This window comes from Xenopus tropicalis, chromosome 8 (genome assembly GCF_000004195.4).
Source record: "Xenopus tropicalis strain Nigerian chromosome 8, UCB_Xtro_10.0, whole genome shotgun sequence".
NCBI lineage: Eukaryota > Metazoa > Chordata > Amphibia > Anura > Pipidae > Xenopus > Xenopus tropicalis.
The window spans coordinates 51,311,292-51,432,216 of NC_030684.2; the positions used below are offsets into that span (position 1 = coordinate 51,311,292).

General features: G+C 39.5%; 1 protein-coding gene across 2 annotated transcripts; it reads right to left on the reverse strand.

Annotated features, from left to right (window-relative positions):
• Window positions 1-77,935: 77,935 nt before the first annotated feature.
• chrdl1 (chordin-like 1) lies at window positions 77,936-120,601 on the reverse strand. 2 transcript variants are annotated; one of them, XM_031890191.1, is made up of 10 exons: window positions 120,424-120,601; window positions 102,587-102,707; window positions 94,563-94,675; window positions 92,490-92,583; window positions 89,026-89,093; window positions 88,509-88,683; window positions 86,028-86,222; window positions 81,080-81,247; window positions 80,880-80,969; window positions 77,936-79,635 (listed from the first exon to the last, which is right to left on the reverse strand). In XM_031890191.1, the coding sequence occupies exons 1-10, from the start codon at window positions 120,427-120,429 to the stop codon at window positions 79,505-79,507; spliced, it is 1,161 nt and encodes a 386-aa protein (XP_031746051.1). In that variant the 5' UTR covers window positions 120,430-120,601; the 3' UTR covers window positions 77,936-79,504.
• Between the last annotated feature and the right edge of the window lie 324 nt (window positions 120,602-120,925).

The window sequence follows — 120,925 nt, forward strand, 5'->3', positions numbered from 1 at the left end:
ATTTCAAAAATGCTTAGAAAACACCCCGAACAACTCAACTTTAATTTTTTAAGGTTTATGTATCCATTAAAGATATCGAGGGTGAGAGTACTTAAATATCCAGTGCCGGGGATACCCATACTGAAAGATATGAATAGTCAGGGAATTCCCAATCAGCCTGTATAATATTTCTCTACCTCAAGCCTCCCTGGCTATTAGATGCATGCATGTATCTGCTGTGAAATGCAGGAAACACCCAATGCAAGGACTTCCCATGGAACCTCGTTTGTGGGTCTGCTGTGCCTATGCATGTGCTAAGCTTGGGGAGCACTTCCCCAAATGTTACCAATATGCTTCATGTACTGGTGGAATCACCCTTTTTGCCATAGTAGGAGGCCTCTGGAACTAAACTAGTATTAGCTAGAATATGTGGTACTGGGGGTCTCTTGTATGTGGTAGTGTCTGTGTTTGGCTCAAAGCCACAAAACATTTCCTGGCTGTAAGGAAAAGAGAATCTTACTAGTGCTGCCTATAGCATATTTCGAGGACTTACCGTGACAATGCATATCAGGTACACTAGATGCCAACGGTAACTAGGAGCCAAGGGGTGCTGACTGCAAACAAGTGCCAAATGTACATGATCGGGTAAGTTAAAGGAGAAGGAAAGGCTAGTAAAGAGTTAATCTCAAGCTGCAGGCATACCTTCAGTTCTCTCAATAGGGCCCTTAAGTCTCCCCATATTTCTCCTGTTCAGAAGATCAGAAGCCAAACAGCAAAAAAAAAACCCTGAGCAGGGTAGAGAAGATTCCCATAATGCATCGCTCCTTTCCAAGACTTGGAGACTTACTACTATAGGCGGCGCATGCGCACACAGCAAGAGCGTCTGGTTGCCATGGCGACGGTGAACTCTGGGGGGGGGAGCAGGGGCAGGTGTGGGGAGCGAAGGACGGTTTGTGACAGGAGCTTGGAGCGAAGCGGAAGGTTGGTGGGTGAGTGCTGTACATAACAGAGCTGTATGTCAGATGAACAGGCGGGGGGGGGGAAGGAGGGGGTGCTGTCGATCTGTGTCTCTTCATGACAGTGCCCAGCGGTGGCAGCAGCGGGGGAAGGGGGGGTGCTGTGTGTTGATCTGTGACATGCTGTGGGGGGGGGGTTGTGGCAGGACACTCCGTGACATGCTGGACAAGATGGCAGCGCCGTTCACTGAAACAAGTATGTAGGTTCTAGTATATGTATCTCTGTAAATCTTTCATTAGGCAAGCCAGAAATATAGCGATTTTACTCAGCAATAGTAGTACTTTTTAAAAGTGTGCTTAATAGATTTTGACTTTCCTTGTCCTTTAATAAAAAGACATCATTTTTTGAGGATATGTAAAATGTATATCCTTTAAACAGTAGTGACTGATATGCAAGTGCATTCATATTTAGATTTTTAAGAGGCAACCAGGCTGTAAACTGTGCTCTGGGCAGCTGTTCATACATACAATTTAAGCTGCTTATACTCCAAATACTGTATCTCTTCATCTGCCCAACTCTGCAGACCTATCTCATTTCTTATTCAGCTAAAGGAGCTTAAGGTTTGAACATGTGGCAGCAGTGCAGACTGAGATGAGGGGGGAAAAGGCACCATTTAATCATTTTCCGCTGATGTAAAAGAGATGATCTGTGCATTGGACCCTGACACTAGAACAAATCATATTCAAACAACTCCTGTATTGTGTGAGTGGGTAACCAGGTTTAGTGCATAGATCATTTATTTTTATGATGATTTATGAAAAAGGTCACCAGTATGACAGGAGCCACAGAGTAATCATACAGTCTTTTCACTGCCTGTGTCCTGCTTCTGGCCATCTTATCATTCTGCTCTCCCCAAGGCTGAGATAAGTACATAGGCTACAACTTTATCAGCCTGCAAGCCTCACTACTGTGATATAGGAAAAGAACTGCTTTGGGACTGGCTCCTACTTGGTCTTCTAAATCCCACACCATAATTAGGCATGAGATAGGCCTAGAAAGCGGCCCACTTTGCACATTATAAATGGAAGTGTCTTTGTTCCTACCATGCACTTATACACTAGTTCCCCTGCCCACTGTATTTCTGCCAGTCTCCTGACTTCCTGTCTTCTGACTGTGAGCTGTGTAGAGCCACTTCAAGAATAAGAATGTGTATGTTTGCTTATATACAGATTACACCAGTTTTGTGCTGCAGGGATTTCTTATGGTTACACCTCTGGATGAATACAGGGCTATGTACCATTTGGGGGGTCTCTCTCAGTTTTCTTTTTGTATTGTTTTAAGTTCACTAGAGGCCTGGCCCTTTTCCTTGCATTTTCTGTCTTCTCTATGGCATCCGGACTGTGAGGGCACAGGTGGCTATCTCTTGCTTACAGCATAGGGATGTTGTTCAGATCTAATGGAACATTTTCCTGACTGATACAACAAAGTTCATGAAAATGTGTCAGGGCTGCAGTGTTTTTAAAATAACAAACTGAAAATCTGTGCCATATAAGAGGAATTCAAAGCTGCTTTTACTTTAAATAAATAGCCAGAGCTGTTCAACTTATGACATGTTGTACAGCAGTTATGTGTTATAAACCATGTTGAAGGTAGGGTTGCCACCTTTCTAAAAATCTTTCACTGGCTGATGTGGGGTGGGGACAAGGGGGGCAGGGCAGTGACATTAAAGAAGAGGGCTATAATGCAAAGGGATGGGGCTACAACACACAATGGCCAGGGGAAAAATGTAGAGTTATGGGAAAGAAAAAAAATTAAGGATGGGTTGGTTGCAGATCAAGTGCAGGCCAGGGGCTTATTTTAACGGTATTACAAATTTACCAGCAGCTACATTGCCAGTAAATTTGTAACACCAGCTCCAGCCTTGGCAGGTGTTTTACTGGCTAGGCAGGCAAAATACCAGACGAGTGGCAACCATAGCTGAAGAGCCAGAGTAATTTAAAAATAATGATGACATAATAGTGAAGTCTATGAAGCTCCCAAATGTCAGCTCCCTCTATTTTCCCAGGAGTTACCCCTCTGTCTCCTGTCACTATACTAAATTCCCCCAGTTTTCTAGTTTCTCCAGCAAAAATCCAATGTGTGCATATACAAAAGTATTTAGTGATGTCAATGGAGCAATATGCACACCTGCATGGTCACGTCACTTCTGGCAAAGTCACTTCTGGATTCCCAAAAATTTGCTGCTATTCTCCTGATCTACAGGATGGTAAAGCTGACAGCTCTGAGCAGTCTGAGCGCCATAAAAACTGGCCTCCAGTTGGACAGCCTTGCTTTCAGCTATGGCCATACTGATTAATCCTTCACCCTGCTAAAGTTTCCTCTAAATTTGTGTAGACTGTGCGTGAAATAACTTCCATTTTTCAGTGTGATACATAATTAGTTATATTTCACACACAAGCACAGTTTAAAGGGAACACTGCAACTACTCTGTCCATATCTATAGTAGCCAGCTCCAGTTTGGTGCTGGATAAAGACACAGTACTTGGAGGGTTGGGGCAGTCATGGGGAGTGTAGGTAGGAAAGCCCTTGTCACTGCTGCTGGCACGACAGGAATGCTTGGCTTCATTTGGAGTATAAACATTAACTCTGTAAACCAAACTTAAAAATTCTCAAAGTCTTTACTATAACATAATTAAAACATACAAACCTGTTTGGAGTGCAGAGCTAATGTTTATATTTGCATTATGGAATCATATTGATACTAGGGATGATCTGCACTACAGTCTTTAAATAAGCACTTAATACCCATCAGCAACCTATATAGAGCTTTGTTCAACTGAAGTATCTCAGTTCAGTGATCACTCATGTGCTTGATGGCTAGCAAATAGTATCGCCTCTAGTGCTTCACAGGGACTGTCTCAAGAGTCTCAGCTGACACTCATCTGGCTAGAGCCAAATGAGAACCCTGCAGAGCATGTTATCATCACTCAGTGCAAATGTAATTAACCAATGTAAATCAGTTATTCTGTCAAACAGATTATATGCATTTACAAAGTACATAAAACACTTTTGGTAATCCTCATTGTAAATTCAGTAGTGGTATAAATACTAAACAGAAAAGCAGCCCCACTGCATCTTGGGGATTTGTGGATGAGAAGTTGCAGATGAATACTGGCATTTCAGTACGGTGGGGGGACTCACTTGTAAATTGTTTGCAGAGAATTGTCTGTATGCCATAACGCCACTTGGGCACAAGAGTAGTGATGAATTGGGCAATTTAAACATTATGCATTCTTAGAAGTTAATTAGGCTTAATGCATTAGTGTACTGTTGCTGCACATCACAGGTGTTATCACTTGTAACTTCATATGTTCACTTAGCTTTAAAAGAAAATTGTAACCTTGATATTGCATGTCTGCAGAATGTAATCTGGTCATCATGGCTGTATTATCCTGGGGTAGTTTAGGAAGGAGGTAGAACTCATACAATGATCATGAAGAAGAAGTACTGATTTCATTAGGCAAGTCCAACCTTGCAGCCCTTCAGTTGTTGTTGGACTACACTTCCCTGTATCGTTGGATAGCTGAAGGTCATAAATTTTCCCTTCATCTCCAGGCACAGTCCTCAGCTAAATAAAGGCGCCCATATACACACAGCAATAAGGTTTCGTGCAATATTTGGTGTATGTATGGTGGGTTGACGAGGCAAAGGCAAAAGCCTTGGATATCAGTCTTCTTGTAGATCGGCCAGGATGGAACATTTTTAGATAGGGGTAGAATTCTATTGTTTCCACCTGCATGTATGTATGTATAGCTTTATTTATAAAGTACTACAAGGATATGCAGTGCAGGGACAAGTGGTATAATGAATACAATAAATAAGTATAAATTCACAGAGATTAAATGCCATGTGCTATGAGACACAAAAGAAAGAAGGTCCCTGCCCTGTAGAGCTTACAATCTACATTGCATATGCAACAATTCAGCTCTTAACGCTAGTGGAGCGGACAAACTATCTTTTCTGTGACCACTGGCCACCTAAAGCCGTATCCCCGAAGGCATGTGTCCTTGTAGATTATTTGCTTAAAGAACAGTGTCTGATTTACAGCTTTTAGCAGAAGCCATTAATCATTACTGAAGGGATATGACCTATGAACTCTTCAGAAGGATGTAATGTGCTGTACTTTTAAGGTCTATGTAATCTGCATTAAGAGTACAGTAATGGTAAACTATAAATCACTCCTACATAATATAATAATGAAACATCTAGAAATAAAGACACGGATAACTGTCTTTGGTGGGTTAAAACTTCCAGAGCTCAAGCAGACATTATTGAATTTGTATACTATTATGTTTGAGATGGAGACCTACTATGGTTCTCTTTTGGGGAAAGACTCCGATGGTAATCACCATTTACAGCAAATATTGCTCTGCACAGCCAATGAGCTCATAAAAGTAGACACAATCAAGTTTGCCATGAACCAATAAACTCCTCCAAAAGGCTGCACTTCAGAATGATTGAGAAAGATTCCATAGGTCCTACCCAAATCAAGGCTGATAACATAGACAACATAGAAAAACATCAACATCAATTAAACATCAAGTGGCCCCTCATAAGAAACACATAAAGCAAAGTCAACAAAGGAAGGACTGATCAGGGTAAATAGGACAGGACATAAAAGTCATTTGCCCTGGCCCCCAGCCTTGGAGATTCCCCTTGGTCCTAAGAATAATTCTTGTAATTCAGAGACTCCACTAGTTTTTCTTATTCATTTAAAACCTTCTTTATTAATATCTGAACACACAACAAGACACACCAACATCCCAGGCCCCTAAGATTCTTGTACTAAGCATGAGCCTGAATACTTTAGTTCAGTTTTGGTCTCCAGTGCTCAAACGGGACATTACTGAGTTAGAGAGGGTCCAGAGAAGGGCAACTAAGCTGGTAAGGGGTATGGAAAGTCTCAGTTATGAAGAAAGACTGGCCGAGTTGGGTCTGTTTACACTGGAGAAGAGGCGCTTAAGGGGTGACATGATAACTATGTATAAATATATAAAGGGATCATATAATAACCTTTCTAATGTTTTATTTACCAGTAGGTCCTTCCAACGGACACAAGGGCACCCACTCCGTTTAGAAGAAGGGAGGTTCCATTTAAACATTCGGAAAGGATTTTTTACAGTGAGAGCTGTGAAGTTGTGGAATTCCCTCCCCGAATCAGTCGTGCTGGCTGATACATTATATAACTTTAAGAAGGAGCTGGATGGATTCTTAGCAAGTGAGGGAATACAGGGTTATGGGAGATAGCTCTCAGTACAAGTTGATCCAGGGACTGGTCCGATTGCCATCTTGGAGTCAGGAAGGAATTTTTTCCCCTCTGCAGCAAATTATAGAGGCTTCAGATGGGGTTTTTTGCCTTCCTCTGGATCAACTAGCAGTTAGGCAGGTTATATATAGGCATTATGGTTGAACTTGATGGACGTATGTCTTTTTTCAACCCAACTTACTATGTTACTATGTTACTATGTTACTTTCTGAATTCCTAAAATTCTACCTGTGGGTGATCCAGTGGTAAGTGGCCACTGTTGGACAAGCACCCTATGGGCGAAGACACGTGGGGCGATTAGTCGCCACAACTTTTAAAAAAGTCTCTGTGACTAATCTGAGTAGCTAAAATCAGCGGGCATTTAGTTACAGCGAGTTCTATTTTAACCTATGGCGGAAAAGTAGCTGCAAAATAGCTGTGGCGGTCTTTTTAAAAGGTGGGGCAACTAATTAACCTGTTTGTCTTTGCCCTAAAATTTATATCTGTCTCTGTGCTGATTACTGCTGAGTTGTTGCAACCCCTTGCCAGAAAATGTTTTTGCTAAAGGGCACCTATCAGTGGAAAATTATTACCCCCACCGGAGGTATGGGATAATAATGCAAAAAAAGCACCTAGCAAGAGCTATGCTGCCCGCACTGGAAGGCTGTTCAGACAGGCATTCACACATGCATGTGATGAAACATGGCTGCCCGCACTGGGTGCTCCCTTACTGTAAGTGCAGCATAGCATTTGTGGTGTGGGGCACTTTTTGCCAAAAAATTGTATTGTTTTCCCAGCCAGATTGCAGGCTCTATTAGCCAGCAAAGTTTAAGATTCAAGGAGAAGTCGGTCTGTAGTTTCAGTAACAAGCCTCTCAAAGACACTGGGTCGAATAGCTTTGGCAACTCCTTATGACCATGGACAGGTAACTTAAGCTGGCCAAACATGGACTGATGTGGCCTGATAATTCATAAGGGCCACAACCACATGATTCCTGTCTGGTATATGACTGGGGCTTGGTCATATATCAGTTAAATAGAAAATCCCATTGGAGAGGACTGTATAAGGACAGGGATGTATTCCTCTTTCAGTGGATCTCTACAGGCCCACCATATGATCAATCATTGTATTAGGGCCATACGATCAAACAGCCCTATCTGGCTTAACTACTGACTGACTACACCAGGCAAAGATCTGGACAAATAGACCTTCCACTTATGGGCAGTTTTGTGCTCATGACAACATTTGTTTCTTATTGCTCACTTTGCTTATGGTTTGTCAATGGATGGAAAAGATGGAAAGCTAGGTGGAAAAAAGCTAGAAAGAAAAACTATACTCCCAACCAATTTAGGTCTTTATAAAAAATATATTATATAAAACAGCTCATATGTAAAACCCTGCTTCATTTATAAAAAAAAAAAACATTTCATAAAAATAGACTTTGTTGGTAGTATGTGCCACTGAATAATCCTAAATGAAAAACTGCCATTTTAAAGGAGAAGGAAAGGCTAATAACGAGTTAATCTCAAGCTGCAGGCATACCTTCAGTTCTCTCAATAAGTCTCCCCATATTTCAACTGTTCAGATGACCAGAAGCCAAACAGGAAGAAACAAAACAGGAAGAAAAAAAGCTGAGCAGTGTAAAGAAAGTTCCCATAATGCCTCTCTCCTGCATGGAGACCAAGACCAAGTGAACATGCTCAGTTAGTTAGACTATGGGGCAGATTTATCAAAACACGAGTTCGAATCCCGAATGGCAAAAATTCGGATTGGAAACGAAAATTTCCGAAAAAATCGTATTAGTCACGATAATATCTTATTGGCGATTCGAAAGTCACGAAATTTTCGTACCAAACGATTATAAACAGCAGCAAAACCATTACGATTTTTTTGCGCTGAAAATATGAAAAAGTCGCGCAAGCGTGGAAAAAGTCACACAAGGTACGAGAAAGTCGCGGAAAATACTATTGGACCGATCAAACGAAATGTGCCCCTATGAGTCAGCTTACTGCTGATTGGCTCAGATCCACATTCCAAAGTGACTTCTTAGCATTCTTGAGGGAGGGGGGAGCAGGAGAGGAGAGAAAGCAGAGAGCTGCGTGTCTCTGGCACAGGAATTACAGACACAAGAAATCTTTTGACATGGGAAGTCAGTGCAGCGTTTCTGTGAGTGCTTATGGCTGCATTTACATAGACCTTTCTGATAAAGCTTACTTAGTTTTTATCTTTCTTTCTCCTTTAAGTACTAGGGGCCACCCCTGGAATCGTAATATTCACGGTGCACCAGGGCCGCCATCAGAGGGGGAAAGGGGGTACAGCTGTGCCAGGCCCTCTGAAATCTTCTTCTGTAAGGGGGCCTGGTCACGTCGCTAAAGTTACTCAAATTAGGTAAGTTACGTAAAAAGTTACACTAAGGGGTCTATTCATCAAAGTACGAGTTTGAATGGGAAAAATTCGGATTAAATACGATAATTTCTGATGATTGCAAATCACGAAAATGCTTACGAAAAAATTGTATTAGTCACGATAATATAGTATTGGCGATCCGAAAGTCATTAATTTTTCATATCTGAATGATCATAAACGGCGGGAAAACCTTTCTGACTTTGATCCTTCTATGCTTGTTTTTGGAAGCCTCCCATAGGGCTCAATGGCACTCTGCAGCTCCAACCCGGCCCAAGGAAAGCCTCCCATAGGGCTCAATGGCACTCTGCAGCTCCAACCTGGCCCAAGGAAAGTCTCCCATAGGGCTCAATGGCACTCTGCAGCTCCAACCTGGCCCAAGGAAAGTCTCCCATAGGGCTCAATGGCACTCTGCAGCTCCAACCTGGCCCAAGGAAAGTCTCCCATAGGACTCAATGGCACTCTGCAGCTCCAACCTGGCCCAAGGAAAGTCTCCCATAGGGCTCAATGGCACTCTGCAGCTCCAACCTGGCCCAAGGAAAGCCACAATACCGAAGCTTGAATGTATCCAAAACTTTCGTACTCGGCGAGGCAATACGATTTTTCCACGTAAGTTTTGCAGCAAAGTACGAAAAAGTCACGCAAAGTACGAAAAAGTTGCAGAAAATACGCACAGTACGATCAAATATGATTTTCGTACCTGTTGTACTTTAATAAATGGGCCCCTACGACTTTTTACAATTTACCTAACTTCTGCAAAAACTGCCTAGAAACTACGTAACCTACAGTAAGTAGCTTGCAATGCAGAGAAGCTTTGCAGCGACAAACCCCACTGACCCCAATGAACTGAATGACTTATTAGCTCATTAATTAATTTTAGCTATTTATATGAACTGCTGTTTCTATTGGGAGCTATTTACTGAATTATATCAGCAGCTCCCAATGACTGGTTATTGGGTCCCACAGTAACATCATTGTGCCCCGGCGCTTAGGTTACTTTCAAAGAAAGAAGGACACTGACCCCCCAATTAAAATATTCACATTAACAGATTATTTTTATGAAGTATTACTGAGTAGTTATTGGGCTCCACAGCAATATCATTGGGCTACTTACGCAGTATACGTGACTTAGGCAAAAACTTATGTTCAAAAAAACTTACGTATAAACTCCACTGACCCCCCTCAATTAAAATACTGACTTATAAGCATATTAATTATATTTATTATTTTTATGAACTGCTACTTACTAGTTATTGGTCCCCACAGCAAGATCATTGGGCCCCTAAACCTACGCAGTTTACTTCATTTATGCAAAAACTTACGTAACTGCCATATCAAGCAATGACAGTGCAGAGCAGGGGCAGGTAGGTGGGAAGGGGTTTAACTTAGGGCAAACGTCACTGCCCTATAAACTGACTTATTAGCACATTAATCAATGGAACTCTTTATATGAACTGCTTATTATTGAGTTATATCAGCTGTTTATATTGCGCACACAAGGGGCGTGTGTTTCGGATGGCAGCCTTGTTGTGCAAACAAACCAAGGGCACACATACATGTTACATTAAGGGGCCCATTTATCAATGTAAGATTGTGTCAGAATACTAAAAATTTATATTTTTTCTAAGTTTTAGAACTGTGCGTATTTTCTAAATTTTTTCATTAATTTGCGCAATTTTTTTCATACGATGCAACAATTTGTGCGACAAAATCGTATTTGTCGTAACGAGTACGAAAGTTTCGTTATTCATTCAAGCTTCGGTATTGTGACTTTCCTTGGGCCAGGTTGAGCTGCATAGTGCCACTGAGTCCTATGGGAGGCTTCCAAAATCATGCACTGAAGGTTCAAAGTCAGAATGTTTTTTGCGCCGTTTACGATTGTACGGATACGAAGATTTCATAACTTTCGGATCATACCATGATATTTTCGTACAAGCATGATGTGACTTTTCACAAAATTAATGCACATCAGAAATTTTCATATTTTATGCGAATTGTCGCAAATCGTACTCGTAATTCGCACTTTAGTGAATCGGCCCCTTAGAGTTACATGTTACAGTTAGAACTGCATTATTTCTTGTTATGTGATCTCATAGGGAGCACATCACAAAATGGTGGCTTAAGGGAAAAGACAATATTTATTTTTATGTATACTCCAGTTTTGTAAGATTCTTGGCCACTTAACATGATATAAACTGTGTTCATTCTGGAAGTATAGTTCTCCATTAAAATGCTTCTATTGCAGAAAAGAGGCAACCTATGAGCTCTCCCTGAGCTGCCCACCACCTTGAGACCAGTTAGTTAGAAACAAGTGAAGGAAGTCCTGTTACCTAGGGGGCCATTTACTAACGCTTAGAATTTTTTTTCCCAATTCAGATTTTTTAGCGCTAAAAGCTGCGTTAGAAAAAGTTGAGAATTTTTTGAGTTGTACTGTCTGACAAAATGGCTAAAAATCCAAATCTGACAATTTGCCAGCTAAAACTTGTCAAGACTGTGTAGGCAGTTGGCAGATGTCTCTGCCCTTCATTGGAGGATTCTTCTTTGCTTAGAAACTTTTGAGGTTTTTTGGATTTTTAATCCTATGTTAAATTACAAACCAAATATACACATAAAACCCATTTTGGCAAACTATAATATCCTAATATATTCAGTATCTATTTTGCTGCAGGCAGAATATATATGACCACATGCTAAAATGTTTATATGTAAGTGCCTATAAATAAGAGAAGCATACACCCGCACATTTCAGCACTGATATTAATAGGCACGTTATTTCTGATCCTGCAGCACAGTGATGCTTTATGCAGAATAGGGTTTCCATAGCCAGCAGTCTTAAAGTGGGTGCTTTTTAAATAGTATAACTACTTTTCATGACAGTTTGGTCACAGCAGGGGCTATTTTATTAGCCATTTTGGATAAGTTTTCACTTCAGAGTAAAGGCTGCTCCTTTTACACAAATATACTGTACATAGAATGAGTAAATTTGGGTACTTTTTTTTTTTTCATTTGAGTTATAAACCTGTGCAACTACCTGACAGAAAACTACAGCTATGCTCTGCCACTTTAATCCCCCAGTTTAGTGCTGTAATCTAGGTTTCCATGCAGCACCCAGTACGTACAATATCTAGACAAGCAGGCTGCTTCTGAAAAGGATATATGTAAAGGCCCCCATACACGGGCCAATAGAAGCTGCCGATTCGGCAGCTAATCGGCCCGTGTATGGGAAGAAACGAGAGGCCTGGCCGACCGATATCTGGCCTGAAATTGGCCAGATATCGATCGGCCAGGTTGGAAAATCCAGTCGGATCGGGGACCGCATCGGCTCGTTGATGCGGTCCCTGAACCGACTGCCCATGGCCGCAAATGTAATCCGATCGTTTGGCCCCAGGGCCAAACGATCGGATTATTTTTTTTTAAAGCAACTTCCTACCCGATATCGCCCACCCGTAGGTGGGGATATCGGGTAAAGATCCGCTCGCTTGGCGATCCCAAGCGAGCGGATCTTATAGTGAATGGGGACCTTAATGCAGCGCACAAAAAAGCTAGCCATTGTTCCCACTTCAAACAGTTGTGGGTTAAGTACACATGGCACGGGTCTCTGGGTAGCAAGTTCCACTCTCATTAGAGTGGTGCAGATATTTAAAAATAATTGGCAGTAACAGAAGTACAGAGAATCTGATCCTCTACTGACCACATTAAAACTGCTATAGATCTGAGACTTTCCAAATATTAAAAAAATATATATAAATGTCTTTTCTTACTCTTTGTCACAGGGACATAGACACAATCCAGACCCCTAAATATTTCTTGTCACAGGGGCAAGGACACAATGAAAACCCTTAAATATTACTTTTCAAAGACACAATCCAGACCCCAAAATATTCCTTTTCATGGACACAGAAACAATTCAGAACCGAAAATATCACATGGTTACAGACACAATCCAGACTGCACAATATTCTATACCTCCTAATATCTGAAAAATGCAGAAGGACAAAAAGAAATGCTGCACTATGCACAGTGAAACTTTTTGACCATGCCCATTTTTGTGACCACACATCCCTAAATACTAGGGATGCACCAAATCCAATTTTTTGGATTCGGCCGAACCCTACGTAAAGGATTCGGCCAAATACCAAATCCGAATCCATATTGGAAGGTTAAATCTGGGAAAAGTGGGAAAAACTTTCAACTTCTGTGTTTACGTGACAAAAAGTCACGTAATTTTTAGGATTCGGACTCGGTTAAGCCAGAGGCATGGATTCAGCTGAATCCTGCCAAAAAAGGCGGAATCTTGGCTGAATCCCAAACCAAATCCTGGATTTGGTGCATCCCTACTAAATACCACTCCCATTTTACAAAATGATGGTGAAATTGCCCTTTAAAATACAAGTTTCGGTTCCCCCAAAAGACCTGTTTATCTTATTAGTTACAATTGTATCTAAGTGCAGGTGTTGAGTATTCTGAGCTCTTTGCCAAAAGCCTACTTATCTAATTAAGTTTTAGAAACATTGGCATTCAGTGCAGGAAATCAAAGGGAAATGAGGGAGTTTTCAAGAACACAGACTTGAATAAATCACACTGCAAAGTCCATATTGTGTTGCCAAAAGCTCATGAACTGTACTTTTCTATAATTACCGCCTGCCCCAAGTAGGTGTTAATTTTCGCACAGAATAATGCGATATTTAGCGCGTCTAAGTCTTTGTGAATCATGCGTTAGTATTATTTCTGCGAGCTAATTAACGCAATGTGGTAAAATTAACGCATTCTGTTGCGCGCTATTTAACGCACACGATATGCGACTTAACACATGCGATAATACTTGAGTGAATCACGCGTTTTTTTGCGCGTCAATTTTAACCATCCAGCCATCTTTTATTTAGCCATGTGAAAAAATATTCCTTTGAACGAAAACTAAAGAAATTGTTACACAGTGATGGTTTATAAGCAGGTGATGCAAATATTTTAACAAATGATTAAGGTAAATACAGTGTGTAAACAGAGACTTTTATTTCTACAAGCAGGCACATATGCTAATGGTTGTGAGCTCAGTATAGTGATTTATTCGCACGCACCCTTATAACCATGAGTCAGCACAGAGCCATCACGATGGATGATACTGCCACACACTGACTAATATCCACAATCTGTCACCACATGCCTTTTGGCAAACTGAAGATATAAAATAACAAGTATACACAAAACAAACACTGCATCTATATAAACAAAGAGTTAAAAGATAAAAGATAAAAATGTTATTCCTTTGTGGCACTGCTGCTACCTAGGTAGCGTCCTGCAAGGAGGAACCCATAAAAAATGCGGGTGGTAGGTAGAATGTGCAGATAAATGTAAAGGTATAGGTAATATAAGCTTCTTTATTTTATGTTTCACCTTCTCAATCCTTCAACTGACACCATATAGTTACATAGTTACATAGTTACATAGGGTTGAAAAAAGACCATTGTCCATCAAGTTCAACCCATCCGAGCAAACCCAGCACACAACCTATACTTACCAATCTATACACTCACATACATAAACTATATATACAACCGGTAATACTAACTGTAGATATTAGTATCACAATAGCCTTGGATATTCTGATTGTTCAAGAATTCATCCAGGCCCCTCTTAAAGGCATTAACAGAATCTGCCATTACCACATCACTAGGAAGGGCATTCCCCAACCTCACCTACGCTGCTTCAAATGGAAGCTCTGTTCCTCTAATCTAAAGGGGTGACCTCTGGTGCGTTGATTGTTTTTATGGGAAAAAAGAACATCCCCCAACTGCCTATAATCCCCTCTAATGTACTTGTACAGAGTAATCATGTCCCCTCACAAGCGCCTCTTTTCCAGAGAAAACAATCCCAACCTCGACAGTCTAACCTGTCGACCACATCTGGTCTATGATACAGTGATGTCACTTTCGATCTACGGTGATGTCACTTTCGATAAACGGTGATGTCAATTTTGATCTATGTTGATGTCACTTCCATTGCATTAGGCAGGTGCAGGGTACTCAAACCCTGGAGTAAATGATAAGACTCTTTATGTGCATTCAGTAAAACAACCTTATAACATTGAAACACAAAAAAATAGCCATTGCTCAGTCTAACATGATGGAGCACTGACCAGTTGATAGAACCACCCTTGTGCCAACGCTCGGTCTACCTATCATTTTGGAGTTAGCCAGCTGATAGAAATGATAAAAATCCATTATTTGGTGAATAAACCTTAAAGCGGACCTGTCACCTTAAAAAATAATTTCAAATTGTTTTCTATTGTGTTTGTCAAGCAAAATAAACTTTACTTACACTATATAAATTATTTTAATCTTATTTTCTTCAGCCTTGGAATTCACAATTGCAGCAAGCAGGCAGGGGCCATTTTGTGGACACTGTTATCAAAGCAGGCATTGTATCCTGCCAAAATATTGTTTCTGTGCCAGTATGGGGGGACCTGATGCCCATGTTCATGCACTGGTTACACAATTACATGGTGCGAAAGGAGGGGGAATGTGAGGAGGGCAGCAACATCTAAGAAGTTCTGAATTGAAAGTGAAAGTAACTGTCTGCCCCACCTCTATGCCTAAGGCATAGAGGCGGGGCAGGCATTATATGATTGACAGCTGGGATTTTAAAATGCTTTTATAATGGGTATGGATGTGGTAATAAAAAAAATGATTTGGGGTTTCATATTTAATTTGAAAAGGGCTTTTATTATACAGCTTTTTATGTCTGGGTGACAGGTCCACTTTAAAACATTCCCAATGGTAATTAAATGCAGACATCAACATTCTGTCCTACATGGCCAGTTCCTTTAGCCGGCAGCCAAGTGCATGCATACTAGGCTTCAGCCGATAACAAAATGTAGTACAGGTATGGGATCTATTATACAGAATGCTTAGGACCTTGGGTTTTCCAGATAAGGGGTCTTTCTGAAATTTGGATCACCATTCTTAGTCTGCTAAAAAGTTTAATTTAAACATTAAATAAACCTAATAGGACTGTTTTGCCACCAATTCAATCCATACAGCTTAGTTACCGTTAAGTACAAATTCTATTTTATTATTACAGAAAAAAGGAAATCATTTTTAAAATTATTTGATCAAAATGGAGTCTATAGGAGATGGCCTTCCTGTAATTCAGAGCTTTCTGGACAGGGCCGCACAAGTTAGCAGTTATTTATATGGGGCCCCCATGAACACAAGCGCGCGGTACCAACATTTTGGCCACACACACATTTTGTGCCAATAACAGCTGATATAACTCCTTTAGATTAGAGGAACGGAGCTTCCATTTGAAGCAGCGTAGGTGGTTTTTCATGGTGAGGGCAGTGAGGCTGTGGAATGCCCTTCCTAGTGATGTGGTAATGGCAGATTCTGTTAATGTCTTTAAGAGGGGCCTGGATGAGTTCTTGATCAATCAGAATATCCAAGGCTATTGTGATACTAATATCTACAGTTAGTACTAGTGGTTATATATATAGTTTATGTATGTGAGTGTATAGATTGGTAGGTGTGGGTTAGGTGTGCTGGGTTTACTTGGATGGGTTGAACTTGATGGACACTGGTCTTTTTTCAACCCTATGTAACTATGTAACTCTATAATAAGCAGTTCATTTAAAGAGTTACATTGATTTATGTGCTAATAAATCATTCATTTTATAGGGGGTCAGTGAAATGTAAATTTTACCCTAAGTTTAACCCCTTCCCACCTAACTGCCCCTGCTCTGTGCTGTCATTGCTTGATATGGAAGTTACATACATTTCTGCATAAGTTACATAAACTGCGTAAGTTGAGGGGCCAAATAACTAGTCAGTAGTAGTTTATAAAAATAGTAAAAATAATAATAGTAATGATAATGTGTTTATAAGTCTGGATTTTAATTGGAGGGGTCAGTGGAGTTTATGTGTAAGTAACATATTTCTCTGAAAGTAACGTAAGTTTTTGCATAAGTTACATAAATTGCGTAAGTGTAAGGGCCCAATGTTGTTGCTGTGGGGCCCAATAACCAGTCATTCCCCTGCTGGGAAGTTCTTGTAGAAGACACTGGTATAATTCATTAAATAGATACAATATAAACAGCTGATGTTACTCTATAATAAGCAGTTCGTATAAATAGTTAAAATGAATAATTAATGTGCTAATAAGTCAGTCAGTTCAATGGGAGCAGTGAAATTTAAAGGACAAGTCAACCCAGAATATAATTTTTTGTCCAATAAAAGAAAACAAAATTCTAAGCAATTTTGCAATATACATTTATTACACATTTGTAATGGTTTTTGAGTTATTTGTATATATAATTGCTATTAATTGCTAAAGCGGTGTTTGCCTGTCCTTTTCTATTCTCTGCCCAGGTGGCTCTGACTCTGAATAAAATAAGCCAGCAGACGGACAGACCTGCCTTGCTGGAGGAGACTGCCCTTTGCAACATTGGTTAAAAAGAAACTGCTTTCAATAGCAATTACATTTACAAATAACTTTTAAAGAACTGATATTGTTAATAAATTCACACTGGAAGTTGCTTAAAATTAGGTTTTTTATAAATCATTGGTGGTCAGTGGGGTTTGTCCCTGCAAAGCTTCTCTGCACTGTATTTATCTTAAGTTACTCAAGTTTCTAGGCAAGTTACGTAGTTTTCTAAGCAGTTTTTGTGGAAGTTACTTAAATTGTGTAAGTTCTGGCGTAACTTTATTTAACTTATGCAATTTGCGTAACTTTTGCGACGTGACCTAGCCCCCTTACGAAAGAAGATTTAACAGGGCCCGCACATTTTTCCCCCCCTCTCCTCCCCTGATGGTGGCCCTGTTCCTGGATAATGGGTTTCTGGATAAGGGATCCCATACCTGTATCATTGCACAGTAATTGAATAACTGATTCTAGCTACCCATTCTGCTCAGGGAAGGCCACAACATTTCTTTTATATCCATCCACTAAGGCATAACGCAGCCTGATCAGTTAATGAATATATTTATGGTATTAAAGTCATTCATTGTTAACATTTTACAAGCTAATGAGTCAAGCTGCCTTTTGACCTTGGAACATCTTTCGTAATTCTTGGAATACAGTTATGCAAGGTTCCAAATACTTCTAGTATCTACTTAACAAATTCTAGCCTTTTTTGGACACATCATATAGTCTTCTTTCTATTCAATGCAAGTTATGATCTTCTTGGTTCAGATAATGTTTTTTTTTACATGGGATACTAGAAAGTATACTAATGTAATTCTAAGCAACTTTCAAGTACATTAAACATTTTCAGTGGTTCATGTTCCATGACCAGGGGACAATATATCCTTAGATTCTCTTGCTGAAACCAGCCATGAGGCACACCACACCTTCTGTTCAAGGGCAGGGAGAGGGACCCATAGAAATCTGAAGAAAAGTGGCCAGTTAGTAAAAATGTTAAATTAGAAACCCTATTGGATGAAGGTGGTAAAACAACACTTCCCAAAATAATGGTTAAATTAAGTTATTGGTAGAGTTGGAAACCTATAAAAATTGGAATTTCAGCTCTTTAAGTTACCAGGAGCAGTAACTTGCCAGACGCTGCTGGCTGAGGGGGGTTTCTCAACTCGCCATCCTGTGAGCAGTATTTCAAAAATATTACATAGAAGCCAATAGGAAGTATAATGAATGGCTGCAAGATAACATTTCCATTATTTTCAAGGCTTTATGACTATTGGTCCGGAGACAAGTACAAGAGCACTAAAGCACTCATTTGCACCCAATCTTGCTTTTGCACATATCACTTGGATCCAGGGCAAATGCAGCACTCTGCATGTACAGAGCAAAGTACAGGGCACTGTCAAGCCCAAGGCCATATATATATATATATATACAGCAACATGAATACCGCACTCACAGGACTTATGGTGAAGAAAAAAGTTCATTTATTGTTCAAACATCAAACTGACGTTTCGGCTGTGTCCACAGACCAAAAAAAGGAAAAAATGAAGGCATGGACTGAGAAGAAATGATAGGTCTTTGTACCTGTACAGACCTCAGATTAGTAAGGAACATCAAAGGGACACTTGTAGGGTACTATGGAAATCACCTGTTCTTTGAGATTGGTTAATATTACATTATTTTGCCCAGTTGGCAGTATTTTATGGGTTAAAAAGGCTGGGGCTCCTACAAGAGCATTTAAAGATATACATTAGGGTTTATAAGGAAACCACATACCCCTATTAGTGCATGTCTATGTACTGTGTGGAGACTTGGACAGGAATATCTGTCTGGAAGCTGCCAGACAACCCCCTTCCTCTCACTGGAGCTATGTTTACTTTATGAGATAATGCCTGTACAAATAGAAATTCATGAAATTTTTACCCGGCCCTGAATGGGCACCACCCTTCTCTGAAATCACCATCCCTTCCATTAGTCATATCCTTCCTGGTTTGCACTATTAACCAGCTCTTTCACTAACTACTATTGCTGGGGCCTCTCTCCCTAAATCTAACAGGGGCTCCATATCTTGCATGCAGTTAGTTACTGTTTCTGGATGTTTGAACTAAACCACAATACAAAGCAATAAAAAAACATATTATTCCTAACTGCCCTATGTATATGTATATATATATATATATATATATATACAGTGGTGTGAAAAACTATTTGCCCCCTTCCTGATTTCTTATTCTTTTGCATGTTTGTCACACTTAAATGTTTCTGCTCATCAAAAACCGTTAACTATTAGTCAAAGATAACATAATTGAACACAAAATGCAGTTTTTAAATGAAGGTTTACGTTATTAAGGGAGAAAAAAAACTCCAAATCTACATGGCCCTGTGTGAAAAAGTGATTGCCCCCCTTGTTAAAAAATAACTTAACTGTGGTTTATCAATTTCAATTTTCAATTTCAATATCAATTTCTGTAGTCACCCCCAGGCCTGATTACTGCCACACCTGTTTCAATCAAGAAATCACTTAAATAGGAGCTACCTGACACAGAGAAGTAGACCAAAAGCACCTCAAAAGCTAGACATCATGCCAAGATCCAAAGAAATTCAGGAACAAATGAGAACAAAAGTAATTGAGATCTATCAGTCTGGTAAAGGTTATAAAGCCATTTCTAAAGCTTTGGGACTCCAGCGAACCACAGTTAGAGCCATTATCCACAAATGGCAAAAACATGGAACAGTGGTGAACCTTCCCAGGAGTGGCCGGCCGACCAAAATTACCCCAAGAGCGCAGAGACAACAAAAGACCCCAGGACAACATCTAAAGAACTGCAGGCCTCACTTGCCTCAATTAAGGTCAGTGTTCACGACTCCACCATAAGAAAGAGACTGGGCAAAAACAGCCTGCATGGCAGATTTCCAAGGCGCAAACCACTTTTAAGCAAAAAGAACATTATGGCTCGTCTCAATTTTGCTAAAAAACATCTCAATGATTGCCAAGACTTTTGAGAAAATACCTTGTGGACCGACGAGACAAAAGTTGAACTTTTTGGAAGGTGCGTGTCCTGTTACATCTAGCGTAAAAGTAACACAGCATTTCAGAAAAAGAACATCATACCAACAGTAAAATATGGTGGTGGTAGTGTGATGGTCTGGGGTTGTTTTGCTGCTTCAAGACCTGGAAGGCTTGCTGTGATAGATGGAACCATGAATTCTACTGTCTACCAAAAAATCCTGAAGGAGAATGTCCGGCCATCTGTTCGTCAACTCAAGCTGAAGCGATCTTGGGTGCTGCAGCAGGACAATGACCCAAAACACACCAGCAAATCCACCTCTGAATGGCTGAAGAAAAACAAAATGAAGATTTTGGAGTGGCCTAGTCAAAGTCCTGACCTGAATCCTATTGAGATGTTGTGGCATGACCTTAAAAAGGCGGTTCATGCTAGAAAACCCACAAATAAAGCTGAATTACAACAATTTTGCAAAGATGAGTGGGCCAAAATTCCTCCAGAGCGCTGTAAAAGACTGGTTGCAGGTTATCGCAAACGCTTGATTGCAGTTATTGCTGCTAAGGGTGGCCCAACCAGTTATTTGGTTCAGGGGGCAATTACTTTTTCACACAGGGCCATGTAGGTTTGGATTTTTTTTCTCCCTAAATAATAAAAACCCTCATTTAAAAACTGCATTTTGTGTTCACTTGTGTTATCTTTGCCTAATAGTTAAATGTGTTTGATGATCAGAAACATTTTGTGTGACAAACATGCAAAAGAATAAGAAATCAGGAAGGGGGCAAATAGTTTTTCACACCACTGTATATTATTAGCATTTATTTATAAAGCGCTAAAACATTCCGCAGCGCTGTACAATAAGTGGGTTTCATGCATTGGACATACAGAGTAACATATAAAGCAATCAATAACCAATACAAGAGGTGAAGAGAGCCCTGCCCAAAAGAGCTTACAATATATATATATATATATATATATATATATATATATATATATATATATATATATATATATATATAAAACTGTGACACGTACTGAACATCACAGCAAAAGGAAAGCATTTGCACACAAATGCAAATATTCTAATACATTTGTCAGATAAATGTGTGGCAGTTGGGAAGGACAGTTTACTCATTACATACTGTAGCATTCAAGAATGTATAAATGTTTGCTTTGTTTTTAAAATCAATTAGATTAAAAAAGAACAGTACAAAAATTGAGATCTTAAATCTACCTGTGTCCTTTTAACTTTAAAGGGGTGGTTCACCTTACACATTAACTTTTAGTTTGTTATAGAATGTCCTTTTCAAGAGTCCTTTACAACTCTGTAACTGGTATTCCTTATTTATTTTTTATAGTTTTTAAATTATTAGTTTTCCATATCTTTTCAGTTTTCAAATGGGGGTCACTGACCCCAGCAGCCAAAAAACTATTTCTCTGTGAGCTTATAATTTTATCATTATTGCTACTTTTTCATTCCTCTACTTGCTACTCAGTCCCTTTCCTATTTTTATTCCAGTCTCTCATTCAAGCCACTGCCCGGTTGCTAAGGTAATCAAGACCCTAACAACCAGATAGCTCTTCCAAACTAGAGAGCTGCAGAACAAAAAGCTAAATAACTGAAACTAATTAACTGATATTGTATTTGTACTATTAATGAATAAGACAAATAAAGGAGATACAGGTATCGGACACCTTATCCAGGAAACCCGATATCCAGAAAGCTCTGAATTACGGAAAGCATGTCTCCCATAGACTCCATTTTAATCAAATAATTCAGATTTTTTAAATAGATTTCCCTTTTCTCTGTAAAAATAAAACAGTGCCAATGTATTTGATCCCGGCTAAGATAATTAATCATTAATGGATGCAAAACAATCCTATTGGGTAATGTTTTATTGATTTTTTTGTAGACTTAAGTTATGAAGATCCAAATTACGGAAAGACCCCAGGTCCAAAGCATTCTGGATAACGGGTCCTATACCTGTATCAGAATTTGTGTATTTTATTAACCAGAAAGACATTTTAACCACAAACGCACAAATAATGAAACAAATCAATAAACACCTTGGACAAGATGTGTTATTTGTCTATTACTCTTACCCTTATGGCCTTGTGAGGGACAGGTATGTGTTTTTATTAAGTTAGCAACAATGATATTGCCATGTTAACTCAGGGGAAAGTGTAAGGAGTAGAATAGTATTATGTTAATACTGCTATTTCTAGTTAAAGGTGGCCATACACGAGGCGATTTCACTCGTTGTGCGATGAACGATTATATCGACAAACGATCGTATGGCGATCGAGTTCCCATACGATATGCCATCCACGGGCAACGATAATTCGGGAAAGATTTTGTCGCATCATTATCGTAAAATACCTACGATCGTACATCTACGTACGATCGATGTCGTTGCCATTATCGTAAAATACCTACGATCGTACATCTACGTACGATCGATGTCGTTGCTGGCAATCGTGACATGCGCAGAGAACAATCGTTGAAAGACAAATGTCTGACACTCACACCAACTGGCAGATTTTATCGTTAAACGACCAAAATTTTTAAACCTGGCCGATCGATTTTGGGGACGATAATGTCGGCTCGTTTAGTGGGCCGACGATCGTTCGTACACCACCAACTATACGATAACTTAACGATAGCATCGGATCGTTCGGGAATCGGTCGTTTGTAAGTAAAAAATCGGTCCGTGTATGGCCATCTTTAGTCACCAGGTAGATATGGGAAGTCTCCAGGAAATGTTATGTAAGGGAGAGAGCAGGATAAAACTTCCTCTTTGGCTGTAAGAAGGAACATTGAATGATGCCAGGGAGCCTGAGGCCTGCTTCCTTAGAGAGGTTCCAAGAAGAGCTGATAATTAGGATGGATAGCGATAGGGTAGATTTGTGGAGCTCACTGTAGGTGGTGAGAATGAGTGGTAGGTTAGTTATTCAAGCAGTTGAAGCTCTAACAAGAAGTGAGGAAGGGACCAGTGTCCTGACAGTACCTAAGATAGGAACCCAGTGGAAGAGGGACTAGTGAATTTGTTTTGAAGTCCCACTAAAGGACCTATACTGGTGACTGTTAATAAATAGTTCCTGAGTTTATTTATAAAGTCGTGTGAACCAGGGCATAACTACAGTGGGGCCCAGGAGGTATAATGGGCCCCACAAGGCACTTTCCTCACCCAACCTATTTATTCTCCAAGTCTATTTTATTTACATGCTAGCATCTATTCTTCCATCTATGTCTCCTCTTTGTTCCCATTCAGAATTAAGGAATGACCATCAAACAGGCCAAATGGTCAGGAGCAGGAAGGCCCACTTACACCTGGGCCCACCGGGAGTTTTCCTGGTATCCTGGGGGGCCAGTCCGACACTGTGGCCAAGTATTCCAAGAAGTTAGAAGACACCACATTACAACTTTACGGTGATCAGTACACATGGGTTGAAGTTGGTATTTATAAATAAAACCTAATAATCTGCTACTGTTTGTCAGTCTTACAGTTCACAAAAAGATATAGTACTATAAAATGTAATCATTAAGCAAGTCCAGAAGCACTGATTTTGATGTGAGTCCACCTACTGATCCTACAGAAGCCTGGAGCATTACTTTGACCTTAGTAATTTCAGGGACGCAATGTCAATAGCTGCAGTACAGCTTGGTGTAAAGCATCAAGCGCAACTGCTGCAGATGCAATTCCTCAGTACCCACAATCATTCTAAAATTGTTGGAAAAAAACAATGAAATATAAGTTATAATCCAAAATTGCACTTTGCACTTTGCACATTGCACGTGATTTGATTATGAAACACAGACATTGAAGCTACTCAATGTTTGGTCGTGTGAGGTAGCTAATTAGATTCCCAGTATACAACACCTCCATTCACCCTTTGTAGTGATTCTTTGTTAGCAGGAGTCCATTATACAGGCTGATTATCTGGTTACCTACCTCGCAAGGACCAAACATGGTGTAGGTTTGATTTCCCTATTTGCCCTGTTTAGCTCAAGAAATCATAGAAATTTAGAAACCATAGATTTGTTTGCAATTAAACCAATGGGCAAAAGGTTTGTTCAGCATAAGCTTATTCATTGCACACATGCTGCACAAGGGTGTATAATGCCCCTTTAAGTTGAAGAATCACCTCTGTAACCATAAAATTGATTTAGAACAAGTTATAAATCTCATTTTTATAACTATTTTCTATTGTCAGAAGACATTGGACCTGACCTATAGGCCAAGAATTCCTGTTTTAAGGTTGACTATGAAGATTTTCATTCATCCAGGTCATGGTATATCTAGTATAAGTGAATCTAAAGCACCTGGACTTGCTAAGTAATCATTGAAGATGTTTCACTACTCATCCGAGCAGCTTCTTCAGTTCAACTGACCGGTAATGTTGTGTTGTTTTAGGGTTATTAAAAAACATAATTGTTATCTAAAACAATTTTCTATTCTCTCTAACTCTTGAAATAATGTAGCAGAAGCCTGTTGATTAACAGACCTGCGAAGAAGCAGGCCAGACAATGTTGGAATTGAATACTGGCTTCTTCTGCACTGTTTTAAAGGAGAAGGAAAGTCATTTTTTCATTTTACTGCCAATAGATTTCCCACATTAGTGCCACCTAGAACAATATATTAATTCTGCAGAAAACTTTACTCATACCTGAGTAAAGAGCCCTAGAAGCTTTCTTTGATTGCAGCTGCCATTTTAGCTTGGTGTTCATAGCTTCCTGCTTGCAGTCTAGCCCTTGATCACACATTCTTAAGGGTGGGGGGAGTTAGTTTTATGTATTCTTAAGGGAGGAGGGAGCAGTAGAGGGGAAAGAGGAGAGAACTGCTGAGACTCTGGGCCCAGGAATGAAGGAGTTTTCTAAGAGAGGAAGTCAGATACCCTAAGAACTCCCGTGTTTCTTTTGATAGAGGACTCAGTGCAGATTAACTGTGAGTGCTTATGGCTGTATTTACATAGACCTTTCTGATAAAGCTTACTTAGTTTTTACCTTTCCTTCTCCTTTAAGAGTCAGAACCAGCAGTGCAGAGAGAGAGACAAATACTTCTTTCAATAGCAATAACATTCACAAATAACTTCTCTGAGCTATGTCTCCATAGGACTCATTTGCAAATCTGAATGCAGCATACAAGGCCCCACTGGCAATTCTTTTGCACTTTGCATGCTGTGTTCGGGTGTGCACACCACAGCGCTGTATTAGTAAGGGGTGGGCAGAGGGTAGCATGTAGGCAACCTCCCCTCCTGCCCCCACCTTGCACGTTTTTCTGAAGTGCAAGGTAGGAGCAGCAAGACCCACACCCTGCATCAGGGGGCTTTGTACCTACAAATGCCCAAAGGCAGGCGGTAAAGACAGGGCTGAGCTGCAGGTCATCAGTTCTTCACTTAGTGCTGAATTTTTCATCCGGCGTTCAATGTAGAGTGCAGTGTTATGGTTTGGGGGGGGGGTAGTGCTATGGAAATGAGCACTAAGGGGTGCACTCTTGCGCCCTTAGTGCTCTTGCACTTGTGCACCCCAGTCTTAAATTATTATTATTATTATTATTATTATTAACATTTATTTATAAAGCGCCAACATATTCCGTAGCACTGTACAATAAGTGGGTTTCATACATTGGACATACAGAGTAACATATAAAGCAATCAATAACCGATACAAGAGGTGAAGAGGGCCCTGCCCAAAAGAGCTTACAATCTACAAGGAGAAAGGGTTGAGACACAAGGTGTGGGAATGGGCATGACCAGAGTTGTGAGAGGTGTGGCACAGGGTATTGCTAAACTAGATTAGGGTAAGCCTCTCTAAATAAGTGAGTTTTTAGAGATCTCTTGAAGGCAGAGAGATTGGGAGAAAGTCTGATAGTTTGTGGGAGCGAATTCCAGAGAAGGGGGCAGCCCTTGCAAAGTCTTGAATGCGAGTGTGTGAGGAGGGAATGAGAGAGGAGTTGAGGAGCAGGTCAGTAGAGGAGCGTAACAAGCGGGTTGGATGGTATCTAGAGATAAGTTCAGAGATGTAGGGTGGGGCAGAGTTATGAACAGCTTTAAATGTGAGAGTCATTAGTTTGAATTTTATCCTGGATGGTAGGGGAAGCCAGTGCAGGAATTGGCAGAGTGGCACGGCAAAGGAGGAGCGGTTGGAGAGGTGTATGAGCCTGGCAGCAGTATTCATTATGGACTGGAGAGGGGACAGTCTTTGGAGGGGAAGGCCAATTAATAGGGAGTTACAGTAGTCCAGGCGAGATATTATAAGAGAGTGGATAAGAATTTTGGCAGCATCTTGGGTGATAAATGATCGTATTTTGGAGATATTTCTTAGGTGAAAGTGACATGATTTGATAAGTGATTGGATATGAGGGGTGAAGGACAGGGCAGAATCAAGGATAACCCAAGGCACCGGGCCTGGGAAGATGGGGTGATGGTAGAATTGTTAACCGTTATAGATACCTCGGGAACAATGTGGGTGTTGGATGGGGGAAAGAGAACCAGTTCAGTCTTAGAGAGGTTTAGTTTAAGGCAGTGCTGTCCAACTTCTGCGGTGCCGAGGGCCGGAATTTCTCGCGCATACATGGTGGAGGGCCACTTATGGAAGCCAGTTTTGACCACTCCCCCCTTTTAAACCACGCCCACTTCAAACCACACCCATTTTATCACAATGGTGTTAGTGCAGAAAAAACCCAAATGCTTGGTCCTCACTGCAGGGATATCAACCACCATTCATATGTGAAATAATTATATTATGTCATATTAAGACATACCCTAAAATCCATATGCCTCCTCCTCCCCTGTGGATAGCACAGCAACCCCCAGCATATAATTACACACCTTAGGGACCATTTAATGGCTATTTCCAACTGCTAACAAACTCCCAGAACAAACCCCTGCCAGGTTCACCTCCCACAGGCACCATAGGGCAGGCAGAGTATGGCACACACAGACAGCACTCTGCCTGGCCTACGCTACCTGTGTGTGCCATACTCTGCCTGCCCTATGATGCCTGTGTCTGCCATATGCTGCCTGTGTGTGCCATTCCCTCCCTGCCCTATGCTGCCTATGTGCCATACTCTGCCTACCCTATGCTATCTACACACAGGCAGCATAGGCTAGGCAGTACATACAATGTCTGAGGTGTGAACAGATGAACAATGTGGGTGATTACAGCCCAAGCCTGAGGTGTGAACTCTGCAGGGGGTGAACAATGCAGAGATTAAAAGGTGTGAACAGTACAGGGGATTACATGTTTAAACAATACAGGGGGATTACAGCCTGAATCTGAGGTGAGAACCATGCAGGGGGGGGCAGTTAATCTCAGTACTGATACCATTTAAAGTTTGCACAAGGGTAAAACATCAAAGCAGCCAGACAGGTGGGGGGGCCACAAAGAGGGGGGTCGAGGGCCGCATGCGGCCCGCGGGCCGCCAGTTGAACAGCACTGGTTTAAGGTAACGTTGGGACATCCAAGTGGAGATAGCGGACAGGCAGGAAGAGACGCGAGTTAGAAGCTCTGGGTTGAGATCAGGAGAGGAAAGATAGATCTGAGTATCGTCAGCATAAAGGTGGTACTGAAAGCCAAAAGAATTGATTAATTTGAGGAGGTATAGAGAGAAAATAGTAAGGGGCCCAGGACAGAGCCTTGAGGAACCCCGACAGAAAGAGGCAGGGGAGAAGATGATTCCCCATTGTAAGAGACACTGAAGGATCGATCTGAGAGATAAGATGAAAACCAGGATAAGGCAGTGTCAGGCCTAGGCCAAGAGAGCGGAGAGTCTGGAGGAGAAGAGGGTGATCCACAGTGTCAAAAGCAGCAGAGAGATCGAAAAGTATTAGTAGCGAGTAGTGTTTTATGGCTTTAGCCGAAAGGAGGTCATTTGTTAGTCGGTTAGAGCAGTTTCGGTGGAGTGTTGTTGTCTAAAACCAGATTGTAGGGGATCCAGGAGGTTATTGTCAGAGAAGAATAGCGTCAGTCGGTTGTAAACTAGGCGCTCAAGCAGTTTGGAGATGATTGGGAGCAGAGAGATAGGTCGGAGGTTAGTAGGATTGGAGGGATCAAGGGAGGGTTTTTTCAGAATAGGGGTTACAAGTGCATGTTTCCCCAACATGACCCCAATTATTTTAATTTATAAAAAATAATGTATGTATGTGCTTGTCCACATACTAAGAGACCTGCCCCAAAGAGCTTACTATTTATAAATGTAACTATTACAATAAGTTGTCCCTATTCATTTTAAGCTGTGCAATGATAACATTTTACCTTCACCTGCAGTGTAAGAGCATTTGTCATTCACTTAAAGGAAAAAGAAAGTCAAAGTCACTTGGGGGTGCCAAAATGTTAGGCACCCCCAAGTGACTTTGACCACCTACCTTTTACCCCGGGCTGGTGCCCCTGTGAGGAGGGAACAGCACCAGCCCGGGGTAGCTGCCGGCGCATCCTTCTTCCTGATTCGCTGCGCGCGCATGCGCAGTAGAGTGAAAAGCCGAACTTAAACATTAAAGTCGGCTTTTCACTCTACTGCGCATGTGCCCACCGCTGGCATTTCAGCAACGGAAGCAGGAAGAAGGAAGCGATCCGCTCCAGGTACCCCGGGCTGGTGCTGTTTTCTCCTAACAGAGGCACCAGCCCGGGGTACGAGGTAAGCGGTTAAAGTCACTTGGGGGTGCCTAACATTTTGGCACCCCCAAGTGATTTTGCCTTTCGTTTTCCTTTAAGTGCTTGCCTTTATACATAAGCGTTCAGGGTCTTGTACCCATCTAATTAAAGTGGCCCTGCAATTAAAATTAATTTGCACAGTCAAAAACATTATAATATTGTTCTATCCATACTGATCATACCTGACATCAGTCTTGGATACCCAAGGGACATTGTTTCGGCATATGCACAAATGAATATATCACTCAGGCTTGTCTTAATGGCCTTGAATAATAACCTAAAATCCATTGGTGTTGTAATTGCATGAAACATTACAATAAATGTTAATCATGTTCATGGGGAAAACCTGAGTTGCTGGGCTCATTAGTAATGATCAATACATAGTAACGGCATGACACCTGCTAATATACATATATATATATATACACACACACTAACATAAAGCCTAAGGTTCCAATTTACCATTAGTGGTATCGATAAATACGCTGTTACATTGTTTCAGAACCAGAAATGCAGGTAGATACTGCTTTGGGCATTTGCACACATTATCACATTATCTTTTTATCTATCTATCTATCTATCTATCTATCTATCTATCTATCTATCTATCTATCTATCTATCTATCACCTATCATTTATCTATCTATCCTCTATCCATGCTGCTTTTAACAGCAACTACCTATATCTATCTATCTATCTATCTATCTATCTATCTATCTATCTATCTATCTATCATCTAAACAACAATCTACAGTATACTAAAGATGAACTACCCCTCTAAAACAGTAATCTACCCCTCTATCCTTAATAGAGAAAGGATTTCAACTACTGAAAAGTGATCAGGGGTTTATTTAAAGCAGGAAAGTCTTGATTACTGTGGGGTTGCCAAATGTTGGCTACCCCTCCCCCCCAGTGATTATGATACCCCAGGCTGGTGCTCCTGTTAGCAGATAACTACACTGGACCAGGGTACTCTTCAGAGACCACAACAGAGCCATCCACGTGTTCATTCTTCAATCCCCCATGCCAACGCTGGTGAAAACTCTCCCTGAACTGCATTCTAAAGGGCTCCGTCCTTCTTGCCTTCTGTTCCAAATTGAGATCTGCTGCACCAATTGATGCAAGAAAGCCTTGAAACTACCAGCTCCTTCTGACCAAGTGGTAGCTCCAGTGTTTCCTTTGTGCCCAACATTAACAAACACAGCATACCTACGCCTGAAGAATTGCATGTAGAACACAAACCCATGTAAATGGGATTTTTTTAAGAGTTTGGAATTCACTCCCAGAATTCCTTTTGTTTGCTTTTGTCTGTATGAGGCAGTCTCCTCAACCTAATTTATTTGTTTGTAGAACCGCATGGTGACTCTACCTAAGCTACACTGATGAGCCCCCAAGAAGGGCGAAACCGGTCTGTAGTTGGGAATCTGATCAGCTATTGTCCTGGCTTCAGCTTCAAACCCAGTGGGTGAGCTGTAGCCTATAGGATAAACCCATGTAAATGGGATTTTTTTAAGAGTTTGGAATTCACTCCCAGAATTCCTTTTGTTTGCATGTAGAACACAGAAAATGATGCAGGATGAACTTTAGCGCAATTGTGTCTGGTTTGTGACGAAATGCACGTGCAATTGAAGTAATTTAAGTGAATCAGGTGCAATATTGGTATGTACACTGTTACAATCACAATGACCCTTAAAATTCTAGGGAAAAATGCTGCATTGTGAGAACAATCCATTGTAATTGTACACAAAATTGCACTTTGCTCATCGCACTTGTGGACATACATGTTCCGAAATGATGCACAGGTTAGGGGACAGGAAGAAGCAGGAGAGGGGATGCCAATGTGCCTCCCCCTGTCCACCCCTTGTGAATAAAGATTCATGATACATCGTGCCCAGCTGTCAGTAACTGAGCCTCAAACTGGTCCTTCAGGGTTACCATTGCTCTGCATAGAGAGAACGTTGTTCTCTATTCTGCTTTCATTTTAAAAGAGAAGGAAAGTCTAATAAAGAGTTAATCTCAAGCTGCAGGCATACCTTCAGTTGTCTCAATAGTGCCCTTAAGTCTCCCCATATTTCACCTATTCAGATGATCAGAAGCCAAACAGGAAGAAAAAACGCTAAGCTGTGTAAAGAAAGTTCCCATAATGCCTCACTCCTGCACCGAGACCCAAACCAGTGTACGTGCTCAGTTAGTAAGACTATGAGTCAGCTTCCTGCTGATTGGCTCACATCCACATTCCTAAGGGGGGGGGGAGTGATTTCTTAGCATTCTTGGGGGAGGGGGGGAGCAAGAGAGAGGAGAAAGCAGAAAGCTGCGTGTCTCTAGCACATGAATTACAGACACAAGGAATCTTTTGGCAGGGAACTCAGTGCAGTGTTTCTGTAAGTGCTGTAAAGCTTACTTAGTTTTTACCTTTCTTTCTCCTTTAAATAAACAGCATCGCTGAATTATTGTAGACTCAAACTGGTCAAGCTAACTGAGTTGAATACTTGAGTCAAGTCCAACAGGTTTAACCTCTGCAAAACAGCCATTATTGAACCGCTTGATGGTTGTTATTGTTGTTAAGCAAGTTCTAGGAATTTATTTTCTTAAATGCCTTTATCGTATGAACATTGCTAGGCATACTTTTTAACACCTGTTGGTTTGGGGAGTTCATCAAACAGGCATATTTTCCCCCAATTTTACATGGGCCAGCAAGCTTCTAACAGATTCTGTAGAAGTTGGCAAAATGGCAGACTGTAATGGGAAGCTTTAGATGGCAGAGTCCTGCAGTGGGTTGTGTACCTGCGGGTTACCCACAAGAAATGTGGGTACCCTGTGGGTTTCAGGTAGGACATTTTAGGTTCGGGTATAGATGCAGGTTGGTGGGTCACTTGTCTGCAGGTTGCGTGTCTGGATATGGGTTATTATCTATTTTTCTTAAATTAAATCCTATATTATCTATATTTTACTTGTTTTTCTAATTTAAACTTTTTTTTCTACTTCCACCCACTTGTGATGATGTCACTTCCAGCTTGCAGCAACAGCACTTCCTGTTTAATAGTGGTCAGCGGGGTGTGGATAAGGTAGTTGCAGGTCAAGTTTGGTAATGAGTAAAAGCAAGTAAAAATGTACCCATAAATGAATACTGTATAAACAAATGTTTAGGGGGAAGGGAACAGGTTTTATTTATGTTTTTTCAACAATGGGGGGAGGGGGAAGTCTAGGGTGTGGGGGTGGGGTAGTAGGAATTACGTTGGTTTAGGCACAGTAGTTTTATCAATCAGTAGACATTGGATATCAAGCTATAAAATGTACAGTAAAAGTCATCATACAGGAATCGTAGCAGAGGTATTACATGAGGTCTAGACTTAAAAATTGGTTCCGCGCAGGAGATTTGCAGCCAAGGCATAGGTTGGTTACATACAAGTAGATATTCTACATCTGCCCATGCCATATGAACAGATCCCAATGGTGTATGTTGGTCAGCCCTCCAGGCAATGATCCTGTTGGTCCTCAGCTAAATAGAAAAATGGAAGTTTTTCCCCAATTGATAAGGTAATTTTAAGTGACTGCTGAACAATGGGATATGGGCCTGTATTCATTATGTGTGTGTAGCCATAGAAGCAAATAATCTCCCCATAATTATGTGAAGTTTAACGCAGATACATTGCCAGAATGTTCCCACAAGCAACTCCAAAGACATTCCTTCCTTAGAAATGATAAATGGATCCATTACTCACAGCAGTGCATGTACTTGCATACTAGGAATTACATACATAGATTCAGTGCCACGAGTGAGCAGTCACTGCTTTGATCATATGGGGATATTAATTGGTAACATGGTGTAACATATGTAAAAAATCCCTGTTTCTAATATGTGCTTCAGCCTTAACCCCCCTAGCAATGCGCTTGGAAATAATTAAAAAGCAAACAAACACTGTATAGTATGACTGCTGGTTCCACTGAGCACCCAAGGTATGAGAAGCATTCCTCACTGTGGTGTAAGCTAGAAGGGAATTTCTCTGTGCTACTTAAACTTGAATGACTATATTTTGTATTCATTTTTTATTTTATTATTGCATTGACCCAACACTGAGTGCACGCTATGTAAATACACATACATGCACCACTTGTTGCGAATAATGCACATGATCAGCAGACACTTGCAGCTTGGGGAAAGGTTTTGTCTCTCCAAAAAAAGATATGTAACACCATCACATGGCATTTATTTGGTTATGCAGAACATTGACAACATATATTTCCCTATAAAACCCAAGGCAAAGAGAAGTTCCTATCAGACCAGCTTTGCCCTGCCTGCAATAAAATCAGACTAGTGCGGCAATGTGCTGACCCCTGCTGGCAATCTAAGTAATTACACCCATACATTTTCAGGGAAATAACTTAATTACTATATTAATTTCAACACATATTTAAAGCATTTAAATCTGCAGTACTATACAATAAATATGTGTATATATTGAACACATGGATTTCATACAAAAAAACAATAATCAATAAAGGCAGTAAATAAGGCCCTGCCCAAAAGAGTTCAAAGTAGAAAAAATGACTTCTTTGTAATAGGTTTAAGATTACAAGATCCTTGTGCTGTACCAATAAAACATAACTAGAAGATATATAAGCTATAATAAACCTGCATCTATTTTAATATTTGATAGCGCCTAGTGACAATCAGTGCAGGTATCAGCTGATTCGAAAAGCTTTAGTAAAAGGATTCCACTGCTACATATATAGCAATAGTTGCTGCATGCTGATTTAATAAATGTGAATTGATTCTTTTAACAGACAAAATCCATACATGGCTACAATTCCATAGAGCATGCTGTCATTTCTATATTTAACATGCTTTTGGCGCATGGCTGTCCCCACCAGGCCAAGCATCTAGTTACAGCACTGAGACAGGCCGCCAGGAGTGGGAGTAGGCAGGTTGGGTCATGCATACAAACATGGGCACCAAAGTTGTTTTCAGCAATGACAACTTTATCATGGGATCAGCATTCTTTTAAGGATTCACACTTTTGGAGCACAGGGTTTCATCACATGGGCCACTATAATAAATGGGCATAGAGCTGGGGCATAGCAGGCCAGAGGAGCCACCATCCACCCTCAATCTGCAATTGGCTGAAACATCATATAGGAATGATAGCCACCACATAAATGTTATTTTTATTGCTGTCATCTTTGGGAAATAAATCTTATTTCTTGTTGTGTCCTGGTTTCAGGCAGATGTGGTTTGTGTGGGCTCTAGATTAGTTTGTTCTCCAGTAATAAAGCACAGGTCAAGGGGTTTTGTGGGTTCCTTGTGCTTCCTGTATAAGAACTACAGGATTAAGTGGCCATTAGAGTCTGTGGTTGATGTCATGCCAGGTACATTATAATTATTATAAAAAGGATGATAGAACTGCAGTGTTGTCACATGGCACTAACAAGAAAAAAACCCAGACTGAGCTGGGCCCCCTGCTTATAGGGAAATGGCCTGCAGGCTACACCTGACTGAGATATCCCTGTATCCATTGCACCTGCCTGCAGCACTCAGCACCTACATACTTACATATGAATGGAGGTGGTAAGTGAACAGAGAAGGAGCTGTAAGGATGCATCAAAAGAAATATGTTTTATTTTACTTTATTCTTTATTAAAAAGATACTGATACCAGAAATTATACATTTTCTACGTCTATCATAACATTGTCTTTGCAAGCCACTTGTAATTTTGCCTTAAAAATATTTGCCCGATGCTTTTACATTCCCTATCTGATCCCCCATGTACCTCTATAAGGGGCTGCCATATTTGTGCAGCAGGAGGCCGTTAGCATTAGAAGCTATAACTGACAGGCTGAGAAGAGACCGTCAGGTTGGCAAAACAGTCAGGTTTAGGAACTTCAAGCAACAATTACTTACAAAAGCCGTCCTATCAGTGAAAACATAATCAACATGACCTATAGGGAACTTTTTATGTACATTCATGTTTGAATTTTTTGAAAAGCAGTTTTTTAATGTCATCGTCACTTTAAAGTTTTGCTCTTTTCTTTCTGTTCTGCTGCTTCTTTCCTCTAGAATTCCATCCCTGAATTCCTCTGTAAAGAAATCTCTATCTATCTATTTGGTTCAGTCTTGGCACTTATAGGCCAATGCCCCAACCACTGGTAATAGCAGCACATATTAGTACATCTCTCTCTATTGAGTGCTGAAAGGCAAAGCAAACACTTGACCTTACATATACTGTAACCTAGGGATACCCAACCCTTTTGACCCATAAGCCACATTCAAATATAAAAAGAGTTGGGGAGCAACACAAGGATAGAAAATGTATCTGGGGGTGCCAAATAAGGACTATGATTGGCTATTTGGTAGGCCCTTTATGGATTGGAAGCCTGCAGGAGGCTCTGTTTGACAGTACATCTGTTTTATATAGGACCTGGCAGCAATTAAGTGGCAGAGTGGCAGAGGGCTCTATATAAAAGAAAAAAGATTTAGGCAGAAGAGTGAACAGGGTACGCTGAGAAGCCTCACACTGCACCTGTACTAATAACCCACGTTTCGAAATAATCTTTAAACTTTGTTAGGCATTTTTCCAGAAAACGTGCTAACACTAATAGGTACACGTACTGTGCCAAGGCTGCCTTTAATTAGTAGTGGTAGGTCAGTTATTCAATGTGTAATATAAATATCAGTTAATGTAAATCCACAAGTAAATCTACATTACATTATTGTATGTTGTGATAACACATGCTCCATGCTGGGTAAAGATCTGACTGATTTCTTATGAAACCAACAGTGCGTTAAAGGGGACAGGGGGGCATTTTCCTACTTCAAAGGGGAATCTTCTTAATCTAAAGGAGATGTAACTGTAGAACGGCAGCACAGCCTGAGTGGAATAAAGAGCTTTTTGTCATTTGTTAGTGAATTTGCTTAAAGTGGAACTACTGCCCTTGAAATAATATATAATTATATTAGTTACTATAATGGTTCCGTACTTTTATTCTGCTTGCCATGGCAGGTAACCCAATGCCACTTGTTTTCTTTTAAAGGTCAATTTTTTTTTTTGTTTTGTAATACAAAAATAAAACAGAACAAAAGAAAACATTAATATAAGTATATTTTCCAGGTCTATAAAATGTACATCAGAGTCATTGGAATAAGTATAGTTTGTTAAACACAGGTACAGAGAAAAAAATATATATATAGTATCCTGAGTCTAACCATGCTGACCAGATATGTTCAAATTTGTTCTGGGTACCCCTAACCTCTGAGGCAAGTTTTATAAGTGGTATCGCCTTGTTGACTAGCGGTTAACCCAATGCCACTTGTGATACATCCTGCAAACAGCTTTGTTACATTCTGGGGTTCCTTTGGCATGACCAACTCCCCCCCCCCCCCAATTCTTATTTTAAGGTACATCTGCTGTGTACAGCCTAAGGCAGTGATCCCTAACCAGTGGCTCGGGGGCAACATGTTGCTCACCAACCCCTTGGATGTTGCTCTCAGCGCCCCCAAACCAGGGAGATATTTTTGAATTCCTGACTTGGTGGCAAGTTTTGGTTGAATAAAAACAAGATTTACTACCAAATAAAGCCCCTGTAAGCTGATAGTGTGCATAGAGGCTGCCTAATAGCCAATCTTAGCCCTTATTTAGCACCTCCTTGAACTTTTATGATGCTTGTGTTGCACTCCAAGTCTTTTTACATGTGACTGTGGCTCACAAATAAGAAAGGTTGTGGATTTGTGGCCTAGGGGAACAGGGTACCTGATGCCCACACCTACAAAATGCACACCCTTAGCCTAGAAGAGCAGGAGATGGAGGCCGGTAAAATAGGCCGGTAGTAAAATGTTCTGTATTATTACTGTCTTAATTTCCTATAGGAAGCAATCATAGTGTGTCCCTAGATACTATTATATAAACAGCACATAAATGCCATCTGTCCCTGGGACTCTTGAATTAGTAACCCAAAATGGGTGGGGCTTACTGGAATGTGGGTGGGTTTTAGAATGGATCACTAGCAAAAAGATGCTAAATTACAGGTGTAAGGGCAAAAAAATATGCCCAGGTGCAGTAACTCATAGCAACCTATGTTTGTTTTTTAACAGGTGACCAGTATGCTGCCTACTGATTGGTTGGTATAGTATATTGCACTTTGTTACATAACCCCCCTGATGTATAAATGCTATTCACAGTGACGCCATTCACTTCCACAATGACAGTACTGCAACTTGTACACAATTTGCCAAAGCAGAATTAATGAACTGCATCCATCTTTATGCCTTGCACTTAGCCCTCGCATTCAGTGGCGTAACAATAGAGGAATTAGACCCCACGTTTGCGGGGGGCTCGGGGGACAGGGGGGGCCTGGACCATGAGGTCTGCTTCCTCTATTGTTGCTTGTAAATCCCCACTCCCCGCCAGCTCTTAGATAGGAGAGACAGGATATGTGACAGAGTGGGCAGAGGAAGGGGGCCGAGATGGTTTGCTACTCTGCACTGAGCCCGTATGAAGGATTTTTTTGCAGAGGGGCCCAGCGCAGAGTAGTTACGCTGCTGCTTGCTTTAGCAAATGAGTCACTGCTGTACTTTATTTCTGCAACACGTAGAAGTCGGCTTTCATTAACTACGAATAAAATATATATTGATGAATCTTTCTGGTGACTTGCCCGTGGTGTTTACACTGTGAAACACATGTATCTCTTTGCACTATTGGGCAGTTCCCCTTTACAAAACTCATCATTTTCAAATAGTACCCTACCAATAATGACTTTTATTGTATTTCTATTGCTTTCTGTTTTTCAATATTTTTTCTAAAATATTAGTTTTAAAAATGACTTTGTTTATACCCTCTCATGTTTCCCAGTGGCAGCTCAGTCGGCAACATCACTGACTTCCACTTTCATTGATTTCTTGATACATCACCCAGCAGCACAAGATTCAGGCATACAGAGAATGCTCCGGGAGCTTTATTAAAGGAGTTGTTCGTGTTGTAATTAAGTTTTAGTATGACATAGATATTGATATTCTGAGACAATTTGCAATAGGTTTTCATTTTTTTGGTTTTTCAGTTATTTAGCTTTTTGTTCAGCAAGTCTCCAGTTTGAGATTTCAGCAGCTATCTGGTTGCTAAGGTCTTCATTACCTTAGTAACCAATGGTTAAAACGAGAGACTGAATATAAATAAGAGAGGAGCTGAATAGAAAAATAAGAAGTAACAATAATAATACAACTGTAAGCAGACAGAGCAATGGTGGCTGCTATAGGTTCAGTGACCCCCATTTAAAAGCTGGAAAGATGCTGAAGAGGAAGTCAAAAACTATACGAAGAAACAATGAAGACCAACTGCAAAGTCGTTAGGAATAGGGCATTCTACAACATAACATAAACGTAAAGGTTAACTACCTCTTTAAATTTGATAACAGAGAGGTTGTTACATATAATACATGCCTGGCTTACTTGTCTCTGATGCTGCACAATGTATACAATTTTAACAGCTTAGAAGGCCAGTGACCGAGTACAAACAAGCAACTGCAAAAAGTTATTCTTTGTGGTATGCTATATGAAAATGATACATTTTGCAGAGATGAACTGTCCCTTTAAAGCAACTCTAATTTAAAAAAAATAATAAAAAAATGTGTCTTTGTTTAATTCTGCCTAGAGCAGGTGTGTGTATATACTCAAAACTAGTTTATGTTGTGTATTGAAACAGCTATTAGATTTTTTTAAAATCAAAATTTAGCAGTGCAATTCCCCATAGTGCCCTATTCTATATTCTTGACTGATTTACTTTTTCTCTGCATTAAGAAGACAGTACCTGGACTAAATGTAAATTAAGCTGCATAAAACCATTTCTTTGGCAAAGAAACCTACTGTATATAGTTTGTTTCAATTTTTGAATTTTTTTTGTGGCTTTATGCTCCACATGATACCTTTACTCAGAAAATCCCAGGTCCCAAGCAATGATAACACTTCTTGTGTGGATTCTATTAATCTGTATATTGTACAAGTACAGGAACTTTGCTTTTCGATTCTGAACCCTCTGTCGGACAGATTATAACTTCCCAAAAAGTAATAAAACTATTTTCCCTAACCCCTAATTGCACTGTGTGAGGAACCTAAAGCTAATTCCATCCATAAGATCTGTATATACCCCCATGTATCCCACTTTTGGAATAAAATTATGGGGTACATCTAAGACAAAATGGGTTTCTCTAAAACTCCTTCACACCAAAAGTGTGCCTATTAGGGACCAACTAAGTGGAATTTGCAACATGATTTTTGGAAGACACCTCTATTTAAGGCTAGAAAAGTGATAATAATTCATTAGTTGGAGCCTACCACTCCATGGCAGGCTGGTTAAGTTCAATGAATGTACTACTGGCTAGGGGGCAGAGTTATGATAAATATGGGAAAATTGGACATTTTCTAAGGGCCAATGGGGTTCTTCTTTTATGTCTAGACCTCATGTAATACCTCATGTAATTTCTGTATGTTGACTTTTATAGTACATTTCACTTGATATCCTATGCCTACTGACTGATATGACCACTGTGCCTGAACTAATGTAATTCCTACTATCCCGCACCCTAGACTACCCCCTCCACATTGTTGAAAAAGCATAAATAAAACCTGTTCCCTTCCCAATAAACATTTGTTTATACAGTATTCATTTATGGGTATGGTTTAAGGCCTCCATACACGGGCCGATAGAAGCTGCTGATATCAGTCCCTTGGACCGACTCGGCAGCTTATCAGCCCGTGTAGGGGCAGAAACGAGGGGCCTGGCCGACCAATATCTGGCCTGAAATTGGCCAGATATTGATCGGCCAGGTTAGAAAATCCAGTCGGATCGGGGACCGCATCGGCTTGTTGATGCGGTCCCCGAACCGACTGCCCATGGCCGCAAATGTAATCCGATCGTTTGGCCCCAGGGCCAAACGATCGGATTATTTTTTTTTAAGGTACTTGCTACCCGATATCGCCCACCCGTAGGTGGGGATATCGGGTGAAGATCCACTCGCTTGACGACATCGCCAAGCAAGCAGATCTGCCCGTGTATGGCCAGCTTTAGAACCCTTTCAAAAATCAGAGCAACACTTCAAAACAACTGTCCCACCTCCAACCAACTCCCTCATGGGATGCAATTAAATTTGTCTCTGTCTCTGTGAAATAAGCTTGTGCGATCTAATATAAAACTTTCAGATTCCTTCCTCACTACCGATGTAAAGCCAATATAAAGGTCTATAATTACCAGGCTGAGTCTTTTTAATACTGAAATTACAGCAGCTTGCCAGTTATTCAAGAGGAAAAGGTGAAGAAGATAAATGATAATGGCCAAGGTAAAAACCAAGCTTTGCTCTATATGGGATGTGTTGGTTTAGCCTGCATAGTGATGGAACATATTTGTGTAAACAAATGACCATTTGTAGTGTTTGGAATAGGTTAAGCCTTCATCACCATCATCATTATTATGATCCTTTATTTACATAGTGCCAGCATATTCTGCAGTGTTGTGCAGTGATGAAACCTCATTTACATCAGCCCGTGCCTCATTGAAGCTTACAATCAAAAGTCCTTATCACATTCTCACACAGAATAGTGGTTCTGTTCAGAGCTGAGAGTCCATTCAGACGTTAAAGGAGAACTAATCCCTAAAAATGAATAGGGCTAGAAATGCCATATTTTATATAATGAGCTTAATGCACCAGCCTAAAGGTTCAGCATCTTTATAGCAGCAATGGATGATCCAGGCCTTCAAAGTTGTGCAGAGGAGCTCACCATATTGACTTCTGTTAGAAGTGTCAGTGACATGCACATGCTCACTGAGCTCTGAGCAGCTGTTGAGAAGCTAAGCTTAGGGGTCATCGCAAATTGGCAAGTAGAAAATTACCTGTCATAGAAGCTGATGCTACATGGTGGGAAATCTCCATCTGACAATACTTGCCCATCCACATTCATTTGAATCGCTGCATATAAAACACATTACTTGCGGCGTTCCCAGATAATCATGCAGAAATGCCTCCATCCATATACAGTAGTTAATGTGTTTTACATACGATGAGTACTTTTGGGCTTTAATGTACCTGAGAGGAGATTTCCAGCCAGGTGATGAAGTGCCCTGTCTGTAAGGCTTTAAAAGAAACATTTTCTCATATATATTGCTCTGAAAACTACAAGGAGAATCTATTTGCTACTTCTGGTAAAGTGCCACCTACAGCCAGGTTTTCACCTTGCTTCATCATTATTATATAAAAACAAATGTATAAAGCACCAACATAGTGTGCAGTACTATATAATAAAGGGGTGTATACACTGAACAGATTTACTTCCTGAAAAAAACCCATAACCAATACAAGAGGTAAAGAGGGACCTGCGGAAACGAGATGCAACCTTGTAGATTGTAAGCTCTTTTGGGCAGGGACCTCTTCACCCCTTGTATCGGTTATTGATTGCCTTATATGTTACTCTGTATGTCCAATGTATGAAACCCACTTATTGTACAGCGCTGCGGAATATGCTGGCGCTTTATAAATAAATGTTAATAATAATAATAACCTAAACGGCTAGAATGCATGCCTCCCAATTTTCCTGATTTTCACGGGACAGTCCCTCTTTTGACAGCTCAACCAGCAGTCCCAGATTCTTACTGAAAAATCCCTGATTTCCCTTTGATCTCCTGCACTGAAGCTAAAAAAGATACAAATTTAATCAAAAGTAGCTTTTGGCAGAGAACCCAGAAATCTTAACCAGCGTCAGTCACCTGCACTTAGATACATTGTTTCTCACTTTTAATTTAATAAGTAGCTTTTGGCAGAGAGCCCAGAAAGGTAAAAAGCCACACCTGCACTGAGATACAATTGTAACTAATAAGCTAAACAGGTCTCTTGGGGGAACTGAGACTCGCAGCTTAAAGGACAATTTCACCTGCATTAGCAAAACTGTAATAACACATAAAACAACCCCAAAACCTCCAGAAATGTGTTCAAACTTTAAATAACCTGCCAAATGTAGTCAAATGTGCCCAGCATTTGCCTCTTTCTGTTCTCAAAATGTTGGGAGGTATGAGAATGCCCTGATCAGAAGATTAGGTTAGGTGGGTCCAAGCACAAGCCCCAGACCTTCAGCATAGGGAGTAAATGCAGGAACAGTGTTTTGCAGGTTGGCACTGGTCCAGACCCCAAATAAGTAGATGCCAATAAGCAGCTAATTGTTTTAAAATAAAATCCAAATAAAATAGTCATAGGCTGCTATGGGAGGCACAAAAAGCGTTTGGCTATTTTTTTGTGATCATATTAAAAAATGTAAAGTAAACTAGATTTTATTTTAAACAATTAGCTGCTTAAAGTCATCTACTTATTTGGGGTCCAGACCAGTGGCAGCCTGCAAAATACTATTTTCACTTGAACACCTCTCGTCCATACCATCATACTGCAGAATGGTGAGAAAATGCACAGACAACTAAATGCCTGTGTGCTTTTTTTTATAGCACAATAAATGTACATTCTGATTTACAGAGCTAGAAACATGCAAGGACACAGCCATCAGATTAATCATTTATTAGTAAGTAACAGTCTCTGCTTAGATGTACTGTGCAATATATCATTTATCACAATTTGTTGCCTTGTTGTGCACAACAAGACTGCAGCTAGATGGTAGTTAATGGGTTAATTCCCTATGAAGGAAGCCTTTCAAATCAGAAGCCTACTTTACAGAAAGTCCACCCTAACATTATTGTTAGCTAGCTAGAATGTGGTTGCCTTGGGTTAAAAAAGAAATTCAAAACATAATGTCTAGCATTTCTAGGATTTTCTTTGTTATGCTTTAGCAACCTCAGACAACTGGGATTAGCATTTGGAATGTCTATGTCTAGTCAAAACCTTAATGCATCAGTCTGTTTTCCTCTTTGCAATCCTGCAACACCCCCAGTGGTACCAGAACATACTTGGAATCTAAGCCAAAACCCTCAACTTGCCCTTGAATTAATTTGCACTTCATTCACGTCAGGAGCTGCTAGCAGCAAGGTCAGGGCCATCTTATGCATGATGCTGCTTCGCTCTGCGCCATGACACCTCTGCAACAGATCTTTTTAATACAGCACTTTTTAATGAGCACTATGGGGCATGCAGTTCTGCCCATCAGTGTTCTAGCACTTGCCTCCAGGGTCTTCTTAAATCACCTAGGAGTAGTCCTAGATAAAAGGTTAATGTTTTAGAGAGGTAATTCAACTTCAAATGAACATTTAACAAGGGGTTGTTTGGAGCCCCAGAATGCCCTAAGCCAGCCTCAGCGTTGGACTGGGGGCCCAATGAAGCTGCCAACTTAGGGGCCCCCACATCCCAGTTGTGAGGTTTACCCAATGCCGCAAGCCCCCTCTCCACCCTGTGTATACCTTGTATTCTTCCTTGCAGCTATGTTAGGGTGGATAGTCCCAGAAAGATAGTCAGGGGTTTTAGTCATTGAGCAGGTCTGGGTAGGGCCCATGGGAGATGTCCTGTTGGCCCAGTCTAGCCCTGGGCGGCCTTCCCAATGTTGGCCCTCCTCACCTTGGTTGAGTGGGGCTGGTTGAAACATGCATGTTTCTAATTTGCTCTTATTACTATCCCAGACTAATCATATTATGGAGGATGTGAATTTCGGAAAAGTGAGGGAGTAGAAGCAAATTTACTTCCGGTGTGATTTTGGAAATAATGCTGGATGTTCTGTTTAGCCAGGCTGTTATTCCCTATCCCACATCAATTTCCTAGTTGATTGGAATAATGCATACAAACAACTCCAGCGTTAGCATTACTGTTTAGTGTGTAGTAAGTAAAGAAGTGCAATGGCACAAAGTTGTTGGAGAATGAAAACAGGGTTCCAGGGGTTCAGTTTTTGCCTTGGTTCCAGCAACCTGCTATGTAAAGGGACCCTTAGGGTTGATCCCAGGGAGAACTAACTACAATAGTAGTCTTATGGTGAAGAAGAGAATTACCTCCCCCCACAAATAGGATAGCACCAGAACAACACAGTAACAAGAAGAAACATCTGTTGCTCATCATGAGCAAATATCCTAATCATAGAGTGCTACATGACTCACAGGAAGAAGATCCATAATACAAGGTAAGGTGACTCCTAAGGAGTACATATTCATCAAAGTGCAACATGATTGCATTAACTCGGCACAGACACAGATACTAATAAATACTATACTGACATCGGTAGGACTCAAGGCCCCCTACAAGGTAAATGCCAAATCATAAATCAAAAATGTGTGAAATAATTGTCTTAATAGTCATAAACTTGAGAACTCCACTGCATTCAGAAGCATATTTTATACCAGTGTCAGAAGAACTACATTTAATTCACTTGATCACAGGGATCAGGGGCATGTACAAGTCCGCACTAGGATTGCCACTTTTTTCTTTTACTATTGTACCGGCCTTTAGGCTGGGGGAGCAGGCGGGGGCGTCACATGGGGTAGAAAATGGGTAGAATGGATGGGGAAATGGGCAGAGTGGGCAGATAAATGGGCGAAGTATAAGCAGGTCTGGCTTTCTATCGGCGGAGAGGGTCAGGGAAAGGAGGGATTCATAGGGTATTACAAATTTACTGGCAATTATATTGCCAGTAAATTCATAATGCCGGCCCTAGCTGGTGATTTACTGGGCCGGTCAAATAACAGCTCAGCGGTAACCATAGTACCCACTGAGCAAGCAATCGTCTGTTGAGGCACTTAATAACATCAGGGCAGCATAAAGCCACTCAGTGAAGTCCATACGCTTGTTTACCTATGTCACACTATCATGGAAATCTGGATTCTTTGCACAGTAAATGCAGAGTCAGGCTGGGGCCCCTTGAGCCCTTCCCCCGCACACTGGCACCAACCTCTGCACATGGACGTGGGGCGACAGGGCCCATCGGGATTTCTTCAGGTACCTACCCTGGTGGGCAAGTCCAACCCTGTGTAAATGTCATATGCCAAAAGTCACCTGTGATATAAGGTCAGGGTGCCTATTAACTAACTGTCAAAAGTAGCCTTTTGTAGCTGCTTTTATCAAAACCACCTTCACCTATTTATTATAATAATTGCTACTTTCTGCTGTTAGAAGATATGTGAAAGTTTGAAAGAAAAAAAAATGCGAATAATTAAAAAAAAATGTAAACATTTAAAAATGTACTAAGAATAGACCATTCTATTTTAAACTAAAAGTTAAGGTGAAGGTGAAACCCTGATAAATAAACAGTGTAATAGTTTTAAAATATTTCTGCCATCAATGTCATACTGATAGAGCCTTGGGCCTTAGTGCCTTGTAACCAATAACCCCTCCCCCAAATGTAGGTACAGCCCTGCTATCCCTTCAATGAAAATGAATATCTTGAAAATGCAGCACAGAGCACAAAACATTGCCTTCCCTGGGCCCAGATATGTTATTGCTGATACTAAGTAGAGTTACGTGTCATACAATGTATAATTGTGTGGTGTTGGCAGGTAAACACATTGTGCAGCCATTTTTATTAAATGATTTGGTAGGCAGACCAATGCTTAGCTCAAGCAAAAAATCTGTCCCAATTCCCAGAAGGCTTCTGGTATCTCCTGAGCTCTGCATAGCACCGGGCCTAGCAGGAAATGAAAGGACATTCCGCCTTGGCTATGCACGGGAGTCCCTGATAACTCTGCTGATTCATTAGAATGCATTTATACAGAGCAGCTGATGGAAGCTCTATTTTGCCACAGGCATCACTTCTAATAAGGCTTCCTTGGCTCTTTAAATAAGCATATTTAGAGAAACTGAGCCTGCATAGCACATTCCCCCAGCATGCAGTGAGGCAATACAATAGCATCTTACTGTACTGCATTGGGGTCTCGCAGTGCTGCGTCATGCACTTTCCAATGCAAACACCCATGCTGTATTATTATGTGAGTATGATTAATGGTGATTGTAATGTTCAGCACTGACTAAAAATATGATTAAAATATTATTTACTCTTTTATGACTAATGCCCCTTTGAGACTGACGACTCAGACCTATAAATTTATAATGACCATTCAGGGCTGCCAACAGTGTTATGTTTATGTTTCATGATTGCTGTCATAGGACCCTGATGACAAGCAGATATTTGTTAGAGGGGTCCAATTAGCGACTGCAAGCAGCACATCAGTTCCTAGAGTAGCAGATGGGATAATATTCTCTGGGAAAGGATGAAATTTTGGGATAGCAGGTATAGTAGGGAGAGATGGTGCATATAGTAGCAGTGGGATAATAGCCTCTGGGAAGGGATTTTGGTTGTGAAATAGCAGATATAGTAGGGAGAGATGGTGCCTATAGTAGCAGTGGGATAATAGCCTCTGAGAAGGAACTGTGTCTGTGGGATAACAGGTATAGTAGGGAGAGATGGTGCCTATAGTAGCAGTGGGGGGATAATAGCCTCTGGGAAAGGACTGTGGCTGTGTGATAGCAGGTATAGTAGGGAGAGTTTGTGCATATAGTAGCAGTGGGATAATAGCCTATGGGAAGGGATTTTGGTTGTGAAATAGCAGATATAGTAAGGAGAGATAGTACCTATAGTAGCAGTGGGATAATAGCCTCTGAGAAGGAACTGTGTCTGTGGGATAACAGGTATAGTAGGGAGAGATGGTGCCTATAGTAGCAGTGAGATAATAGCCTCTGGGAAGAGACTGTGGCTATGGGATAGCAGGTATAGTAGGGAGAGTTTGTGGCTATAGTAGCAGTGGGATAATAGCCTCTGAGAAGGAACTGTGGTTGTGGGATAACAGGTATAGTAGGGAGAGATGGTGCCTATAGTAGCAGTGGGGGGATAATAGCCTCTAAGAAAGGAACTGTGGCTGTGGGATAGCAGGTATAGTAGGGAGAGATGGTGCCTATAGTAGCAGGGGGGGGAAATAGCCTCTGGGAAAGGATTGTGGCTGTGTGATAGCAGGTATAGTAGGGAGAGATGGTGCCTATAGTAGCAGTGGGATAATAGCCTCTGGGAAGAGACTGTGGCTATGGGATAGCAGATATAGTAGGGAGAATTTGTGGCTATAGTAGCAGTGGGATAATAGCCTCTGAGAAGGAACTGTGGCTGTGGGATAACAGGTATAGTAGGGAGAGATGGTGCCTATAGTAGCAGTGGGGGGATAATAGCCTCTGGGAAGGGATTTGGGTTGTTAAATAGCAGATATAGTAGGGAGAGATGGTGCCTATAGTAGCAGTAGGATAATAGCCTCTGGGAAGGGATTTTGGTTGTGGAATAGCAGGTATAGTAGGGAGAGATGGTGCCGATAGAAGCAGTGGGGTAATAGCCTCTGGGAAGTGACTGTGGCTGTGGGATAGCAGGTATAGTACGGAGAGATGGTGCCTATAGTAGCAGTGGGGGGATAATAGCCTCTGGGAAGGGATTTTGGTTGTGGAATAGCAGGTATAGTAGGGAGAGATGGTGCCGATAGAAGCAGTGGGGTAATAGCCTCTGGGAAGTGACTGTGGCTGTGGGATAGCAGGTATAGTACGGAGAGATGGTGCCTATAGTAGCAGTGGGGGGGATAATAGCCTCTGGGGAGGGACTGTGGCTGTGGGATAGCAGGTATAGTAGGGAGAGATGGTGCCTATAGTAGCAGTGGGATAATAGCCTCTGTGAAGTGACTGTGGCTGTGGGATAGCAGGTATAGTAAGGAGAGATGGTGCCTATAGTAGCAGTGGGATAATAGCCTCTGGGAAGGGACTGTGGCTGTGGGATAGCAGGTATAGTAAAGAGAGATGATGCCTATAGTAGCAGTGGGGGGATAATAGCCTCTGGGAAGTGACTGTGGCTGTGGGATAGCAGGTATAGTAGGGAGAGATGGTGCCTATAGCAGCAGTGGGGGGATAATAGCCTCTGGGAAGGGACTGTGGCTATGGCATAGCAGGTATAGTAAGGAGAGATGGTGCCTATAGTATCAGTGAAATAATAGCCTCTGGGAAGGGACTGTGGCTATGGGATAGCAGGTATAGTAAGGAGAGATGGTGCCTATAGTATCAGTGAAATAATAGCCTCTGGGAAGTGACTGGGGCTGTGGGATAGCAGGTATAGTAGGGAGAGATGGTGCCTATAGTAGCAGTGGGATAATAGCCTCTGGGAAGGGACTGGGGCTGTGGGATAGTAGGTATAGTAGGGAGAGATGGTGCCTATAGTAGCAGTGGGGGGATAATAGCCTCTGGGAAGGGACTGTGGCTGTGAGATAGCATGTATAGTATGGAGAGATGGTGCCTATAGAAGCAGTGGGATAATAGCCTCTGGGAAGGGACTGTGGCTGTGGGATAGCAGGTATAGTAGGGAGAGATGGTGCCTATAGTAGCAGTGGGATAATAGCCTATGGGAAGGGACTGTGGCTGTAGGATAGCAGGTATAGTAGGGAGAGATGGTGCCTATAGTAGCAGTGGGGGGATAATAGCCTCTAGTAAGGGACTGTGGCTATGAAATAACAAGTAGAGCATGGAAAGATGCTGCTTGTGGATATTGCGGATACTGAAGTAATACTATCTGGAACTGTGGGAGAGAGCAGGTACAATGGAAAAATATGTCAGCAGCAACATTTTATACCTATTATGCACAACTTGCAGCCCTTTATTTATTTAAGTACAATTCTGAGCTGTCGCCAGCAGGAAATACTACTGGTGTTTGGGATTTGCAGTTCAACAACAGCTGAGGAATTGTGGGTTTGAGGTTCCTGCTTAAAAAAATAAATGGGCAAAGTATTTTTTTGCCAAAGATCGCTATGTTGGCTGGCACTGACTGAACTACTAAGAAAAAACAAAACTAGCCCACAGGCAGATAGATAAATGCATATAGACAGACGCAACACTTTATTGCAATCTCACCAAGGGACTCTATATGACTGACAGATAATCCAAACAATTGAACGTACACAGAAAAAGCAAATGATGATTCACAGTTATATTTTCAAAATCAAAATGGGCCTGAGGAGTAAACACCATTATACAGAATATTATATTTATATATATATACAGTACTAGGGTGAGATACAGAAAAGAAAAGCATAGATTTCAGTGGTGAAATATGAATATGAATAAGCATTAAATTGATAAATAGGTGTGTATAGATACAGAAAGTCATATAGAAAGATAGATAGATAGATAGATAGATGGATAGATAGGGATAGATATTTAGATAATGATAGATAGATGATAGATAGATAGATAGATAGATAGATAGATAGATAGATGATAGATGATAGATAGATAGATAGATGATAGATAGATAGATAGATAGATAGATAGATAGATAGATAGATAGATAGATAGATAGATAGGGATAGATATTTAGATAATGATGATAGATAGATGATAGATAGATAGATAGATAGATGATAGATAGATAGATAGATAGATAGATAGATAGATAGATGATAGATAGATGGCTAGATAGATAGGGATATATATTTAGATAATAATAGATAGATGATAGATAAATAGATAGATAGATAGATAGATAGATAGACAATAGATGTAGAGAATAGGTAGCCAGGTGATAGACAAACTGACAGATGGGTGAATAGGCAGTGCAACAAAGAGACAGAATGGGAAGTGCATAGAGACAGACAGCTAGCTAGACAGATGCAGGTGAGAGAGCTGTGAGACAGGCAGAGAGAGAGCTAAGGCAGACAGAGACAGTAAGAGCAGAACAGACAAGGCAATGCATATATACATATATATATATATATATAATTACACCTGCAGACAGGGAGATCCATGCACAGAGACAGAACGTTGTAGAAAGATAAATACGAATAGCCGAAGCCCATTAGGTTGCTAACAGCAGCTGCTGAGAGACAGATGAAGTGAAAGGGAAGGGAGGTGTGAGGCCCACTGGCCGTATTTCCCTGCCAAGCTCAGTTGCCAGTTCACCTGCTCCTATAATGTGCACGGAGAATGAGAGAAGGGCGCTACTCACAAGTGCAGAGGAGTAATGGAGCCTGCCCCTAGCAGCCCGGCCGCCAGCCCATCAGTAGGAAACAGCTGCAGTGCGCTGCGCCCAGTCCCCCAGTCCTTCCTTACCGTGCTCTCACTGGCAGCCGATCCGTGCAAGGGAGTGTGGGATCCCGATGCTGAGCTCTCACTGGCTGGGCACGGAGGGGGGAGAAGGGCCTTAGAGCGATCGCAGGGTGAAGAGAGGATCTCAGACGGCAGAAAGCTGTGGCTCTTTCTCATGCTCTCTGCCTTTCCCCAGCCGCATCTGCACTACACGCACTACACACAGGGAGAGAAACGTCCCAAAATAGCCCCGGCTGCCAATGACTTGCTGAAACCTGAGAAAGAATCGCTGAATTGAAAGATGTGGGTCGCTGTGGGTGTGAGTAGATGAAAGTCAAGAGAAAGGGCTGGCAGGAAGCACAGGGGGGACAGGAGCACATGGGGCCTGGGAATAAAAAGCCACAGTGGCGGCATGCTGAGCGCCTGCCTGACCCCTGCAGTGAGATCCCTGCTGCTGCCACTGCTACTGCTGCCACTGCTACTACTTCTGATGTCACAGAACCCAAGTCCAAGCACCCCAATGTGTAGCAACACTAAGGTGCCATTTGCTTCTTTGGCTTCTATTAAGGTGCTCCAGTGCCAATGTCCACATCTCCATTATCTTCTGCAAGGAGAAATCTGACAGCTGTAAAGATAAAAATCAAACCCTGCAATTTGGTACCAAACAAATAGCTCAGTGTTTCCAGGAAATGTATTAAAGTCTCTATAGAATAAAATTCTCCTCACCCTCAATCCAGGGAATAGAGCACATCAAATAATTTATATCACAAGCCAATTTACTGAATCTCAGGTCCAACAATTAGATGCACCTTGTACAGCCCAAAAGCTTCAAACAACAAATGTAAAATTATCAAATAATAAGAGTCCAGGCGTTGATGGGTTTGGTGATATACAGTGGTGTGAAAAACTATTTGCCCCCTTCCTGATTTCTTATTCTTTTGCATGTTTGTCACACAAAATGTTTCTGATCATCAAACACATTTAACTATTAGTCAAAGATAACACAAGTAAACACAAAATGCAGTTTTTAAATGAGGGTTTTTATTATTTAGGGAGAAAAAAAATCCAAACCTACATGGCCCTGTGTGAAAAAGTAATTGCCCCCTGAACCTAATAACTGGTTGGGCCACCCTTAGCAGCAATAACTGCAATCAAGCGTTTGCGATAACTTGCAACGAGTCTTTTACAGCGCTCTGGAGGAATTTTGGCCTACTCATCTTTGCAGAATTGTTGTAATTCAGCTTTATTTGAGGGTTTTCTAGCATGAACCGCCCTTTTAAGGTCATGCCACAACATCTCAATAGGATTCAGGTCAGGACCTTGACTAGGCCACTCCAAAGTCTTCATTTTGTTTTTCTTCAGCCATTCAGAGGTGGATTTGCTGGTGTGTTTTGGGTCAGTGTCCTGCTGCAGCACCCAAGATCGATTCAGCTTGAGTTGACGAACAGATGGCCGGACATTCTCCTTCAGGATTTTTTGGTAGACAGTAGAATTCATGGTTCCATCTATCACAGCAAGCCTTCCAGGTCCTGAAGCAGCAAAACAACCCCAGACCATCACACTACCGCCACCATATTTTACTGTTGGTATGATGTTCTTTTTCTGAAATGCTGTGTTACTTTTACGCCAGATGTAACAGGACACGCACCTTCCAAAAAGTTCAACTTTTGTCTCGTCGGTCCACAAGGTATTTTCTCAAAAGTCTTGGCAATCATTGAGATGTTTTTTAGCAAAATTGAGACGAGCCATAATGTTCTTTTTGCTTAAAAGTGGTTTGCGCCTTGGAAATCTGCCATGCAGGCCGTTTTTGCCCAGTCTCTTTCTTATGGTGGAGTCGTGAACACTGACCTTAATTGAGGCAAGTGAGGCCTGCAGTTCTTTAGATGTTGTCCTGGGGTCTTTTGTGGCCTCTCGGATGAGTTGTCTCTGCGCTCTTGGGGTAATTTTGGTCGGCCGGCCACTCCTGGGAATGTTCACCACTGTTCCATGTTTTTGCCATTTGTGGATAATGGCTCTCACTGTGGTTCGCTGGAGTCCCAAAGCTTTAGAAATGGCTTTATAACCTTTACCAGACTGATAGATCCCAATTACTTTTGTTCTCATTTGTTCCTGAATTTCTTTGGATCTTGGCATGATGTCTAGCTTTTAAGGTGCTTTTGGTCTACTTCTCTGTGTCAGGTAGCTCCTATTTAAGTGATTTCTTGATTGAAACAGGTGTGGCAGTAATCAGGCCTGGGGGTGACTACAGAAATTGATATTGAAATTGAAAATTGAAATTGATAAACCACAGTTAAGTTATTTTTTAACAAGGGGGGCAATCACTTTTTCACACAGGGCCATGTAGATTTGGAGTTTTTTTTTCTCCCTTAATAACGTAAACCTTCATTTTAAAACTGCATTTTGTGTTCAATTATGTTATCTTTGACTAATAGTTAACGGTTTTTGATGAGCAGAAACATTTAAGTGCGACAAACATGCAAAAGAATAAGAAATCAGGAAGGGGGCAAATAGTTTTTCACACCACTGTATACTAAACAACCCTTTGTCGCAACAGGCAAAAGAAAAACCAAAGATCATCTTTGATGTGTTAACTGCATTTGGTTTGAATGCTTAGTTATGTATAAAGTAATCCAATGTATCAACAGCCTAATGTTAACATACCCTCTCTAGTAGTACTCCAGTACAATCGGTCTGCTAAACAGGTAATATCAAACCATCTCACACTGCATATAATTCAAGCTGCAAAAGCTCTGATCTACAAAAAATGGGAAAGTAGAACTCCCCTGACACTTACAGAATGGCAATCAGCCATGGAGGACAACTTACAGACAACTTGTGCAACTTCTACTTTTATTTTGTCTGCTTCCCCCTTTTTCTTCACTATATTCCAAGAGAAAGGACTATGCAATTCTATACACAAGACATATTAAGTAGTGTCTATGAAGATTCTCATTCATCCAGGTCACGATATGCAGTATCTGGTAGAATTAAGTTTAAAAGAACTGAATTGAAACAGTTTTCTTGAAAACATTTCGCCATTCATCCGAGTGGCTTCTTCAGTTTAAATGACTGGTAGGGAATTCCCCAATATTGAAATGCTTGAGGGTAGTACAGTCACAGACATCCAATCATAATGGTTCCATTGAACTTATTCAGTTAGGTGTTGTCTTATGAAACCCACAGGTATGAGAAAGTGTGATCCAGTCACAAAGGGACCATGATTCTCATTGATGCAGGTGTTAATCCTTCAAAGTACATGACTGGAAGTGTGAATTGTTGTGAAATCGCCAGGGTAAGGATGTCAATGCTGACAAGCGGTGTCGCAGGCCCCCTCCTCTGTTCACAGATGGTTTTTCCAGGCTGGCATAACTTTTAACATGGGGAAATCTCGTTGCATTCCTCCTTCCTGCAAGCTCCGATTCTGCTGTAATCAACTGTGCTCTGATTGGATCTTTCTTCTTATGGCTTCTCTAATCAGAGCACAGCTCTCTTGACAGACAGTCAATCAAGACAGACAGACAATCAAGGCACAGATGCAGGCAGGGCTGGGGAGATATTACAAACTAAAGGCAGTGCAGAAATGAAGAGTCATAGGAAGAATCTGCAGGCTGTAACCTTTACCTTAGAACCTCACCAACTCTGAACTTTTGCTGCAGATTTCATCCCACTCCCACAGGTACTATACTGTATATGTTCGAAAGGCTGAGTCACTAGCTGAAATTACATCTATCCCCTAACAAAATTTGTGATTTTTTATATTTGTTGTTATTTTTTACACTTACCGTATATACTCGAGTATAAGCCGATCCGAATATAAGCCGAGGTACCTAATTTTACCTAAGAAAACTGGAAAAACTTATTGACTCGAGTATAAGCCTAGGGTGGGAAAGGTATGTCCTTTTTCATTATGTCATTTACAAATAAATGTCTTACTACACTGCACTGCTGGGAGAAAACATATACAAATATATATTTATTAATGAATGCCAGTTTGGCCTCCCTTCAGTCTGCCGTCCGTCTCTGCATCCTCCCTCTCAGCTCCCAGTGCTGTCCCCCCTGTGCCCCCCTGATGGTGGCCCTGTCCATGACAGTTGTTGTGCTCCAACCCCATCCAACATTCTTTACAGTTTCACCCCATGAATAAGACTTTTTATGCCACAGGATTCATAGTAAAGTACAAGAAGATGAAATCAGTGTCATTACTCACCAGCTAGAATATCTGTGGATGCTGGAGTCTTTGCCCACATTAGGACACATTTATAGGGAAACATAGCTATTCTGAAAATGTTATCCAAGCCACAAGAAGCATTTGAATCAAAATGTTCTGAGATAAGCTCTGCCTTCAAAAATAAGCCATTATGTATATGTCTAATATTTAGCCACCTGATACCCTAAGTCGTATGGGATCTTATTCCATAATGCACTTTGATTGCAGGCGCTGAGTTGGATGCGGTGGGAGGAGGCAGAATGTAGAGCCGGCCATCGAGGGCTTTAATATCCATGGGCAGTACTGCTCCCCGTTCCAATCCCCATACTGCTCCAAGGGGGGACCGGGTCAATTCACGGACGGGGCGCACGAACGCCAGTAACTCACACGCACATTCGGCGCGCTCTGACACTGCTGACATTGGCGCGGCGCAGTGTCAGAACGCGCCAAATATTATTGATTTAGCTGCTTGATGGGAAGCGAGGTCATGCCGGCTGGAGATTCCATTTGGTCACACACGCGAACAGCCACACTCCAACGAGCTTTACCGGCGCGAATGTCAGCAGTGTCAGAGCGCGTCAGTGTCAGCAGCATCAGAGTGTGCCGAATGTGCTCATGCGCCCCCCGTCTGTGAATTGACCCGGTCCCCCAGAATTGACCTGGCGGACAGAGAAGATGCAGCGGGAGCAGTATGGGGAGCGGTACGGTCAGCCGTATATACTCGAGTATAAGCCGAGGCTGAGTTTTTGAGCACATTTTTCGTGCTGAAAAACTCGGCTTATACTCGAGTATATACGGTACTTTTTTTTTACTTTTCTCATTGTTTTGTTCATTCCTAGTTAGTGGAGCCCTCATGAGACTGCATTGCTGGGAAACAAACCAATTTTGTGTATTAGTGCCAGTGTTATAGTGCTAGGGCCTGAATATCTGCCATCAGTACCCACTGCTTCTCACTGCATATAATGTGCTGGTTTTGTAAATACTGCGTCTCACTGCATCTAATGTGCTGGTTTTGTAAATACTGCGTCTCACTGCATCTAATGTGCTGGTTTTGTAAATATAGACTGCATCTCACTGTATATAATGGGCCTGGGATGTCAGTACCCACTGCCTTTCTCACTGCCTAACTAAATCACATTTAAGCTAACTGATCCCAAACACAAATGGATTGAGAACCCCTAACAGAAGTGCAGGTATGAATACTTAATATTTTAGGGCGAAAAAAGCACTATTACTCGCACTTTTGCACATAATAGTATCCCTGGAAGTCAGTGGGAACCACAAGGTAGTTGGGGGGTTCATTTTTTCCGACAGCAGCGAATCTTACATTAGCTTTATGTAGGGATTTAACAAATTGAGCCCCGTAGGATGGACACCCCTAGAGCAGCCCTAGAGGGTATTGCTATGGTGACTGGATGTTAACAGTTAAATGGGAGTTCCCTGTAGTTCGAGTAGCAGCCACAGGGTGGTGTGTTAGAATATAAAAGGGGATACCTCCCATGCTTAGCAGGTTTTCAGCCTGGGACCTCCGTCTTGGAAAGAGGTGACCAACAGGCCTGGGTTGTAGATAGAAGTTCATGTAATAGGTCGCTCTAGGAGTGATATGTAGGCTAACAGTTAGAAAGGGCAGACATTGTCCCTCCAGGAGTGATAAAGGGGTTAAGACCCTCAGCAATCCATCAGCTGGAGATCAGGGTCCAAAGTATCTAGTCAGATGGAGTAAGCCACTGCTAGAGGGAGATTCCTTATCCAAGGGTACTGCAGTCGAGAGTACCATGGTGAGGTCTCACGGGAGGGTCAGTCTGGCGAGAGTGCCGGGGAGAGCCCTAAGAGAGGGTCTCCTGGCGAGAGTACCGGGGGGGACTCCCAAGGTGGATCATCTGGCGGGAGTACCGTGGGTAGCCAAAGGAGAGAGGTTCTCTAAGAGTGAAGTTAGGGAGACTGTGCCCTGATTCGTGTGTTTCAGTCCTGGAGTGGTCTGCCCTCAATAAAGATATTCACCTGGTTCACTACAACTACAAGTGTCTGGCTTCTTCATATCAAAGGGATCACCCGCTGGCCGGTAAGCAAACACCTCCAAGGAAGGAACAAGGTGTCGGGAGTTGTGTGGAGTCCTAGTCCAGGAGCACTGTATAATATCAAGTTCTCAGGGAAGGGAGGGTTAATCGCACTACACCATCCCTGGGTGGAGGCACGCCATTAAGCTGAAGAATCTCTGTTACCCCCATAGTAAGCAGGGGCTCAGGACTCCTGTAGCGCCAAAGTATAGCAAGTAGCAGCACTGTCACAAAAGTGGGCTACATTTAGGTCAGTCTATTGTAATATGGCCCATCTTTAGCCTCCCCAAACAAAATATTCACCCTCAACCTGTGCCTTATGCATAGGGTAAAGCATGCACATATATCCCTTTCATATTAATCCCATTTGAAACTTTATACCTAAATAGTGTTTACTGTAACCATGACTATTGGTGGCACTTTATAGAAGTAATTCAGATGGTGCAGCAGCTCAGTCTAATACAATTTTACAAAAAAGAAAAAAACATTTTTTTCGTGTTTAAATGTCCCAGGTCTTTAGTATAACCTTGCCGGCTCATCTCCCCTTCTCCTCTGGATATAGCAATCAACAGGTTGTAGTATAGAAAAAAAGAAAGAAAAATCACAATATAGCGCAGTATTCTTTGTAGGGCTATGCCACCTTTTTTTGTTACTATGGATACAGGAAAGAATGTGTTCCTACACCCTTTTTCATATGCAGATAGAAAGTGGTGTAATTGATTTTTAACTTTGGTGCACTCTATATGGTAGAAGTGGGTACTCACAGACTTCAAAAACTTTCTTGCCTTAAATAAATCTCATTTCAAAAAATGGCACCAAAGTTCCTCTCTATTCATATTTCAGTATCTCATTCAAACCATTGCCTGGTTGCTCAGTTAAACAAGACCCTTGCAACCAGTTAGCTATTGAAATTCCAATGTTATGGTAAACCTTTTACTGGGCTGAGTACTTACTTCTCTTTTTATTATGTCATTAGAATGACCACAGTTTCAGCAGAGAAATGTATCTACTCTTTTCAATACTGTTTTTTTGGTTACCCTCTGTCTTACATCTGTTCTAGTCAGATTGATTAAAGAATTTGAATGAGATTTGGTAATTACTCTGATATAAATGCATTTTTTAATTAAATTAAATCAGCAGTTAAAATGCCTAAGGACAGTTAATATTAATTTATGAGGACAAACACTGGGTGCTATGTGAGAGGCCTCTTTTTTGGTTATAATCAATTTGTTGAAGTATTGGAAGGCCTACAGCACACCCCTAACAATGGGGGTATAGTGCATACACATTGTATTATATGGGGATAACTGATGCATTGTATAATATGGGTATAACTGGTCCAAAAACAAATACCTTTCCCTTTTTTTTTAACAAATAGTTTCCCCAAAACCTTGTCATTTTAGATGAAAATGTTGATGGCAGGGCTATTGTCCCTTATGTCCATTTATTTAAACCAGCCATGGCAAACTTTATTTATACTCAATTTAACACCTTTTCCATTGAAATGAATGATACATTGTGCCATTGCGCACCAGGAGTGATGTAGTTTAGCACATATCCAGTCTACCATACTTCGTGGGCCATAGCCTTAGAAAAATGTTTGTATCTGTTACCTGCTTTCATGGCTACCCTGGGACTGCAAACTCTCACTGGGCCACGTTATCATTTATTTTGAAAACACGGTGGTAACACAGTTTAACCTTTAATAAAACGTCCTGTCAATATTTGTGTTTAAAGAGTTCCTTTTTTTTCTAATTTGAAATATCTGAAATAAACACCTTGTAAAAATGTTTCCCATTTCAGTTGGGAGAAAGTAAATACCATATGGCTAAATAAAACAAAATAGGTGGAAATGTAGCTTTTGGACAGTATTATAAGGAAACGTTTGTACTTAGCATTTCCCAAATAGCACAGAGGTAGCAAAATATTAGCTGATTACATGACCTTTCCATGAAAATGACTGCTCAGGTTTTTACTGTGTATATGTTTGAGTGCCCAGGCACGATCCTGGCACAACAGTATTCCCAGCTTTACTTAAACATGTCAACAAAAAAAGCAAGAACTGTGGTAAAGCTGTTGAGTGCTGAAGTGATATATTAGCTATTAAAAGTGGGGCCTATCTTCCATGGTTACAAAGAGAATAATCGCATGGCTTGTGCCAGCACTGGGACATTTTTGCCCATACTCCACTATACCCCAGTCACAGCCTGATCCATCCTACTCCTCCATACTTTTATAGTACCACAGGCATTTCTGGCTACTGAAATTGGCACTGACTAACTAATGATGGTTCTGTGCAATCGATAAGTTAAAAGGGAAATGAAAATATTTTTTGCACAATGAAATAAAATGGAATTCTATGAAACTTTTCAAGATACATTCAGTTCAGTTGGAAAAGGAAAGGCATGATTACTGTGGGTGTCAATTTGTTAGACATCCCTCCCCCCCCAGTGAGTATAATTGTTTAGCTGAGATGCTGGTCTGCTGCTCCTGTACACTTAAGGGCAGTGGAAAACAAGGAGATTAGTCGCCCCAAAACAAATCTTCGTTGCTGCAGGTGACTAATCTCCCTGCAATGCCAGCCCACCGGCAAGAATGTAAATCGGCAGTGGGATAGTTACATAGTTAAATAAGGTTGAAAAAAGACCAGAGTCCATCAAGTTCAACCCATCCAAGTAAACCCAGCACATCCGACCTATACTTACCAATCTATACACTCACATACATAAACTATATATACAACCACTAATACTAACTGTAGATATTAGTATCGCAATAGCCTTGGATATTCTGCTTGTTTAAAAACTTATCCAGGCCCCGCTTAAAGGCAGTAACAGAATCTGCCATTACCACATCTTTAGGAAGGGTATTCCCCAACCTCACTGCCCTCACCGTGAAAACCCCCCTACGCTGCTTCAAATGGAAGCTCCATTCCTCTAACCTAAAGGGGTGGCCTCTGGTGCATCTGGACATACACGTCGCTACGATTTCCATAAATTGCCCGAAGTTTCCTCTCAAGGCAACTTCGGGCAACTTCCAGGAATCATAGTGACGCGTATGCCACCCCACTGGCGATTTATATTCTGGGATGGAATTGCGGGGAGATTAGTCGCCCGTGGTAATGAATATTTGTTGAGGGGCGACTAATCTCCCCGTCTGTCACTGCCCTAAGGGCATGCCATCCCATCAGCAAGAACATAAATTGCCCGAAGTTGCCTCGCAAAGAAACTTTGAAAAACCAAAGCGACGTGCATACCATCCCATAAGAATTTTGGAGCATAGTTGCAGATTCTTGGCCTGCGTTTATTTGCAGGATGATAATCTGCCCTTTGTGGCAGGATCCAATATGCAATTATATCAGCTTTGAGTACCAGAATCTTTGATATTTGAATGTATTTCACTTGCCTAATTAGAAGAGTGGTTAATAAACTTATCACGTGGGAGTGGGAACATCAAAGAGCATCACCAAGAAAAGCCAGAAAGGGAAATTTATATTGAACTAGATTGCTCTTTTCTCCATATTTAGTAGCTAACTTAAATATTTTTATAAAGGCAAACCCAAATTTTCAGATACCCACAATGCAAGAATTTGTAACATGTAAAATGGCTCTACAGCATTCTATATGGAATTGAGGGCAGGTAACATATGTATTTATGGGTCTGACACAAAGTAGGTCTGTAAGTCTCTAGTGATCTGCAATTCGCAGTATTGGAGAGGAATCTGTTAATATGTGATATATGCTTGTGACATGTAGGTAGCAAATTCCAGTTTTACTCTGAACAGTTTTAGATTACTGTTGCGGTGGAATTTAGACAATATGTGAATTGACTTGTATTGCATGGAATAATGACATTCAGCTAAAATTAAGGGTCCATTAAAGAGAAGTCTAAATGCTTCACAAAGCTGTTCTACTGAACCCATACAGAAGTTCTTCAAAAAAGCTGCTAAAACATAATTACATGTGCAAGAGAATTAGCATTTTAATGAGGCTGCTGGCCTTGGAGAGCTGGGGAAAAGTGTTAAAAAGGCAAGTTATGTTGCTGGACTACAGCTCCCAGCATGCTTTACTAAATGTTAAAATGTATTAGTATGGTGTGATCTGTAGACCCTCAATAATTAAGTAAAGTCTGGTTGAGTGACAGTGTTTACTCATTTAAACTGATCAGTTACAGATTTTTTTTTTTAATTCTTTATTTTGCTTTTAACAGTAAATGGGAGGGGGTACAAAAGGAAAGAGGGATGGGGGGGGGGGGGGTTAGCAAATATACACTTGTTTACTCACAGTTGAGTTTAAAGCAAGTTATTGCTATCCAGTGATGGTACATATTATTACAATTACTTTAGCATTTCAACATAGTCCAGCATTTAAGATGTACTCCTTTGAGTCATATCGGGTTGTACCTGTGTTTTTAGCTGATAGGGGGGGGGGGACTATTATGTGGCTGGGCTAGTGGCAGTTCTTGACATAGAGTTTTATTGACTTAACTTCTGAAGGTAGTCTAACCAGGGTGACCAGATGTTTCTGTAAAACTGACTCTTATTTTGTATTAGGAAAGATATTTCCTCTAATTTTCTTATTTCTTCCACTTTGGCTAACCACTCGTTGTGGGTGGGTGGCGTGGGTGACTTCCATTTTTGGGGGATCATTGACTTAGCTGCCTGTAACAAATGTAGAGTAAGTGGGTCTGGTAGGGTTATATTTTTCTCTGGTATGGCATAAAATAGTATCATGGCAGCATTGTCTATTTTAATAGAAAACTGTGCCACTTCGTTTATCGACTCTATTACCTTGTTCCAAAATTGCTTAAGTTTGGGGCACTCTAGCCAGATGTGGGTATGTGTCCCCTCGGTTTTGTTACAGAGGTTGGAGCTGTTAGCAAACATTTTATGTAGTCTTACTGGCGTGTAGTGCCATCTGGTTACCAATTTGTAGGTTGCCTCGCATGTTCTTGCCGCTCTTGATGCTTTGTGGACTAGTCTGAAGATCCTATCCCACAAATTAGGTGTGATAGAGACATTTACTGTAGTTCTCTCTCCCATGCTTTGCAGCAAGGCTTCTGAATTTGTGATGTAGCTGCGAGTAGCAAGTTGTACGTTTTGGAGAGAGGTTTGTCTATAACACTGTTAGTTTCCATTGAGACAACTAACATTTCCCACATAGTGAGTGGCCTGTGCCACTCTTTGCTATTACATGATGTGATGTATGTATGTATTTGGTTGTAGTTCCATACATCTGATCAGTTACAGAAGCCTTTCTTGTAAAGAGCTTCTTGCTAAGTAAAACCACAGGATGCAAAAATCTAGGTTCTCATCCTATTACTAAATATTGGGTTAATATTCTACAAACCCACACCTTACTGAAGATGATACATTGGATACAGCATTCCCTTCTGGATAGCAGAAGCCTTTATATAGGTCACAAACTCGAAGGTGACTTCTAATATGGACAAGGAATGCATTATTCTTACAATATATAAGATATAAGTGTGGGTGTGTGGGGGGAAGTACATGGTAGTTTGTGAACGACCTAAAGTAGATGGAGATAAAATATATTGCCCTATTTATATGCCTTCAAAATATTACCAACCTAACTTCTGTATGAGTGTATGAGCAACAAAAGGTAAGACATTAATATTTATATGTAACAAGATTCAAGCAGTTTGTTTCTATCCCCTATTCAGTGTTAGACTGGGGTGTCTGGTGCCCTGTGTAGCTGTCACCTAGGCCCAAACTGGCAAACTATGGATTCTGGCCAATGCCAGAGGGGCTGCTGTAAGATACCATAGACCAGTGATCCCCAACCAGTGGCTTGTGAGCACCCCTTGGATGTTGCTCTCAGTGCCCCCAAACCAGGTAGTTATTTTTCAATTCCTCACTTGGGGGCAGGTTTTAGTTGAATAAAAACAAGGTTTTACTACCAAATAAAGCCCCCTGTAAGCTGATAGTGTGCATAGAGGCTGCCTAATAGCCAATCTTAGTCCTTATTTGGCACCTTCATGATAACCACTCCTCCTGATAATCACTAGGCCCATCATGCTGATTACAGTATTTTCCTCTGTACTTACTGGTCATATTAATTAGCATTGAATTGCAGTTGTATATTTGCATACATCGGGAGTGCTTTTTTTATGAACGTGACTGACCTGTGTGTAGGTCTCTGTTATAGAATTATGGAATGCTGCTCTTGCTTTATTTGTGCCCTGTTGGCCTGTTCCTCACTGCCCGATCTCTCTGCTCCTCTCACATCTGCCAATGTCTGACCTTGCTTTTCTGATGATTTTGCTCAACACAGTACAAACAGTATGTGGAGAACAGGATATATAAAAAGCCTCCATCTGAAAGTGGGTACCATAGAAGCTAGAGACATTTTTATATCTAAATTGAACTTTCAACTTTCATAGAATCTCTCTAAGTAAAGAATGTTTATTTTGCAGAATATATTTTTATATATGAAATTACCTTTTGAGGTCATGATATATAACAACTTTAGCTGTTCTGAATCATCATTTTTGTTGGCTATCCTTCATGTTTTCTTGTGTGCTCTGTTCTTGAACAACTGGTAGATGGAGCCATTGCACAGTTAATGAACTCCAAGCAGATGCATGAATAGTGCTTTACAGCTTCCTTGGCTTTCTATGGTTTAATGCAACATTCAGTAGGTACAGATGCTGCACATTCCATGTGACCTGCATACACAAGCCACCTGGATAGAGGGCTTTAGCATTTCATGCATCAGAATTGTCCCATGTTTATTTTTCCATACTTATAATTTTATCATCAGGAAAAGATCCTTGGAAAGTCTTGAAGGGGAAAACTGTATTAGCAATGCAAAAATTGGAGTAATTACATTGTTAATTTAATGTAAAATCTGTTCATTTTAGATAAATTTGAAGCTAATTGTATCATATGATAATTGTTCCTTTTGTACCTGTTTATACTACTGGGAAAGAATCTGTAACTTTAATGGACTTATAATACAATACTAGCACATGTAACTAAGCCAAATTAATTGTACATAACTGATTATTAATGAACCTTTACAGGCATATTTCCAGTTTAGGGTTGCCACTGGCTGGGGTTATACTGGACTGGCCAGTAAAAATCACGCTTGATGCCAATGTCATTAATAAATCGTTAGGCCGGCTGTTTTTTTTTCCAGAAAAATGCAGCAACCTTAATCCAGTGGAAATTGCTATGACAGTATCCCTTTGACTGTGCCCTTTTTATTGTGTGTCAGGTTTGCCAATTTCAGCACAAGCCCTTAAAGTGACACCATCACTTTTTGAGATGCTTTAAATCATATGCTAAAAAGCAAACATATATGAACCCAACCCTTTTTCTTATATGATTAAAAGGCTTTTTTTTCCTTAGGTGTTAGGCTTGTCAAAGCAGAAGCCTAGGTGCCTGGAAACACAAGAAATAAGCCTCTCCTATGTATATTCTCCTGCCACAGACTCTCTCTCAGTATTTTACTGCCCTGGCCAGTAAAAATCATGGCTGATACCAATGTAATTAGTAGGTAAGAAATAAAAAATTTAGGAAGGCCAGTATTTTTTTCCAAGAAAAGGTGGCAACCCTAGCTATGGCTCTGTGAATAATATGGCTATTGTCTGCTCACAACAGAGAGCAATAAGAGATGCTGAGATGACTGAGAAGAGAGGCCCAGCCTGCAGAGGAGCCCTGTGTTTCATTCTGTACTGTACAACAGATTTTTAATGAGCCATAAGGTCAGATCTGTGGTAGGGTGCAGCATGTCCCAGGATGCAAGTGCTTCTCGAATGAGCACTAAGAAGCTCAGTTTTTTTGAGAAGGTAGAGGATAATGTTTAGCAAAATGCTGTTTTTGGGCATGCTGAGGCTTTTAGGAGAAAGGCATTGTGAAGGATGCCCCACTTATTTACCATTTTTGATAATAAGATCCCTAAATATATGCAGCTTGATATATTAGAGAATGTGGCCATGAGATGTAAGTGCTTATCTGGGTATTTCTTACTTCTCTGGGTTCTTCTTAGGTACTGGGTATAGTGAAGAGCACAGCTATTAATTGTAATGAAGGAAGCTCACATGGTGGGAAGTGAGGTCTGGAGGTTCACACTGCCTGTTCCATGGCTGCTGTTTGTACAGAAACCCCAAATGTCATGGAATGGCAAAGTTCCTGCAGTATCTAATGTTGGCTATACACTTAAAGATCTGCATATTTGTTGAGGTCACCAAACAAGCAGATCTTTTCCCTTATATCCCCACATTGAGCTGGCCAATACTCCAAACATACGTGGAAATCTTAGTTGGTGCATTAAATTAAAGTGCCATTGCTCTTGCCAATGAACTCCAACTCTATTTATCATTTATACAAAACTACTACACAACTAGGATTAATGTGATACAACATGAAAAGCTAACTTTACTGTTGGAAGATTCATACATAAACTCTAGCCTATTATAATTATGGGACTAAACAGTAGTGTTTGCTTCATGATAAATCATATGCGGTTCATATGACTCTTTATCTAGAAACTGACATTGGAAGTTAACATCAGTTGGATCAGGGGTTGCCATTCATTTATTTATAATTATTTATTTATTTATGATTGGTATCTTATATATTGTATCATATGTAATATGCCACCCTCTCTCTCTAAATATAGAATACAATTATGAAAGAGAACAAGAGCTTTTTTTGGCTGCTTTTTTACTAGCTAGGTTGGTTAAATACTGGCTGGGTGGCAACCATAGAGCCAGAACAAGTGCTATTGGCACCCAATGCAACTACTTCTTACAGCCAGCTGCAGTTAGAACAGTGAAAGCAGTAATGTGATTGGTTGCCATGGTTTTATACCCATGTGTAAATTTGCCCAGGGTTGGTCAGTTTGCCCCAGAAGGACAGTATTTAGCTACAATAAGGCAGCCTAGGGTTTAACATAATAACTAGAACACATTTCTCAAAACACATTGGTTCCAGCTGTACCATTCTTTTTAAAGAGAAAGAAAGAAGAGCATATTGGCAAGTTGGATTACATAATCATTTAGTAGGCATTTACAATTAAAATAATAGTTTACCCTTAATACACCATTCTTATTAGCTGTATATCTTTTTTTAATTTAAATTTTTTTATATAGGTGCTCAGATTGTCAAGGAAATGGCAGCTGGGCCTATTTTACCCAACAGACAGTAGCACCTGGCAATCATGACAGTTTCCTTGTTTAACTCAGCAATAATTATTGTGTTCAAAATCCATAGCTCGTAAGTGCCTTTAAAGGTTAATATTTTATGGAGGATTGTCTGGAATAAATTATGGCAACTCATTTACAGTTATTGCATTTATATTTCTTTTTTTTTTTTTTTTTTTCAATTTTGGACTCTAAAAAAAGCATGATGTAAATATTATGTGTGAAAGTTTTGGCTCAGCAATGCCATATTTTAAGTGTGGACACTGGTATTTTCTTTGGACTGACCTGTAAACCGCAAGCTGCTCTAAGAAAAGAGGCACTGTTTGTATAATGGGAAGGATGCTTAACCTACTTAGAGAAGGAAAATGACACATTTCATACAGATAATGAGTACCATCCCAACAGAAGTATAGTATTCTACATTATATTATTACTTTCACACAATTCTGGCTTTAAATGGTTAAAATGATCAGCTTATTTTTCTTTTTTCCATCAGAGGCGCCTCTGGTGGGGGAGACCAGAACCATGAACTAACGTTGTGTCAATCAGTAGGGTATTTAACAACTGTCTCAGTGGTTTTGGACCTACCTGTGAGCCTGGCTATTTCATTGCAGAGGTTGTTTGCAGACATCCTCACCTAAACACAGAAAGAATTTATTCCTTCGCCAGTCCAGGTATTACATTTGGTTTGTGAATTAGGGCTTATTTTGTGCCAAGAATATGTTATGCGTGTTTGCATATTACCATGATGTTCTTAGTAAACTTACATTGGGAATAATTTACCCAGTAATTTATTGGGACATTGCAAAAGGCCACAGACTGTTAACCAATTATTATTATAAGGTTATTTCTTCTAATAGTTTCATATTCATATTAGGGAGCACTTTGTACTTTGAATTCACAAGTTTCAATGACTTAAGTAACGTGTGTAATCACTGAGCTGATAACATCATTATTGCTCATTTTGCATGCTAGTTATTCAGGGGGTTATCTGTGTACAGGTAATCAGAAGTGGAGCTTTCATGAAAACCACAATTTTAATATTTACTTCATCATATCAAAATTAGACACTTTCTCAATATTAATGAATTAAACAATTTGTACCATTTCTAGAAAATTCCTTTATTATGCCCCACTAACCCATAGCAACCAAAGAGATGTTTGCTTTAAACAGGTGACTTGTATGTGCTGATTGTAGCAAACTATGTACCTAGGGTTGCCATCTTTTAAGACTTTAGAGTCCAGACAGGGGGCAGAGCCAATGAAGTCAGGGGAAGGTAGATGACATCAGTGATAGGTTGGGTCTATGACATGAGGGGGTGGGGTTATGATGTGGCAATCAGTAACTGGCTTATCAATGCACCATTCAATTAAATGGATACTGTCATAATTTTTTTGGTGTACTATTTTCTAAATTACATTGTTTACATAGCAAATAATTCACTCTACCATATAAAATTTTATTCATGAACCAACAAATGTATTTTTTAGTTTTATTTTTTTTAGTTATATTGGTGTGTAGGCAGCCATCGCACATTAGAACTGCTTTCACGTAACTTATAGTTTCTCCTACTCCCATGTAACTGGAGGAGTCGCAAGCTGGACTTGGATTTCTTACTATTGAGTGCTATTCTGATGGGTGGAAAGGAAGACAGGTGATATCACTCTAACTTGCAGCTCAGCAGTAAAGTGTGACTGACGTTTATTAGATCACAGATCAAGTTCAAGTTTCAAGTTTATTGTCATATACAAATAACAATGAAGCATCATTACTGTAATGAAATTAGTTTGACCCGTGTTCCTCCCAACTTTACATAGACAAAAAAAAAAAATACAAATATTAAATATCTAGTATAAATAAATTTAAAGCAACTGGACTTGTTTGGTAATCCAAACAAGTCCAGTTGCTTTAAATTTATTTATACTAGATATACCATAACCTGGATGAATGAAAATCTTCATAGACACAAATATTAAATATAATAAAAGTGTGCAATAAAGGTACAAGTATTTACAATACAAAAATGCAATGAAATATTTGAAATTGTGCAGTGAGGATTTAAAGTGGCTTTGATTAAAGTGACACTGGGAAGAGTCCAGTAGTTACGGGGAATGTGTGTTGGTTTGTGCAGAATGTCAGCAGTTCAGAAGCCTGATGGCTTGTGGGTAGAAACTGTCTCTGTATCTGCTGGTGCGGGTCTGGATGCTCCTGAACCGCTGCCTGATGGTAGAAGCGTGAAAAGTCTGTGGCTGGGGTGGCTGGGGTCAGAGAGGATCCGCCTTCTGCAGCGCTGTCTGTACAGGTCCTGCATGGCCGGCAGTTCAGTCCTGGTGATGCGCTGTGCTGATCTCACCACCCTCTGCAGAGCTTTGCGGTCCAAAGCATTACAGCTGCCATACCAGGTGGTGATACAGCCAGACAGAATACTCTCAATGGTGCATCGATAGAAGTTTGTGAGTATTCTGGAGTCCATGCCGAACCTCCTCAGGCGCCGCAGAAAGAAGAGCCGCTGTCTTGCAGCTTTTGTGATCACACCAACATGGTGAGACCAACTCAGATCCTCACTGATATTGATGCCCAGGAATCTGAAGCAGCTGACTCTCTCCACTTCTGCCCCCTCAATGTGAATGGGGGTATGGCCTCCTCCCTGCAGTCTCCTGTAATCCACAATCAACTCCTTAGTTTCGCATGGCTGTGGCATCATTGGAAATTAAGAATATGGCTAGCCCCATGTGAGATTTCAAAATTAAATTTAAAAAATGCATTTTAATGCAGGGTTCTTCTGGAGGAGCACTTTTCCCATGACAGTATTCCATTAAAGTCCTGTCCAGATTTCCTACTTTTGAAATCTGGACAGGCAATTTTCACCTGGACAGACCTACCGAAAACCGGACTGTTCAGGTGAAAACCGGACAGCTGGCAACCCTGTTTGCACCTTTTGTTACATATCCCACAAAAGTCTCAGTTGGTTTTATTGATTATTGAATCAGCTCTAATACATCCTAGCTCTGTGCTTTTTTTCAACAATTTATGTATTTGAGCTCACTTATTTACAAAAAAACCTAACTCACACAAACCGACGTGTAGAGATACAAAATGCTGAAAAATTGCTTTATATTTAGAATGTTTTTTTATTTGAGATTGTTTGCTGATATCATAGTCTTTTAAGTATAGAAATATTAGATATATAATGAGCTGTTGCTAACACCAGAGTGACTTGCATCCTACAGATGTTTGTCAGTAACTCCCATATGTTGAGAGTTGTAGTTGACGAAAATCCAGAGGGCTAATGGATGTCCACTGGAGTCCACTGGGGAGCTCTAACCCAGCATAAAGCTCAGGCAAAGTTCTAGCTGGAACACTAGAGACTTCTCCTGCATGTGTGGTCCAGTCCGAGTTGTACCTCATTATGTGTTCAATGGCATGTCAAAGTCATTGGATTAGCTTCTCAGCTTCATTGCTATTCAGAGCAGAGCATCCTTCTGGAACATTGCTAGTGGGGTGGTTTTCCAGAGATTTCTTTAAAGTCTTTATTGAAAGATTTCTTTCACTTCCTCCGCAAACTGGAGCACAGACAAACTAAACACAAGAGAATTATTCTGATTTTATTTCCTGAGGAGTCTTTGCAACTTTGTTTGAATCAACTCTCTATGGTATCTACTACGCCTACAGAACAGGCTGCAAGGGGATAATTTAGCTTTGTGTTAGTTGTATGGGAAATACAATAAAAATATTATGCAATTCTGAAGGATATAAACCCTGTCTCAAATGAAGTGAAGTTGTGGATGGGACATGCGTTATAGAAATGGATAACCGCCATTGCCTTATATTTAATTACTGAGCTAAACACTTGGGTCCCTACTCTGATATCACTAAGGTATTCATCTCAACAATGCTCTTCTATGAAACTAAAGGAAGCATATTCACTAGTTATCTCTATCTTGAGCTTCAAAAGCACCTTAGCATAGAGACCTGACCCCATCCTTGGACTCTCTTGGGGTCCATTACCCCAGACACTTCATTTCATTAAATAAATAGCCCGATACTGCCTGTGCCCTGAGGGTCTTCTACCTACTTTCACATTTTCTAGCACCACACACAAGTGTGCCACCCTAAGCTCCTATGCCTATCTAGAAAAACCACATCAATACTGGAAGCTTCCTGCCAACACAACTCACTACAGGCACACAATACCAGGGGCGCACACATTGTAGATATGTGATTTGTAGCACATCACTATATGTTTAACCTAGGAACTTCTTTTAAAAAGATCAGTGGGATAGAATGACCATACTATATTTACACAAAATGCTATAGCCACAATGTAGAACCTGCTCAGGGGCAACCAGTTTAAGAAGAACAATATTTCTTGTTCAGTAATATGAACCGTACTTCTAATTCCAAAAATGCAGTAAAAACCACGAAGTAGTAAAAATACTAGCATGCGTATGTTTTTTCAGTCCTCATACAACAAACATTTTCATCTAACATTCATTCCTACAGTTTGTACACTGGCAACAGCCTCTAAAATAATATTTAGCCATGTTTCATACTCATATTTTAGAAAGTATTTTACAGATAAGATAATGTTTTGAAATTAACCCAATCCATGGCAAAAAATGTCTTCTACATAACATGGCAGTGAGTCCTATAATAGGAGGCTACTGTACTGTATATTTTGTTATACTACTAGTGATGAGCAAAATTTTATAGCAGGCATGGATTTGTGGCAAAAATTTACACCGCACAAAAAAAATGCAAGAAAAACCCACCTGTTGACTTCAATGCATTTTGCATGAAAAAAACAGCTTTGAATAAAATCCATTGACTTCAATGTGTTTCGCACATTTTTCTGGGCCATTTGTCTTTTTCATGTTCATAGGTCATGTATATCATATTGCTATTATATCCATTCAGACATCATCATTTTCATTATTCTGGTGGTACACTGAAGAAGAAATTATTCTAGAGGATAATTCTATTATTCTAGATCGGGGTCCCCAAACTTTTTTACTTGTGAGCCACATTCAATTGTAAAAAGAGTTGGGGAGCAACACAGTCATGCAAAATCTTCCTGGGGATGCCCCTATGTGGACTGGCAGCCTACAAGAGGGCCTGTCTTGCAATACATCTGGATTTTATGCAACTAAAGCTTTCCTTCAAGCCAGAAATTCAAAAATAAGCACCTTTTTTAAGGCTACTGGGAGCAACATTGAAGATGTTGGTGAGCAACATGTTATTCACAAGCCACTGGTTGGAAATCACTGTTCTAGATAGAGGATAACACACCAGAAATGGAAAATGTGGTGCATAACCAAGTAATCTCTCCAAAATTACAAACTGAGATAATTTTAGAAGGTATTTTACGTATATCTGTGTGGCAACTGCTGTATATACATTTATATGTGTGTGACTGGGGTAGAGGCAAGTAGTAATCTAGAAAGGCAAGTCATTATTGGTGAATTCCCCTGATAAAGTGTGTCAGTCTTCATAAAAGGCTTGCTAAATTTTCACTAAACTATGTCAGTTGTAATGCATACATTTAGGGTCCTGTCAATAAATTTTAATAAAGAGATTGATGGGCCTAGGGTGACACAAGGGCACCAGACAGTAAAATCAGTTCTAAGCTAATTACATAGACACAGGGTATGTGTGCTGGACAGGCTGAGTAGACTCTTGCCACATGTATATTCTGAAAGGCACTGTGCTGCAAGGACATATTTATTGACTAAAACGTACATTATGTTTTCTGCTGCAATGCAATATAAAACCTATGGCTGAATATTGCTGTATGATGATGATGTATAGCCATCATTATTAGGATATTATTTATAAACCCACTTGAATTCAGAAGAACATTGTTTAACTAACCCATTATTATTATTATTATATTCATGACTGATTGAGGAAGGAAATAGACCATACAAAAGTAACCCTTTTATGTTGTCTCATTTCTCTAATTGCCCTATTTCCTTAATTTGAAAGGGCATTAAAACCAGTTGATGTTGTACAGGTGTGGGGCCTGTTATCCAGAATGCTTGGGACATGAGGTCTTTATGTAATTTGGATAGCCATACTTAAAGTCTACTAAAAATCATGTAAACATTAATAAACCCCATAGGATAGTTGTGCCTACAACAAGGATTCATTATATCATAGTTAGGATCAAGTACAAGGTACTGTTTTGTTATTACAGAGAAAAGGAAATTTTGAATTATTTGATTAAAATAGAGTCTATGGGAGATGGCCTTTCTGTAATTCTGAGCTTTCTGGATAAAGGGTTTCCTAACTTGTAGCAAGAGAGGCTGTACAATGGCCTTGTATTTTCTCACTTGATAAAAATGTGTTTAGCACTAAAACTATCTGATGTATTTACCGTTACACCTCTTCTTATATATTAAAGGTGTATCATAGTGATCCTGGGAGAGTATATTTTAGAAAATTCCAGGAATAAACCTTGTATTTTCAGTTTCAGTACCTGGGCTGCAGTGCACCCTTGTACTTTTACTGTGTCATATACTTGAACTGTCAGTACATAGATATATAGAAAGAAATCGCCAGCGCTCAGTCTAACCCACACTGTAGCATTGACCAGCTGCTAGAAACACTCTTGTGTTTCTAGCCACATCTAGGTACATAGATATATGTCAGTTATATAGATTTATTTCTTAATTTGACCTGCTCAACATTAGTAATACTGACTTCTGAGAATTATACAATATAAATGACTTGGCTGCAATAGCTTACAAAGAACCTGATAGGTGCATGTATACTGATCAGCGATAGCCATAGTCCATATCTCTGATGCACCATCTCCAAGGCATCTGCTCGCTCTTTAAATATACTGTAGGGACTGAAGCAACATCTCTTTTCCTAGTCTCATTTACAGATCTGACACATGCAGATACATTTTCATCAGCAGTGCTGTGAAGTGGACACAAGTTAGCAATGGGCAGCACCATCCCGAGCCAAGAGCTCATTAAGGATCACGTCTGCACCTAGTGAAAATCCCACACATGACATTCATGACTCACTTCAAATGAGCAGCCCTCTTTTGTTGTGCTCTGCCGGTGCTTTCAGCTCGAAAAATCCGAGTCTGCTCAAAAGACCAGCTGTTAGATGAAGGGATTGGGTTTAAAACAGCTCTCACAGGCCATAGAGCTTTAATAAACTGGACCTCTCCGTCCCCTTACTGTAGTTTGGGAAATTCAGCCAGTTCGAAACTTTATAGATAACTTCAACAGAGTGTCCTTTGTTCTTGGGACCAGCTGAAATAATTAAGCCAAAAATGCTTAGTTTGCTATAGACATAATTACAAGTGTCATTACAAGCAGTGCCCACGAGCCCATACAAGCCCCAGTTTGATTCCATACAGAATGATAAGTGTTTAATGGGGAGATTACATACTGTATTAGTATATAGTGCGCTGGTTTCATTCTAGGGAAATGGAATAAAAAAGTCAGTCTTAAAGATAGTAGCAGGTGTAGGGTTTTTCCTTTTTTTAGTAAATTGGTCATTCATAGATTATTATAATATTAGTCATTATCATCCTATTATTTTCTGCCACACAAAAAAACGTATAACATATAAGGGGTCATTCACAAACTTCTGTGGTCTGCACCTCATTTAGGATTTTTTTTATCTAGTGGAAGGTGCAAGGTTATCTTTTTGGTTGTTATAGAAAGGCCAAGTCTAAGCAACTTTTCAATTAGTCTTCTTTTTTTGTTTTTTAAATTACTTGCCTTCTTAACTCTTTGTAGATTTCAAATGGGGGTCACTAAACCCTGAGCCAAAAAACTATTGCTCTGTGAGGCTACGGTTTTATTGTTATTGTTACTTTATATTACTTGTTTTCTATTCATATATCAGTATTTCATTAAAACCATTCCCTGGTTGCTACAATAATTTAGATCCTAGCGACCAAATATCTGCTGAAACTCTAAGCTGGAGAGCTGACAAACAAAAACTGAAATAATTAAAAAACTACAAATAATAAAAAATGAAGACCAATTGCAATTTGGCACAGAATATTACTCTCTACATCATACTAAAAGTCAACTCAAACGTGGACAACCCCTTTAGGTCTTAGGACAAAGGCGTGCAGTTTGGTACCTGCAATTTCTGGTACATCCAGACAACATACACTCAACAACTACCCTCCTAGATCAAAATATATTTATATAATATATATAGTTACAGGGTAGAATCTTTTATAACATAATCTAGGAGTGTAAGATAGATATTGTAAGCTAGTAAGAGCAGTTATGTGTTCAGGGTTGGACTGGGCCGCCAGGGCGCCGGGAGAAAACCTGGAAAACCTTTTACTTACGCACTATTGGGAGGGCTTTGGGCGGGTGGCTGGGCCCCTGCGGGGGGGTTATGGGGAGTGGCGGGGGACCCTGCAGGGGGTTGGGGGGGCACAGCGGGGGTCTCTGTGGGGGGTGCGGGGTCCCTGGGACTGCAGCCCCAGCAGTCTGACCCTGTATGCATTCCACTCTGGAGACTGTAGTCTCAATCAACACCAACCAGACTGTAGGGACTTTAGTGGTTAGCATCCAGGGTAGTGTGAGATCTGGGCCTGCTGGGGAGGCAGGCACCCAGCAGACACTATTCTGCCTTTTACAGGTGCGGGTGCACTTGAAGGTGGTAGAGAGCTTCCTGGCAGCTAATTACTATTCTGTCCATTAATATACCTTCCAGCTCACTCCAGTCTTTTTTTCATCGCCTCTTGTTTCCTTGCTATACCTGCTTAATTCATTGCTACCAAATAATTAACTCAAATGCTCTTTAGCATCAGCACTCTCCCCATAAATTATAACTGGGAATGTGGCTTTGGAGGTCCCATGTTTATAGACCACGCAGAGTGTAACATATTGTCCACGCTATGGGCTGTGGCACAGGTCATCTGTGCAGTCATTGTATGAAAAACAAAACCCATTGATGTCTTTAATTGTAAAGATATTTCCATTCACTCTATAATCCCATTACTAGTGACTTACATAAAATAGTTTTATCCAGTCTGGAATAAAAGGATACAGTCCCCCTCTACTGTTTTTACTTTTTTATTTTGCCCTTGGGTGCCACCCTGCTAATTCACAGACTGGCTCCTGCTGCCTCCACACATGTGCAGAAGGCTCTCCACTTCGACTACAGCAGTCGAAGTGAAGAGAGAACTGAACAGGAAGTGGGGGCAGGGCTTTACTCTGCACAAGGAAGTAAAGGAATACTAAAGGTAACTGAGGAACCAGGTCAGACAGAATGCTGGGACAAAGGTAGGTAATTCTGGAGGCTGTTTAGAGTAATTTTACTGATATAAAAAAAAAAGGTTTACTTATTCTTTAAATATACAGATACAACTATAGGGTTCCCAAATGGATAACTTGCCCTTCAGCTTAGGACATCCCTGTAAGGACTAAGCATTGCTGAGTGAAACTCCAAAGAAGTTCAAGGAGTGCATTTTGGCGCAAGTACGGTACCTTTAAAGAAAGTGGTTTGACAGTGTAACTGCAGGGAAATTGTGGGGAATGCAACATCACCTGCACTCCTGCAGATGTATCTTCTGCTAGCCATATTTGTTATGTCTCTTTAATTGGCTCCATATGGACCAAGGCAGTTAAATATAACCCAGGTTGGATCACCTCTACACAAGAAGATCCTTTGCAGATTTGTAAATATAAATCTGATTGGTGCATGTGTAAAGAGCCTTAATCAAATCAGTGCAATTTGGACATCTCTGTGTATGGTCATGTCTAACACAACACAGTCAATTGGCCCATCAGTTTACTGAATAATCAGCCACTTTGTATGGCAACACTAAAGGTGCCCATACACGAGCAGATCCGCTCGCTTGGCGATGTCGCCAAGTGAGCGGATCTTCCCCCGATATCCCCACCTACGGGTGGGCGATATCGGGGAGCATTTAGGTAAAAAAAAAAAATAATCCGATCGTTTGGTCCTGGGGCCAAACGATCGGATTATGTGGGCGGCAATGGAGCAGTCGGATCGGGGACCGCATCAACGAGCCGATGCAGTCCCCGATCCAACCAGATTTTCTAACCTGGCCGATCGAGATCTGGCCAATTTCAGGCCAGATATCGGTCGGCCAGGCCGCTCTGCTCTCCCCATACACGGCCCGATTAGCTGGCGAATCGGTCCAAGGGACCGATATCGGCAGCTATAGTCGGCCCGTGTATGGGGGCCTTAAGGTCTGTCTTAAATTTAAAACCTGGGTTTCAATAGGTGTTTCCCAGTGGTACCTGTTCCTTTTACGTACAAAATGCCCCACAGTACTTGTTTATTTCCAGGATCTTTAAAGGAGAAGGAAAGGCTAAGTCTCTTGGGGGTTCTAAAATGTTAAGCACCCCCAAGTGACTTTAATCGCTTACCTCGTACCCCGGGCTGGTGCCCCTGTTAGGAGAAAACAGCACCAGCCCAGGGTAAAAGGTAGGCGATTCAAGTCACTTGGGGGTGCCTTACATTTTGGCACCCCCAAGTGACTTTGCCTTTCCTTCTCCTTTAAATACCATAAATGATCTAAATCTACCTATTGGCTGATGTACATCTGCCCTGTAGTATTTAGTGTATCAGCTCAATTGCTGATAAAAACTATATTGTGTAGTGCCCGGGTAATAAGGAGCTGACTAGTCAATGGTTTTATTCCTTTTAAAGTAAAAAAAATGATGTATCCTCAAAGAAGTGTCATTTTTACAAATAAGATTTCTTTCCATATAAACTATTCTTTTTATAAACTATTCTATTTGGATTTCCAAGTATTCCCTATGTAAGCCTTGTAGGATTTGTGTACATACCAATTGCTTTGTCTGGACAGATAATGTAAACGCTACTAAATGCATAAAATGGAATCTTACTTCATTCCAAACTCTGCTTTTAGATATGTGCACAAATCGCTAACCGTTTAAAGGGATAGTATGCCCGAATACTGTCAGGCTCAGTTATGTTTGTATATTGTATTGTTTTTATAATCTGTTATAAAAGTTAGAAAATGTATAATCCATATCAGATGCAGAACTGGCATGGAAATACAAAATGGCAAAAGGCCTTCTTCTGTTATGGGTTTCTGCCACGTTTTGTCCTTTTATTATTCTCTTCTGTTTTATGGCACAAACATATTTCAAAAATGTTCACTAAGAATTTTTTATTATTCAGCTTCTGCCCCAGTGGAGCTCATAATTAAATTTCCCTATCATGGTCACCAATTTTATCCACTTACCATTTTGTATGTTAGACAATAGGAGGAAACCACATAGCTCACATGAATCACAATGAAAAGAAAGACAACATGCAGATAGTACCCTGATAAACACTGACTCCAGGTGATTGGCAGTAATGCAAACCATTGTGTCACTGTGTTTTGTTGTGTAACTGGTAGAAGATGGGAGTAAAATGATTTCCTTTTAAACCACAACAGCTCAAGAGTGGACCACTGACTGCACTGCAACTTCCATTCTCAGCCAGGCATTTGCAGAGGGGTCGGAGGTGTTGATCTACAATATCTGCTCCAGTTTCCCAGCACATACACATACACATAGACAGAGACCTAAGAGGCTGAGCCATGAGCTCCCTCCCCTTATAAAAACTAGGGACAGAATCATGTCTCCTTAGGTAAAGCTTCTGGACTTCTGTTCTGAATCAAGCAAAGCCGTGCCTATTGATGTTGGGAACTCAGGAGCAACATTGATTCTTTTTCTATATTTTGTTCACAAAACAGCAAATTAACTTGTGTGTGAGAAATTTCTTCCATGTTTCACCCTATTAGAAATGTATAACTTTATTCATTCCTCCCAAAGATAGTCAGTGACCATCGGCATAACTAGACCCTACCCAAATACATGTACCTGCAACCTGCTCCACCTGTACCAAAAACTGTTCTTATACCAATCTTTTACCAACAGCTTTACTTACAACCTGCCCTGCCATCCCAACAGACATAAGCTGGCCAGACACGTGGAGATTTTCGATCTTTCTTGCGACCATCAGTCACACGAAAGATCGTTCCAACCCTCCACTGACGTTTAGGGCTGAATCACCAGATATGGAGGTAGAAACAATAGAATTTCCACCTCCTTCTGCCGATTCAGCCCTGAACATAGATTTTGCTTGGGCGCCTTCAATGGCACCCGATCAAAATCTTTTAACCCGCCCGATCGATGAGTTGCCATAAATGCACAGTATATCGTACAAAATGAGGTTTCCTACGATATTATCGGTGCGTGTATGGCCAGCTATAGACACAATGTCACAATAAATGAGTAAATAATGTCATCTGAGCATGGAACAAAAGGTAGGAAGGAACTGCTGCTGGAGAAATGGAGAATCAGACATAAGATGATTAAACCTATGGATCCACCAAATCCACTATTTTTGGATTCTGCCGAATCCCGAATCTTTCGTGAAAGATACCGAGATTAATCTGAATCCAAATTTGCATATGCAAATTAAGATAAGAAAAAGTTAAAGAGAACCACGTGCGATGTGACAGAAAGGCACGTGATTTTAAGGATTCAGATTCGGTTCAGCCAGGAGCGTAACTGAATCCTGGATTTGATGCATCCCTAATTAAACCTTCACCCCTATTTCACTACTCCTTATGAACCTTCAATATGCTGCCTTGTGTTGAAAGCAACTGCAGGTACTGTAACCCAACCTGCAGCAGGGCTTCACTGAAAAAGGACACAACCTCCTCTGGTCTTTACTAATGGTGGAACCAAATATATTCTATTGCCACTTACTGTATAATCACTCAGCTGTTCATTCTGCAAACAAATGAAGGGCAAAGCATACCAAGTAGCTATCCATGATGCAAAAACTCAGCATTTTTAATAAAAAACGAAAACATCACAAATATCACATTTCACTTTTCTGGTCTGGATGTTTTTGTTTTCATTTTATATGTTAGCAAGCTTATATGGCATGAGATTCAAGCACACAAATAATGCTGTATGGACACATTATCTGCTCTCATTATGCTCATTGTGACACAGACATTTTCTGTAGCTGATATGTCTTCCAGAGAAGAATTCTGATAAAAGTGCATTATGTACATTTTTTTATCCTAATACCCTAGCGTTCATTTTTTCTTCTCTGGCTAAATGGTTATATATATTAGACACACAGTAGCTGACGCCCTATAACTCCTTGCTAGCCATTGAGATGCCAAGAGAAGGTAGTTCAGCAGCAGCTGGAGGGCCACAAGTTGGGGGTGCCTTATACTTTAACATAAGTAAACATTTCAAAGAGCACAAAAAGCAAAAAGAACCAACCAGTCCTTTGCTTTTAGTACACTCTGCCTGGCTGGGTTGGGCCATTGTACTTTTGTTAAGTTGAACCCTTTTTAACCAATGTTATGTGTATATTGTTCTTTCTGCCAACATATCATAAAAAAGTATATTACATAATATTCTTCAGAGACAAGGCATAATACATTGGCAATGCAACATTTACTAACAAAGAGACACTCAAAGACAAGATAATATTTGGCAATATCATTTCCATGAAGGACAGCGATTGATTTGTTATCATGTAGCTTGTTTTCCCATTGGTTTTACATATGTTGGCAGTGTTATACTGATAAATTCATATATTACTAATACGTGGCTTTAGGCTATGTGACCCTACAGAGCATTAGGAATATGTAAGCATTGGGGGCCAGTGCAACATTGTGCTTCACCAGTGCTCCATAAGTAATTCTTTTTGTGTCTTTTGACACTAAACTTGCCTTGTATTCAGGTTGTGAACCACTTTATTTAAAAATACTGAACATTTTTTTGCTTGACTTAAAAGTAAACTTTGGTTTGGAAAATTTCTGTGGCAGGAACATCATGCCCCCCCAGACTGTAATGTAGAACCATGGAAGTAGCCCACAGCCATAAGCATATGAGACATGTGCTAACTCTTAGAGCGCACAGCCAATCAAAGCTATACTGTATGTTGAATGGTTGGGGAGAGTTACTGCACTATGTTGTTAAAGCAGCACCCTCCCTAGATTTTAGCCAGTGATGAAATGACATGCATGCCAAGATCTGCAGAAGTACATTGATTCACACACTTATATGTTGTCTCTTACTACTTTATGCATATTCCATTAATATTAACTTTCCAAATAAACATTTCACTTAAAAAAGAAACCTGTATTTTTCAGATTTGATGCCAGCCCTCTAAGGCATAAGAGGAAGCATTTAAATGCTCCTACACAGTTAGATTTGTCATTTGCTTTCTGCAACACATCATGCATAACAGTCCCCACATTCTGAGTTCTGCAACACTGTTGACTTAAGCAGAATCAGCCTGCAGTCCAGCTACAAATCCAATGTCTTTAGGCTGCTTCTGGATTAGAATCCCCTTCAGACTCCTGCTCTTAACAATGGCCCTTTTCACTCTTGTCTATGTACAGAACCTTCACCAAGTCTTCCAGTTCTGTCCGACAAACTCGTGTTTCGCACATGTGGCTAATTTGCGCTTCGCCTTCACTGAAGATTTTCCACTGACCTTAAAACAAAAATTAGGGAGGGGTTGTTCATTTATTGGCTGTTAATAAAACATATTATATTAACCTATATAAGGTTCTGTCAATTTAAGAGTCAGTGTACCCAGGTATTTCAGTTGAGTTATGCTTCTTTGGTTTCTGTAATAGTTTAATGTTTTTTAGTATATTTAAGTTATGGTGATCCAAATATACCTGTACATATCTATATAGCTGCAAAGGTTGTTACCTACATGCCCAAACACACCTCCTGAGGATCTCTTCCCAACAGCCCCCTGCTTTCCTGTGGACAAGCCACCTAAAGCCTTAATGGACTGCCCCATAGGCAGTTTATAAGGACTCCCTTCCTACCCTTGGCTTAGCACCTGTTAAAATATCTGCTGGGGGCATTATACACACTAAACACCTTGGTGAAGAACTGACAACATTAACTAGCCTCTCACCTTTTGGGTGTTGGCAGTGTGGGTAACCCACAATCCACTGGTATAAGAAACTAAAAGACCTTAGGGGTAATTTATGAAGTGCGGGGCAGGGTGCAAAAACAGGAACGACCCACCATTTTTGGTAATTTTGCACACTAACAGGAATTGTGCAATAGTGGTGCATTTTTGGTCTTTGGCCCTATGGCAGGTGTTAAAGACAGGCACTGTATAAGGGCTATGGGAAGAAGTATAGTGGAATATTGGGCTATGTAACATGATTTCTGAGGGTGCATTTTGGAGTATATGTCAAAATGCCTAAAGTGACGGTTAAGATTGAAAACAATGGCTCTTGAATTGGGGTAGGTTATTTATTGTTTATTTGTCTATATGTATTTGTCTATTCAACAATGATGATAATGGCGCTACAATAAAGACGAATATTTATCCTTTCAATAAACATTATTCTAGAGAAATGCTAGGTTTATTGGTCACTTGGTTGGTAAGATGATGTTCTATCTATAATATCTTTCCTTAAAAGGGTGTCTCACCACCAGAAAAGCTCCAAAAAGCTAATTATTGTAATAAGCCACAGCATAGTATTATTAAAAGGCTATTATTCTTGATTCCTATAATCACTCATCATTGTATGGAAACAAAAATATCTGCTGGAAACTGTAATGCTAAATATGGCTTTTTTTCTTATTAAATATGGAAGCAAGGGAAAAGCAGGAAAAGTTGCTTAAACAATAGAAATTTTAATAGTGAAAATAAAAATCTGTATAAAGGCCTTTGTGTTTTGGGGCTTTTGAAAACTCATGTAAACTTACTTGGTGTTGTCCTAGTTATTTGTTTGAACTCCTGCTGCTCTTTAAATTCTTCAGTGGGCATTTTTTCTGTGTAAAACTGGCGCAGAATACCTACCAAGAACAAGAGTTGATTGTGTTTAGACAAAGGAGCATGAGAGTTTGATTTCCGTCAGTTCCACAGCTCCTACAGACACTAAGAACAGACTGAAAGCTCATGTTACCTTTCTGAATGATCCACACATGGATGTCCGACATAGGGGGGTCATCTGTCACTACGGCAATTTTCCTGATGGTTTCTTCTTGCTCCAGCAATACGGCTTCATACACTGGGATGGTTTCTTCTCCACATAAGGAATCTCTGTCCCCAGAATGAGGGTCAATAACTTCCTCTGCAACACACAAAAGCAAACTTACTGTAACGTTTTGAACAAATAAATGAACTTTTGTGAGTGTGGCATCTTTATCTGAATCATGTTAACCTGAGTTTCGATACTGCACCCAGGCAATCTTTGCCCAACATTGACGTGAGTGCCGGCTTCTACAGATGCAGATTATATATATATATATATATACTGTATATCTTTTTGCAACACAATCCTAACACTGAACAGCTACAGTTGACTGCTGCAGTAATAACTGTAAGAACAGATGAAAAGGACATTTATATTTCCACATTTCTAAAAATGTCCTGCTGTGAAACTCCACAGTCACTTCTATTATCAGGAAATGCATTTTGTAGGTCAGTCATCTTTTAAATTCATTGTGCCTTTGCCATAATTTTTTTTCTCTGTGCTTCTCGTTGTCATCCTTCATGAAGGATATGGTAACCCAGCTATGTGTCTTGTTTAACAGCCATACAAAAAATTCTGGGTTTTTATCACCCACCATCAGCTCCTCTCTGTTTTATATGGACTGCACTAGCTTTAGTAATACAAAGAAACCAGTTGAATGTTGCTTTTAAACAGAGGACCAATAGATGGTTTAGACTGGATTGGCTGATTTGGGTTAGTAGACCTGATGTATAGTTTGTGACTTTTATTACATGAACCCCATTAATTCAAAATAATGGTCTATTATTATTATTAATAATAAGTAAAAACACACAATGTATGCTAGCCCCCCACCTATCAAATATAGAGGATAGCTCAAAGATGCAGCAAGATGATACACTACTATAATGCTGTGCATACACAGGCTTAGTTTGCAAAGTGCCATTATGTTCTAAACCACTGGATAATGGAGAAGATAAAGGTTCTATGGACATGTCAAGAAGGGGAAGGAAATGCTCTTGGGATCTTACAGTCAAGACACAGACAGATTTATATATCCAAGTTACCATTACATCAGCTACTTTGGTATGAATAAAGAAATGTCCTATTAATGGCATTACTGGAATCATTGTTGTACTTTTTGCTTGTATTTTCCATGACATTAGAGGAGCAAAGAGTAATTATAGACATGTGGTCTTTGCAGCAAAAAAAATATTCTAAATTGCACTATCCAATCTGGCATCCATAGCTGGAGAGGGCAGTCTGGGCAATGAAAAATAAAAGGCTGGACAGTCATCCCTGCTTATGCAGACAGTGCCCATTTTTGGTCACAGTGGAAATCCTGCCCTTTTGATTTTTTCTTAGTCCCGTGTACAGGTGAAAGAGCCAAAATAGAGCCATTTTATACAGTATTAAAGACCACATTAGGGAATGCTTATTTAGTTATTTTGTAATACATTTTTTTCAAATTAACATTGTTTTAAGTGATTCAAATTTCTCCTGCCCTTTCATGATTTTTTTTTCTAAACAGAGATGTTGGCACATAACATTTCTAAGTATTTGTAAATTCTTCCAGCCTCTAACCTTATTTAGCCTGGTGAATGATAAACTAGCCTGGTGTTATGAGGTGTCAATGAGTGCTGCCTTCTTCTAGGCAGTTACATTGGCGCTCTCTCAGAGCAGGATACAGCCAGAGAGTTCTATCATTTGCTGTGGAAGGACCAACAAAATGTACCAGGAGTTAAACAAAATGGCAACCTACAGATTAAAAAAACTGACTTTGCAATTTAGCCAGGATTGCATTAAGATAAACTTTCCTTACACGTGGTTTAATCCAAACCATGCCAAGAAGGGGAAGGGGGGTTTAGTAAAATGCATTTTGGGTAATATAGCTTTGACTGACTCTAGATGCCTTGCCAAAGAGCTGTATGACACTAGGTGAAAGAAATAGTGGCTATTTTTTATAAGGAAAGCAAACTCTACAACTGCTGCTGATATGGGGGAATAAGAACTTAGGGATCCAGGGGTTCATAAATGAGGGGCAATTGCATAAGAAGCTTCATTTTTCTCACAGATTCTAAAATGATGTTGTGAGGTCCGGTAATTTACCACTAACTTTAGGCCTCAGAGATGATGCAGCAGCCTCACAGTGCCTGCCAACAACTTTTAAAAGCAATACACCATGTAGTGCTACAATGAAGTATATGCAGCACAGAGGGTTTTATTTTGGGTGATGTCACATGCATTTATGGTGCTGATATGGCCCAGAAAGCAGTCTCAGTCTTTATAGATGTACCTTTGTGGCGTTTGATAGCACTGTTTTTTTATTTTTATTTTTAACAGGGATACAAGCTTCTTGCTCCTAAGTGAATATTACCTTGGCTCTGGATGACCCTGGGTGAGCAGAGGATTTGTTAAGACTTATTAAAATTCAGCATTTGGGCCAAGGTGGTATAAATGACCCCAGAGCCAAAAGGCTGGATTAGTGCCCTCCTGTTACACACTCCTGTAGGTCTGGCATCAGGTCACTGAATCCAATTATCATCCAAGCATTTAGCAGCTGGATGGTTTTTTTTAAAAAAAAATTGAAAAATTAATAGTTTCTGCAGTGAAATGAAACTTCTGGGGAACAATATGATGTCTTCTGTTACTAGTTTTTAGATTAGTGAGTAGGCACCTCCATCTACAGGTGGTGAAACCAACTTCCCGGCAGGTATGGGTAGTAGTGTTTTTTAACTAGCTAGTTAAAGAATGTTCTTGATGAGCAAAATCTAGAATACAAAAAACAAAAACTGTTTAGCTAAATACAGGGAGTATGTGCCATAGCTACCTTTGCTGCTGGGTTATTTGCTTGTTGGGCAAGTCAGCAAGCAGATACACAGCATTAATCAGAAAATTATGTTCTGCTGTCAAGATTCTAAACATAAATAATTGATTCTTAAGATATATGAAAACTCTTATTTAATTGATTACTTAAATTGTAAGGTCTACTGGGCAGGGACTTCCTTCCTTATACCACATGGCACTCAATCTGTGTATTTATATTTATTTGTTGTATTTATTATACGTGCACTGCCTGTGTGTACTGTTGTAGATTGTGTGATTGTACAGAGCTGCGTATTTTTGTGGTGCTATAAAGTTATACATACATACATCTATCATTTGGCCATGGCTTAAAAGAATATCTAGGACAGCAAATAAGTCTTCACTTTCAAGCTGGGCTTCTAGGGCCATTTAGAGAGCAAATAAGAACTCCCCCAAATTTAAGCCTAGCTGACCTTCACTATTTCATTCCCCTGGGCATCCCTTTATTAGATCCCCCTAAATAAGGATGAAGGATTTAGTTTTACAGACAAAAATGCAGTTTTCCGAGGCGTTCTTCTGTCTACGTTCCGTCAGAAACAATTTGTGTCTTCACGTGATTGGTAAGGACGTGGAACATTCTGTTTTAGAAACCAGTGATGTTAAATAAGTTGTGATTTACAGGAAATCGTATTATTATAATTCCTTTACTGTGTGCTAATTTAGAATCAAATGACAGGAAAATATGAGGAGTCATTCCATTTTTGGTAGAAAGAAGAAGGCAGAGTCAACTGGTTAAGGTACTGTAACTTCACATCTGTAGGGGAGCATAACACAGTCTTGCCTATAACTATATTCCCTGTTGGTGCTGTTAATAGCTCAGACATGATTGTTTTATCTGCTTACTGGAGCTGGGTTTAGCCTATCCTTAACTGACCTGTGGGAAAGTCATCAAGAATTTGACATTCTCACCAGCCAAGGAAAGCTGCTATTTATTCAAAAAATAGAACCAGAATTTATTACTCTCACAAACGCAACTGTTTAGATGCCAGTGGCCTGCTTTATCAAGCTAGCATTAGTTATAATTACGCAAAATCCCTTCTGCATTTTCATTTGCATCACATGTACTTAAGTATAGCCATATTTTGTAACTTTGTTGCACCATTGTGAAGGTAGACCACATGAGGGATGTTTCCAAACTGCCAAATCCTGGAACACAAGATGATAATCAGACCTATACCTACACTGACAAGGAATCCAATTAAAGGGTAGCAATTTGCAAAAAACATTTTAATTGCAGGTGGTTAATGGCACATGGTCCTTTGGGCATTAGACTTTGGAAATGTACCCAAGCTATTAAGTCTTGCAAAACCAACAGATCCTCTATATTGGTCAGAAACTGACCCCACAAGATCCCTTGATGACATTTACTTTTTATGGTGAAATAGAACTTGCACTTCCGAACTTCTTTTTGTACATTGCGGCTTCATTCTACTCAGCGTAGGTAATTCCCATTGACATCCATTATGTGTGGTATTAGCAGAGGTCCACGTAATAAGATCCAATTGTATAAAGGGATTATATATAAACTGCTGTTTGGTGAAACTGCTAAAATGAACAGATTTGTTTACAATAAAGTGGACAGTCAAATTATCTTTATAAAGGTGATAGATCCTTGAGCCTGCTTGATGCAATTGATGTGTTTATCATTGTCATTGCTTAAAGGGAATTTAATCATAATTTTGTTGGACAAAAATGGTATATTTTTTATTTACTTGTTCTGCTTTTTCTCTGGATTTATTTATCCTAGCAACCAGACAACAGTGTGGAAGTTGGAATAAAAAATATATGTATAAACATGCCATTAGAATACAAAAAAAATGTTTTTCCAGGAACAGTGACCCTGACAACCAGATTTTCATTTGCAAGTGCCAGAATACGAAAGTTTCATCACTCTCAACTCACAATAAATATAAATGTAATGCTAGCTGAAATATTGTTTGAAATTGATCCACATATAACCCAAAGTTAATTAAGGTGAACTTACCATTTATGGAATACCTTCTACACAATAAAAGTTGTTTTCAATATGAAATACCTGGGCAAACTTTGCAGCATTTCCCATCTATCTTCTGGGGATATTTACATGTATATTGCTCTGGGCAGCTTATTTTCTTGCATTCCTGTTTTGTAAAATTGCAGGTACACAGCACACATTCCACCACTCCAAAGACTCGCAAGGTGGGATGCCAAGATTCTCCGTGGGAGTATGTCTTCCCATTAGACACGCACACTGAAGAAAACATGGCATGCACAACAGGATTTGATTAGCAAGCTGACATTTTCCTGGATCTACATGATATAAATAAAGCAGGGCTTGCTAAACCTAACATTACACAACATAAATAGCTAGGAGAGGAGAAACAGTAACATATCATGCAAAATAATGATGGCGTAGCAGTGCTACTTTATAAAATCAGATGTATACGGTAAAGAAATAGAAGGAAAAGCTAAGATGCCCACACAAGCCTATCTTGGTATTAGTATGCATATTAAGGGCCTCCGCATGTGCCTGAACAACAAGTGTCCCAGTCTGCCTTCAGATACAGTATGTGCATGCAGAGGATCCTAATCTGCATACATATACCCACATATGATTAACACAATGGGGCAATGTGGCTGGCTGTGGTTCCTGCAAAATTCTGCGTGGTTGCACAAAGTGTCGGTATTGATTCCCCCCCCCCCCCATAGGAGAGCGGGAAGCTATGATAGGGGAATCAAGTGCATTGTGCTAAAACATGCTAAACATACATTGAATGAGTAATAAATAAGACATGGCAACTGATCTTTATTTGTTATTCTTTGTAGTTTTTGAATTAAGTAAACCTTCCTTAAAACTCTCCCATTTGTATCTCTTAGCTCTCAAAATTAGGCAACCCAAACTCAAAGGAATACTGTCATGGGAAAACATGTTTTTTTCAAAATGCATCAGTTAATAGAGCTTCTCCAGCAGAATCCTGCACTGAAATCCATTTTCTAGATTTTTTTTTCTAGATTTTCTAGATTTTTTATATTTAATTTCAAAATTTGACATGGGACTAGACATGTTCTTCATTTCCCAGGGTGCCACAGCCATGAAGTGGCTGTGATATCACCCCTCCCTTTCCCCCCAGCTGCCAATCAGCAGAACACTGGGAAGGTAACAAGATAGCAGCTCCCTGCCACCTGTATTGCTAAAAATGCTCCCATGCCCCACCTAGTGGTAGATATAAGAAAAGTAAAAATCCAAGTCTGGCTCACCCAATTCATAACTCCTCGAGTTACACTGAGTAGGATAAACAATAGCTTATCTGAAAGAAGTTGTATGGGGTAATTCTGGCTTCTACAATGCACTGAGATGGCTGCCTACACACCAATATTAAAACTAAAAAAATTTTAAATGGTAGAATGTATTATTTGCAATGTGAACAGTGTAATATAGTGATAAAACCCATATTATAAAAACCATGACAGAATCCCTTTAATTACAGATGCGAGGGAAAATACGTATAATCATTCCTACCAGAAATTGCAGTTCATGTGTTGGGAGATTAAAGAATATGAATAAGAAATAATAGTAACCTCTATCATAAGCCTATTTGTATTAATGCTCAAGAGTCTTCTAAATTTGGCCACCTAGGCTTCATTGCAATAAGTCATTAAGAGGGAGTTACCTAAAGACATCTGCATCTGTTCTAAAGGTTGAGGTACAGCAGTTGCTAACATAAATATTGTTCTAGAACAGCTCTCCCAGTCAATTGTATGATTGTAGCTGCCACATGATTGTTTTACTGTTTACCAAGTGTTCTGGTTCAATGGTGTGTTGTCTACATTTCCCTGTACATATTCTTATATGTACTACTGAGAACATAAAACACTTTTGTATTGAATATGTTTTAACCCGACTAAATAACTGATTTTATTTAAAAGGGTTCTAAACACAAAAATAAATGTAAGTAGCTTTCTTCATCATGCTTCTCTGAACACTTTAGCAATTTGCATTCATTTTCTATATTTAGAGTTTTAGAGATATTTGCATTTTCAGACTGCTAATACCAGGCAATTTGCTTAACTGAGAGTCTGAAAGAGCTGTTGAGTCAAGCCTGATATTACGATTCTAAATTGTCTAACTGCTAATAACTACTCAAAGTGGTAAATTTATGTAAATTCCAAAAGCACTTATAGGACCACTCTGAGTTAGTTTACATTAATTCATTTTTTGGGGGGTTTAGATCCCATTTTCCCTACCTATAGTATGTGAAGAGATCCATGGTGCCTAACCCAGTGGGTGAGCTTTAACCTATAGGATAAACCCATGTAAATGGGATTTTTTTAGGAGTTTGGAATTCATTCCCAGAATTGCTTTTGTTTATTTAGCCCCTTGTAGGACATTTTGCTGATTCTGTAGGACATTTTGAGGATTTCTTCTGCAGTGAGCTAGAGAACTTGTGATTGCTAATAACAGCTCTTTATTTTGCATTGTGCTAGTGTTACAGTTAGTCTTACTAATAATCTGAAGCAGATAGCAGATGCAATGCACCTTTCCCATGCTTGTGGTTGTTGTTGATGACAATCTGCACGATAGTTCCTGAGGCCTGTTGGGGATCTGAAAGGACTCCACGATTGCTTCTTGTGCTGGAGAATTTATGCTGTGCGTTCCCTGTTTGCCTGTTGGAGCCAGGTGAGTGGTCATGGACACGGTGATAGGAGTGTCTCTGTACATATCATAATAAGTAAGATATAGTTATACTAGTGTCTACCATTACAAACTAGTACTCCAGTTTTTACAATTTAATCTTGCTACCAAGGGCTAAGTAAGAAAGATCAACATACATTAACACAGACTATGATATGAGCAGTACTTGAAAGCTAAGTGCCTTGACATTTCTTCAATGGAGACAAGATCAGTGTGTAATCATATGGTACAAGGTACCATTTAATAAAATATCTACAGTAGCTGCAAGAGAAACAGAATCTCTTTGAATCAAAATGCAGCAGGGAGTTTCCTTCTAAACAGTACTAGGGGCAATGCACATCACTGCAAATGATATTCTTACCGCTTCTCTGTTAGCTGGCTGTCTGTAGGTGTCTGGTTCATGGTGCTCCCAGGATAACATTCCATCTCCTTAAAAAAGAAATGGTGAGAAACTACTGAATCCATTTTATAAAACAAACTCATTTTTTCATGCAATTTACTAAGTAACACAACAATTTTGGCCCAGATTGTCTGGTACAAAATTTTGCTCTGCTTTTAAGTGGGTTCAATTATGTTATACTTATGGATAAATAAAAATCTTTTAATGGTGAAAAAGAAACATAGCTCTTTGTTGCCTTTTTATCAAGTTGATTTACTATAACTTGGTGGCCTATATATACAATTAATTCCAAGTCACAAAACAAAAAATTACGCTATTAACATTAGGACTGGTTACACCATATACTATATTGTTGGTAAAACGTAAAAATTTTGTAATCTCTTTACAATAGTTGATTGTCCTTAATAACCATTTAAGGTTTTATAAAAGATTGTTATCAGCAGGGGCAGCTGGCAAACCTAAGAGTTTCAGATTCCACTAAACTTTGCATGCTGGGTCCAGAGCTTTACATATGAATCCTCAATGCAAAATAGTATGTATCATGGAAGCTCACTAAGAAACGTAGGAATAAGCACTAGAGAAAAGACTGCTGTCCAGGGTCCTGGCAGCAGACTTCCCTGATCACACAATGCCCCCACAAACACTGTTCCTCCACCAATCCCAAATTTTAAAATGTTCAGCTTCTTCGCTGCTGGGGTGGGGATCATTTAATTAATAAGCATTAGCATTTTCACTGTGGACAGCAGGTTGGTTCTATATCTACAGTACATAAAATCTGCATGAGCTATTTAACTTTAAAATGAATTCACTATTATAACAGTTTAAAACAGATCCTTCATTATACAATATTATGTGAATACATCTTAAATATATGAATAAAGAGCTAATGTATTTTTTTTAGTTGTAATATAGGTGTGTAGGCGCCATCTCAGTGCATTGTGCCAGAGTCTGAGCTTTCAGAAACAGCCAGCGCTACACATTAGAACTGTTTTTAGATAAGCTATTGTTTCTCCTACTCCAATGTAACCGGAGGAGTCCCAAGCCGGACTTGGATTTCTTACTATTGAGTGCTATTCTGATATCTACTGGGAGCTGCTATCTTGCTCCCTTCCCATTGTTCTGCTGATTGGCTGCTGGAAGGGGGGTGATATCACTCCAACTTGCAGCTCAGCAGTAAAGTGAGACTGAAGTTTTTCAGAGCACAGGTCACATGGCTGTGGCACCCTAGGAAATGAAGAATGTGAAATTTCAAAATTAAAAAAGTCTGTCTGCCTTTTTGAAAAATAGATTTCATTGCTGGAGAACTTCTATTAACTGATGCATTTTGAAAAAAAACATGTTTTCCCATGACAGTATTCCTTTAAGGTCTGTCACCATGATCCCCTAAATGCTGCAGGAATTTTTCTCTTACAAAACAAAAAAGTAATAAAATAAGACATGCGACTATTCTAAGCCAGTTTTTGAGTCCTGAAGTTGATTCTGCCAAATAATTTAGGCCCCCTAAAGGAGAGGTTTGAAAACACTGGTTAAAAGGTAGGTAACTGCAGCAAAAATGTAGATAATTGAAACTGTATTAAAAGACTTGTCAAATAATATTATCACAATATTAGATCTTCTCAACACAACTATGTAGCTTCAGTTTGTAAGCTTCCACTCTCTCACCCCCTTCCTCAAACAACATGATGCCTATGGTTTAATGACCCATACATTGTGGGATAACATGACCTTATGAAATATAAAAGACCATATCACCCAGAAATCTTCCCTTTTCTTATGTAACAATTCCCCATCCCCTCAACTCAAGGGAGGGCTATAAGGGCTCATGTACGTCCACAATTTACCTGCAGTCAGTTGTGTATTACACCACTTTCATTTAAGGTACTTTTTGTCAAAAAGACTTGCACTTTCGTATTCATCATTAAACAATGATTTAAAGGCCTCCATGGTAACTATGTGACTTGACGTGGCATGATTTAACCATGTCAGTTTACATTGCTGAATATAGCACAGCATTTCAGTAGTTTTGTCACCTGCATTTTAACGCTATTGACAAATGACCCCTTTGTCATTGCCCCTTTCTGTATACTGTATGTTTTTTCCCACTTCTATGAAACATGGACTTAAATACCGTTTTCTCCAGCCCTAGGATTTACATTTTCCATCTTTACACCAAGAAGTCATTTGGCTGTGGGCCTGAATATTATCCTGTTCTGTCAGGTTATAATTGCTCAGCTGTGATTGTGTCGGCTTTCTGGAAATCCCTAAAGCCTCTCTATAAAACTACATGGAAAATGAAAAAAATTACAGAAGAAAGCTAAAAATAGACATTTAGTAAAAAGCTAAAGCTAAAGAATTGAATGGAGTTTTTTCCACATCAAGAAGTAAGAAAAAAACATAATTTCTTAAAAAAGAGGGAAATCAACCTACTCTATAGGGCTAATTTTTAATGCCCCCTCCCCCCCCCCCCCCACAGTGTGCAAAATATGATTGTCCATCTTTTTGCATACTGTCCACTGTGTGGGGCATACCGCAGACCTTTGCACTCCATTTCCAGCACAGAGACCTGTGGACTACTCTTTGAATCTATTTTGGTCTGTGTCACGCCGCACTAGATACAAAAAGGGGCAGAAGGGGGTAGGCACATGGGCGTTCTGCCCCCTACCCACTCCTACCATGTAATTCCTTGCAAGTGGGCAAGGTAGGAGCAGCAGAAGGTGCAGCCCACAAGGTGGACTGTCAGCCTGTGCATAAGAAAGTGTTCTAAAAACCAGGAGTCAATTAATGCTACAAACAGGAGCTAACTTATTTAGCTAGTGCTAACTTATTTACCTTATCAAATATGGTAAAGGTTGAAGTAATTGCAACAATGTTGGTGTGTGCAGCTTCTGTTAGTGCTCTGTTTGTATTATTCATTGACACTGAGACACCAGGCATCCAGGGAATGTGCCACCAGTCCTAAAACACAGGATCACCAGACCTTTGTTTTTATTTAACACTGGGTTTGATATCAGATGGGTGTTTACTGTATATCAAAGGCCTGTTATATTGTATAATTACTTACTAAAGGGCAAGTGAAAATGGCTCAATGACATGGCAAGTGGGCTTAGCTGTTTTTGTCAAAAAAATGGAACTGACTGGGCAAGGCTGGGGCATTGTTTGTTCTCCATCACAATTTTTTACTTTGTCAAAGCAACTCTGCTAAAGTTGTGTCGTGGTTCAACATAGGTGAGTAACCAGGGGACTGAGGGAAGGTACCTTTAAGAAAAAAATAGAGACGGCAGGGTTTATATAGGCACAGTGGCACATTTGTGTTAAAACTTGGATCCTTGTAAACTTTGTGATTTTTATTAGATTACCCCCTATTACAATATTACAATCCAATAAAAGGTTGGACATATTTTTTGTCACAAGAAATATCACCTTACCTGGGCAGCGTGGGCAGCACAGCTGTGGTATATAAACTGGGTTGGTGCAATGCAGACTTGGGCATCTCACTCTGCTGCAAAGGACATTTCCACCCTGAAAGATAAATCTCACATTAAATGTACTGCCAAGCATAGTTTTAATTTAGGTGCCAGAAATCACTTTATGGTCTATTAGTAACATTAATTGACTGAAACTAGTTTGCCATTGGCATCTTTTCAACACACTTTTAACTGTCTTCCTGAGCTAAGATGGATTTCTGGCCAGTGGGGTTTAGTGGAACAACTAGTCTGTATTAAAAAAAGGCAATAATACAGTATTAAATAGGCAGCTTTTACTAACATCTCAGCCTTAATCTGGGGGCCGGGGGTGGGGGACAAAAAAAAGCACTAATTAATTTCCCCCGAAAATTGTATATTTTCTCCTAATCAAATATGTGGAAACATCTTTATTTATAAAATGCAACATGTCTTTGAAGTGGATAAAGCTGTTATTTTTTTTAATTACTGGCTAAAGCTAGATACCAAATCCTGCAAACGCGATTTGGCTGAATACTGAACCTGAATCAGAAAAAATTGCTTTCAGTTGTTCCTTGCTTTAAAGCCACACAAACAAAATAATTCATTTGTGGTGGAGCTGAACTGTAAGGCAGAAGCCAAATCCTGCAGATACTCCTCCAGAGCTCCTCAAGTCTCTAGAGTTCAGTGCAAATGTGTTTCCCCATCTATTAAAGGAATACTGTCATGGGAAAACATGTTTTTTTTTTCAAAATGCATCAGTTAATAGAGCTTCTCCAGCAGAATGCTGAATTGAAATCAGTTTTTCAAAAACAGATTTTTTATATTTAATTTTGAAATTTCACATGGGGCTAGCCATATTCTATAATTTCTGAGGGTGCCACAGTCATGTGACCTGTGCTCTGATAAACTTCAGTCACTTTACTTTACTGCTGAGCGGCAATTTGGAGTGATATCACCCCCTCCCTTTCCACCCAGCTGCCAATCAGCAGAACAATGGGAGGTAGCAAGTTAGCAGCTCCCAGTAGATATCAGGATCACACTCAATAGTAAGAAGTCTCCTGCTTGGGTCTCCAGTCTCTGGTTACATGGGAGTAGGAGAAACAATAGGTTACCAGCGTAGCACTGGCTCCTTCTGAAAGCTCAGACTCAGGCACAATGTATTAAGATGGTGCCTACGCACAAATATTACAACTAAAAAAAATACATTAGTTGGTTTAATTATACAATTTTAAATGGTAGAGTGATTTTTTTGCCATGTAAACAATGTAATTTAGAAATAAAAGTATAGAATAAAAATCATAACAGTATCCCTTTAATGTGTTATTTATCTGTATGCTAGACTGACTGAGTGCAACTGCCAATAGGAACAACTCTGTAATTAGTTTGAAACAATTAGTTTGTTATGTAACCTTTACCTTTTCTTCTTTTTCCTAGCTTGAATGGCTGCCCCTATGGCTACACAGCAGCTTATTTATATAAACTATAGTAGGATAGCATAGTAGCATAGCTGTATCTGAAGCAAACACACAAGTTTTACCAGTGCAGGGCATTAGTCCCTTATATTTTAATGACTTTAAACCACTTTTTTATGTTAATTTAGAGATTTAGAAGTCCTATAAAAGTAATAATCCATTCCTTCCAAGTTGTTGACTGCAGCATACATACAGTATATACATATATACTGTTAGGCCATCTTTTGCATTCTAGTGGCACTGCATATGTTCAGTGTTCTGGGCTACTGTGGGGACCTTAGGGGTTTTTCTGAAAAAAAGGTTACAAATGCAGGAGCAAATGCTACAGTGCTGCATATAAATCAATTCTGCTGCAGAAAGTTATGATTTCTATGCTGCCATGTAATGATAATCTGAAATTAATTACCAACAAGCCTTGTGAGCCAGTCCTAAGCTTTAGTAACAAGAGAAATTGAAAAGCTTAATGTTTGGGGAGACTTGCCTCCCATTACATAAGTTGTTGCATTGCTAGACAAATAATTTTTTGAGCTTTATTTATACTTTAATCTCTTTCTATTGGATAATTATAATCAAATTATATTACCTCTCGACACAGGCAGTTTACACAATATACAAGTCCATAGGGTTCCAGATAAGGATGCCATCTTTCTCCAACACGATACTTTCTGTCTTGAAAAACGCAATATGTTTCGGAATCTAAGGTGATTGAAAAAATTTCAGTTATGATTTTTCTTTAATTTACTGCAGCAAAAGAGTTTTAGGTTGAATTAATATTGTCCATTTGTGCATGGTATTTAGACCCAGACGATGCAAATAAAATGAATAAAGGCTATAACTTCCTATAACTATAACTATCTTTGACCTTGCATTTCTTCTTTCTTATACAAAACTTAATGTTTAAGGTGTCCATACGAAGTCTGCACAAATCTAAAGAAAGCACTGTTGGTGTCATTGCCTGCAGGGAATAGTTTATAAACCAAACCACAGAAGAACTAACCATTAGGTCCTAAAATTGGAGGCAAACCCCAAAGCTGTCAGCACTTCAGACTGTGATGGCTATAAAGAAGGCAAACACTTCAGCTGAAAAAAGCCTTTCATAGTTTGGCAGCTACTATAGTACTCTAAAGCCAAGGAGAGAGCAGGCTAAAGGATATCGACATAGACATACTGTAGCTTAGACTTGAAAATGAAATGCAAATATGCATACTTCAGTCTATACAAATATAAAAAAGACAAACACTATCAAAATCAAAGAAGTACACAGTTTTAAAGTAAATGTCTGTTTTTTGCCTTCATTTTTTTAAATTGGGACAAAAACAGGTTGTGTCGCGCTCTCTAGGGGTTTTGGACTGTGCGAGTATCTGGTTGTTACAACTGCCTCCCTGCCTGGTATATTAAAGAAACAGTAACACCAAAAATTTACATTTTTAATTTGACTTAACATTTGACATAACATGTTTACATACTCTATGTGAAGGATAAGTCAACAATTTATAGCATTGTTTTTGCTATCAACTCTGATCTTTTACCTGTTGTTTAAATAGAGGCAGCATGGATAGATAATACCCATGTAACTATGGCTATATAATACCTATTAATTACTTGCTCCAAAAGCCTTCCCAGAAATATTACATGCATTTTTAAATAAAAATATTGTGCTTTCTTGCAACTGGCCAATTTGAAGTACAAACTAAGTGATCAGTATCTGTAAATGCTTTTGGGCAATGACACAGTTATTTCAGGGTTTTGTCGCCTGAGCAATTATAATACACAATGGGCAGGCAACAAAACACTAGAAATCACTTGTTATTTATTTGTAGGGCAATCACATGGAATTAAATGTACTCCAAAGCCAAAAAATTGCACTTCATCAGGAGTAATTCCAGGTGTTTTGTCACTGCACATGAAGCTACTAATAGGTAATAAAACATCTGTAATTCCTACATGTACCATATGCCTTTAGGGCATTTTTACTACCTGGCACTACTGACTCCTTGTCTCAATATAGTGTTACTTAATAAATAGATTGCCCACCCAAAATTATGTGATATCAGAATTTATGAGAGATAATAATCTCTAATAAATAATCAAATAATCAAACTATTTTTTGGGGGTTGGGGAGCGATTGTTATCTCTAGATAATAATCTCCCCCCTAAAAAATTCTTGGGATATCATTTTAGGACAAAACTAAACTTGCTACATCTGAAAAAGCTCAGAATAAAGGAGAAATAAACAAATAAAATAAATAAATTGCTGCTCTGAACATTTATAAGATATTGTACTCATTGTGCAGTTTCCATTGTGGGGACCCTGAAGAAACCTGGGCTAGCAGTTTAAGATAGTCTTAACATATTTTTGATTAGTATTCATTAAGTGAAGAATACATTTACGGCAACTGTTTTTCCTTAGTTGTATTTGTTCCATTTTTCATTACAGAGAATGTGAATGCCCTTAAACAAATTTTATTGAATTGTTTCTTCCTTCTGACAACTAGATTGTGCCCATTTCTTCTCTTTCCTTCCCTTGGCATTATTAAGCCAAGCGGGTTTCAACTTATTTTTCTTGGATTTGTCTAGCCAAATATTTCCTTATGAGACAGCAACGTGGCGCCTGCCTCACAATAATCTTAACTTGATCCAAATTTGGCACCTCAGTAATCTCCAGATATAGCTCCCTTGTTCCATCCATTTATTATGGGGGCACAGCAATGTGACACAGGCTACTAGAATTGTACTCATAGTGGTACCACTGGAGGATGGCAGTGTTTGTTATAAACAAATTACAGCATGATGTTTGCTTGATAAACAATATGGCTAACTGGACACATAGTATATAATGTACAGATCAGTGAAATGTGCAATTTTCAAAGCTGCCAATATAGACAAGTCGTAGACCTTTAGCTTTGCATTTTATCTCATTTAATATGCTAGCAACCCATCTTTAAGACTAGAAATTCTGTGGCTTGCTAATATTAAAGTATCCCTTACTTTCAGGCTACATTGCAGGTGAATTTGCCACAAAAGAGATGCCATTATTTGTTTCATTAATCTGAATGTGATGTGCACAGAAATATTTTTCCTTTACCTTCCATTCCTTTGTTCTGTTTTATATACCATACCAGTAATTACTCTATATGCGTGACCCCTCTGCCTTTGGCACATGTCTAATGTAACTACTGGTATGACATAGGTAACCTAAGCAAAAGCATGAGGAATTTTTGTAACCCAATTTTAAGACTCTAATGAAAGTTAATGCATGGAACTTTGCATTCATTTTTTATTCGAAGATATAATTGTCTTTTTTATTTGAAGATATGTGTAAATTGTTCTATATTATTTTATTTTCCCATGGCTTCAAGGAAGTTTTACTGACTACTACTGCTACTGACTACATAGCTCATTGACTGTCTGGGCACAGTATGACATAACTGTTGGCATGGCCAAAAATGCAGGCATGGCTGCAGCAGAAACAAATTTCTTAGTTTGTTTATAGCCTATGTAGAAACATACCCCTATATCAAGCCCAATATGTAACAATTTAACATTCCCTGCCACCCCTTTCTGTCTGTGCATGTAACAATGTGCTGTGAGAGGTCACAAAGAACAGCTTTCAGCTTCTACTTCCTGCTTCCTGTTTCAAGCTGCGTTGCTATGCCTACAGGAATGGAATCCTCTGTAACTTATGCATAGCAGCTGCGGCTGTTTTCTTAAACACTGACATATTATCTAAAACAAATTACTTTTTTTTTACATAAAGTGGAACTAAAGTCACAATTTATGTATTTTGGATATTCCTGCCACACTATAAAAGCATTAAAGCAGGTTAACTGGCACCTAAACAAATTGACCCCTGGAGGGTTCTTTTATCTAAACCAGTGCCCTGTGATGTCAAGCAGTAAATCCCAGTCCTGGTCTGGCTGTATACAACTCCTCAAACTGGCAAAATTATAAAATTCTATTACTAAGGTTTTGCCCAGGTTTAAACTTTGTGGCTACTGCCAGCATTTACCTAACCAAAATACTCATTTACCAAATACTTTTTGTACTCCATATTGTACTCTAAACTTTCATCTCCAATCCCAGGTATCAGTTGACTTGAGCAAGTCCTGGGCTTGGGTAAGTTGGCAGCAAAGTTTTTTTTCATTGTCATTAGTTGCCCTTTAACCAAAATAGTAAATTAGCAAAAGCAAATTTGACATGAAAAGAGTTTAAATAGTATTAAATAAGATTATTTTAGGGAAAGAAATACAGTGGTGTGAAAAACTATTTGCCCCCTTCCTGATTTCTTATTCTTTTGCATGTTTGTCACACTTAAATGTTTCTGCTCATCAAAAACCGTTAACTATTAGTCAAAGATAACACAAGTAAACACAAAATGCAGTTTTTAAATGAGGGTTTTTATTATTTAGGGAGAAAAAAAATCCAAACCTACATGGCCCTGTGTGAAAAAGTAATTGCCCCCTGAACCTAATAACTGGTTGGGCCACCCTTAGCAGCAATAACTGCAATCAAGCGTTTGCGATAACTTGCAATGAGTCTTTTACAGCGCTCTGGAGGAATTTTGGCCCACTCATCTTTGCAGAATTGTTGTAATTCAGCTTTATTTGAAGGTTTTCTAGCATGAACCGCCTTTTTAAGGTCATGCCACAACATCTCAATAGGATTCAGGTCAGGACTTTGACTAGGCCACTCCAAAGTCTTCATTTTGTTTTTCTTCAGCCATTCAGAGGTGGATTTGCTGGTGTGTTTTGGGTCATTGTCCTGCTGCAGCACCCAAGATCGCTTCAGCTTGAGTTGACGAACAGATGGCCGGACATTCTCCTTCAGGATTTTTTGGTAGACAGTAGAATTCATGGTTCCATCTATCACAGCAAGCCTTCCAGGTCCTGAAGCAGCAAAACAACCCCAGACCATCACACTACCACCACCATATTTTACTGTTGGTATGATGTTCTTTTTCTGAAATGCTGTGTTACTTTTACGCCAGATGTAACAGGACACGCACCTTCCAAAAAGTTCAACTTTTGTCTTGTCGGTCCACAAGGTATTTTCCCAAAAGTCTTGGCAATCATTGAGATGTTTTTTAGCAAAATTGAGACGAGCCTTAATGTTCGTTTTGCTTAAAAGTGGTTTGCGCCGTTTTTGCCCAGTCTCTTTCTTATGGTGGAGTCGTGAACACTGCCCTTAATTGAGGCAAGTGAGGCCTGCAGTTCTTTAGATGTTGTCCTGGGGTCTTTTGTGGCCTCTCGGATGAGTTGTCTCTGCGCTCTTGGGGTAATTTTGGTCGGCCGGCCACTCCTGGGAAGGTTCACCACTGTTCCATGTTTTTGCCATTTGTGGATAATGGCTCTCACTGTGGTTCGCTGGAGTCCCAAAGCTTTAGAAATGGCTTTATAACCTTTACCAGACTGATAGATCTCAATTACTTTTGTTCTCATTTGTTCCTGAATTTCTTTGGATCTTGGCATGATGTCTAGCTTTTGAGGTGCTTTTGGGCTACTTCTCTGTGTCAGGTAGCTCCTATTTAAGTGATTTCTTAATTGAAACAGGTGTGGCAGTAATCAGGCCTGGGGGTGACTATAGAAATTGATATTGAAATTGAAAATTGAAATTGATAAACCACAGTTAAGTTATTTTTTAACAAGGGGGGCAATCACTTTTTCACACAGGGCCATGTAGATTTGGAGTTTTTTTTCTCCCTTAATAACGTAAACCTTCATTTAAAAACTGCATTTTGTGTTCAATTATGTTATCTTTGACTAATAGTTAACGGTTTTTGATGAGCAGAAACATTTAAGTGTGACAAACATGCAAAAGAATAAGAAATCAGGAAGGGGGCAAATAGTTTTTCACACCACTGTATACTTTAACAAATTGTTATTCTCAAGTTTTTATGAGTAATGCCATATACTGCATGGTATGGATTTGCACAAGTCTATTTAAAGAGCCAGTCTGAAAAATTAAACTACACGGAAAGACTATCAAAGTTAACTTACAAGGAACATGATTACTTGTTATAAGTATGATACAGACAATTATAGGCACAGGCCTTGGATAAAGTGTCCATGCAAAGTCAAAGCCTTGTTAAGGATATCGTTCAGCACTGCAATTAAAATTGTGGGGGTGGAGCTTGACTGGTTTTGCATATTTGCCAATTTTCCATCTCCTCTCCAATGCAGAGGAACTACATATACCAAGGCTGTAGGAAACCCATTTAGTGTGGTGTAGAGTGAGATATCAGACAGGTATAAAGTTCTTTTCCTTCTGTATTTAATATACTAAAAATATAAGCAATAACGCCTCAATAGGATACATATATTAATATATGTATAAGTAAAGAAAACTTGAACCTTAGCTTACAGAACTGAGACATAGTTTGACTTACTCTTTACTTTACATGTTCAAGCAGGCTCAAAAGGGCAGAAATAAATAGTGTTTTACTGATTTATGGCTGCTATAGTCCTGGAAACAGGTACAGACTTTTTATGCTGTAGGGTTTTCAAAAAAAATTGTAGTCTATTTCCAAAAAGGGAAAAAAAATGGGGTTCGTTAACAAAGTTGCCTTGATATAGTGAAGTTATCCAGTCTCCAGCTGACTCATTGCCTTAAATCCCCAGGAAGGAAACAGGATGATATGCAAGGTGATTCATAAACAAGCCTGCTAAGAAGTGGAGGAAGCATAAACTTTCCAGAGCCTCTTATAATCCTGCTGTTAATGACACTGACCTTTCTCTGTGCCATATTTTGGTTTTTGGAGCCGTAAGCAAAACCTTCATTCCCTAATAAAAGAGGCAGGTGCTCAATAAGCTAGTACTAACATTTAAATATAGTTGTTTTTAAAAATAGTACTTTTAACTGGATTTGTACATTTAGGTAGTGCAAAGCCAAGGTCAAAATTAAATTTTGTGGAAACTTCAGACATCAACACACAAGGGTGCAAGTCCTCATTTAATTACCAGACAAGAAGACCTGTCTATGGATATTAGTAATTCAGTAGGTTTTTTTGTCTGGAATGTCCTGCCAAGCAACCAATTACAGGCTGAGCTTTGAATTAAATTTGGCTGTAATTGGCTTCTAGAACGTTCTGTGCTGACTTACATGAAGTGAACATATATTCTCATAAATTGCATCCTTAGCATCCCAAGGGCATCTCTTTACACAGCAAATGGCATAGAAGAAGGATGGTTGGAGTAGGATTTCAAATGTCGAAAGCGTTTACAGAACTGGAAGTCAACCACCACCCCACTGGACATGAACTGAGGGAAGGAGCAAGTGCTGAAACAGCAGTTCCCACACTTGGGGGAAGGGGGGCTTCCCCATGTGAGACCACTTGGAGCAGTTGGAAGGGGGGGGCTTCATGTGAATTATAATTGGGGTGAGCTTTGGGGGGAGAATTTGTTTTTCTGGATACACCTGAATACCCAGCTTAAAAGTGAATTAAGAAGCAGACTTGTTACCCAGACTTCTTGGACTCCCTATAAGGGGCCTTTTTGTAATCTGGATCTCCATACTTTGTCTATTAAAAACAAATATTTAAATGTTAAATAAAGCCAATAGGGTTTTTTTGCCACTAATAAGAACTAATTAAATATTTATTAGGGATCATGTATAAGGTACTGTTTTATTATTACAAAGAAAAAGGAAATAATCTTTAAAATGTCGAATTCATTGATTAAAATGGAGTCTATTGGAGATGGCCTTCCAGTAATTCAGAACTGTCTGGATAACAGGTTTCTGGATAACGGATCCCATATCAGTATAAGTAACCATCTTATGAGGTAAGTATAGCCCTGACCCAAGGTTGGACTTTGGGGCTTGAATTGAAAAAGTCAGACAACCACTAGGCTCCAATCATGACACCAACATGTTGCTTATAAAAGATCAAGGGATCAGGGTCGTTTTACTTCTTTTTTACCATTGGTGTGATATTCTTACAAATCAAAAAATCTGCAGATATTCTGCAGATTTCTTTATATTAGGATATAAATAAAATCAAATGTAACCCACTACCAAATGAACAGGCTGGATTAGTGCCTTCTGTGTATGTTGCCTAACTGTGCAATATTTAAGTGGTTCAGTCTGTTGCATATCTATTAATACAGGCTATCATAAAGCACAGGAGCTCTGCCCTGGAGCCAAAAGGGCCTCATCCTAAAGTTGCTTTTGTGGGCCCAGGCATCATGGCCATACCACACAAACAACCCGTTGCTGACTTATAGCAAACTTTTATCCATATGGTGTGCCTCTTAGTAAACAATAAAAAATATTCTTAGCAAGCTTTAATAAGCAACAAGTGACTGCTGAGTGACAGGCCTAGAGTTAAGTGTTCATGCAAATCTGACGTCTCGTTAAAGAATATCGACAGCACTGCAATCAAAATTTAATAAGTGAAGTTTGTCTGCATTGCATATTTGCCAATTTTTTATCTGCTCTGACATATGTAGAAAACTCTTTTTGTGGGTGCTATAAGGTTATAATAGACAGATGTAAAGTCCTTTTTCCATATCAAAATACAAAAAAAGCTTAAAAGAAAAAAAAGTATACAGATATTAATATGCAAAGTAAAAGAAACTTTAGCTTATAGAATTGAGCCACTGTTTAACTTACTTTTTACGTGTTCTAGCAGGCTCCCATCCATCAGCAGGAGGAAAATCAGGCAATAGAAAACAATTTTTCTTCCCATAGGTTTGTACTGGGGAATTGCAAGCTGCAGGAATTCACTGAAGAACTGTTTCACAGGAGACAACATAGAGATAAAGGTCTGTTAATCAGAGAGCAACACCAAAAGAGATCAAACTGATATTGTTTTAGTAACTAGGCTAACGTTAAACTGGACAAAAAATTTGGAGAACATGCCAGTGGGTCATGAAACAGCATGTTGTGCTGCCTGAAACTTTGATAAAAGGCATGAGTGCAAAGGAGAATTTCTTTGCACTCAAAACTGTAGTCGTTTGGCTGCTGGGGTCAGTGACCCCCATTTGAAAGCTAGGAGGTAGGATGAGAGGGCAAATAATTAAAAGTCATAAAATACAAAAGAAACGGAGACCAGTGAAGAATATTTTAATTCTATAACATTGAGCTTTCACTAAGTTAAAAATTGCCCTGTTTTAAGTATTTTCTTCCAAGCCATAGAGTTGCAAAACACAGAAACCTGCATAATAAAAATATCTGATCAGATTTTGGTTATTGAGCTCCCAGACTCCCATTGAGCTCCCAGAAACTGCTTAGCTCAGACTGGGTAAGGCAGTGATTACATTTACATTGGCTGACATTAAAAGGACCAGTAACATATAAGTGCCAGTGCGTAGTCCTGTAGAAAGCCACACAGAAGACACACAGTCTATTTGTTACCTGCTATGTGTTTGACCCAAGGCTACACACCTGCTTATTACATAAAGAAGTTATTTACATAAACTTTAGTAAAGTTTCTGAGGTAAACATATTTTTTTTACCTGTGTAGGATAACAGAATATTATATTTAAATGCATATCACTTTACTATGTTGGTGTTATTGTTTTTTTAACTTCCTAGGGGAAAAATAAGAAAGAATGAATTAACCAGGCACCTCAGTCTCAAATACTGAGGTGTATAGCCAACTGAGTAGATATAGCAGACATAAAACTCAGTCAGGTACTTCAGTTCTTCACAAAGGGTATTCACTTTCTTAAATTAAGAGATGCCAAAAAAGCTGCCAAAAGTTGGGCCTAACCTGCATTGTAGCCTAGTAAATATAACTCTTGAAAATGTGACTTTTCTTTTCCTATACTGGTAATAAGATATATTTGAACATAAAATAGATCACTTGATGTAAAAAGGGGATAAATCATGTTAGTTTCTCTTTATGTAGAGGTTTAATCACTGGCCACTGACTCAGGATTTCATTTTCATGTTGACCACTGTGTCATCTGCTAATAATCCTATTCAAGGCACCCCTTTAACCTCTGGTACCAAACTTAACTGTGCGCTCTGCAGAGCAGGGCTGTGCATGAAGAACTCTGTGTACAGTATTTTGGTATAACTAATACCACTTTATAATATTTTCCAAAAAGGAGTATATTTTTTTATGCCTAAATGTTCCATTATGAAGAACAAAAGAAATACAAGATATTAAAGCAGAAGTAAAAAAAATTGCAAAGTTTAGTTCTTGTGAAGAAAAACCCTTTATTACCAAGAGATACAATGCAGAGTTTTGCACTAAATATAAAAAGCTTTACAAAATAAAAATATTTGGGAAGTGAAGGAGTTTATAACTGGGCATTGATCCAGTACTCCTAAGTCAATAATAAACTCAGCCCTGAATGATCAGTTCTTGGTGCTTGCAAAATGAAAAAGAAAATTACAGTTGGCTACAAGCACTCCAAATCTGGGGTTTAGAGTGAGCCATACACATTAAAATGTAACTGATAATGAAAAAACAAAAAAAAAAGCATAACAGTTTTTAAGAAAATGGGGCTAAACACCATTTCCCTTGTTTGTTATCAACACAACACTTCTGAAATATCCCTAAAAATGATTGCATCACATTATTTTCCCCAGTCTATACTGAGATTAAGGTCTATAAGAACACTAATATTAATGTTTCTTCCAGTGGTGTAACTATGTGTTACTGGACCCCAAAGAAAATTCAGTTTAGGGCCCAAAGCATTGGAAAGTTGACCAGTTCTAGCAAGATATACTGAAATTACTCATTATTTAGGGCCCTCTCCATTTCTAGCCCCCTGCATACTGCAGGATCTGCTTCCTCTCTAGTTACTCTAACTTCATGCATCAGCCCTCCCTTTTAGAATGTAAGCTCTTGTGAGCAGGGCCCTTCCCCTAGTGTCTCCGATCCTCATCCAATGTAACTGTAAACCATTTTTGTGAATTGTTTATATGTACACTTTAACTGCTCTGTCTTTTGTACCCCTCTATTTTTTAAAGCGCTGCGTAAATTGATGGCGCTATATAAATAATTGTTACACCCCTGGTTTCTTCCCATAGAAGGGGGTGGTTTCAGTTAACACAAATGTATGCACAATTTAAAAGACAATAGTTCTCAGTGTTTAGCTGATTGAATCATTTTTAACCTAATGGGGAAACTTTAGCACAAATCTGTGCACCACCAGAGTTCGGTACAACTTGCAGCTACCACCGGTGGGCACAAAACAAATAAGGCCAAGCCAAGAACAGGGCTTCTTTGCACTTTTGAGAACTGTATTGCACAAGGGTTAGGTGTACAGGGCCGTATTTATATGAACCACAGAGACCTTATCCGCACACCCTGGCACTCCAAACCTATATGCCTGGTGCACACTGCTGGAGGGATCGGCACCCTCCAAAACTAGTACAACCACAAAAAAGCAAATGGCACTCAGGGCTGCAAACAAGGGAAAAACCCTTAAAAAATTTTATTGCGGAGGTGCAACGTTTCGGGGCAACGTGACCCCTTTATCAAGCATGATAAAGGGGTCACGTTGCCCCGAAACGTTGCACCTCCGCAATAAAAATTTTTAAGGGTTTTTCCCTTGTTTGCAGCCCTGAGTGCCATTTGCTTTTTTTGTGGCCGTATTTATATGAAGGCACTGGAGGGCCTCTGCCTAGGTGGCAGCTATAAGGGAGAGCCCTTGTGTTTCCATATATATAAAAAACCCACATAAAATGCTCAAACCAGAGTCAAAACCAACAGCAAAGCTAGGGGGTAGTCTGTGGCCTATCAGTGCATACACATGCAAATGGAAGTTCTACTGCACATGGGGGGTGATCCTGAGTTCAGTGCCTAGGGTGCCATGGACCAAAGATACAGCCCTGTGTATGAGTGTGTAAACAATGTTTTTTTAAACATGATAATACTCAAAAAGCTACTCATTAAATTAAGTTCGTGAACTAATTTGCATTAACAGTACAAGTCATTCAAGACTCAGTGCTCAGTTTTTTTTCTCCAGTATACCACATTAAGCAAGGCAACCACAATTTTTTTCTACTTTTGACAAATATGGAAAATCAGAACATTATATTAGAAAGCTCCCACTATTTCTTGGCTCAAGTTACCTGACCCTTTATAATATTTCCACAAATATTGTTTTAGTTATTGAATGATGTGTCATGCAGGGGGTATCATAAAGAATACCATTATGGAAGTTTAGAAATACAATATGTCATTGTTAACGGGAATATATACCTTCGTCTAAACTGATTTGCTCCACCTAGCTAAGTATTACTATTATTATAATTATTACCACGTATTTATAAAACGCCAAGATATTCTGCAGCATTGCACAATAAATAGGTGTATATATCAAACATACAAAACAAGAGAGATACTGCAAGTGAATTCTCCAGTGAGATTTGTCCCTACCACTGCTATGTGTATCATCTTATTGCCATCTATATTGGGATTCATTTGCACAGTTTTCACAATAATCATATGAATCCAAAAATAGATAGTGCAAAGATAACTGGCAGAATTCTCGCTGGAACATACTCTCGTCCTAACTGGCCTACTAGTCCTGGGACACTTGTGGAAAAGGTTTGTTGTGAAATGTTGCTTTAAGAATCCTTCTCTGTGGTTGCTAGAGTCCAGTTCCTATTGTGCTTTAACAACTTAAAATAGAGTTGTAATCTAGAAGTGTTGTGCTTGGCTTGAAGGTATATGCTGCCTAAAGGAGAAGGAAAGTCATTTTGGCATTTTACTGCCAACAGATTCACCACATTAGTGCCACCTAGAACAATATATTTATTCTGCAGAAAGCATTACCATACCTTTGTAAACAGCTCTAGAAGCTCACTCTGTTTGCTTAAGACAGCAACTGCCATTTTATGTAGCGTCCTGCTTGCAGCTAGCCTTTGGTGGCTCAGATCACACATTCCTAAGGGAGGGGGGAGGGAGTTCTTAGTATTCTTGTGGGAGAGAGGAGAGAGCTGTGCAGACTTTGGCCCCCTGAATGAATGACTTTTCTGAGAGAGGAAGTCAGATACCAAAGAACATATTTACAAAAAAGGAGACAAGAAATCCTGTGTTTCTTTTGATAGAGGACTCGGTGCAGCATTACTGTAGGTGCTTATGGCTAGACCTTTCTGATAAAGCTTACTTAGTTTGTACCTTTGCTTCTCGTTTAAGGGTACAGACAATGCATTTTCAGATTTACCTCTGGAAGCCATGCTGGGTAATCACAAGTGCTAATTATAGGCCTACATTGGTTCCTTTGCCATACTCTAAAATAAGTCAGTTGACTGTTATGTAAAAGCTGTGTGTGTGGGAAAATTTGTCTTGGAATTCTCTGTAGAACTATGGGAACCAAAGGAAATGTTATTTTTATAATACATGATTCTCAAAGGAATATTTAAATAATAATAATAAGCAACCGACCTTCAATTTGGGATGGGTAGTGTGGGTCTTCTCTGATATTCTGCCAATCATGGTTTATGCTACCCTACCAGGATATCTTCAAAAACTCTACATACCATTATTTAGGAATGCAGTTCCAAATGTTTCTTATTCCATGTAAAATAAATCTGTCTCCAAGAAAAAAAAATTACCTTTAGCTTTCGTTTTACATTTGAATTTTTCATGTTTTTTCCATTATTCAAATTCATGATTTTTAGTGCAAAAAAGTGTAAAATCCTGAAACAATAAAATATGCTGATGAATGTTGATAAATAACCCCCTGTGATGTACATTAAAATGTATGCATATATAAAATAATGCATATGTAATTGTGGTTCCATGTTCTCTGCTTAACTGAAGAACATTCAGATATTTAAAGGGGAACTCAACCCAAACACAACTTAAGCTTTTTAAAAAGTAAACATAATTTCAAGCAACTTTGCAATATATAGAAATTAAAAAATATGCAGCTTTTTTAATATAACAATATGGTTTGGAACAGTTCCCTAAGCCTGGCCCCTGTTCTCCTGCTGATCTCCCTGACTACTTTGAGACTCAAAAAAAATGTAATAGTAATTGACTGCCTTCAGCCTGCATCCTCCAAATGCCATGATTCCCTGCACACGTGATGTCAATAAGGAAAGGAACATCACAGTGCAATGCATTGTGGGTTATGTAGTTCCTGCATGATGTCTGTAAGCTTTGGAGAAGTTGTTATAAATTGTAACCAGTGTTTTAGCCCCTCCTCCCCTGCCAGGATTTCAAATGATGCAGAAAGAGAGGAACTGTTTTGCTGGATATCAGCATATAAAAATGGTATTTATTCATACTGAAGGAACAGTTTATATATTAAGGGTTTCTGTGTTGCATGGGGCTCTTTTGGTCTGGTTTATAATCAACAGTAACAGACAACTTCTTCATACTAAGGGGGTTAAGTGGGACAGATTTAGATTTTGTTTAAGGCTTTATTTACTAGAAGGTTTTAAGGTTAAGAAACTTTCTACTAATTAAAATGATGACCATGAGGCTCATTTACAAATGTTAGGCAAGACTACAAAGTGCCATGTTTTTGCCCACAATGCACCTTACCTCTTTTGCACCTGACTGTGAATGGTGCAGTGGCCAGCGCATGTTCCACCGGTTATATAATATAGCCAGAAGGAGCTTCACAGCCAGGTTATGCACAAGGTACAGTAAATGAACCCTTATAACTGTCAGGGTTTTACAATGGGTTATATTCATTAAACAAAATCAGAAATGTTAGAATGACATCTCAGGAGTTATTGGATTGCCATCTTGTGGATAGTAAGGAATTTATTCCCGTTATAAGGATAAAGTAGAAGCTGTCTAGTTTGGGGGAGTATGGGTTGTTTGTGTGTTTGCAAAGCCCAAACCTGAGGGAGTTGTGTAACTTCACTGTTCATAAAAGTCAGCATGTGTGGTTTTAGCTCTGGAAAGGGGATAATGGCTCCATTATGATGGCTGCCTCCACTAACGCTGGCCACAGATCTCCCAGAGTTTCTGGTAAGCAAAGAAATGCCAAGAGTTAGACCTTACACTCCATTGAAGAAGCACTTCTATAAGCCAATGGTAATATTAATCTTAATACTTAAGTTATAACAAAACAATGACTTAGAGCAGGGGGAATTCAGTTGCTGAAAGCACCATGGTATAAATTGCACAATTTGAACCTGAAAGTGGCGCAATCCTGCACATCACCTAATGCCTCTTCTCGTAATATCTATGTGCTTTATTGATACTTTGTACATGAAGAGCCAAATGAAGGGTGGGGGGGTCCATATATTAAGTGATCATACAGTGAAACGATAGTGTGCCAACCTACCTACTTCTCATGAAGGACTACAAAACTTTGATATGGTATTGACTGAAGGCAAGTATCTGGTCTTGGGCCTCACAAATAAAGTGCTGGCCAAATATAGAAGGTGGAACATCTGTACATATGTGCATTAATCAGTAGTGGCATAATATACCTATGCACTTGCCTGACCGCTGGGGTTGTAGGAAATGATGGCAAATATTGTTGTTGTGGCTACAAACATGTAATAAATTAGACTTAGTTTTCTGTTCATTAACAGAACAATTGATTATTTACATATATTCCAAAGCATTTATATACAAGCAATACTTATTTGAAACTTAAATACAAGATATATAAAGGATGAAATCATTACATGACGCAGGGGCTCTCAACTTTATATGCCTTGTGGTTCAGTTTGATTAGAATCAATGACTACAGGCTAACAAACTAGTCTGTTTAATCAATCAGAACCTACAGGCCGGTTGGATTGATCTGTCCTAAAATTGGAATATTTTTGGAATTTTTTGAATGGCAGTAATGCCACAGGAATTTCAGTTCCAACTTTGACTTTATACTTCTTATATGAATATCCAAACTTTCATTTTCATATGAGAGCAACTTGCTGAAATGCTTTACTATTCCTTTATTGTTTTCATTGCAAACAACATATAATCTTTTTTTATTGTTGTTTCAAGCCAAAATATGTGTCTCTTGAGATATTCCAGCTTATGTTTATTTAGAGAAATTGAAGATTTTTTTAAGAGACTTCATAATGCCAGGCAAACCTATTTATATGCATGCCTAACTTTTTCCAGATTTCTCTGATGTGTTGTGTGTTGTGGAGTCAGTGCCAGAGATGAAGGTGGGCAGAGGCATAATTTATGAAAATCCAAAGAAAGTGTACACAGTTGGAAAGCAGGCAAACAGATGTGTTTTTATAACAGGAGAATCAATTAGCACTTTTGGCTAAGAGAGTGCACATGAAATAAAATGAAATAAATATATTACGTATAATAACCCCACCCCCAAAATAAGAGGGTTCATTTACCCTGCAATGCAAATGCTAAATGCTTATTTTGGGGGGGGAATGAGCAGAGTGCAGGGTAGAAAATTACACAAGTGTGCAAAAATTAAAAAAGGCTGCCATCAGACATCGTTTTGCACTTTGCACACTGTAATCTGCATTGTATATGGGCCTTGGTAGGAAGTTAAATTAAAAAAATGTTCTTCTTAACTTCTTAACCTTCATTATTTATTCCATTTTTAATAATATGACAAAAAAGGTGTTCAAGGGTGGCCCCTGCCCCTGCCCCTGCACACATTTTTTGCCATTGTTTTTTTCACTATGCAGGTATTGAATCTGTTCTCTATAATGCTCCCTTCATCGGATATTTGTGGGTCTGCCTACAAAACTTTATGTAATAACACAATATTAATCTTCACTGCTGTTCTAATTTGTAATATGGATCTCCATACCATAAGTCTGCTAAAAATTATTTAAACATTAAATAAACCCAATAGGATTGTTTTGCCTCCAGTAATGATTAATTATATTTTAAGATCAAGTACAAGCTTCTGCTTTATTATTACAGAGAAGGAGGAAATCATTTTTAAAAATTTAGAATTATTTGATTAAAATGGAGTCTATGGGAGATGGCCTTCCTATGTTTTTGAGCTTTCTGTATAATGGATTTAGGGATAAGGAACCCCATACCTGTTATACATTTACATAAAGGTGAAGATTCACACACACACACACACAGTTGTTGTTCATAATATTTATAGGACCAACAGCCCTTTAAAAACTGCAGGTGTTAATTGTAGATTTGTGTCTATGAAGTATTATATTTGCTAATGTGCTTTTTGAAAGATTCAGTGTCTAGGTTGTACTACGAGATCCCTAAAAAATAGAACAAGGGAATATATTACTCAAATAGTAACAAAAAGCGAAGCTGCAACAGAGTCATGGCACTTTAATCATTGCACTGAGGGCAATGGGAGCAATGCTTCTTGTTTGCAAATAAAGGGCATCAACAAAGCTGAAGCTTCAAATTGGAAGCTACTATATACAGTTATTGATATTGGAAGCCTCCCATTTCCCTTGCCTGGAGGTTGCCATGTTTGCTCTTATTTGGGAAAAAGAGAAAGCAGCACTGACCCAATACAGAAAGTTGATTGGATACAATTTTTAACATATATAAATAATGTAGATAAGATATTTACCATCTTTTTTAAACCCTTCATTTGTTGCTATCAAGAATAACTATTCCCCAAGAATTAATACTTAACCAACAGATCATATTATTTTAAGTGACCTATTAAAGAATCTCGCCAAACTGGAATATATATCAGTAAATATTGCCCTTTTACATCCTTTCCCTTGAGCCACCATTTAGCGATAGGCTGTGTGCTCCCTCAGAGATCACCTGACAGGAAATAATGCAGCTCTAACAGGAAGTAGTGTTGGAGTAAAAGACAGAACTCTGTCCATTAATTGGCTGATAGGGCCTAGCATGTATGTGTGCCTTGGCTTGTTTGTGTGCACTGTGAATCCTATGATCCCAGGGGGCGGCCCTTAATTCTTAATATGTCAGTTTTATATTTAGTTTACCCAATAGCACATACTACTAAGAAAGTATATTTTTATAAAAATAGTTTATTTAGATAAAGCAGGGTTTTACATATGAGCTTGTTTATGCAATATATTTATATAACGACCTACATTGTTTGGGGGTATAGTTTTCCTTTAAGCAAACCCCTAGAAGCATCACACAGTTTTGTTGCCAAAAGCCTTCATTGTAACTAGTCACATTAAAGATATTTAAGTGTGCTAAATGAAAACATTTTTTCATGGTCTGTATGTATGCGGCATTATCAATGTGTTCCGAATGAATTATTTAGAATTTATCCAAACGGCTTAAGTAATGGATGGGACAGATCAAAAGACTTACATTTTAACCCATCTGACCTCTTAGCACTTTTTTCAAGATACATTTGCCAAGATGCATCGGAGTATTCGAATGAATATTGATCAAAGCAGAAATGTCTAAATTGACAAAGGATCCTGGAAACATTAATGAATGGTTATTGAAATAATAATCTCCCTGTTTGTATAAGGTCCCTAAAGGGATTCTTTCATTTTTGCAAGATGGAGGCAACGTTCCCTCTAATTTCTTTATGGCTGTGTGCACAAAAAAAATTATTTTATGCACACTTGTTACAAACAACAATTTATTGTGTGCTCTGGTCTCAAAGTTTGTGTGTACATGCACGAGTGCACAGCTTAGAGGGAACAGTGGATGGTAGGGTCACATACTAAGGGGCCCGTTTATTAACATTTGTATTTTTTTTGTTTCCCTAAATCATACCTTTTAGCGCTAATGGCAACTAGGTGGCAGTACTTTTGTGTATAAAAGGAAGAACTTCCCTGGGACTCCAACTCACTGAGAGGTGGCTACAGGTGCTCTGGAACATCAGTGTATAGGCTCAGGGTACAGACAGGACCCAAAAGGGAAGGATTACCCTGTATGAAGAGGTTCCCCAAATTGGAGATGAGTGGGAACGGTCATGCCTACTTATCATTAACATCACTGATCGATTTGTTTGGAGTTTCAGTAAATGAAGTTCATGTTTGCAAGAGCTACCTGTGATGCAGATCATTCCCTACAGTTTTTACTAACTTGTGCTAAATTTGTGATCCTCCCTACCAGTCCAGCTGAGGCTTGGTGGAGTGAGCAGGGCCAGAGGCAAAATGTACCTGAGCATAGCTGGGAGTTGCAGGGAGTAGCACCTCTATTCCCACTGCATAGGGTGCCTGCACTTTTTATACACAGCTCATATACATACACTCTCATTTTTATTAAAGCCAACATTTACGGATGTGCTACAACAGTTTAGGTTTTGGGAATGCAACAGTAATTGTTTCTACTGCTGCCATATAACTGATGTGAGTGCTCACAAGGGCGCAAGGCACTTGCATCCATAGACTTGAGTTGACATTTCACAGTGTTCTAACTGTTGGGTGCGGTGAGAACTCACTCTGTTGCACACAGACCCAGTCGCATAGACAGAAGTCTATAAATGCTATGTCTCCATGCCCCTGTGAGCACTCATATCTATATTTATATTCTCTTGTTAAATGCAAGTTAGTGGAGAGCCTAAGCTGTTTGCTCTATGATGTCCCAAATGTTTACCTGACCTGGCCACCTGACCACCATATTTGGGATGAAGTCTATACAAGTTTTACAGACCAAGCAATGAATCTTACTTATTTAAACTTTAACTTGTGTGGAGTGGTTTTCAAAACACAGGCATAAAAACTATTGTGGGAGTCTTGTAGGTGCTAAAATAGTGCCTCTGCAGCAGTCAAAGAGTTAACTTTAGAAAGTAAATCGGTTTCATGTGTATATCAGCAAAAAACTGTACAGAATTTTTAGATTTAGTACCGCTCAGCAAAATAAAGGTTATGAATCCCCAAGCTGGGAAAAAGCAGCCTGAGATTTATTTAGCATCATTTGGCATTGATTATTTAATAAAGAGCAGCCATTTTCGGGGCAGTTTATGAAGTTCATTAATAGTCAGCATACGTCTCTGAGTATTAGACCATCTCAGTAACTGGTAATAAATTACTGCATTTTCCAACTGTTGAACTCCGCACACAGTGTTCCACTTCATGTGTTGCAGCCAAAGGCAGTTTCTCTAAGTGACCAACACTAATGGCTTTACACCCAGGAGGCCCCAAATTGGATCCAGAATGGAAAATTAGTGGTCAAAACTGAAGCAAATTTATAACAAAGTTATATATATATTTATTAAAAATCATCTTTGTGAAGTGCCTCTTCCCCATTAATATAATGTACTCCTACAAGTATTCTCCAATGTATATTATGTTCTGCTACAAACTTAAGCTGCCCATTAAGCAACAGCTTAGGCTAGTTTGGCCACCTACACTGAGGGCCTCATTGCAAAGATTTCATCATTCATCACAAAAGTCTTATGAATGGATCAAGGGACACCCATACACTGGTGATATCCAGTCACTGCACATGCATGTACATCCCAATTCAGTCACTGGCCAATTTGATTTTTAATATGGGGGGATATTCATAGCCCAATGCTGGTTTAAACTGACAAAGTAGCCAGACCAGTACTGGCCTTCCCACATTTACAACAGGTAAATGGATTCACCAGAAAATAAAGTGAATGTGAATCTAGATCGTTATGCCTATTATTTTTCATCATCTATATTTCATTTTGAACCATTTCCTAGTTGCAATTGTCATTAAACCATGGTATATTGGATTAAATGCCAAACACTGTACAGTATCCAACCAAAAGGCTTACATGATTTTATACGCAATATCATCATCATTCCATTGCTCCAATCATTTCTACAGACAGCATTACACACTGACAGATATGGTTCATCAGCAGATAATGCCCAACCAATGAACCGACTGATGTCCACTGTACATGAGCCAGTGGTCTGCCATACTTGTACAAAAATTTACAGACATCTTGGATTAATGTCCCTCTTTTTGTAATGCCCCCAATAGGAAATCATCTTTTGTGGCCAAACAATGTGATAACAATATACAAAAATCGAAGGAAATAGTGTTGTGTTTGCACTTTACATCATTGGAGATCAACAGGGACCATACACATCACCCCACTACATAGTTTCTCTCTCCTGTGTAAGAAAGTGGGATCTCACAGTAAGAAACTGTAAATCACTTAATGTAACCCTGCTAGTACCACAATGTTTCTTTGATATTTACTAACTCATATTTGTTTTCGTATCAAACAATATCATAAACTAACTCACACTGAAGCTAAAATATACATTTAAAAAATGTCACCTGCAGTGCCGAGCTGTGGTTTCTGGAACAGGTATAGGATCCCCTATCTGGAAATCTATTATCCAGAAAGGTCCAAATTGCGGGAATGCCATCTCTCATAGACTCCATTTTAATCAAATAATTCAAATAATAAAAAATGATTTCCTTTTTCTTTGTAATAATAAAACAGTACCATGTCCTTGTTGATAACTAAGCTGCATGAATCCATATTGGTGGCAAAACAATCCTATTCGGTTTATTTAATGTTTAAATTATTTATATCCAACTTAAAGGAGAAGGAAAGGCAAAGTCACTTGGGGGTGCCAAAATTTTAGGCACCCCCAAGTGACTTTAATCGCCTACCTTGTACCCGCCCGGGGTACCTGTAGCGAGCGCTTCCTCCTTCCTGCTTCATTTTCCAGCAAATGCCAGTGGTCGGCACATGTGCAGTAGAGTGAAAAGCTGACTTCTCTGTTAAAGTTCAGCTTTTCACTCTACTGTGCATGCGCGCACGAGTGAAGCAGGCACCAGCCTGGGGTACAAGGTAGGAGATTTAAGTCACTTGGGGGTGCCTAACATTTTGGCACCCCCAAGTGACTTTGCCTTTTTTTCTCCTTTAAGGTATGGTGATCCAAATGACAGAAAGTCCCTTATCTGAAGAACTCCAGGTCCCAAACTTATATCTGAAATTAAATTACTTGACAGCAAAGATGTAGGAACCAGCCATTGATTTTAAACTAGTGCCATTCTTGATACCCTTGCCAAACTAGGCGTGCAAGTTTCTCTTATCACCAGACTTCAAATGGAACCATAACAGCTCCCACATTTTAAGGTTCTATATTATTTTCACCCTTTACAATAACGTTTATAAATATACATAGCAGAGCTTGCAGGTAAGTCTGCACAGTTGCAAACCAATAATTATCTGGTTATGCTAAATCAATGGTACCAGCTTGTGAAATTAAGCAAGGCATATACAGCATTTGCAGCTTTGTCCAATGAAAAAACACCGCTGCTTTAAAAGCACACGACTGAAACTTGACATATGTCACAAGTAGTGATGTTTGGGTTTGGAATCTCATCCACCTCATCCTGCTTCAGAAGGGGTTGGCTTCGGAAACACTATTCCACCAATGAAATGCTAGCCATCTGAAGCCCAGTTATAGAGCACAATTGAAAACCGGCACCTGTAGTCATGGCCTATTTTTGGTGACTAACTTGCCTGACATCATTAATCAAAGTATATGGGGCTTTTATGGTAAGGTTACCATTTCATTTGAAAATCTAAGATAATTTCTAAACAATCCATGTTGCAGGGTTGCAACTCAATTTTTCCCATGATCTGGTAACCTTATTTTACTGACATGGTATTAGCTTTAAACAAGATTCTATAGGAACTGCTGGAAGTTTCCAAGCCACGTGGCTGCTATTCTTAGGATTGAATTGTTGCTGACAGATGTATTTATCGCTAAGGTGTGATATTACCTCAGTGATCAGAGATAGGAAATACTGACGCATGTCAAGCTATTATTTCCAGTATGTAAAGACATATATATGCTTTGATATGCACACTCCTGGAATACAGTATCTCTGCTACACCTTTATAACAGGGACTGACCCCTTTAATTTATAAGTCATTAATTAAAACAGAGCATTGTAGCATCATATACATTTTCATTATCATCATGATCATAATCATATTTTTTATATATTGCCAGATTATTTAGTTATGCAGAGCTTTAGCATAATTTATAATACATGAGACTCACAATAATTCAACATACAAGGGTTACAGAATAAAAATAGGGTTGGAGGGTCCTGCTCACTCAGGGTTCCATTCATTTCAAGTGACAGCAAATAATAGGACAAAAGCAATGGACTGACCAATGTTCAGCCCCACAAAATAGCCAATACTACTGTTTGTGATAATAAAGACAAATTCTCATATACTGCATTCTAAAAGGTCTACAGTACAGATGGAAACAGAGTTTATCCTGTTGGGGTTTAAATTATACTTTTCAATGCTGAAATTCTCCCTTATGACAAGAAAGGTGAAAAGGATTGTTCTTTAAGAGCTATTAAAGAAATGTATTTATATTTTAAAGCACTAGTGCCACCTAGCAGACACATGAAATCCACATGATCTGTTGGATTTATACCATAACGCCCTAAAAAATTAGTTTTAGTTGTATTGCAATAAAGGGGCAGTAAAATATTACATGGGCATCTGTCTTCTGTATACATAAGTCAGTGATTTAAATAATGTTTTTGTGTTTGTAAGATATTGATTTGGTATTCTAAATATCTTTCTTACAGACTTTTCATTAGATGAGAGTACCCCAGTAAGTAGTCTTGATACTATCAGAGTCATGACTGGAGAGGGGAGTTCATGGGCCGTTACATGAGTGGGTTGCAGGGGGCATTGTATAAAATATGAAATACTCTATTACAAACATACAGTCATTATTAATATTTGTTAAATAGGCTTTATGATTAATTTTGCTTTCCACACTGGGCAGCATTCAACAAATACGCATATTATTTTTATTTATCTATAAATCAGCCATGGAGGGTAAGGTGCGGAGCACATCAATGTGGATGCAACTGAGCTCTGGGCAGGAGGTAAGAAATGTGCTCCATTACTCTTCATACCCATTCTGTAGTGCAAAAATCTGTGCCTGTAGGCAAGGTACAGGGTGCACCATGCAAAAAACAGAAAGATTTATACTGGGTTTTTGCATTTTGCACCGTGCCATGCAGATTGCAAATGAGGCAGTGCATACACATGGAAGGACCATAGTTCCAATGGGTAGAGTCTACTTTTCTAATCAGCTATTTGAGCTATGCTATGCTGATGTTAACATGGCAATATTGCTGCCCTTTTGCCAAATAATGGAATGGGGCAACTTTTCCCTCTCCACTAAAATGTTGCATAATGCTACTGTTCCTTTAAAATCAAGGGAAGAATAATGAGCAAGACTTCTGATCTCTAAATTCCAACAACGCAGTTCCAGTTTGCTCTAGAAACAACTACACAGTTACACTGGGAAATGCTACCTAAGTTTAATAAAAATATAATACATCACAATGCAAAAGACTGTAAACTATAAGACAAATCCTAACGTATTCATTAAAAAGGGTTAGTTAAAAAAATGAAATACAGTATTAAACTTAACCTTCTGTGTGAGTTTGTAGTACAGAAGAGCAGAGAGACCTAGAGTTCTGGACCCCAGAGGCAGCCGAAAGCAGGTGGAGAGTTCAAACTATCATTCATGGCTGTTGTGTGCCAAAATCAAGTGAAAATCTTTCTGCCTACTGTCATTTTTCATTCAAATATGTAAGAAACACTGTACAGATACTGGAGGGGCCAAAGACTGGATTTTTAAATGTTGTCACTGCCACCCTCTGTCATAGAGTTAAATGGAAAATTATAGAATTGTAGGAAGGGGTTTTGACCACAACAGCTGTCCCATAGGTCTTAATGTTGCCATACGATGTATATTTGGGGCAGAATGGTATATCCGTTTGGGTTTTCTTAATCTCTTTAGATTTAAATTCAAAATATAAAACCAAAGAAGTATCAAAACATTCTGAAAAATGAACCCACATAAAGTTTCTTTTAAAGACCTCATTAGTCTTTCTGTAAGCTTAAATACTGTAACTGTATAAGACCCCGCTGTCTCTGTATAAAAAGTTAGGATGTTATTCCTTAATAATTCCTTTCCGTACATGCAATTTTGAGGCAAGGAGAAGACTGTATGGAGCCAGAATACAGTTTATTAATGGCAACTTTCTTCAGTTATCTTACTTTTATATTTAGTCAGAATAGTGTAAATGTATAGTTTTTTTTTCAGTTCTTTGGAAAAAAAAACACTTTTGTAATTACACTGTTACAAACAATATGGAAAATGGGGTATGGAATTCATGACGCTTTATGTTTCATTTGTTATTTATCTGACCCTTTAAATATCAATAACCATAGCATTTGAAGAGGAATTTGCAGTGTAATACTGTATATAATATTCTCTGCAAAAATTGCACAACTCAGAACCTTAACTGATCCATCGATCAACACGTCTAGTATTGGTCTGGGATACAGCACAAGGGACCTTTACGCACTAAAGATTCCCTCCATATATAAAATATTCCTTTGTTAACCTCTCCCAAAACCCAACAAGAAATACAAACAAACTATAAGTTTGTCAAAGGGGAATGTTCTGGTAACACCAGAATGAGACTGGAAAAGAAATCTTGAAAAACCTCCTGCTGGGTAATTTTCTTCCTCGCCAGGATTTCTCTAGCATATCTAAAAATGGAAATCCTGAACTGGAAATGAAAAAAAAAAGGTAAATGCTGAATTCTTTTACAGCAACAAAGTACAATATTCAATTCCTGGATTTTATACAAGTGCACAATCATTGATGGTGCTAAAGGCAAAAATGGGTGCACAAAGTGCCATGCACAATTGCTCTATACTAGCAATTTGCGCTAATTTGCCCATGGCACATATTTTGGTGTATGAGGTGCAAAGAGGCAGTATGCTCTGGTGCAATCGATTAACACCTTTTTTGAAGACAGAAAGTACAGGAATCCCTTTACATACTGCCCGTATACGTGCTTAGTCTGGCGTTACTTGAATTTCACGCAAGTGATGGTAGTGGGAGTGTATACTCATGCCCTGCCCATGTGCAGCAGCCCATTCCTTACACGTGCAAGCTGAGCTAGTTTGCACACTATTTTAGCATTCTGGAAAGGAATATTGCACAGTAGGAAAAAAAATAGCAAATTGTTTCAAATTTTTGCAATCATTTAGCAAAAGAGCCCGAGAATAATATCCTATATCATATCTTATATTATATATCATGTATTATATATAGCAATAAATGCTCTACAAAAGGCTATTTTATTCCAAATGCTATAAGGAGACAATTATAAATGATTTAAGCCAAAAAAATTTAAAGCGTTTACTTTTGAAAACTTAAACCTCCCTTATAATTCAGGTTTTTCTTTTTGTCAAGTCTATCTTAAGCCACCTTTATTTTAATTTTTATAAAATGCCATGCCTAGTCTCCCAGTAAAAAGCCTGTGCTGGCAGTATATATATGAATGGATAGAAAAAAAAAGGTCATTATATAAACTAAACATTAATTGTAATTAGATATTATTCAGAGAAATAACAGAAACATACATTTATATATGTTTCTTAAATCCTGCTCACATTCACATATAATATATATTTTATTTTGATATTTTATTTTCTGTTATTTATAACCCATGCCCCTTAGATTCTCTGGGATGCTAAGGCTGTTGTACAGTTTTGGAGCATTTGCTTATAGAACCTGAGTTCCAGAATGTTTTTGCAGGTCCATAGTAAAGTGGCAGAGAGGATTTAGCACTGCACATGGAATAGTGTCAGCCAACTCACCTCCATTGATTTCAGTGGCAGTGCTGGGCTGTAAGTCTGTCTCAGCAGAGGTGGTAATTAATAATCCAGTGTGCTGTTAGTTCCCTGCGGCACTGTGCAGTCCTGTGCTTCAGACTAAAGCTCTTAGTCTGTCCCTGGGAAAGCCAGCTTGCTTTGCCAGCAGCGTGTACAGAGAGAGAGAGAAAGAGGGCAGAGCTTCTATCTGACTGACTGACTGATTGCCAGAGCAAGGGTACCTGAATCCCCCATTTCTCCTCCTCCTGCTCTCTGGCCCCTCTCTCCAAAGCTTCTGGACACCTGCCACCGGCCTGGGTTAGAGGTGTAGTGTACTGTAAATATTCAGTGACCCAAGGAATGTGACAGAGTAGAAGGTCAGCCATATGGACTGGGCTTTGTCATACTTATTGTGCTCAGTTGTACACGTATTAATGAAAAAAATGGTTATGAAAGTTGCAGGTAGAAGTCCTTTAAAACTCAAAAGATTCCACAAACTTCAAGGGCA

Excerpts from the sequence above, each read along its gene's own strand:
- chrdl1 (XM_031890191.1), bottom strand. Across the intron at positions 94,676-102,586 it reads CCTGCTAGAACACGTAAAAA|ATTCCGAAACATATTGCGTT; the intron begins GTAAGTTAAACA and ends CAATCACCTTAG. Across the intron at positions 88,684-89,025 it reads AGCCAGCTAACAGAGAAGCG|AGACACTCCTATCACCGTGT; the intron begins GTAAGAATATCA and ends TGATATGTACAG.